The sequence below is a fragment of the Pristis pectinata genome, chromosome 8, assembly GCF_009764475.1.
Source record: "Pristis pectinata isolate sPriPec2 chromosome 8, sPriPec2.1.pri, whole genome shotgun sequence".
NCBI classification, from domain to species: Eukaryota; Metazoa; Chordata; class Chondrichthyes; order Rhinopristiformes; family Pristidae; genus Pristis; species Pristis pectinata.
In genome coordinates, this window is record NC_067412.1 from 1,124,611 (window position 1) to 1,246,613 (window position 122,003).

Consider the following 122,003-nt stretch of genomic DNA (forward strand, 5'->3'; position numbering starts at 1 on the left):
TTTTCTCAAACCAGGCCAATAGAATTGTTTCAAGATCTTCCCTACAGTTTTATTCACACCAAAATGACCACCCAAAGGCATACTATGGGCCAGGTTTAAAATCTCATCCCTATAAACTTTTGGAACAACAACCTGATGAATAACTTCCCATTCCTCAGTAACAGGAACATGAGGAGGTCTCCATTTCCTCATTAACACTCCATTTTTGACATAGTATCTAGTTGGCACCTTTTCAATCTCCTCACATGAGAGAGCTTTTTCTTTCAATTCTGTCAACTCAGGGTCCTTTGTCTGTTCCACCATAAAATCCTTCCTCGACAAAGACAAATCTTTAAATTCAGGCTCACTGTAAGGATGTTGATCCTCCAGTGAAGACAGAAAAGTCTCAGATAAGGCATCAAAATTTTCTTCCTGTTTAGGACTGTCACAAGGAACCACATCAGACTGCACCGGACTGTCTGTCTTGGCTAATTCTTTAGCTCTAGCTCGAGTCACCGCACATGATGGGTAAACATCTGGATCATCCTCAGACTCATCAATCCTTGGTTTGGTTGTTAACCGTACCACAGGATCACTTTCTCCATTTGCAAGGTCATTTCCCAATAACAAAGAAACTCCTTCCACTGGCAAACTAGGTCTTATCCCTATCTCGACTGGTCCTTCTACGAACTTTGACTTTAAAATCACCCTGTGAAAAGGGACAGACATGGTCTCACCTGTAACACCTCGTATTAGATTTACCTCACCAGTGTCACTTTCTTCACCAAAATTTAAAACACTGTCCAGCAAGAGAGATTGACTAGCCCCAGTATCTCTAAGAATTTTCACTGGCACCTGGGGTGACTCATCATTCAGTGAAACAAAACCCTCTGATACATACGAACGGAATTCTTTTCTCACCTCCTCCAACTTTTCCGCTTTTCCCTCTTGCAAGGACTGATCTTTAACAGCATCTCCTAAACCTTTTTGATTTTTAATTGCCTGAAAGCAAGCATTGGGCCCAGCTTCCTTCTTTTTCTTCAAAAGGGCACAATTAGATATCACGTGGCCAGGTTTCCTACAGTAATAACAAGTACGCTCAACAGATTTCTCCAGCCCTGGCTTCTTTTCATCCTTTCCTTTTTGATTACCTCCCAATTTAATCTCTGGTTTACCTGGATTGTCTTTGTAACTCTTTTGAAAGGTTTTAGGTTGTCCCTATTTGATTTATGGGTTAAAGCATAATCATCTGCCAACCTAGCAGTTTCTTGTAAAGTTTCCACTGCCTTTTCATTTAAATATGTTGTTAATTCAGCTGGAACACATCTTTTAAAGTCTTCCACCAGTATCAATTCTGTCATTTATCGTAATCCCCATCTACATTTTTAGCCAGGCACCATCGTTCAAAACATATTCTCTTTCCATTGGCAAATTCCATATAAGTCTGATCTGCAGATTTCCTCAAGTCTCTGAATTTTTGTCTATAAGCCTCAGGGACCAATTCATAGGCCTTCAAAATAGCTTGTTTTACCTTGGTATAATCAGCTGCATCCTCAACAGACAAAGCAGAATAAGCTTTTTGAGCTTTACCTTTAATCACACTCTGTACCATAAGAGCCCATCCTTTCCTTGGCCAGTTTGAACTCACAGCAACCTTTTCAAAATGTTGGAAATACTGATCAACCTGATCTTCTTCAAACGGAGGGACTAATCGAACCTCCCTGCTGGCTGAAAAACCATCATCAGAATCAGATTCCGAACTCCTACGCTTCATTTGTAACTCATGCTGCCTCTGTTTCTCCTTCTCCTCACTATCCAGCTCCATCCTCTTCAATTCCATCTGCTTCATTGCTAGATCAGCCTCTATCTTCATCTGAGTTAGCTTTTGTTCGGCCTCTAATTTCTTTTGTTCGGCCTCTAATTTCTCTCGCTCGGCCTCTATCTTTAACTGGGTTTGCTCTCGTTCGGCCTCTAATCTCTTTTGTTCTCGTTCAGCTTCTAATTTATTTTGCTCTCGTTCAGCCTCTATCTTTGCCAGCTGCACCTGTGCCTCAGAAATTGCTATTTCACTGCCAGGAAACTGTTTTAACACTTCCTTCTCAAACACCTTCTTTTCCACATAATGGCCAGCTATCAGTCTCTGAATATCTGCCTTTCTCATAGACTGCTTTACTTCTGTAAGGTTTAGCCTTGTAGCAATCTTTATCAAATCATCCTTTTTCGCCACCTCCAATCCCTTTTGGGTTGGTGACTCCACAAATGCCTTAATATCCATTGCTGCTGGTTTCCACACACACAAGCCAATTAAAAAGAATTTATCAGACCTCCCTCAAAAATCTTTGGATTGAATCCCGAACAAATCTTGTCAATCTGGGGAACAATCCCAGACGACACTCGTTAACCTTGGGAACGATCCCGGACGAGCCCCCAATTTTGTCACGAACCAGCAACAAAAGAAACACACTGAGCATGATTTAGTGTTAAAAACTATTTTATTAATCACTACTTATGATAATACGTAAAATAAAAGTTAAAATGTTAGTATGTTAGAATTCAAAAATGTTAAACCTCGAACGTTAACCCCAAAACTAAACTCGTCGTGTGTGTGTGTGACAAAGTCCAAAACTCCCAGTTCCTGAATGGTTCTTAAAGTTCAGTTCCGCAAGCCATAAGGTGAAACATGAGCAAGGGCTTCTTCAACAACCACCGTTGTCTGAAGATATAGATTGTAGATGTAGAAAAACATAGAGAGAGTACATACGAAATCCAAATGTTCCACGATGGAACCCAAACGACACTTCAGTGTTTTACTCGGTAGTGACTTCCTCACCCCGAAAAGCATCCGAACCGTGGTCGTCCACACACAAATACCTGTTTCCTTCTACAGGTCAGCAACAAAGTGAACTCCACCGGATTACTTCCAACTTCCATACATGGATTTCAGTGGCAAACACAGTTATTGTTTCTCATCCATCGATAGAGAAAACAAGCAGGCTGGTGTCTCTCTCCCTTCTCTCTCTCTCCTTCTTCTTCTTACTTCTTCAACCACGTCATTACGTCCTTTATCTTCTATTGACGTAAGCACGCCCCACACACACATACACACACACTCTCTATCTTAAAGGGACTTTCACTGAGTCCATAACACTATGCCTCCTAGTATTTGACATTTCTACCTTGGGGCAAAAAGTTCTGACTGTCTACACTATCTATGCCTCCCATAATTGTATAAGTTTAAGTGCATTGTCACGGGCACACACACCCAGGGTATAAATGTCATGAAAATTAGCTTTTTGCAGCAACAGCACAGTACGTTACAACATGACAAACACGAGTTATGTAAACTTTAAATTATCTATGGCTCACATAACAAAACAAAACAAAAACAAACATAATGACATCAGTGCAAGTTGAGGGAAACACAGTCTGAGGTAGAATTGTGGTTTTTCAGGTGGGTTCAAGAACCTGATGGCAGTGGGTAGGAGCTGTTGTTGAACCTTGAGGTGTGGGACTTCAGGTCCTGTACCTCCTGCCTGATGGCAGCATCAGGAAGAAGGCACGGCCCGGGTGGTGGGGTCCTTAATGATGGATGTCGTCTTCCTGAGACATCGCCTCTTGTAGATGGCCTCGATGGTGGGGAGAGCCATAATTGTGATGGAACTGGCTGAGTCCATCACTCTCTGGAGCCTCTTCTTTCTACCAGGTCTAGCTGGATTGGATCGTATTTTCCACATTGTTGAAGATTAGACGTGCAGCTAGTTTTGGAGTGCAGGTCTTCAGTACTACAGGGATGTTGTCTGCTCCTGTAGCCTATGGTGTACCTAGTGCTCTCAACTGTTTCTTGATATCGCGTGGAGTGAATTGAATTAGCTGAAGTCTTGCCTGTGTGATGGTGGACGTCTTGGGTGGAAGCTTGCCTGTTGGTGGTTAGGAAGATGTTTGATTGGAAGATGAATGCCAGGTAATGCTTGTAACAGAGCAGCCCAACTTAGAAGTCTAATGCCTTTATAAACGTCTTTTTCTGTTGACCAGGTACCCACTCAGCTGCCTCCTGTGGATGGACTGAATAGCAACAGTGTTGAGGTTGAGATGAGGGCACCATTTCAGGTGGTTGGCCTCCAACAGGCCTGGCATGAAGAGGGCTTGGCATTATATGTCTGTGTGGTACCGAAGTGTCAGAGTCTTGGTCATAGCAGGAGTTGGGGAAACAAGGTCAGTATGATCTCCTCATGAGGTTTCTCCCCACCTCTTCCTGATCTCAGTGCTAACTTAATGTCGAGTGTACAAATTGAAGAAAGTTTGCAGCATGTGATGTATTTTCATTCTCGCAGTGAAGACCATAGTCCTCAGGCTGCAGCCACTCCACCCTGTCCTTGCGTCCGGATCTTGAAATACTCGCTTTAAAGTTGCTTGGGGATTAAAATGACTGGTGTTGTATTGTGTGAGCAGGAGTCACATATAGCACAGGGTGGTGCGCAGCACGGGGGGAGTGTGAGCGGGGATGGTGTGCAGCACGGGGGGAGTATGAAGGGGGTGGTGTGTGGCGCGGGGGAGTGTGAGCGGGAGTTGTGAGTGGCACGGTGAGTGTGAGCGGGGATGGTGCGCAGCACGGGGGGAGTATGAGAGGGGGTGGTGTGTAGCACGGGGGGAGTGTGAGTGGGAGTTGTGAGTGGCACGGGGAGTGTGAGCGGGAGTTGTGCACAGCACGGGGGGAGTGTGAGCGGGAGTTGTGAGTGGCATGGTGAGTGTGAGCGGGGATGGTGCGCAGCACGGGGGGAGTATGAGAGGGGGTGGTGTGTGGCGCGGGGGAGTGTGAGCGGGAGTTGTGAGTGGCACGGGGAGTGTGGGCTGGATTAGATAAAGGTGTAAACTTTCTAACCACCTCTGACACCTATAGACTGTGGTATAAACATAGCAAGTCTGTGATCTCGGTGGGAAATGTCCAGGATTCTCGGGACTGCACTGCGTGCGGAGTTTGTCACATTAACGACGAAGATGTTTCAGACTGCAATCCAGCTTCAGTGCATTAAACAGCTCTGCGGTCTGTTCATCCTCCTTGATCCTATTAGAAGACCAAATATCGCACCAAGGCAGTCGGTTTAAGGCTCTTCACACTGTAGGAGTTTTATGTGGAGAACATCTGTTCTAGTATCCTCTCTGTGTTATTTGCAGGTGAAGGAGGAATTGCAGGAAACATCTATGTTTTACCAGCTCGTTGTAAACTTTTTATCCCAAACATCCCTGAGAGAAGTAATATGGTGGAGCCAAGAGCTAAATGATTCTCTTCAAGGTCACATGTTCCCTCCATGGGTCTGCCTTCCCACAACTTGCCTCAGCTCCATGACCTCTGTCAACCCAGACTCTAAGGTGGGCATGAATGATCTGTTTGCAATGAGGGTGTCCACTGGAAAAATTGCATGGGACATGGTTGTAAACTGGACTTAGCTTCTTTATCTCTTGACCTTTACACAGGATGTTCAGAGGATATTCGAGGTTGAGATTGGGTTTTATTGGCAGACTTTGGAGACAGAGGAAAGCTGTAGTCCCGCTGCCACAGCAAATGAGGAGTGCTGTGTGGAGGAGCCTGAGGTAAGTGAGCAAAGCACACTCTGCTGCTGCAGTCAGCTCCAGGGTTAAAGCTGGGCCAGGTCTCCTGAATGTTGGTGACACTCACATTGACTTAGCATCGTGTGAGGAATGACATTAAAGCTGTACATCACTCAGACAGTATCAGTAACCCAGTATGTACCTCCTTGGGGGAAATCGGGACAATTTCACAAATGCTTTCTAACTTTAATGAGCCACACCCAGCACCAAACAGCGGCAAAATGACGTTGAACTCCTGCCACAACAGCCCAATTATAACCTTTTCCATGGTGACATATTGGTTTGCTGAGAATCAAAGGACCATTGATTGATTTGTACCAACATCTCTCTGTTTCAGGTTACCATGGCCCTAGTTTTTGAGAACTTGTTCATTAACCCTGTGGCCCTTCACCACACGCTACAGCTCATCCTTGGCTCCGGTATGGACATCTGTGGCCTTCGGCTGCTTTACCCTTCACCACAGCTCCTGGCAGAGAGTGCAGGTAAACTAAACGCAGTGCCAAATGTGAACAATAGCAGCATCTTTGTTTTCTAACTTGGACCACGACAATCACTGACAAGTACTGCTCGTGTAGGTATGTTCCACATTCTACTTTCACCTGAGTCAGCCCCTTCAGAAAACATTCTCTACTGAACTGATGATGTAGTAGAATGCAGACTTGGGAAGGAGAGACTCACAGTTCTACAGTACCGTGTGCAGTCCAAAACACACTGCAACCAGTGAAGTCCTTTGAAATGTACTTGTGTACGAACAATCTGTCTGGATGCCATGCAAACAGAAACTTTTCACTGTATCCCAGTACATGTGACAATAATTAACCAATTAGTTACTGCTGTAGAGTGAGGAAGCTGGGAGCTAATTTGTACACACAAAGATAAAGTCAAAGTCGAGTTTATTGTCATGTGCACAAGTCCATGTGTGCACAGGTGCAATGAAAAACTTACTTGCAGCAGCATCACAGGCACACAGCATCAGATTAGCAGTATTCACAAGAAAAATATAAATTATACACAATTTTTACAAGAAAACACAATTAGAACAAAGAAGATACCATAGACAACAGTGTAATAATGTCCAGATCCATTTTTATGGTGTTGATTGAAGGGTAAGTATTGCCCCAGAGTATTGGAGAGAATTTCCCTTTTTCTTTGACAAAGAACCATGGAATCTTTCTAAAGGAGCATTCAGCATTTTGGTTTATAATCCCATACAAAGGACTGCACCTTCAACAATGCAGCAGTTTGTCAGTACTACATGGGGCCATTGGGCTAAATTTTCGTGCTTAAGTCCCTGGAGTGGGAATTGAACCCAGAATCCTCTGACTTGGAGACAAGAGTCACAGAGCAAGGGTGCCATGCTCTGACCTGAAGGTGCTACGTTGTTTATCACATTACAGCTTGACATGAGTTGTGTTTTTGTTCATAGGAAAGCTGCCTTCTGCTTATGGCCCTGACGATGTAACCTCTCCCAGGTCTGTATTGGCACTGGCACTGAGAGGTGTGAATGCTGGCACACTGTGGATGGACATTGTTGGGCCCTCTGACCCCCAGCTGGCAGCTGTGACAGACCAGCACTCCATCAATGCTCTTTACTGCAAGCATCGTGATGAGCCACTGGTCTACTCGCCGCACCAGGAAAGCCGTATCCACTGGGAGCTCTGTGTGTGGTTTGGTGGAAGGGTTCCTGAAAATGGGATCGTTCAAGTTGGCATTCAGAACCCTGGCAAGAAGAGTAGCTTGAAGACCAGGTGTGTATCACTTCGAATTGAAAGTTATGGTGGACCAAGGGGAAAGCCCACAGAGGTTCTACCACAGTGTACCATTCCCTTGAAATCATAAGTAATCTTGCTTCTTTTCATTATGTGCTCAGTTCCCAAAGGGGTCTTAAAGACTTGATCTTCTGTGTCAGAGGTGAGAGTGCAAATAACTGTGCCAGGGGAAGTCATTGGAAAATACTTTTATCCCATAAATATCTCGAGAAGTGCATGTGTTAGAGGTGAAATGATGCTTGGAATCTATATCCTAGAATGGTTAAGGAACAGAAGGTCATTTATTCTCTCATGTCCATATCAGCTGTCTACCAGAACAATCCATTAGTTCCATCCTGGCCCTTTCTCTGCAGCCTTAGAATATTTTCCTCGCCGTTTATTATCCAATTCCCCCTTGAAGGCCATAATGGAACCTGCCTCCACCACAATTCATTCCAAATTCCAACCACATACTGCATTAAAAAGTTGTTCCTCTTGTCACTATTAATTATCTTCCTCTATTTTGTACGTGTGACCTGTAGTCCTTGACCCCTCCCACCATCTCCTCTGTCGAGGCCCCTCATCATTCAATACAACTTCCATCAGATCTCCAATCATCCTTCTCTAAGGAAAACAGTCCTGGTAACTGCACTCCCTCACACTAGGAGCCATTGTCACAAAGCTTTTCTGGGCCCTCTCTGTCACAATCAGAATTGAACACAATCCTTCAGTTTGGGCCAGATCACTGCTTTATCAAAGCTCAGCATGATTTCACTGCCATTATTCCTTATGCTGCTATTGATCAAATCCATAATTGTGTATGCCTCCCACTTTCAACGACGTGCACCCATACCCTGGCCGCTCTGCTCATACCCTGGCCGCTCTGCTCATACCCTGGCCGCTCTGCTCATACCCTGGCCCTGGTGCTTGTAGGACATTATCCATATCGTGTCTCTCCTTTCTCCTACCAAAACACATCACCTTGCATATCTCCACATTAAAGTTCATCTGCCACGCCTTTGCCCATTCTACTCGTCTGTGTGTATCAGGCTGCAGTTTATCTGTCCTCCTTACAGTTCATAATACTGCCAAGTTTCAAATCATCTGCAAATTTAAAAATTGTGGCTTGTGCCTCCAAGACTAGGTCATTAATACTGATGATAAAAAACATGGGCCTAACACCACTCCCGGGGGAACAGCACATTTCATCGTTCTCCAGTCTGAAAAACACCATTCAGGGAAATAGAGTGGGAGTAAGCTACCTGACCCTTCAAGCCTGCCCCACCATTCAATACGATCATGACTGATCTGCCTCAGGCCTCATCTCCTGTGCTAGTTCTCCATAGCCCTCAATTTAGCTGCTACTCTTTAAGTACCTTCAGTGATCTAGCCTCCAAAACCCTCTCTATTCACTAATGTGTATATCAATCCTCTGTTCACAGATCAAATGCTCCTTGGTGCACAGATCCCAGAGAGACCTGCAGACCTCCTGCAACCCTTGTGGCAACCATTAAAGGTAAATGTTCTAGATCCCACCATGCAGACACCAGAATCACCAATTTTACAAATAACTAATGAACCAACTCCCAGTTAGGATGCTGTGGGTTTCGAAGCACTATTTTCTGGAAGGCCACAGCTTTGTGCCGCCGAGAATATCATACGTCGTGTGTTGCTCTAAGGTATGCTGCACTGTGCCCATTGCCATGGTAACAGGCTGCAGCAGTGCTGTTCGCCCTTAGATTCAGCACCACCTTGTCTCATCTCAGTTTCCCTTTCCAATGACTTGTGCACCCGTCCCACCCATAACACTATGTTGGCATTGACTGCACCCATCCCTGGCCGGGAGAAGCTGCCGAGATCAGTCTCAATGAGTAAATCCTGACCTCTAGAGGCAAGCCTGGCAGTGACTTAACTGCATGGTTCCATTTGCTGAGAGCATGAACTGTGGGAGCAAGGGACTGGATGGTTCATGCTGGAACCCACCACATCATCGGCAGTCACACACAGGTCACAGCCCTGGCACCCCCCCCCCCAGCATCATCGGCAGTCACACACAGGTCACAGCCCTGGCACCCCCCCCCCCCCCCCCCCCCAGCATCATCGGCAGTCACACAGGTCACAGCCCTGGCACCCCCCCCCCCCCAGCATCATCGGCAGTCACACACAGGTCACAGCCCTGGCACCCCCCCCCAGCATCATCGGCAGTCACACACAGGTCACAGCCCTGGCACCCCCCCCCCCCCAGCATCATCGGCAGTCACACACAGGTCACAGCCCTGGCACCCCCCCCAGCATCATCGGCAGTCACACACAGGTGGCAGCCCTGGCACCCACCGCATCCTCACCAGTAACACACAGGTCACAGCCTCCAATTTAAACATGTCCCATTCTTTTTATATTTTAAAGAAGACATTGAATTTTTCACTTTCTTTTGCATCCCAGCTGACATATTTCTACTGGTGTCTCCTGTTGTGCCTACACGTTACTATGGGGACATAATATCCGTGTGTATCAGGCGAGGATTCATTCTGCAGGGTATGAAACGCCTTCGCTTGTCTGAAAAACGAGCTAAGATCCTGGGGATTGCAAGTGATCAGGTAAAACCCAGTGGGAGAAGGTCAGAAATCATAGCACAAGCGTGTGGCAGGTCAGCAGAAGGTCAGGGATAATACCATGCCAAGAAAATGTCAGAGGTCACACCAAAATGGTGCAGTGCAAGTTGTTCCAGGGAGAGATGATAACATTGAGGTACAGATTGGTGATGATCTCACAGAACGATGCAACATGTTTGGAACTGATTGCTATTTGTTCCGGGGCATTAGATAATCAAGGAGAGCAAGTCTGGGTAGAAAAGAACCTGTCCAATGTGATAGATCTGGTGCCTATTTCCCTTAAAGCTTGTTTAATGTATCATGAAGAAGTCTGATAGAAAACATTCAGGCATTCAGCTGGAGGAGGTTTAATAGCTTGGATAAGAAGTTGTTTGAAAGGCAGGGAATGAGTTTGTGCAAATAGATGTTGCTTGGAAGAGTCAGAGTCAGGTTGTAGGTAGTCCTCTCTGATGGCCCGTTACCTGTGTTCAGCCTGAACCCATCCAGTTGACGTAAAACTAGCCAGAACTCACAGCAGCACAAAACAATGATGGGGGTTACATAGCAGGCATTGCCACACTACTGCAGCCTTCTGCTCTAACAATTTTACACGGCTTTTAGCTCCTCACTCTAATTGTCGCCTCATGTAATTAGCTCCAACTCTGACTCGGGGGTAACTCACCCCGGAAATCAACACGAAAACAGAGCAGGAGTAGGTTATCTGGTGCTCTGGGCCTGCTCCACCATTCAATAGCTAATCGTTCACCCAAGTATTCTGCTCCCACCTTCTCCCATGTCCCTTGGTCCCTTTACTATTAGGAGATTTATCTGCCAACCTCTTGAGTGTACGTAATGACTCCACTGGGTGAAGAAATTTCACCTGATCTCAGTTGTAAATGGCAAACCTGGTATCCTGAGGATCTGACAGCTGGTGCTGGACTCTCCTTACACCGGTAACATCTGTATCTAGTCCTGTTAGAATTTTGAAGGTGTGCCTCATTCTTCAACACTCCAGTGAATGTAAGCCCAACCGACTCGACCTCTCCTCATAAGTCAGTCCTGCCATCCCAGGAATCAGTTCAATGAACCTTTGCTGTACTCCCTCCGTGGCAAAATCATCCGTCCTCAGATAAGGAGACCAAAACAGCACACAAAGCCGGATGGAGTTCTGTCCAACTGCAGCAAGACATCCTTGGTCCTGTACTCCAGTGTTTCACCATGAAGGCCAACAAACCTTGCCACACTGAGGCACTTGCTTTCAGTGACCTTTATACAAGGAGAGCCAGGACTTGTTACACCTTTTTCCCATCCTATCACCATTCAGATAATGTCTTTCTGTTCCTAGAATTAAAGTGGATCATCTCACATTCATCCAGAATAAACTACCGTTGCCATGCATTTCTCCACTCATCCCATCCAACTTGTTTAAATCATGTTGGAACCTCTTTGCATCCTCCTCGCATCTCACCTTCCCACCCAGCTTTCTGTCACCTGCGTACTTGGAGGTACTTTATTTATTACCTCAATCCTTTGCTCTTTCATTCTCACACTAACCTCGTAGGTGGGACCTTATCAAATGCATCACATCACTGGTTCTCCAGTTCTACCAGCTACATCCTCACAAAATTCCCTTTCACAAACCCACCACGTCCTTGTCCAATCCCATTAACACTTTCCACGCATTCTGTTACTACATCTTCGGATTTTCTGTCTTCTGATGTTAGGCTAACTGCTCTGTAGTTCCCTGTTTTACCCCTTCTTCCTTTGTTAAAGAGTGGAGTTATGTTTGCCTTCCTCCAGTCTGTAGGTATTGGTTTATTATGGTCACAGGTACCAAGATACAGTGAAAAGCTCTTGTCTGCATACCATCCAGACAGATCATTCCATACACAAGTACACCAAGGGGGTAAAAAAGGGTAAAGCAGAATGCAGAATATAATGTTACGGTTACAGAGAAAGTGCAGTAACGGTAGACAAATAAAGTGCAAGGGCCACGACGAGGTAGACTGGGGACCATGAGTTCATGTTTTAGTGTGTGAGAGATCCTTTGAAGCATCTGATAACAGTGGGATAGAAGCTTGTTGAGCCTGGTGGTTCTTGCTCTCAAGCTTTTGTATCTTCTACCCCATGGGAGAAGGGAAAAGAGAGAATGTCCACATCCACTATCTCCAGGGCCACTTCCTCTGGTACCCTGGGATGCAGATTATCAGACCCTACTGATTAGTCAGACTTTAGCCCTATTTATTTCCCTTGCACTATTAATTTATTAATACTGATTTCCTTTAGTTCCTCCCTCTAGATCTATATTATCCATTGCCTGTCCACTGCCTACCCATTGAGTAAAGTTCCCCAATCTATCATATCTTTTACCTTCATAGTTTCTTTTGGTCAGATTCGGGGCCCTTGTTTCCATTTTACTGAAGAATCTATTGTGTTGTGGCTGCTCTTCCCTGAAGGACACCTGCAGCAGGCTTGTTGCTACTTTCTCATTGCACAATACCCACCTCAGAATAGTCAGTCTCTCAATATATTTCTCGAAAAAACCATCATCTTTACACTCCAGGAATTCCTATTCCATAGTAATATTCCTGATTTGGTTTTGGCCAATCTATAAATGGATTAAACTTACCCATGAATACAATGGTACTCTTTCTACATGCATCTCTAATTTCCTGTTTAATTCCATCTGCTACATCACTACTATTTGGGGCCTACAGACGAACCTCACCCATGTTTTCTGCCGCTCTGCCCTTCTAAGCTTCACCTATTTGCATTATGATTTCCTGAGCCAATGCCCATCTCACCATTGGCTTCCTCTTGACTAACAGCACCACACCACCTCCTCTCCCTTTTTGCCTGTCCTTCCTTAATATTGAATACATCAGTTCCCATCTTGGAGTCTTTTCTCTGTAATAGCAGCAATATCGGAAGTTTGTATCTATTTTTGCTATTAATTTATCCACCTTATTTCACAGTGCCTGCAGACTTCCTCACATCAAAGCCCTCTTCGCTATATTTTGCAATGCACCAAATTCGCCTCTTGCTCTTGTTTTTTCTGCCTTCCACATTTGCTGCTTCCTTTCCTGTCTTTTATTTCTCTCCTTGTTCCTCTCCCCCTGCCTCCCAGCTCAACTTCCTCTCCCACTTCATTCACCCCTCCCCTGCACCCCCCCCCCCCCCCCCATAACTGCCAGCCGCAGGACATTGGTTCTGTATTGGACATTGGACAGTGGCAGGCGTGGTAGCGTAGTGGTTAGTGTGACGCTTTACAGAGCCAGCGACCCAGTTTCAACTCCGGCCGCTGTCTGTAAGGAGTTTGTACGTTCTCCCTGTGTCTGTGTGGGTCTCCTCCGGGTGCTCCGGTTTCCTCCCACATTCCAAAGGCGTACGGGTTAGGAAGTTGTGGGCATGCTATGTTGGTGCCGGAAGCGTGGCGACACTTGCGGGCTGCACCCAGAACACTGCGCAGAAGATGCATTTCACTGTGTGTTTTGATGTACATGTGACTAATAAAGATCTTATCTTATCTTATTGGTCCCACTTGTGCCCAGGTGTAATCCATCCAATTTGTTTGGGTCCCCCTCGCCCCAGAACTGGCCCCAATCTGAATCCCTCCTAACACACCATTCTCCAGATGCGTATTCATCCAATATATCTTCCTATTTCTACTCTTACCAGCTCGAGGCACTGGGAGTAATCATGAGATTACTGCCTTTGAAGTGACTGTTCACCCACCCTCTCCAGAATAACCTGCAGCTGCTCCAAGAATCCAAGGACTACAATGGGATCTTGATCAATTGGGCCAGTGGGCAGAGGAATGGTCGATGGAGTTTAACTCTGATAGATGCAAGGTGTTGCACTTTGGCAAGACAAACCAGGGCAGGACTTGCACAGTAACTGGTCGGGCACAAGAAATGTTGATGATCAGAGGGACCTTGGGATTTGTGAAGGAAAATGACTTTTCTTGCAGGTTCTTCAAGCTTACAGCCTGTTTCTTTAAGTTGCTTTAAAAATCCTCATGATTTCTCCAGGCATGCTAGGATAGAACTTTTGGCAAATGTAGGTTCACCAGAAGTTGTTCTTGCTGTGCCCTCAATGGTACACACAGATGGCTGGTGTTTGGGAACGGGCAGCACAACATTGCAGAAAGGTTTCACACAGGAATAATGTAACAGACTGCACGAAGGTGTACAAGGGTCAGCAGAAGGGCCTTTGACTTACTGCACCTTTTAAAGGAAAGTTTAACAAACATTCAAACAATTCTGAATTCAGAGACCATAAAATGGAACCCCATCATTATAAAGTCATGGGATGAGACCTCACGAGTGCAAGGGATTTGAGATGGAACCTCAGTGAGAGGAGGTGGCCAGTAAGGAGTGAGTGCAGGGTAATGGAGTATGTCTGGTGATGATGTACTGATTGGACTGTGGAATGCTGAATGAACACACCAACATGCATCAGAATTGCTCAGGAAATTTCCATTGCCATTGCAGATCCCACTGTTTTGTAGAACAGGTTGCTTTGGACCCCCGAATTCTCACAAGTCGGCTCTTGGCCCTCCTCCTACTGAGCTACCCTATCCTTGCTTCTTGATGCAGATGAGGAAAGAAAATGCAAGTCACCAGGTTGCAAGCTTACTGAAAGGTACAGTGCTTGGAATATTTCACTTGTTGTTTGAAAACTGTCGTTCGAGGTTTTGCGCCAAAATTGGGACCTAACTGAACTACAGATTCCTGTACATTTGCGGGTTAGTCTGGATTCTAATGGATATTCACATACCAAGCTCCATTCTACATTGTATTCACTTTATGTTTCTATCCTACTATAGGGTTGGCGGATGAGCTGGCAGAACAGGGGTTAATCGGAGATGTGCGCAGCAGGCCTCTCCCTGATGCTGAGTTTGAGATTCCATCCTGTTTCCATGTGGCTCCCTACGCTGATAAAATGCTGCAGGCTTTAGGTATGGATTTTCAATGGACAGTGAGTGGGAAAACCACTTGTTGAGGGGGAACCACCGCCAGTAGTAGTGGTCTGGTCCAGTGCTACTGGTTTCCGTTTGGATGACTTTGTAATTGCATTGTAGAATGCTTCAGTTCATGCCAAAACTGTGAAAGTGCAAAGCACCCGTGCGTATCTTTGTGTAGTGCAGTGAGCTGATGGATTTGCTTTCTGCCTGTGTGTAGGAGGAGCTCTCAGTACCGTGCCCCAGGCTGCCAATCTGACCCTGGACGCACTGTACAAACATAGCTTCGTGTCCAACCCCGAACTCGAGCAAGTCGTTGTTCTCACGCTAACGGGGCGCAGTGCCATGAGGACTGCTGGGAGCTGCCTGCGGGACCTCCTACGCCCTGTGTCAAACACATTGCACAGCCTGTCAGGTGAGGTCGCTTACCACACTTTAGAACCTCCGATGGGAAGAATTCCCCAAAGTTCAAAGAAATAATGTGAAAAAGACTGTTGTTTGACCGAGGAGGCACAGGATTTTCTCACAGAGGGGGTGCGAGGTGCTGGAGGAAGTGGTAGGGACGGGTACAATTACAACATTTAAAAGACACTTGGACAGGTATGTGGATAGGAAAGACTTAGAGGGATATGGGCTAAACATGGGCAGATGCGACCAGTTCAGGAAGGCAACTTGGTCGGCAATGACGAGTTGGGCTGAAGGGCCCGTTTCCGTGCTATGTGACTCTAGGACTCTTAAGTGGGAGAAGTGAGCAAAGGCTTGTTCCAAAAGTTACTTGTAAAGAAGATCGTGGTCTTCGGTGGTGAGTTGCAGGGAGCAGGGCTGGGTGAGCCAGATCTGAACACACTGCTACCAGGGAAGGAGTGATGATAGATGTGTAAGTCAGTCCAAGGGATGGAAAATACTGAGGCAATAGGATTTGGAGAGGACACTGATGGACTGATGGGGCTATTTGTGCAATTTAAAGATGAGAAAGAAAATGTTAACTTTAATATACAGGAAGCTGGAGAGCTGGCCAGAGGAGAGCGGTGAGGACAGGTGTAGTGGCTGATGGGGTCAGGGTGAGGGTGTTGGAGTTTACAGAGGATGGAGTGGGAGATAAGTCAGCAAGCACAAAGTTGGAGTCGTTGACTCTGGAGGAGACGAGGCTTTCAAGGTGGAAGAGGCTAAGTGGGACATGTAGTGGAGGTTTCTGCAGGCTGCCCTTGTGAAGTAATATGTGGTGTCAAGCTCCACTCATCAGGACACAAATTCAACCAAACCCGGGCTAAAGTCACTGCTGAGGGTGGTGGAGGGACTGTCACAGCTGGTGCACAGGAGTGGATGTGAAGGAGTTAGATGCAACTTAAATGGTCTGAGAATAGGCCAACCAAACTGAACAGGGGCATGGTTTGCGCAGCGTGCTTTGTGGCTGTGCCTTTGTTTTGAGCCAGTGTCAGGTATCCTGAGTCTTTTGGTCAGTTTGGCTGGCAGTACAGGTTGTCCTGTGTGAGGTGTGGGTGATGGAAGATACCTCTAACCTGTCATTCCTTCCTTAGGTGACAGTAAGGTGAATGGAGGCTTTGAGCTACTGGGGTTGAAATGGCTGCCACATCTGAGCCGAAGCCAGGCCAAGGAGCTGACCCCGTACGAGGTGGGCGATAGACATTGGCAGGAAAGCATCGACTGCCTTGTATCCAGTCCAGCACTAGTGTGTGTGCTACGGCGTGTAGATGCCTTCGATGCATTGGCTGCAATCCTCACTGCAACCAAAGTCAGGGGCAGTCTGCTCAAGGAAAACATTGACAACCTGGAGAAAGTGATGTCACCAACCCCAGAGCTGGCCTTCAGACAAGCTGCTTTGTGCTTCACTGACAAGGAACTGATATCAGGTATGGTGCACAGTTCATCTCGCAGGTGAGCAAGATCTCCCCCAGTGATCAGAAACATCTTCTTTGGCACAGAGATGGGAAGAAACTCTATGTATATTTTTTTAAAAAAAAGTAGACCTGGTATGAAATTACCTTTGGTACCCTTAGTCATGGTCTCAGAGGTGACAGGAGTTGTGCAGGGTTAAGGGCTGACTTTGAATTATGTGTACTGCTTCCAACCTCCACACTACAAATCCTGTGTCTGTGACATACAGGCACACCTACATATGAACATAAAAATTTGGAGCAGGACAAGGCCACTTTGCCCCTCCAGCCTGCCCCTACAGTTGCTCTGAATGCAACCTCAACTCTGCAACCCCATCTATCTTTGGTAACCCCGTTGTTATCAAGAATCGGTCTACCTCTTCCTTCAGAATCTGCTTCCACTGCCTTTGGGAAAGAGAGTTCCAAAGATTTTCAATCATTTGTGAGAAGAAAATTTCACCATCTCTTAAGTGGACAGCTCCTTACTGTAAACAGCTACCCATAGCACTATATTCTGCCACAAGAAAAAGCATCTTATCCATATCTACTCTGTCAAGAACTCTCAGGACCTTTCATGTTTCGATCAAGTAGTCTCTCACTCTTTGAGACTCCAGCAGATGAAAGCTTAAACTATCCAACCTTTCCTCATCAGACCACCAGCCTATTCCAGATATCACTCCCAGATCTCAGTCATCACTTCCCTGCCAATTGTGGTGTGCTGCCATGACAGTGGAAGGTGTTGAACCAAGCTTGTGCCTCAACCTCTGAATTCTGCTGGTTGGAGCCAGAAATGGAGAAATTACTTTTAGATTAAAATTGCTTAACGAGTCAGGGTTGGTCTGAGTTTCCAGTTGTTTGACACACAGTCTGAGTCATGAATGGGTATCGGTGATGGAATCTGCCGACAGGTAACGGCGAGTCCATTTCCTTTGGCGTACAGTTTCTTTCCCATCCAGTCACAGCAGTTCAAGGTATTAGATGGACTGTAGAAATGTAGAGGCGCACACCTCCACAGAGCTTCTGATTCATTAGGTGTTGAAACTGGGAGTCTATCATTGTGAAGTTGAGCTCTCCATAATGGAATCTCCTGGTATTTGCATCAAAGAGCAGCCTCTGCTCCTGGTGATCCAGGCAGCACCAGCATGTGTCAGTACGTCAGTACTTTTCCAATTTAAGTTGAGATTAGCCACAATGGATGGATGAGCTGGAACCAATGCAAGCAATAAATCTGACTTGAGCAAAGCACAAATTAGTGTTTTTATAAAATGCAATACAATGTAAAATAACCTTGATCACAATCTTTGTGACCTTGATTGATATGATGGCAAGGTCAGGTTGCAGTTGGCTTTATATGTGTCCTGATGTTAGTCGAGCAGGTTTCATTATAAATTAACTTGGTTAACTGTGCAGCAGACTACAAGTCATAAATCTGAATTAAAATCGACTCCATGACCAAAGAGTGGACTGATACCTGACTGTGCAGTAGAGGAGTACACAGCACTGCAAGCACTTTACCACACGAGTTACTGGGGAAAGTGTGATGCTAATAACTTGCAACCCCCTTCTGTAATCAACTCAGAAAATACCGGAAATAGTGGGCTTTTCTTCGGGGAAGGTTATCCGAGCCCTTTCTTCAGGGAAGGTTATCCGAGCCCCTTCAGGGAAGGTTAACTGAGCCAATGCTCGGCCATCAAGAACAATGACCAGCATGGTAGAACAGCACAGCATGTTGCAATCTTCAGACTTGATCTGACACCGGATCAGTATTACTTATCTCTGTTCCTGAATGTTGTTTACATCTGTGTGTGTGCTGATGGCAGGGTTACAAATAAATGGGGATTTTCTTGTTATTTGCTGTGTATCAGAAAATGAAAAGGAGCATCTGTACCATCACTTGCACTTTTATTGAAATCTCTGCCTAGTGTCACATGAGTAGAGCATCTAAGGCAACCAGGGAATTGTCCCCATTAATTGCTGTGTCCTGATTAAGTCTATGTACCTCCCTCGGGTACTATTGTACCTGCCTCAACCACTTCCCATGGAACGAGCTGCCAGAGGAAGTGGGTGAGGCAGGTACAACAGTGTCATTTAAGAAGCACTTGGATAGGGACATGGAGGGGAGAGGCCTGGAGGGATTTGGGCCAAACGCAGGGAATTGGGACTAGCTGGGTAGGAAGAAGGCGGCAAATACATAAGGTGTAAGCAGCAAGGATCAGACGGGGCTCGTGAGGAATATAGAGTAGCAAGGAAGGAACTTAAGAAGGGGCTGAGGAGAGCGAGAAGGGGACATGAAGAGGCTTTGGCGATTAGGGTGAAGGAGAATCCCAAGGCTTTTTTCTCGTACGTGAAGAGCAGAAAGATGGCTAGAGTAAAGGTAGGTCCGATTAGAGACAAAGGTGGCAGGATGTGCCTGAAGCTCTGGAAGTGGGTGAGGTTCTCAATGAATACTTCTCTTCAGTATTCACCAAGGAGAGGGGTCTTGATGATGCTGAGGACAGTGTTGGTGAAGGTAATGTTCTAGAGTATGCAGATATCAAGAGAGAGAATGTGTTGGAGCTGTTAGAAAATATTAGGACAGATAAGTCCCCGGGGCCTGATGGAATATTCCCCAGGCTGCTTCGGGAGGTGAGGGAGGAGATTGCTGAACCGATGGCTAGGATCTTTGAGTCCTCATTGTCCACGGGGATGGTACCGGAGGATTGGAGGGTGGCAAATGTTGTTCCCTTATTCAGAAAAGGTAGTAGGGATAGTCCAGGGAATTACAGACCAGTCTGTGGTGGGCAAGCAGCTAGAAATTCTAAGAGATAGGAGCTATGATCATTTAGAGAATCATGGACTGATTAGGGACAGCCAGCATGGATTTGTGAAGGGAAGATCTTACCTCACTAGCCTGATAGGGTTCTTTGAGGAGGTGACCAGGAAGATTGATGAGGGTAGTGCAGTAGATGTGGTCTACATGGATTTTAGTAAGGTGTTTGACAAGGCTCCACATGGTAGGCTTCTTCAGAAGGTCAGAGGCCAAGGGATCCAAGGAAGCTTGGCTGTGTGGATTCAGAACTGGCTTGCCTGCAGAAAGCAGAGGGTTGTGGTGGAGGGAGTGTATTCATATTGGAGGGCTGTGACTAGTGGTGTCCCACAGGGATCGGTTCTGGGACCTCTACTTTTTGTGATATTTATTAATGACTTAGATGAGGGGGTGGAAGGCTGGGTTAGCAAGTTTGCAGATGACACAAAGATTGGTGGTGTTGTGGATAGTGTGGAGGGCTGTCGAAGCTTACAGAGGGACATTGATAGGATGCAGAGCTGGGCTGACAAGTGGCAGATGGAGTTCAATCCGGAGAAGTGTGAGGTGGTACACTTTGGAAGGACAAACTCCAAGGCGGAGTACAAGGTAAATGGCAGGATTCTGGGCAGTGTAGAGGAGCAGAGGGATCTGGGGGTTCATGTCCTCCCCAGATCACTGAAAGTTGCCTCACAGGTGGATAGGGTAGTTAAGACAGCTTATGGGATGTTTGCTTTCATAAGTCGTGGGATCTAGTTTAAGAGCCGTGAAGTGACGATGCAGCTTTACAAAACTCTGGTTAGACCACATTTAGAGTACTGTGTCCAGTTCTGGTCGCCTCATTATAGGAAGGATGTGGAGGCGTTGGAAAGGGTGCAGAGGAGATTTACCAGGATGCTGCCTGGATTAGAGAGTATGGATTATGAGTAGAGACTAAAGGAGCTAGGGTTTTACTGTTTGGAGAGAAGGAGGATGAGGGGAGACATGACAGAGGTGTACAAAATATTAAGAGGAATAGATAGAGTGGACAGCCAGTGCCTCTTTCCCAGGGCACCAATGCTCAATAAAGAGGACATGGCTTTAAGGTAATGGGGGGAAAGTTCATGGGAGACATCAGAGGGAGATTTTTCACCCAGAGAGTGGTTGGTGCATGGAATGTGCTGCCTGGGGTGGTGGTGGAGGCTGATATGTTGGTCAAGTTCAAGATATTGTTAGATAAGCATATGGATAAGATAGAGGGATATGTGGGAGGAAGGGATTAGATAGTCTTAGGAGTGGTTTGAAGGTCGGCACATCATGGTGGGCCGAAGGGCCTGTGTTGTGCTGTATTGTTCTATGGTTCTATGGCACTGTGGTCGGGATGGACTGGTTGGGCCGAAGGGCCTGTATCCATGCTGTATTGCTCTGTGACTCTATCACTCTAAGTCCTGATGCAGGGTTTCCACCTGAAATGTCGACAATTCCTTTCCCCCTCACAGATGCTGCTTGACCCACTGAGTTCCTCCCCCAGCAGATTGTGTGTTGCCTCGTTAATCTCAGTCTGTTACTTTAATAATGTTTCTCAGTGATAAACTTTGTGGGCAGATGTAAAATAAGAAATAAACTGATACACAGTTTTGCCACAGTTTAGTTTCAGTGACTGGGAAGGAATATTGGAGCCCTGGGTCATTGCTGGGATGAAGTCTTCATAACGACTTGGATAGCTGATGGTGTACCTCTCAGCTGATGTTTTTGGCATCTACAAAGCCCTGTCACAGGGTCTTGTACGTGGGACTTGTTGATGAGGAGCTTTGCTGAACTCCATTGGTGTTGGGTGTGGAGGATTAGTGGTGCGGTAACAGAAGAGGTTGCAGTGAATTAGACCATATGCCCACTTTTTATTGATGCACAACTCACATTGCCCACTGTACTCTTCACAGATCCGAGCGCACGGCCTCTCCTGAAGTACCTGTCTCCCTCTCTGAGGTCAGGGATCACTGTCTCGGGTAAGTATCACCACCATGGGCAAGAGAGTACTGGTTTCACATGATAACAGTAATGATCCCTGGAAATACAACAGATACAAATTGCTGACTGTGGCTCAAATTGCCCGGGTCACTGGATAAGGGAAGTTGATAACAGCTAGAATACCTCACCTTTTATTCACTGTGGGCAACATACTGAAACTATAGTTCATGGTGCATTTTTATCTCTTGTATGAAACACATCGCATCGCAGCAGAGCTCCCACAGACGCTGCTCGACCTGCTGAGCTCCTCCAGCAGATAGTTTATTGCTCAAGGTTCCAACATCTGCAGTGTCCTGTGTCTCCAGCCGATCCGTTACTGTTCTGCATTCTGTTTCAGGTAATGAAGCCGAAACTGTCGACGTGGAGTCCATCTTCAGCTACATGCTTCTTGGTAAGTGATGAGTGTCTGTATTTCTTGCCTTTGAGAATACATACGTATTTACACACCAACAATTCACATACACACAAAAGACATAGTAACAGTAGACCATATGGCACTCAGGCCTGCTCAGCTATGCTGCAAGGTCATCGTTGTTCTGATCTTGGCCCCACCTCCACTTTCTTGCCTGTTCCCCATAACCCTTGACCCTATGGTCCAAAGATTTGATTCTCATTCTGGAATATATTGAGTGATGTAGTCTCCATAACTTTCTTTCATGGAGGATTACAAAAGTTCACGATCCTCTGAGAGAAAAAATTCCTCTTAATGCCCATTTTAAAATACACCCCTTTGTTCTACATCGTCCCACAAGGTGGTGTGTCCCCTCCATCCTTCCCCAGGCAACTCCTTCAGAATCATATGTGGTTGAATAAGATCACCTCCCATAGAGTTATGCAGCACGGAAACAGCCCATCCAGCCCAATCTCATTCTTCTAAGCTCCAACGAATGTAGTAGGACATTCTGCTCATTAGATAAGCTCTCCATCCTGGGAATCAACCTGGTGAACCTTCTCTGAATTACATCCAATGCAAGTAATTCCCTCCCTGAATAAGGAGAGCAAAATTGTCTGCAGTACTCCAGAAATTGTCTCACCAACAAACCAAAATGAAGAAAGCTGCATCTGCTGGGAATCTGAAACATCTTCTTTGTCTTTACCCATAAAATGCCGGAAACACTTAGCAGGTCAGGCAGCATCTGTGGAGAGAGAAACAGTTAATGTTTCCAGTCAAAGACCCTTTGTTAGGTTCTGCTGAGTGTTTCCAGTATTTATAGTTTTTTCAGCATTCTGCAGCTTCTCTCTACTTAAACAATATCCTGCTTTTGTATTCTGACGAAAGTGGATAATCTCGCTTTTCTCCACACCGTACTTCATCTGCCAAGTATTTGCCCATTTAGTCCATCTGCAGACTCTCCTTCTCCCAACTTTCTCACACTGCTCACTGTCCCTGTCACTTTAATGTTCCACCCCACCCTCACTCTGACCTCCCACACTGTTCCAGTGAAGTTCAGCGTAAGATCGAGGAACAGACCAGCACTCTCCGACTTGACATATTACACTGGTGCCTCACCTAGTGTTCATGATGTGATCCCAGCAACAAGAGCACTAATGGAATCAGCAATAAAAGGGGTCACACCATCAGAGTCATGAAGTGCAGAAACAGGCCCTTTGGCCCACTCTGTCCCTACTGACCTCTTTGCCCATCTACACTAATCTGATGTGCCCACATTAGGTCTGTATCCTCTCTGCCCTGCCTGTTTAACTACCTTCTAAATGCCTCTTAAAGCATGATGACTGTATCTGATTCCACTACCTCTACTGGCAGCACAGTCCAGATATCACCCACTCTGTGTAAAATAAAATATATGTACAATTTCCTCATGGATCCCCTTTAAAACTCCTTCCTCTCACCTTAAACCTCTTGTTTTTTTAATACCCCTAAAAGAATAACCATCTACCCTATCCATGTCTCTCAGAATTTTATGTAACTCTATCAGGTCACCCCTCAACCTCCTTCGCTCCAGGGAAAACAAGCCCAGCTTGTCCAATCTCTCCCCATAACTAAAGTCCTCCAGTCCACACAACATCCTGGTGAATCTCCTCTGTACCCTCCCCAGTGCAATCACATCTTTCCTATAGTGTGGTGACCAGAACTGCACACAGTACTCAGATGTGACCTAACCAAAGTTTTATACAGCTGCAACATAACCTCCTGACTTTTATACTCAATGCCATGCACCTTTACCGCCCTATCTACTTGAGTTACCACTTTCAGGGAGTTATGGACCTGTGTAGCCAAACTAACTCCTGCTCAAGACTAACACTCAACTTCTAAGCTAATGAGGTACCATTATTATATTTGGTGACACATCCATGATCGTGCTCCACCTTGTTGCAGGACCCCAGCCTTTGTTAACAGTACTGGTTATCAAACCCTCCATGTGGTCAAATCATCTCCCCAAGATACTCCGTAAACTGGATCTAGAGCACTTCCGTGTTGTTGGGTTGAAACTTGTCACCTTGGACATGGAGAGAGCTTCACTCCTGACTCCGCACAGCATTCGGCAGGTATGTTCAGCTGAGGGAGTTTGCTTTCACGATGACCTAATTGATACAAATCTCTGGAGCTTCTCTGTATTTCCCAATGGAAGTGCTCCATTTGACTGAGGGCAAGTACAGTTATGTGGTTACAAACTCCTTAAACTGTCAGGCAATGCACTTTGTAGCAGGAGGAACAAACAATCTGCTGGAGGAGCTCAGCAGGTCAAGCAGCATCTGTGGGGGAAAGGAATTATCAACATTTTGGGTCGAAACCCTGCATTAGGGCCCTCCTCCAAAAGATTATTTGTTGCTCCAGATTCTAGCATCTACAGTCTCTGTGTCTCCTCTCTGTAGCAGAAGTGGATCCAGTTTTTCCGCTAACGATGTGCATAATCCTTGCCTCCACCCTCCAGTCAGCACAGTTGGTTAGGCAGTCAAGTTGCCCTTGTATCTTGAATCTTGCTGGTTATGGTGTCTGTCAGTCCTCCTTCCAATGACGAGATGACGACAGAGGGACTCGTGATATTCCAGGTGCTGCCTAATGTGGGGGAGATGCCCCGCTTTGTACTCAAAGCTTTCATGTGTAAAACCACAACCCCAGTTCCATCTTTTGTGTCTTCTCATGTCTGAATCTGCCACCCCAGATCTCCACTGATTGGGCTATACTGCCTTCCCAAAGACTGGAGCAGAGCCCCAAGCTTTTGGCATTATTCTGCCTCAGCTCCTCTCTCTGACCTCCTCACTTCATTGCTGCTCCTATTCCCCGACAAAAGTGTGGGATCAGTGGTGGCAGTTTGGGGTTGGCGGTGGCTGTGGGGTGGGCTGTGCTCATCAGTTCCTGGTATTTATTTAGCACACGTGCAGTGAAGCAGATTCCTCCTGCATTTCCTGTTTTCTCCTGTTGAAGTGTGAGTGATGGTCAGGGCACTGCTCTTCAAATATTGTGTGGCATCTTCCATGTCCTTTAGGCAGAAGAGGTCTCCTCACATCCCTTTCAGAAGGCAACACCTTGCACAGTGAGCACTCCTGCACTGCTGTACTAGTCTGAGAGATAACGGAGTCATGTTGACCGTCAGAGCAAACAATACATTCAACTGCAACAACAAGTAGTTTGTGTACAATATCTGTATGTTGGTTGGAATTAACTCTTTCATGCCTCTATACTGGTACATTTTGTGATTCACGCTCCACGGCTCAGTACTGACGCCTGCCGGATAGTCTTTCAATGACCTGCAATAAAAGGCACTTGGACAGGTACGTGGATGGGAAAGGTTTAGAGGGATATCGGCCAAACATGGGGAAATGGGATGAGCTTGGATGGGCACCTTGGTGGACCGGTCTGGCTGAAGGGCCTGTTCTGTGCTACATGCTTCTACGTCTCTAACTGAACTGTGCTTCCAGGAACCAGAACTAGTGCAATCCAGCATTGATTCCCTGATCTCTGGTCCTTCAGTCGTTCTGTGTCTTCAACGAGATAATGCTGTGAAAAAGCTGCTTGACTTGCTTGGCCCTGAAGATCCCCAAAAGGCCAGAAGCCTGAACCAGTTCCTTTGGCGGGGTCACTGGGGTACAGACTTGGTCCACAATGGTTTCTATGGTAAGTCACGAGACCCTTCAGCTCAATGAGTGCAATGCATGAACAAGTAAACTGTGCATCTGTCATTTAGGAAGCAGTTGTGACATTAGTTACAGCCTCACTTCCACTTCTGTGCACATTGCACAATCTGAGACAACGCAGGAAAACTTCCAGCTGACCAGTCGGTCTGATGGTCCATTAGACACGGCTGTTGTCACTAATGGGACAGGTTGTCACTCAGCAGGCTGGACATGCTGGCTCCCAGAAAAGCAATCCACCTGTCCCGTTCCCCCCCCCCCTTACTTCCCTGTACTCTTGCACACGTCCATCAACTCCCATCTGCCACCTGCCTACATCAAGTAGTCATTCACTGACCAGCTGGTCTTTGGCATGTGAGAGGAAAGCAGAGCGTCCATGGGGGACCGTGTGATCACACAGGGAATCTGCGCAGTCCACGGGGACAATCCCAGAGGTGGGGATTGAATCTGGGCTCCTGGGACTGAGAGGCAGCAGCACTAACTGCCGTGCCACCGTGCTGTTGGGATATTGTCTGACACTCGGTTGGAAAGTGAGAGCCCTACCACACACCCACAGGCTGTGCCAGGATAAGGTCAATGCTACCATGGTTGAAGCCTGTGGTCGTAGTATGACACACGATTAGCTGCTTATATAAATGCAGCAGCTCCTAACTGGGAACCCCCTCGATGAAGGACTAGAGATGGCACCTAAGTGATTAGTATTGTGTATGTTTATGGGGCTTTGCAGAACTGATTTGAATGTAGGCACAAAGGTATGTTTGCTAAGTTTACTGATGACATAAAGATTGGTAGGAAAGTAAATTGTGAAGCCAATGTAAGGAGGCTACAAAGGTTTAGGGAGAGGTTAAATGAGTGAGCAAAGATCTGGCAAATGGAGTCTAATGTGGGAAATGTGAAGTTGTCTGTTTTGTCAGAGAAAATGAAAGTGAAGTGTATCATTGAAATGATGAGAGAGTGCGGCGGGATCAGCTAGTCACGATCCACCAAAGGCAAGAATGCAGGCGCGGCAATTAATTCAGGCATGGATGAACGTTATTGGTTATCGCTGGGGAAATAAATACAAAAGCATGGGGTTATGTTGCAGCTATATAGGGCATTGGTGAGACCACATGGTGTGTATGGGATTTGTCTCCTTACTTAAGGAAGGACGTTAATGCAGTTCAGAGAGGGTTTATTTGACTAGTACATCGAGGAACCAGCTCGAGAGCTGGCCGCCTTAAACCGTGCATTGTGTAATGAGAAAGGATTAATTAGCAGTTGTGAGAGGGCCCTTGGGGAGGAGCTACTAAATATGATAGAATTCTTTATAAGGATGGAGGGTGGTTCTGAGATTGGTGTCCTGTACCTAAAGCAAAGAAACAGATGGTGCGAGGTGAGAGTTGGCTTAGATTGGGGAACATTACATGAGGGTTTGGTGGTAGATCAGCAATGACAGATGTTTAGGGAGCGCCTGAATGAACTACAACAATTTTTCATTCCTGTCTGCCACTATAGTAGGAGGGATGGCTCAACTGTGGCAAGTAAGGAAAGTATGGATGCTGTTAGATCCAAGGAGGAGACAAAACAGCAAACCTGGGGACTGGGAACAGTTTAGAACTCAGGAGGACTGAAGGATTAATTAAAAGGAGAAAATAAAGCACTAGAGTAGCTTAACAAAAAACTCTAGAGATACATAAAGAGAGAATGATCAGTGAAGACAAAGGTGCCCCTTACAGTCAGAAACAGGGGAATTTATAATGGGGAATGTAAAAATCACAGTAACTGAAGAAACATTTTGGTTCTGTCTTCAAAATGAAGGACACAAACAATCTCAGAAATCTCAGGGAACCTGGGTCAAGTGAGAGGGGAAAACTGAAGGAAATCAGTATTAGTAGGAAATTGGTGTTGGGGAAATCGATAGGATTGAAGGCCAATAAATCCCAGGTCTTGATCAGAATCAGATTTATTATCACTGACTTGTATGTTGTGAAATGTGTTGTTTTGCAGCAGCAGTACCGTGCGGATATAAAGGTACCATAATTACAAAAATAAATAAATAGTGTAAGAAAAGGAATAACGAGGGAGTGTTCGTGGGTTCACGGACCATTCAGAAATCTGATGGCAGAGGGGAAGAAGCTATTCCTGAATCATTGAGTGTGGATCTTCAGGCTCCTGTACCTCCTCCCCGATGGTAGTAATGAGAAGAGGGCATGTCCTGGGTGGTGAGGATCCTCAGTGATGGATGCCACCTTCTTGAGGCACCGCCTCTTGAAGATGTCCTTAATGGTGGGGAGGGTTGTGCCTGTGATGGAGCTGGCTGAGTCTACAACCCTCTGCAGCCTCTTGCGATCCTGCTCATTGGATCCATTCCAGGCAGTGATGCAATCAGTCAGGATGCTCTCCACTGCACATCTATAGAAATATGTAATAGCCTTTGGTGACATACCAAGTCTCCTCAAACTCCTAATGAAGCAGAGCTGCTGGTGTGCCTTCCTTGTGATTGTATCGATGTGTTGGACCCAGAATAGATCCTCAGAGATGTTGACACCCAGGAACTTGAAGCTGCTCATCCTTTCCACCACTGAGCCCTATGAGGACTGGTGTGTGTACTTCTGCTTCCTGAAGTCCACAGTCAATTCCTTGGTCTTGCTGATGTTGAGAGCAAGATTGTTGTTGTGACATCACTCAACCAGCTGACCTACCTCACTCGTGTATCCCAGAGTACATAAGGAAGTAACCCTAGAAACAGTGGATGCATTGTGTCATCTTCCATCATTCTTTCCACTCCGGATCAGCTCCTATTGATTGGAGGGTGGTTAATGTAACCCCACTATCCAACAAGGGAGAGAGAAAACGGAATTAGAGACCAGTTACCCTGACGTCAGTGGTGGGGGGAATGCTGGAGCCCATTACTTTTGTTTGGAGAGGAGCGACAGGATGTGACAGGGAGAACATGTTCAACAAATTTCCTTAAAATTTTGGAGACTGTAGCTAGTAGATCGGATGGGGGTGGGGGGGGGGGGTGGAATCCAGTGGATGTGGTGCATGTGGACATTCAGAGGGCTTTCAACAAGGTCCCGGATAAGAGACTAATGTGCAGAATGACTGATGTGGATAAAGAGCTGGTTGGTACACAGGAAACAAAAGGGAGGGATTAGCAGGTCCTTCACTGAGTGGCAGGCAGTCACTCGTGGGACACCACAGAGCTCACTGCTTGGACCCCAGCTGTTCACAATATAGATGAATGATTCAGATGAGGGAATTAAGTGTAATATCACCAGGTATGTAGATGACACTGCGCTGGCTGGGAGTGGGGCTGTGAGGAGGGTGCAGAGACTCCAGTGTGAGATGGATAGGTTGAGGGAGTTGGCGAATGTGTGGCAGATGCAGTGAAATGTGGATAAATATGTGGTTATTCACTTTTGTGGCAAAAACAGGAAGGCAGAATATTATCGGAATGGTGATAGATTAGGAAAGGGGAAGGTGGGGTATCCAGAAATGGGGATCGTAGCCTAAGAATATGGGGTAGGCTATTTAGGAATGAGTTGAGTAAAAGTCTCTACCACAGAAGGCAGCTGAGGCCAAATCATTAAATGCGTTCAAGGAGTTAGATCTATCAGTAATGACTAAAGAGGTGAAGGGATCAAGGGATATGGGGGGGAAAGCAGGATTGGGGACTGAATTTGGATCATCGGCCAGGATTGACCGAAGGGCTTTCTGCTGCTCCTGCCTTCGGTAACACCTGGAATGGGCAGGTTGACTTGAGGGAAAGGTCAGACAGTGGAGCTTGTGTCCAATGCAGTTTAGGAGAGTTCCAGGGCACTTGATTGAAACATACAAGACCCTGAGGGGTCTGGATCGACGGATGTGTGGAGGATGTTTCGAAGGATGACGTAGATAGGTAGCCAGTGGGTGAACTGCTACAGAATGCAGATGTGAAATTACAATGGGATCAGCCACGGTTTTATTGAATGGGGGAGGAGACAAGGTGCTGAGGAGCCTGCTCCTGCTCCTAACTCGTATCTGACTCTTTCCTTACAGGTTCCTCATGCTTTGCAAATGCAGTCCGGGATGTGAGGGCATTTTTTCCTGAAGGAATTTGCTGCGAGGAGTCACAAATGATGAAGGCTGAGAAGGTAAATCCGGGCATTTCTCCACACATGCCCCATTGTACATTGGGATGTCTGTATATGTTACGTTCAACTGCTGGGTCATGGCCTGTGTAACTCAGTGTGACACTTCATACTGTAAATGATGGGAAATGACGGCTCATTTTTCTGAGCTTGTACAGGTAGGCTGAGAGTATTTGTAGGCTGGCGTTCCCACGTTCTGGCCCTTGTGTAGTAACCAGTCACATCAGCAGAGATGCATTTGATCTTAATGGTGCATGTGTGAGTCCACCAAGGAACCTAGACCACAGCCACATCTCCCTGCAGTTTTCAGCTTCTTCACTGAGTTGATGGTGAATGTGCTCCCCCTGTACCTGGCAGGGCAGAGGCGTGGGGAAGCTAACTGAAAATGTTTGCCCATTTAGGACAGAAACAAGGTGAATATTGTTCTCTCAGAGGTCATGGCTCTTTGGAAGTCTCTTCTTCAAAGGGCAGAAGAAACAAGAATCTTTAATATTTTGAATGAAGAATTTAGACTGTTGATAAGTGAGGGGGTGAAATGTTACTGTGGGCAGGAGGGAAGGTGGAGTTGCGATAACAATGTGATCAGCCATGACATTGAAAGGGGGAACAGCCTACTGCTGCTCCTGATTCACTTGACCCCTTTTACACAACTCTACACCTACCACATCTGCCAACCTGCTGCTTTAAGCAAAGTCACTGGATACCTGCCGCCCAACAGCTTGGCTTATAAACAGCCTCCGTAAAGGCAGCTTCCCCAAACCAACCTGGAATCTGATGCCCATGCCACTTTTCTCTGTTGAGACACAGGCAGACTCCAGGTGGGGCATGCAGGATGGGGACTGACAGCCCTCCTGATTATTCGGCACTGGGGTCAAGGTTACACTGAGCTCCTTTCTGATCGGCACAGATCCCATGGGACAAATGGCCACCTTCCGCTTATAAATTTTCTCTGATTCTAATTGTCTTGTGACAGCTAAATGAGGTGGAATCAGCAAAGCAACATCTCATCAGTGTGGGACCACAGGGTTTGCAGCAGCACATCAACAGCCTGTGTTTACAGGGCACCACTAATGCAGCAAAACGTCCCACACAGGGTAATCAAACAAAATCCGACAACAAACGTGTGATGGGATATTGGATAAAATGACTGAAATCTTGGTCAAACAAGGTAGGTTTTAAGAAATGACAAGGAGGAGAGAGAGGGAAAGGATTAGGGAGGGGTGTCCACAGCCTAAGGCCTCGACAACTGAAGGCACAGTTATCTAGAGATCTGGAGGAGTGCAGAAATATTGCTGTTGCAGAGCTAGAGCAGGTCACAGAGATGATAAGGGTATGAGTGCAGCTCCTTTAACTTCACTGTCATTTTAATGCATGACTCTCTCTCTCATTTTGGTTCACAGATTGGCAGTAATGCAAAAGACTGGCTCATTAGCCTGGAGTTCCCACCAAGACGCAAGTTGGTCAAGTCTGTAGCCCTCACTCATTTGGATTCCGGAGCACCCAGTGGGAACCAACAGCAAGGTATATTTAACAAAGCCTCTGGAACCTGGATGAGCACGGACTACAAACTTCCACTGATTGCCTACTGCCTGTACATAGGTTATGGATGCTGTGCTCAGCAATCAGTATTACAGCAGTCGCCCAACCTCAAACCATGCACGGCAGTGACAATCCCAGCCGCTACTGCCGCCCACCCTCAGTAACAACTCCACCCAGCATCATAGGGTCCGAGCGAACAATCCACTTGATGCTCTAACCTGCTCCCTGGTAATGCTACCAGACGCTGAGAGTGATGCAAGGCTCTCTCCTGGGGATCACACGTGTACCTCTCATGATGTTTGTAGGCCAGGTCTCAGGTGTTGGAACCTTATACTTGAAATGAATTTCCTGCCAATTGCATCAGGTATAAAGCCTGGGCTTCTCTTTCCCTCTGTCGGACAGACCTGCTGATGCCCAGAGCTCTGCGACAGACCATGTGCGTGCTGCTGGCCTCTCCCCTCATCAGAAGGTGCCACCACCCACCCTACATTGAAGTGTTGGACCAGCTGGGGAGCTGTGGGTTCCAGGTGACGGGGTCAAGGATGAGCATCCTGGACCAGTTGCAGGCTCAGCACGTGGCAAAGCTCATCGCCGTGGACAGTATCTCGGCCACGGTAAGCCTCCCTTGTATGCTCTCAGGGACATTTTGTATTCTGAACTTGGGCTCCATTGCAATTAGTGTTCAGAAAACTGTAGGCAGTGCACAGGGTCTGTGGGCAGGTAGTGAGCCATTCATGCCTAGAAATTCGAAGCACCCCAAAATGTGCAGCAGATGGTCAAAACAGCAGGCCCACTGCTAGAAGCTTTAGGGAGACACCAGAGATTGCAAGATGCTGGAATCTGGAGCAACAGACAGTCTGGAGGAACTCAGCAGGTCGACCGGTATCTGTGGGGAGGGAAGGAATTGTTGACGTTTTGGGTTTTTGACCCCTAACATTGACAATTCTTTCCCCCAACAGATGCTGCTCGACCCACTGAGTTCTTCCAACAGATTGTTTGTTGCTACAAGCTTTAGGTTTGGTCTGAAAAGTTGCCCTCCAGGATTGGGGACAGGTCTGGGGTGGGTGAGGAAGAAGCAGTGTCCATATTGGCTGGTTGGTGTCTTGAGTTGGGTTGGCAAGGATCCTGCTCAGGAGGGGTATGTTGTGGAGGGGGGTGGGGGTAGTTGGGGAGTCGAGAAGATGGCTGAGCAATAAAAGCTGGGTGATACCTGAGGTCCCAGTCCAGACCTCTGAAGACCTAGTGTTTTTGCAGCAAAGTTCAAGTCAGTGTCACAAGGGAAATGATGCCATGCCATGCAGGTCTGATGTGGGATTTACACACAGGTGAGTCCCGACTGGAAGTACCCAGGTGAATTTCTGTAGTGGCATGATTTGACCCAGATCTGGTTACAATCATATTCCACTTTGGGGGTTGGGGAGAAATCGAAGCTGAGACACATCGCTGACAAAAGCAGCAGTATCCATCCAAATTCCTAGGTCCAGTCATAAAGACAGCACAGAAACAGGCTCTTTGTCCCACTGAATCCACATTGACCATCAACCACTCTTTTACACTAATCCTACATCAATGTGTAAGGGGACAGGGAATTAACTGAAGGAAATCCTGCAGTTTCCGTGGTGGAGGGGAGCTTTGTAGAACTATTATTTCCATTGTGTTTCTCATCACTGCTGCATACACCATTATAACCTGGGTGTAACAGAGTAGAGACAAGCTACACGAACCAGCCGGTCCACACTAGCACGGTCCAGCTCAGTCAGTGTATCCTTCTGCCCCCTCCTGCTTTTGTAGCCTCTCCTTGGGTGTATCCTCACTAACCACTGTGAGTGGGAGTGAGTTCCACATGATCCTGCTCTCAGGGCAAGAGATTTCTCCTGAATTCCTGATTGATCTCTTGGTGCCCACCTCATGTAGGTGGCCTCTAGTTTTCCCTGCTCCATGTGGAAATGCTCTGCTCCGCTCCTGCTCTTAAAAAAAACAATTCAAAAACCTGGGCAGCTCACCTCTCAGCCTTCTTGTGTAGTTTGCTTTGTCTGGAAGGTCTAATCTTCTAATTCTTTCTCCCTCCCTTTCTCTGTCCTTTTACTTCTTGTGTTAATTACTCTAGCTGGTTTTCAGAGTTTACACTGTATTGTATCATTAAATGATCTTTGCTGTTCGTTGCTGCTCTGAGAGTGCACTCAAACTCAAGTCATCAAGTGGAGGGAAGTCCATCCTTGGCCAGGAGATTGGTGGTAACTGGAACAGGCAATGTGTGGTTGGGTAGTTCCCGATACAAGGTAATTACTGTGACCCAGAAAGGTTTACTTCCCATCTCTCTGTTTCGGGGGTTGAGGAATGTGTGGGGTAGGTTGTGCTGCTGGGGCAGCTATGGGTGTCATTCCATGTATTTATAGTCCTGATCTTTCTCCAGTGCGAGCTGCTGACGAGTGGCCCCTGTCTGATACTGGCTCTGGAGAGAGATAACGGGGTCTGCTGCTTTGGTCCACTGCTGAATAGGTGAGTAAACCTGTCACACCTTTAGCTCCTGATCCTTCTGAATTTTAGCTTTTAGTTCCTTTACAAATGGATGGAGAGATGGGGAGAGGCTGTGCCTGATGGAAGTGGGAAGAAACACCAGCAAAGTTAATCAGGTCATTGAGTGAAACATTGATTGTTCCTCTCGGTACAGGAGCTGCCTGAGGTCCAAGGCTCTCTCATTGAACGTTACGTCAGGTGCAGATGTTGCTGGTTTTAATCCAGAAATGTCGATACCTGTGGTTGAGTTTCCGCCCAGACTCGTGGATCTGTGCCTGGCTGCGGTGATGGTGCTCAGAACTCTGCTCCGACTGTGACTCTGCTATTGACCAGAGATTTGCTGCACCCTCCAGTCTTACTGCAGAATCACTGGTCCCCTTGTGATTATTTCCCCTCAGCCTTAAACAAGGCAGAACTGATGCAGTTGCACCCCCACCCCCAGTGAATGAAAAGGCCCCGCAAAATGTAACTGATCCATGGCAAAATATTGCCAGTGGATGCAATTTCTTTTCATTAACCAAGGCAGCCCCTTCTGACCCTTCCTGTCCTTCTTCAAAACCCAGACACTCCGGAGTAGAGAAATCCGGCGGTTTACCTCAGTAACTGAAATGTTTCACAGTCACAAATCGACTGTTTGTGTTTCAGCCTCGACTGGGAAAAACTGAACCTCCAGGATTGCCTGCAACATTTCATCTACCCGAGGACTGAGTTGCAGGCAAGTACTTGGCAAGAAGGCAACTCCTTACACATAACACACACACACACACACACACACACACGTGCACTTTCTCTTGTTCTGTTCTTTCTGAAAGCTGCGTGCTGGTGTAAACAACAAATGCCTCTGCTGCGTATACGGATTGTGGGTGGGAGTGTTTTGTGGCCTTCAGCTGCCCGACCCAGACGGGGAGTTGTCAATTGCGGCATAAATGCTAAACTGAATGAATCAAAGGAGAGAATTTAACTCGTGGCTTTCTCTGATCAGATTTTAAAATAAATACAAGTCCAGCTTCCCTGGGCGGAACGCTGAAGGCAGCAGCTATTACACCACAAAACATCACCCCGTCCCCACGATAAGCAGAGCTCCCTGTTGTATCTCGGGCTCTGAGTGAGAGGTCACTCGTTACTGTGTTCTGTGTTAACCAGGTGGAACGGTTGCTCAGCTGTCTGTTTGACACCCTCGCCCCTCACAGCGTTGACCGGATTGTGCTGCAGGACTGTGGGCCCTCTCCAGGGACGGCACCATCACTGCCACAGCTCCAGCCTGCAACACCATCAGTTGCTGCTGATCCGAGGAATAGGCAAGTGGGCAAAGCAGAAGCAACATAAACCTTCCTTCTCAAGCTTTCCAGTATTTTCATATTTGAATTATTTTTCTTTTTTCCCATATTTATTATTCTGTAATCGTTCATTAACCAGGCAATGAAAGAGCCTGGATAGAGTAACTTGTCAATGTTTCGTTGGGTCTGCTCATGTTCACCAGTGCTGCTTGTGTCTCAGTATCTGCATCCCCACAGCCTCTCTCCCCAGTGAGCTCCTGGGGTAAAGCACATCCTTCTCCCTCGCAGCTGGCAGAGTGCGCTCACTGGGCTTGGTACAACATGACCAGCTCAGGCAGCTCTCCTGGATAATAACCGATGAATGAGTTTATCCAGTAAACACAAAGACTGGATCCCCAGCCACCTGTGGATTCTGTGTGGAGAACGTTAGATCCAACGTTTCCTAACATGGAGAAAAGACAGAGACAGGAATCCAATGAACAGCTCCAACATCTTCGGGCAAAGGTCCTTGTGAGCTCAGCAGCAACAAGATCACAAAACCCTACCGTTCAGTTTGTGAATAATGGGCTTTCTCATTCGGCCTGATTCGAGGAACAGTGCTCACCCAACACCCCGAGTTCAATGTTGATGATTGATGGTCAACACCAATCTCAATGGGAACAAAGCAAGCAGTGGGGTGAGAGTTTGTATTCGGTACAAAGTGCCATTGCCTCTGTAGAGGGTATTACACAGCCGATCAACCACTGTAAACAGCAGCCTCGTACACTGAGGCAGAGCCCATTTCACAACTCAACATGGTGCTTGCACTTTCATTGTATTGTACAAAGCTTATTTTGTTCTAGATTTAATATCTTACAGCTGAAGCCCCAACTGAAACATAGATGTTACTGGCATCTTGCACGGAAATGATATAACTTGGTGCAAATGATTCAATGCCTTGTGTTGTTATCTCAGGCAGAAAATAAATCCTAGCACATTGCTTCATCTAGTGTGGGTTTCATTATCCGTGAGAGGTGCAACTTGGGACGTGTGAAGTACAAGAACCGGAATGAATCCACAGGCTGTTAGTGATAACATTGGCCAACATAAGCAGTTACAGAAGCACACGGACTGGATCGCTGCGTCCCCAGTCACTCATCACTGCAATATTATCTTTAATTGTTGCTTTCTGAAAAGAATGATAAATAAAGCACTTATACTGTTAATAACATATCTACAAATGGAGCATGTCCACACCGGTCTCGGAACCTACTCCCACAAGCGATTCCACATCCTCCTCCTACAGCAACTGGGTGCGACTGCTGGGGCCAAGTTACTGGAAGGAGACGAGAACCCAACCTGTGATCATTGGGCACAGGACTGGACACTAGGGCAATGAGAGAGTCCGGCTCCCGGGGGCCTCAGGGGTCAGCAGTCACCACTGTCCACACAGTCTCCCCCAGGCCTCGGGGGCAGTCGAAAGGGATGAAACACCAGAAGGCGGAGTGTGCCGTGTTGGACGGGACCCGTGAGCTGCTCCTCCCTGTCCCAGCTCGGCTCAGATCTCAACGACACAATGAGGGGACTTGCTTCTGATTTCAGCAGCAATGACCTTTGCTCCCGATTCGCCGATCTTATTGCCCTGGAGACTGAGAGAAAGAGCCAATGGAATGAGGTGTCACAACATTATGTTCTTTGGGATGGAAATCTTTAACTCCTACTGACAAGGCAGGGTAGTGTAGCGGGTAGTGCCGCTGCTTCCCAGCCCAGAGACCCGGGTTCGATCCCAATCTCCAGCGCTGTCTGTGTGGTGTTTGCACATTCCCCCTGTGACCATGTGGGTTTCCCCCGGGAGCTCTGGTTTCCTCCCACAAAGATGTGCGGGTCGCTGGGTTAATCGGCCGCTGTAAATCGCCCCCAGTGTGTGGGTGAGGGGTAGAATCGGGGGGGGGGGTGCTGAGGGGAATGTGGGGAGAACAAGAAATGGAACTAACATAGGATTGTGTAAATGAGTGCTTGATGGTTAGCACAGACTTGATGGGCTGAAGGGCCTGTTTCCTAACCTCAGGCCAAGCGATAGGTGGAGGAGTGTGGACCCATCACATGGCCAAAAATGCCCCAAACAGCTCCCTTTGCAGACCGAATGGGCGTGGGCTGTGCTGCTGTGGGCCCAGATTATGGGACCCTCGCAGATGACAGTTAAGACCCAATACCCTCCTTTTCCCGGCTGCACTGAGTGCTCAGGTTACCGGTGAGTCACCTCAGTTACTGTTTGACGGTTTCCTGACCCTCTGTAGTTCATGGCTGAAGAGGGAACAACGGCCAGTGTGAAGTGGGCCAGAACGAGAGAAATGGAGACACTTACTTGATGTGGGCAAGGCTGTGGTTGTACTTCAAAGCGATTGCAATGCACATTGCCCCATCCAGACCCAAGGAGTTCTCCTGAAGGCTGCAAGGCAACACATGTAGGAATCAACTAAGGACCATTGATAGACTAGTCTATTGTCATATATACCAGGGTGCAATGAAATTCCTTGTTCACATGAAGATCACAGAGAGGACAGTGTACATGCTGATAATAAATACAATGACAAGCTCAAAACAGCAGAATAATGCAAAGATTAGTTGAAAAATTCCAAAGTGTGTCACCCATCTCGGAGACTGCATTTGGACCAGGATTTCCTGCTTTAATGTCCAAGTGGGACTGACTCGTTCCAGGCCAATAGAACGTTTCCATCATCACTCCATGATACCCCCCTCTCTAACCCAGTTGGTGGGAGGAGAATTCTGGGAACACACACCAACCAATCAGCAACTGCCCTCTGAGCCCAGCACTTCCAGACGCTGACCTTTCAGCAGTGAGCGAGTGATCGTTTCACCGCAGCGTCTGGTCCGGGGCCAACAGGTTGTCCGTTCAGACCTCGCTGTGGTATTGGATCCAACCAATTGGCTAGCTTGTGGCCTCGTGTCAGTAATAGGTGGGGATTCCCCAACAATCCCACTAGTTCTGTAATGCTGTTCAGGGAAGGGAACTGCCACCCCTGCCAGCTGACATCTCTTTGACCTCAGTCCTACACTGTACTTCCCTAAGTTACAGGACAGCTGGTGTGGCCCACAACTTAGTTAGCTCAGTTAATGGGACCTACAGAAGCCCAGATGCTGCCTGCTCCACTGGATCTGCTTCTAATCGACACTGTGGGATCCACCGGGGTTCTGTAAGGTTCCATTTAATTCAACTACTGTAACCCTGTTTTCCAAGGACGAAGTTAAACCAGGCAAAGTGAATGGCACGTACTTGAGAGTCTGGAGGCTGTTGTTGACTTTCAGACCTGCGGCAATCGCCTTCACCCCAGCCACGCCCACTGCATTTCCTCGGAGACTGGAATAGACCAAAAGGCACTCAGCTCTCAGGAACACACATGTGTGCACACGCACTCAATGCATAAGCATGAACATGCAACGCAGTCACAAGCTCCCACGGCCCAAGACACATCATGAATTTTAATATTTAAATAAAAAAAATAGAGATTGTTGATTGAAAAGTTAGACGTGGAGAAAGTTAAGAAGTAGGAGCGATCAACTTGCTGCTTTGAGAACCCGGATGATGCGAAGAAACAGCACCAGGGCTCTGGGTCAAACAGCACCGAGGGTTGTCTCAACTTCCCCGTGTCAGCAAAAGTGTGGACCAACACACAGTGGTACCCGATCACAAGAATGTACTCACTCCAGTGTGGTCAGGCTCCTGTTCACCGCTAGGGCGTCAGCCAAGGCCTTGGCACCTCTTTCACCCACGGATGTCCCCTGGAGGCTGCAGTGAAGGAACCAGTCAGCAACAAAACGGCTTCATATTCCCGTATACACAGTGCATCAAGGACAACTCACCAAGCATAAACAAACAAATTATACGACGATTCCCGCCTCATCTTAACAACACTTAAGGACCATGACGTGGAAAGAATTAGAACCATCACAGTACGCTGAGTCTGTGCTGGTTCCTGGTCAGCGACCTCAGCTGTCCCATTGCTCAGCTCCTCCCCAGAAGACAGGGACATGTTCCTCTCAAGCTCCCGTGAAATCCCCTTTTGGACCAGCGCATGGAGTTTTGGTCTCCTGATCTGCAGGAGGATGTTCTTGCAGTGGAGAGAGTGCAGGGTCTCCAGACTGGTCCCTGGGACTGCAACATTGGGTTTATATTCGCACGTTTAAAGGAATGAGAGGGGACTGCAGTGAATTTATAAACTGCCGGCAGCACTGGAGATGTTCCCGAGGGCGGGAAGCCCAGAACCAGGGGTCAACGCCGAGGATACGGCAAGACCGTTCAGCACTGAGGTGAAGAGAAATTTCTGCTCCCAGCCGGTGATGAATCTGTGGACTGATCATTAAATATATTCTGTGAGGAGTGACGGCTAAAGTGATCAAGGGGCAAGGGGAGAAAGCGGGAACAGGGGACTGAGTGTGGATAATCAGCTTCAATCACATTGAACGGTGGAACAGACTTGAAAGGCCGAATGGCCTCCCCTGCTCCTAACTTCCAGGTTTCTGTGAATGCTCAGCGAGCTAGGATTGTTCCTTGAGCAGACCAGGTAAGGGGAGAGCAGTTCAAAAATCATACTGGCCTTGCAAGAGACATAACAGGGAGAAACGGTTTCATTCCCCTTTGTGGAAGTACAGAGGGAGGTGTGAAGTAACATACACAGCGCTGCAGGAACCCAGCGGATCAGGCAGCGTCTGTGGAGGGAGATGGACAGTGCACGTTTCAGGTCGAGACCCTTCACCTGGACTCGGGGAGATGTGTAAAATGTTGTTATGTACCTGCCTGGGGGGCACAAATTCAATATTCACTTTGTAACTGGACAAAGAGGAAGAAATTCCAGAGCTGTGGGTAGGAGCTTGACACTTACTACAGGGAGGTCAGCACCGAGTTACACTTCAGCGCAGCCGACAGAGCGATGATCCCTTCATCTCCAATGCTGTTTTCCTGAAGACTGAAGGTAAACAAGCCCAGGTGATTACCAGCGCTGTCCTCAGCAGGGAGGTAAGTAATACAACAAGAAGGGGCGCAGGCAGCAGTTCTAACCCTACTGCTCCTGTGTCCGACCCCTGTCCCCTCCACCAACATTTCAGGTTAGAGTCACAGAGCTGCAGCACAGAAACAGGCCCTTCAGCCCATCGACTCTGTGCCAACCATCGACCACCCATTTCTATCAATCCAACACAAGTCCCATTTTGTTAATTCTCACCCAGATTCCCTCCTCAGCCACAGACTGGGGGCAATTCACAGCGGCCAATTAACCCACTAACCTGCAAACCGGAGCACCCGGGGGAGACCCACGGTCACAGGGAGAACGTGCAGACTCCACAGACAGCGCCGGAGGTCGGGATCAAATCCAGGTCTCTGGCGCTGAGGCAGCGGCACTACCTGCTGCACCACCCTAATCCTCATGCTTCATCGCGCACACTACCCCAGCCCTGCAGAGGAAGCAGGGCAAGCAGTGGTGAGGCAGAGTGTATGAGGGTTCAGACCCACTCCCAGACCTGGGGGGCAGACAGTACAGGGCAGACCGAGGGTGCATAGGTCTCGCTGGGCCTCAGACCTGGGGGGCAGACAGTACAGGGCAGACCGAGGGTGCATAGGTCTCGCTGGGCCTCACGATCCTTGTCACATCCTCAGGAGGGAGTCCAAGTCCTACAACAGAAAAACAGGCCTTTCGGCCCACCAGTTCCATGCTGGCCATCGGGTACCCATCTACACCAGTCCCATTGACCAGCTCTCGGCCTGTAGGTTCTACAACGTGGCATTTTAAGTGCTCATCCAGATACCTGTTAAATCTCAGGCAGTGCATTCCTGATTCCAACCACCCTTCTCAGATCCCCTCCAGCCCTCCTCCTCACTCAAACCCACACCCTCCAGTTTTACAGCCCTGGGCACCCTGGCTAATTTTGATTCATCACTGGAAACAGATTATTGGGTTGTCATCACAATGTGTTTGTGGGATCTTGCTGTACACAGGCAGTGCTGCGTTTCCTGCATTCTAACAGAGATGGTTCACCACTGGCTGCGGAGCTCCAGGCCATCCAGAGGCTGAGAGGACGACTGATGTTTCAGCAGCAGGGCAGAGCCCTGCAGCTGCCGGAGGCTGAGGCTGAGGCAGAGACTGAGGGGAGAGAGGCAATGAGGCACATGTGCCGAGATTCATTTGTACAAGGCTTTGACCTCAGTCTCACTGGAGTTCAGCTGCAGACAGAGATAAGGAGGGGGAGTGAGGGCAGAGGAGAGGGGACTTACTCGAGGCTGGTGATGCTGTGGTTGGACTGTAGCGCACGAGCTAAAGCTTTGGCAGATTCTGGGCTGATGAAGTTCCACTGAAGACTGAAAGAGAAGGTGGACAGACATTAGGCTCGTCAGCCCCTCACAGACTCCACATCCAGTTCCATGGGTACAGAACAAAGCAGTTTCCACCTTTATAAACATAACCACATTATGATCTGTGCCCATTCAAGGCTCTCGGACTGGTCTCCAGCTGTTTTGGGTCCCTGCGGGGTCAGAAAGTCTCCAGCGTGGGTTCCATGCTGGGCCCGGAGACTGCAGCATAAATGACACCCGACACCACAGGGGTGGCACATCCAGCAGAGCCACAACTAAACCATCCCCTCCTCCAGCAACCTCCCAGTACGAGGGGTTTGTGGGGAAAGTGGTGGGGGAGGGAGAGGCTCTGGGCAGGCAGGGGAGGAGCAGATGATGGGTTGGTGGACAGACAAAAGATCAAGGGTACCGGGGAGAAGACTGTGGAGGTGGTGGGAGGGGGTTCCATGGGGCTATAGAGTTGGACAGCACAGGAACAGGCCCTTTGGCCCACCGTGTCCGTGCTGGCCTTTGTGCCCATATACATTTATCTGCATTAGCACCGTCTCCTTCTAGCCCTCGTCTATACAAGCGCCTGTCTAAATGCTTCTTAAACACGGTGACTGTACCTGACTCCTCCACCTCCTCTGGCAGCACGCTCCAGATATCAACCTCTCTCTGTGTAAAACACTTTCCCCTCAGATCCCCTTTAAAGCTCCTCCCTCTCACCCTAACCCAACCCCTGCCCTCCTGTTTTTGATGCAACTACCATGGGGAAAACATTTTGACTATCGTGCCTTTCCATGCCTCGTATAATCCCACATATCTGCATCAGGTCCCCCCTCAGCCTCCCTCACTCCAAGGAAAACAGTCCCAGCCTGTCCAGCCTCTCCCCATAACTAACGTCCTCTGATCCAGGCAACACCTTGGTGAATCCCCTCTGCATCCTCCCCAGCACAGTCACATCCTTCCCACAGTGCGGTGACCAGAACTGCACACAGTGCTCGCAGTGCGGTCTCACCAGTGTTCTGTAAAGCAGCAACGTAGCATCCTGACTTTTATTTTCTGTGCCCTGAACTATGAAAACAAGCATACCGTACACCTTCTTCACCCTCCTACCCATCTGTGTTGCCACTTTCAGGGAGCTATGGACTTGGACCCCTAGGTCTCTCTGTTCGCCAACATTCCTTAGTGCCCTACCATTTACTGTACATGTCCCACCCCTGTTTGACTTCCCGAAGTGCATCACCTCACACTTGTCAGGATTACATTGCATCCACCAACGTTCCACCCAAGTTTTCATCTGATCCATATCCTGCTGTGTCCTTAGATAACCTTCCTCACCACCCACAGCACCACCAGCTCGTCTGCCATCCGCAAACTTACTAATCATTCCTCCCTGGTTGTGGGCATTGGTCCAGGTGGAACTTACTGTAAGGGAGAAGGATAGGTCCCCTCCACCTGCTCCTCGCTGTCCTCCACCCTCACCCCACCACCCGCTCCTCGCTGTCCTCCAACCCCCCCCCCCACCCTCACCCCACCACCAGCTCCTTGCTCCCCTCCACCCCTCCTCTCTCTCCACCACCCCCTCCCCTCCCCTCCCACCATCAGTGGCCCAGCCAGTGACTAGTGACTAGTGAGCTCTGCTCCAGTGATCCAGCCACACACTTACTGCAGAGAGGTGAGGGTCTGGTTCTCCTGAACAGCTGAGGCGATGGCTTCCGTCCCTTCATCGTGTAAGAGATTCGCTGTTAAACTGAAACCAAGAAACAGGACACACTGAGGACCACTGACTCTGGGAACTGCACCGGCCGGCCGGCCGGGGAGAGACACCACCAACACTTCCAGTGGTCCCTGTGGACAACAACTTGGAGGAGAACCTTGGGGCAGGTTTTCCCCTTTCTGTCCAGTTGAAATGTTTATACTTGAACAGATATTTGAGGGAAGGAGCAAGAATCACCTTCTCCCAGGTTTTGGGATGGTGTCAGAAAACGTAATCATAGAGTTGTACAGCATGGAAACAGGCCCTTCGGCCCAACTTGGCCATACTGACCAAGGTGCCTTCCTAAGCCAGTCCCATCTGCCTGTGTTTGGTCCATATCCGCCTAAACCTTTCCTATCCATGTACCCATCCAAGTGTCCTTTAAACATTGTTGATGTACCTGCCTCAGCCACTTCCTCTGGCAGCTCGTTCCATATACCCACCACCCTCTTGCCCCTCAGGTCCCTATTAAATCTTTCCCACCTCACCTTACCCTCCAGTTTTAGACTCCCCCACCCTGGGAAACAGACTGTGACCGTCCACCTTATCGATGCCCCTCATGATTTTATAAACCTCCTTAAGGTCCCCCCTCAGCCTCCTTTGCTCCAGGGAGAACAGTCCCAGCCTGTCCGGTCTCTCCTTATAACCCCAGCCCTCCAGTCCCGGCAACATCCTGGTGAATCTCTTCTGCCCCCTCTCTCGCTTAGTCACATCCTTCTGTAGTGTGGTGACCAGAACCGCTCACAGCGCTCCATATTCCAATATGTTCAATGTCATTCTTCCCAACAAAGAGTAGGATTATTCCCAATAAATTGGTGTAAGATTTTTTAAGATCTGACCAATCCTGGGCATGTCAATCCTGACAATATACACTTCACGTTCGTGATATTAAAGGCCTCTCACTCTGAAAACACACAGCAAAGCCAATTAGACACACTAATTGGTTTATTATTGTCACATGTACCAAGGTACTGTGAAAAACTTAAGGACCTTAATGACCCTCAGGTCATTCTTGCAGATACTCAAAGGAAGATTCATCATCAGACTTACTCCAAGCTCCTAAGCACCTTGTTTGCACGTAGTGCATTTGCAATTTCCCTTGCGCCATTCAAGCCGATGGAATTCTCTCGCAGACTGGAAACGGAAACACAGTTGAATAAAACAAAGGTCGTCCCTCCCTTTCTCCACGCAGTCACAGAGCCACACGGCCCACCCAGACTGTGCACCCTTCCACACCCATCCTACGCTCATCCCATTTCACTCTTCCCACATTCCCATCAGCTCCCCCAGATTCTACCCCTCACTGACACACAAGGGGCAGTTTACAGCAGCTGATTAACCCACCGACTCCGCACGTCTTTGGAATGTGGGGGGAGGGAGAATGTGCAAACTCCATCCAGGCAGCAGAAGGGAGGATTGAACCCGGGTCTCTGGAGCTGTGAGGCAGCAGCACTACCCGCTGTGCCATCACCTTAGTTGTTAACAAGGAAATCTGTTGTCCAATGGATCTGACAAAAGCAGCGAAAGAACATCTGAAAGTGGATGAAAGGGTGCAACACACACAAAATGCTGGAGGTCCTCCATCAGTCCAGGGCTTGCGACCTGAAACGTCGACTGCTTATTTCCCTCCATAGATGCTGCCTGACCTGCTGAGTTCCTTCAGCATTTTGTGTGTGTTGCTGCAGATTCCAGCACCTGCAGAATCTTGTGTCTCCGGATGAAAGGTTATCGACCTGAATCATTTACTGTTTCCTTTTGTTTGTCTGTCTCGCTCTCTGCAGACACTGCCTGACCTGCTGAGAGTTTCCAACATTCTCCATTTTTATTCCAGACCTGCAGCATCTGCTATTTTGTGCCTTTAATGCTTAAAGCCGCAGTGAAGGGATATCACAGAGATGCAACGCTCCGAGTTTGTGCATTACACACCCCACCCTTTTGCTTCTGGCAACAGCTGCACAAAGGGATCTCTCTCAGCACTCCACACTCACTCTACCACAGGCAACACCAGGTCACCTTCTGCCCAAAGCCCACTGACAATGGGGACAGGAATCCCCCATCAGATCGAGCACCAGGTCTGCAGCCTTACTTCAGGTCGATGAGGCCTTCGTTGAGCTTGAGAGCTGCTGTCAGGGCAGTGGCACCGTTGTTACTGATGGAATTACTCTGGAGACTGGAGGAAGGAAAGATACACGAGTCAGTGTCGATGGAAGACAGTATGGGCTGATCAGGATTAGTCACACGGCAATCAGTTCACGTATCTGTGGAGAATTCCCACAGAAAACAGAGAGCTGATCCGTGACACCTGTCTGCATGTTCACACCTGTGAGGGACTTGAACAGGTGAGGCCGAATACCAAGACGGGGTGTGAGGCAGACACTGGATGGATGCGAGGCTCTCGTCACCCATCCTGCCCAGAGGGAGAGAGTAAAATACAGACAGGCTGGTGAAGTGGGAAGAGAGGTGGCAGATGAGGTTTAGTGCTGAGAAATGTGAAGTGTTACATTTCAGTAGGAAGACTGAGAAGAGGAAATATCAGAGGGTGCAATTCTAAAAGGGGTTTGAGAACAGTGAGATCTGGAGCTTAGTCTGCATAGTTCACAGAAAGTTGTTAAAAAAAGTGTGCAAGACCTTGGGGTTATAAATAGAGACAGTGAGTGTAAGAGCAAGCAAATCATGCTGAACTTTAATAAACACTGGTTTGGCCACAACTTGAGTACTGTGTCCAGTTCTGCCCATTTATACCTTAGGAAAGGTGAAAGCTTTAGAGACAATGCAGACGATATTTCGTACTTCATTTTCCCTTAACGGCACACTTGGCCCATCAAGTCTATGCTGGTTCTCAGAGTAACCCCATCAGTCCCATTCCCCTAGACGTTCCCTGTAACCTATTCACACAGCGCATAAATAACTTACGGACCCGCACGTCTTTGAGGTGTGGGAGGAAACCCACACAGTCACAGGGAGAACGTGCAGACTCCACACAGACAGCACCCGAGGGTCTCTGGAACTGCACCAGCAGCACCATGCCATGCTGGGACTTTTACCAAGAGGCCTCCAGGGATGAGGGGCTTCGTGTGGACAGACTGGAGGAGCTGGTGCTGTTCACCTGATGACAGAGGAGGAGATGGACTCTTGGAAATCTTGAAAACTGTATAACACTGAAGGAGGCCATTCAGCCCATTGTGTCTGTGATGGTCGAGAGACAGAATGAGAGCTCCCCACCATAACTCCACCTTCCAGTACTGGTCTGTACCCCTACAGGTCACGGATCTACGTACTGTTTAAATGCCGGGAGGTTTCTGCCTCTCCCTCCCTTCCAGGAAGTGAGTTCCAGATCCCCACCACTCTCTGGGTACAGAGATCTCCTCATCTCTTCTCCAACCTTTCCACCAATTCCTTTAACCTCTGCCCCTGGCTTCTGATCCTCTAATACATGAAGGCTCACAATGAACCATTCCAGATCATGGTCAATGACTAGTTCCCTACCCTCACACTGCCCCTGCTGGGGGTGGGAGCTCTGCTGATGCCCCCCTCCATCACACAGGGACCCCTGGAGGCCTGGAGCTGGGGAAGGGCCGGGGAATGTCCCCCTTCACCCTCCCCTCTGGGATAAACCACCTGTGCTCAAGAACCAGAGTGTTTAAGCAGCGGGTGCTGATAGAGGACACAGCCCGGCACTTACTTCAGTGTGGAGAGGCTTCTATTTACTTTCAAGGCTTCAGCTATGGCACTGGCTCCAATATCACCAATACAGTTACTGGACAGGCTGGAAAAACAAGGCATAGAACAGGCATCATAACCATGCCTGGGCTCAGGTACTGCACATGGTGATTGGGCGGTGAGGAAGAAGGGCTAATGGTGATTGGATGGTGAGGAAGAGGGGCTGACAGTGATTGGGTGGTGAGGAGGCGCTGAAGGTGATTGGGTGGTAAGAGGGGCATATGGTGATTGGATGTGAGGAGGAGGACTGACAGTGATTGGGTGGTGAGGAGGAGGGCTGACAGTGATTGGGTCCTGAGGGGGAGGGGCTGATGATGATTGGATGAGGAGGGGGAAGTACTGATGGTGATTGGGTGGTGAGGACGAGGGGCTGATAGTGATTGGGTGGTGAGAAGAGGGGCTGATGGTGATTGAGTGGTGAGGTTGAAGGGCTGATGGTGATTGGGTGATGAGGAGGGGGGCTGATGGTGATTGGGTGGTGAGGTTGAGGGGCTGATGGTGATTGGGTGGTGAGGAGGGGGGCTGATGGTGATTGGGTGGTGAGGTTGAAGGGCTGATGGTGATTGGGTGATGAGGAGGGGGGCTGATGGTGATTGGGTGGTGAGGAGGAGGAGGGGCTGACAGTGAATGGGCAGGGAAGGGTCTGGGGTAAGTTAACCAGGGTGGGAGATGTTCTAACATCAGTTGAACTCCCGGCCAGGCATTGAGCCCTGTGGTAAAAATCAGATGAGAGATCCCAACCCCTTGCTGGGACTCACTTGAGCTCCTTCAGGCTCCCGTTATGTTTCAAGGAGCTTGCGATCCGTTTTGCTCCTTCGTGGTTGATGGAATTCTTCTGAAGGCTGAAATGAAGAGACAGGCATTTGATTTCTGTGATTCACTCATGTTCTGGTGTTGCTGGCAATGCCAGCACCTGCCCAGGTAAGCTGGAGGTGAACTGTGGGGAAGGTGCTCCCACTGCACTATTGGGGAGGGAGTTCCAGGATTTAGACCCAGTGTCGAGGAAGGACTGGTGATGGTGTGACTTTGGGGGCAACCTGCGGATGGTGCGAATGAGGGGAAGATGTAGGTGCACTACAGGGGGCTTCACAGCCAAGTCTGATTCACCTTGAAGAAGGGTCCTGACCCGAAACGTTGACCGCCTGCTTTTCTCCACAGATGCTGCCTGGCCTGCTGAGTTCCTCCAGCACCATTGTGTTTTTCATCTAGAGTCAAGCATCTGCAGTCCTTTGTTTCTCTGATTCACCCACTCCCCACCGCTCACACTGACGTGGTGCTGAGTGGGAGCAGCAGCATAGAGCTGGTTGGCTCATTTTCTCCACATTGTCTGGGAAGTGTGGCCAAACCCTAGCCTTCTACAGTTGGCAATGGCATGCAGGGGTCGGACCCAGACTGTCTGCTCAGCGACATTCCTTCACCGACACCCTACTGCCCAGGCCAAACTATTCGAGCCCTGCTACAGTAAGAGTGCTGCTGGTGGTGACTATGATTCACTCCTTGTGTTATCAGGAACCTGGGCCTTCCAGGACCCATCAGGTCCCAGGCTGATTCTTGAGGCTGACCAGTGGCAGGGTAGGGTGTCGGGGGGGTGGAGGGAGGGGTTGCTGATGTTCAGCGTTGTTCTCTGAGCAGGTCAGGAGACCTGCTTCACCACCACCAGGAGAACCACAGGTCATGCTCAGCACATACAGGGGAGTGGGTTCAAGGTCAATGTGTGGGAGCCAGGAATGGAATGGAAGACTTATTTCCACTGGATGATGAATGGAAGACTTACTTCAGAATGGTCAGCTTCCGATTCACGTGAAGGGCCTCAGCTGTGAACTTTGCTCCATCTTCACCTACAAAATTATTCTGAAGGCTGTGGGGAAACACAGGTACACGTTAGGAACGCGAGTGCGGCAGTTGTCAGAGCCCTCTCCTGCTCCACAGCCACCAGGTGAGGACTGGGAGCGCTCAGCAGGTCGGGTGTCGTCTGTAGGGAGAGAAACTGAGTCGGGTCTTCTGGTCAAGAAGGCAGAGAGGACAGAGCGAATGCCCGTGTGAGGACACAGACCAAAGGGTCAAAGGTAACAGTTACTCTAAAAGCCAACAGTAGGAGCGAAACAACAGACTGAAACGGGTATGGCCATATCTGTGAGAAACAAACGGGTCTTTACTTGGTCAGGTGAAACACAATATTCAGTTCTGAGGGTTGTAATATCCCTGGTCAGAAGATATGCTGCTGTTCCTTGAGCTTCATTAGAACAGTGCAGGAGGCCAAAGACTGAAAGGTCAGAGTCGGAGTGGAACAAAGAGTTGAAGTGAGAGGTGACTGGATGATCAGGGTTGACAGTACAGGCTGAGCAGAGGTGTTCCACAAGGTAGTCACCTGATATGCATTTGGTTTCTCCAATGTAGAGGAGGTCACATGAAGAACTTGGCTTGTAGTCCGAGTGAATCATGGCTTCACCTGGAAGGTCCCAGCATGGTGGGAAGCGAAGACGTACAAGAGGTGTAGCACCACGGGCAAATGCCATGGGAAGGGGAGTCATTGGTGGAGGTGGAGGTGAGGATCAGGGAGTTGTGGAGGGAATGGTCCCTTCAGAATGCTGAGAGCGGAGAGCGCGGAGAGAGCGGAACTTCGCCAAGGTCACTGGCACCCACATTGTAGGTCCGGGCCGGGCCGGAGCCCATGCTGTAGGTCTGATCCTGAGACTCTTCACACTGGCATTGACTAATCCTACATAAGCAGTTGCAATCTGACTGGGGTGGTGGGGTGGGAACTAAATATTCCAGGATGATTGTTTTTAGATCACTTAGTCTAAATGGGAAAGGAGCTGGGAGCAGGAAAATTGCAGGATGGTGCAGAGGGTTTTAGCTCAGGAAATCAGGAGTGTTTGTATGGGTGGGTGGAGCCAGGAAACCGTAAGAGGCAGACAGCCGTGGTCAGTGGTGTCTGTAGACTGCCCAACATCAATGGTAATGTGGGACATGGTATAAACCAGAACATTAGAGATGCATGCAGCAAGGGCAATGCAATAACCACAGGCGATTTAATCCACAGCTATACTGGGCATAGCAAATGAGCAGGACTGGGTGGAGGATGGACTCATGGAGTGTGTAAGAGATGGTTTTCTACATTAGTGTGTTGAGCCAACAAGGGACCAGTCTATCATTGATCTGGTATTGTGCAAATAGAAAGGATTAGTTAAGATGGTAAGTAGGAGGAGTTTAGTGAACATTGATTATAAAAAGATTGAACAAAATCACTTTCAGTCTCAAAGTGAGATCTTAAATCTAAACAAAGCAAACTTCAACAGGACAAGGCATGAGACGTTGCTGGTAGTCTGCGGCTTCATTAAAGGTGTGACAGTAAATGGATTGAAAGAATTAATTGAAATTTTACAACAAATATGTATATCTCTTTAAAATTTGGCATGAAAGGTGGTCCAGCCGAGGGTCACCTAAGAAGTTAAAGATAGCATTGATCAAAGGGAAAGAGCAGCAGGGAAAATTTCAGAGTTCAGCAAAGGAGGTAAAGGTGTTGATATGGAAAGGAAAAGCAGGCAAGACAGAAATATAAATTCAGACTGTGCAAGCTTGTATCGGTAAGTGAATGTAGGTTCCATGCAAACTGAGACAGAAGGAATTACACTGGGGAATAAGGAATGGCACAACAAATATTTCAGAAGACAGAAGATCTTGTGGAAACATTGGGCAGCAACAGGTCTAACGTGAACGAGGAGCTCAAAGGAATTGGCACAGGTACCAACATAGAACATAGAACAGTACAGCACAGGCCTTTCGGCCCACAATGTTGTGCTGACCTACATAAACACCTACTCTTTGATCAATCTAACCTTTCCCACATACACAGCCCAGAACCCTCCATTTTTCTTACTTCTAAATGACCCTATTGTATCAGCCTCCACCACCCCCGGCAGAGCGTTCCAGGCACCCAACACTCTCTGTGTAAAAAATCTACCTCTGACATCTCCCCTAAACTTTCCTCCACTCACCTTAAACTGATGTTTTCTGGTTTGGCCATTGCCGCCCTGGGATAAGGTGCTGGCTGTCCACTCTACCTATGCCTCTCATAATCTTATACACCTCTGTCAAGTCGCCTCTCATCCTGCGTCACTCCAAAGAGAAAAGCCCTAGCTCGCTCAACCTATCCTCATAAGACATGCTCTCCAATCCAGGCAGCATCCTGGTAAATCTCCTCTGCACCCTCTCTAAAGCTTCCACATCCTTCCTATAATGAGGCAACCAGAACTGAACACAATCCTCCAAGTGTGGTTTATAGAGCTGCAAATTTACCCCACGGCTCTTCAACCCAATCCCCCGACTAATGAAGGCCAGCACACCATACGCCTTGTTAACAACCCTATCAACTTGCACGGCAACTTTGAGGGAGCTATGGACTTGGACCCCAAGATCCCTCTGTTCCTTCACACTGTTAAGAATCCTGCCATTAACCTTGTACTCTGCCTTCAAGTTTGTTCTTCCGAAGTGTATCAACTCACACTTTTCCAGATTGAACTCCATCTGGCACTTCTCCACCCAACTCTGCATCCTGTTGTAACCTACGACAACCTTCTACACTATCCACAACCCCTCCAACCTTTGTGTCATCTGCAAACTTACTGACCCAACCGTCCACTTCCTCATCCAAGACATTTATAAAAATCACAAAGAGTAGGGGTCCTAGAACAGATCCCTGCGGAACACCACTGATCACCGACCACCAGGCAGAATAGTCTCCATCTACTACCACCCTCTGCCTTCTGTGGGCAAGCCAATTTCGAATCCACACCTCCAAGCCTCCATGGATCCCATGCCTCATGACTTTCTGGATGAGCCTACCATGGGGAACCTTGTCAAATACCTTACTAAAGTCCATATACACCACATCCACCGCTCTACCTTCATCTATTTGTTTTGTCACATCCTTGAAAAACTCAGGTTCATGAGGCATGACCTGCCCCTCACAAAGTCGTGCTGACTATTCCTAATAAAACTATGAACATAGAACACAGAACATGGAACACTATAGCACAGTACAGGCCCTTTGGCCCACAATGTTGTGCCGACATTTTATCCTGCTCTAAGATCTACCTAACCCTTCCCTCCCACATAGCCCTCCATTTCTCTATCATTCATGTGTCTATCTACGAATCTCTTAAATGTTCCTAATGTATCTGTCCCCACAACCTCTGCTGGCAGTGCGTTCCACACACCCACCACTCTCTGTGTAAAAAACTTACCCCTGACATCCCCCTTATACCTTCCTCCAATCACCTTTAAATTATGTCCCCTTGTGTTAGCCATTCTCGCCCTGAGAAAAAGTCTCTGACTGTCCACTTGATCTACGCCTCTTATCATCTTGTACACCTCTATCAAGTCACCTCTCATCCTCCTTCTCTCCAAAGAGAAAAGCCCGAGCTCACTCAACCTATCCTCATAAGACATGCTCTCCAATCCAGGCAGCATCCTGGTAAATCTCCTCTGCACCCTCTCTAAAGCTTCCACATCCTTCCTATAATGAGCGACCAGAACTGAACACAACACCCCAAGTGTGGTCTAACCAGAGTTCTATAGAGCTGCAACATATGCTTCTCCAAATGCTAATAAATCCTGTCCCTAAGAATCCTCTCCAACAGCTTGCCCACCACTGACACAAGACTCACTGGTCTATAATTCCCAGGATTTTCCCTATTACCTTTCTTAAACAAGGGAACAACATTTGCCATCCTCCAATCCTCTGGTACCACTCCTGTGGCCAGGGAGGATGCAAATATCATCGTCAACGCCCCAGCAATCTCTTCCCTTGCTTCCCGTAGTAACCTGTGGTATATCCCGTCTGGCCCCAAGGACTTACCTAAGCTAATGTTTTTCAGAAGCTCCAACACTGCCTCTTTCTTAACCTCAACATGCTCCAGCACATTAGCCTGTTCTACAGGGACCTCACATTTGTCCAAGTCCCTCTCCCTGGTGAACACTGAAGCAAAGTATTCATTAAGGACCTCCCCGACCTCCTCCACCTCCAGGCATGTTTCCTCTTTTATCCCTGATCGGTCCTACCCTCACTCTAGTCATTGTCCTATTCTTCACGTATGTGTAGAATGCCTTGGGGTTTTCCTTAATTCTACTCGCCAAGGCCTTCTCATGCCCCCTTCTAGTTCTCCTAAGTCCATTCTGAAGCTCCTTCCTGGCTACCTTATAATTCTCAAGAGCCCTACCTGATTTTTGCTTCTTAAACCTTTATGCTTCCTTCTTCCTCTTGACTAGATGTTTCACCTCTCTTGTCAACCATCGTTCCTTTACCCTGCCATCCTTTCCCTGTCTCAGTGGGACAAACCTATCCAGAACCTCATGCATGTGTTCCCTAAACAGCCTCCACATTTCTGCTGTGTATTTCCCTGAGAACATCTGTTCCCAATTTGCACTCCCAAGTTCCTGCCTAATACCATCTTAATTAGCCCTTCCCCAATTAAAAACTTTCCCACATCGCCTGCTCCTATCCTTGTCCATGGCTATGCTAAAGGTCAGGGAGTTGTGGTCACTGTCTCCGAAATGCTCGCCCACCAAGAGGTCTGTCATCTGACCAGGTTCATTGCCTAGTACTAGATCCAGTATGGCATCTCGTCTAGTTGGCCTGTCCACATACTGTGTCAGGAATCCTTCCTGGACACACCTAATAAACTCTGCCCCATCTAAACAAAAAATAGTATTAAAGAAAGGTGATAAATTCCCCAGGATCTAATGAGCTGCATCCTAGGGTTTTAAAGGAGGTGGCTGTGGAGCTAAAAGTAGCACTATGGCCATTACCTTCTCGAGAACTTACTACATTTTTCACAAATGGCAGGCAGCAGATGTAAATCCACTTTCTAAGTGTGTGTGTGTGAGAGCGAGGGAGAGCGAGAGAGAGAGAGAGAGAGAGAGTGAGAGCGAGAGTGAGAGAGGGAGAGAAAGAGAGAGAGAGAATGGAGAATTATACACCAGTTATCCTGATATCAGTGGTCTGGAAAATGCTAGAATCCATTATTAAGCAAGTGGTTGCAGGGTGTTAAGTAAATAATGGTGGGTTTATGAAAAGGAAATCATGGACAACAAATCTGTTGTTTTATTGAGGTTATAACATCATCGCCAGAAGATAGGGTCTACTTGGATTTTCAGAAGGCCTTTGACAAGTTTCTTGCATTTAAATGAAATTAGATCATGTAATATACTGACATGGATAAACGACTGGTTAATGGTCAGAAAATAAAGAGCAGGAGTACCAGGTCACTTTCAGACTGTGACCCGTGGGGTGCCACAGCAATCGGTGCTGAGCCATGGCTGTTCAGTGCATTTCAGTGATTTGCGTGAGGGATCCAAGTGTAATACTTCCAAGCTGCTGATGATACTAAACTGGGTGACAGAGTGGGCTTTAGAGGATGCAGAGAGGCTTGAGGGAGATTTAGACAGGCTAAGTGAATGGGCAAAGACTTGGCCGAGGGAATATCAGATCATCCACTTTGGTAGAGATAAAAGAAGTGGTGAGAAACTGAAAGGTGTTGGTGTTCAGAGGGACCTTGGTGTCTTTGAACATGAATCACAAAGTTAAGCTGCAGGTACAGCAAGCGATTGGGCAAAGAGGAACCGATGTGAGGGGCAAGTTATTTTACGCAGAGAAAGTAAAGAGCAAGAGTACCAGGTCACTTCCAGGCTGTGACCCGTGGGGTGCCTGGAATAAGTTACCAGGGGTAGTGGTGGAAGCAGGCAGTTTAGTGAGGTTTAAGAGGCTTTTAGATAGACACATGAATACGAAGAGAATGGAGGGATACGGATGATACACAGGAGGAGGACATTTAGTATAAATTGGCATCAAATTGGTACAACATCGTGGGCCGAATGGCCTGTCCAGTGCTGGACTGTTCTATGTTCTATGTTCTGTGTTCTATGTTGGCTTTTACTGCAAGAGATTTGAATGCAAGAGTAAAAATACAAAAAAAAGTAAGTGCTAGAAACATTCAGCAGGTCAGGCAGTATCTGTGGAGAGAGAAGCTGTTAACCTTTTAGATGCTAGACCCTTCGTCAGAACCCCTGGGACTGGGTCTCCTCTCAGTAACTAAGGAGAGGTACAGATGAACCCCACACTTTCATTGCTAACAGTTCTGCACATTTCAGGTCCCCCACCAGAAGAGGAGTGACGCAATCCCTTAGAAAGTGTTGTTCTTTCATTTCATCAGATATCACATATCCGGCATCAGTAAGTGACAGCTCAGCTCCCTTCTCTGAAAACCACACACTATACAACAGGCAGAAAGCCCAACCACCACAGGAAGCTGCATGAACTGAGCAGGGCCATTAATCCTTTCTACACCATGTCCACTCTCTCCCTCCTTCCCAGCTCTCCCCTCCTCCTCCACTCCATCCCACCCTCACTTCCAACCTCCTCTCCCTGAACACAGAGTCACTTACTTGAGAGAGATGAGGCCCTGGTTTATTTTCAAGGCATCGGCGAATGCTTTTGCTCCCTTGGGGCCGATCGAGTTGGTCCTGAGGCTGTGGGGGAACAATGAGCAGATGAAGCTAGGTGGAAGGGGAGGGAAGTGGCTAAACACACATGGTAACAGTACTCACTCCAAAGCAGACAGGGTGCGATTCACCATCAGCGACCGAGCGATTGCCTTCGCCCCCTTGTTGCTGATCAGGTTTTCAGCCAAGCTGCTCAAAACAACATTCAGATACCAGGTAAGAGCAAACTCACCGACACCCAATGCTGGCTACATCTCCCCAACATCCTCCCAGCACAGTGCCAGTACCCACTGCCAGTGGAATCCATCCCGGTTCTTGTGACCAGGGCCGTCCCTGTAGTGCCACTGCCCAGCACCATCACAACCAGTACCACTGCCTAGTGCCATCCCAGCCCAGTGCCAACATCCACTGCCTTCCCAATCCAGTGCCCAGGGCAATCCCAGCCCAGTTCCAGTGCCCACTGCCAGCCGATCCCCGCAGGAGGAGTTGGAAGAGTTATTAAGTACAGGATAACGTGATCAGGACTTTGTAGCAAACCAGCATCTGAAGTGCCTGGGCATTATTGGAAAATTATTGTTCTACTTTTTTGTTTCAGATATTTTAATTGCAATTTCCATTTTTACACTAACTTTGATGCCCACACTGTGTTGACTGCGGTGAGCTATAGCCAGCCTTGCGTGAGTATTAGCTGGTGGGAGGTTGAGTAAACAGGAATTACTACAAGTGCCCCAGGCTGCTAGCCTACAGGGTAAGGCGTTCAGAGATGGACATACCTGATCTTTCTGATCTGACAATCCTTCGCACTCAACAAGCTCCCCAGTAGATCCATCACGTTGTCTTTGAACTGGTTGTTTTCCAACCTTTAAGAAATAGATTGTGTTACACTGGGCCAGCACCATCAGGACAGCAGTGAACCAGATGCTCAGAGGTGTAGCCATTGCTTTACTGAGAACATATGATTGTACCAGTCATATAGTGCCATCTATACGAATCCCATTTCCCAACACTCGGCCCAGAGCCTCCAACGTCATGGCATTTCAAGTGCTGATGTAAAAACTCTTTAACCATTGTAAGAGAGTCTGCCTCCCCACACCACCTCTCTCAAGTAGTGTATTCCCCATTCCAACCACCCTCTGTGTGAAAAAATTCTTCCTCGTCCCCTCTAAAATGTCTACTCCTTGCTTTAAACCTATGCAGTCCAGAGGAAAGGTCTTGACCTGAAACCTTGACTGTCCATTTTCCTCCACAGATGCTGCCTGACCTGCTGAGTTCCTCCAGCATTTTGTTTGTCGCTTCAGATTCCAGCATCTGCAGTCTCTGGTGTCTCCTTTGATTATTGAAGTTCTTTACTCTATGCCCCTCATAATTTTGTGTACCTCAACCAAGTCCCCCCTCAGCCTTCTCTGCCACAAAGAAAACAAACCCAGTCCATCCAGTCTCTCCTCATAACTGAACCGCTCCATCCCAGGCAACACCCTGGTGAATCTCCTCTGCACCCTCTCCAGTGCGATCAAGTCTTTCCAATAGTGTGGCGACCAGAACTGCACACAATGGTCCAGCTGTGGTCTAACCCATGTTTTATGTACCGTGACCTCCACTGCTCTTATATTCTATGCCCCAGCTAATGAAGGCAAGTATCCCATTTGCCCTCTTCACCACCTTGTATACCTGGGATCCTTGGACATGTTCCTCAATGCTTCCTAAGGATCTGACAATTCATTGTGTACTTCCTAGCCTATTAGTCCTCCCCAATATTACCTCACAATTTTCAGGGTTACGTTTTATCTGCCATTGCTCTGCCCATCTTACCAAACTGTCAATGTTTTTCTGTAGCCAAAGACTATTCTCCTCACTGTCAACAACCCTGCAAACCCATTAATCACACCTCTACATTCACATCCAGACCATTACAGTATACAGCACATAGCAAAGGTCCCAGGGACGATCCCAGCAGCACACCACTGGTCACAGGCTTTCAATCTCAAAAGCAATCCTCCACCGTCACCCTCTGTCTCCTATTACCAAGCCAATTTGTGATCCAATTTTCCAACTTTCCCTGAATCCCATGGGCCCTAACCTTTTGGACCAGCCTTCATGTGGGACCTTGTCTCTGTAGACTACATCAACCACACTATCCTCATCAATGCACTTATTCACCTCCTCAAAAAATTCAATCAATTTAATCAGATAGGATCCTCCTCAATAAAGTCCTGCTGACTCACTCCTGCCTCTCCAAGTGCAGATTAATCCTATCCCTAAGAACTTTTTTCAATAATACTCACCAGCCTGGACTAACCTGGCTGATCCCTGCTGTCCTGGAGTCATCTGGTACCTCTTATGTGCCAGAGAAGACTTTAAAATTTCTGTCTAGCTCCTCAGGCAGTACAGAGTTCCCTCAGTTCAGTCCGTCAGACAGTACAGCACTCTGTCAGTCACAAACCTCAGACAGTACAGCACTCCGTCAGTCACAAACCCTGACAGTACAGCACTCTGTCAGTCACAAACCCTGACAGTACAGCACTCCAACAGTCACAAACCCTGATGGTATAGCACTCTGTCAGTCACAAACCTCAGACAGTACAGCACTCCGTCAGTCACAAACCCTGACAGTACAGCACTCTGTCAGTCACAAACCCTGACAGTACAGCACTCCAACAGTCACAAACCCTGATGGTATAGCACTCTGTCAGTCACAAACCTCAGACAGTACAGCATTCCGTCAGTCACAAACCCTGACGGTACAGCACTCCATCAGTCACAAACCCTGACGGTACAGCACTCCGTCAGTCACAAACCCTGACGGTACAGCACTCCATCAGTTTTTTTTACAAACATTTATTTGCTAAAAGCACTACAAAAGGACATCCAATGTCAGAACTACTACAACTATACAAGAAAGTAGAAGAAAAACTATGCAAACTACATACTACAGCAATAATGCCAACAACCGCTAAACGCACAAGCAACACTTCAGAGAAGAGTTGCATTCTCACCGTCCAAGACACACGCGATCCCCTGAGGGGCCCACTGAGTGCGGAACTCAACCAGGGTGCCCGTGGAGACTGCATGCTCCCTCTCCAAGGACATCCACGCATGGACGTAAGCTCGGAAGACGGGCAGGCAGGCGGACCGGCCAGAAACCTCGGCCGCCCACCGCCGGGACCCGTGGATGGCCAGCTTGGCCAGGCCCAGGAGAAGACCCACCAGGAGATACTCCACATGATCTGCCCCATGTCGCACGGAGTGACCGTAGATCAGCAGCGTCGGGCTGAAGTGCAGCTAGAACTTGAGCAGCAGCCCCTTCAGATACTCGAAGAGGGGCTGCAACCTCGCGCACTCCACGTACACGTGGTACACCGTCTCCTCCCGGCCGCGGAAGTGACAGGCGGCTGGGGTGTCGGTGAACCGGCTCAGAAAAACAGTTGCCCTCCACCCCAGGTCCCCAATGTAAAGGGGGAGGACTCCCACGTAGAGAGACCTCCACCGGAGAGCCCCTCCCCACCCGACGGCAAGACAGACCGCCATGGTGTGTCCAGCTGGCAGACCAGGGCGAGGAAGTGAAAGGTGCGCAGGAGCAACCCGTACAAGAAACGCCTCGGCGCATCGCAGAATGGCACCACCGGCGTATCCGCCAGGCAGCTTGGGTTGTGCCAAGTCGCCGCCCAAGAGAGACGCCGGGCCTTGGGCCTGAGCAGCGACTCTGGTGGAGCGCACTCTGTCAGTCACAAACCCTGACAGTAAAGCACTCCCTCTGTCCCGTACACCTGACGGTGCAGCAGTCTGTCTCCCTAGCTCAACAGAGAGCACAGAAATGCTGCCAACCAGCTCCACAGAGAGTGCAACTCTCCTTCCGTCCAGCCGCTCAGACAACACCGTGGATCCCTCAGATCAACACCACAGACAAAGAACATCCTCAAAACGGCTCCTCAGACAGAGCAGCGCTCCCTTGGTCCGCTGACAGTGTTCACTCCCACAGCCTAACATGACAAAAAGTGCAGAGTTCCCAGTCCAGCTCCACAGAACGTGCACAACTTCCTCAAACTCAGCGTAACACTTGGTAAGTCCAGCTCCAGTCAGTGGAGAAACTGACCCAGTCCATCACTTCAGACAATGCAGCAATCCCTCAGTCCCACCCTCACGCGGTGAAACGCTCCCTCAGTCCCACCCTCACGCGGTGAAACACTCCCTCAGTCCCACCCTCGCACGGTGAAACGCTCCCTCAGTCCCACCCTCACGCGGTGAAACGCTCCCTCATTCCCACCCTCACGCGGTGAAACACTCCCTCAGTCCCACCCTCACGCGGTGCAACACTCCCTCAGTCCCACCCTCACGCGGTGCAACACTCCCTCAGTCCCACCCTCACGCGGTGCAGAGCTCCCTCAGTCCCACCCTCACACGGTGAAACACTCCCTCAGTCCCACCCTCACGCGGCGAAACACTCCCTCAGTCCCACCCTCGCACGGTGAAACACTCCCTCAGTCCCACCCTCACGCGGTGCAGAGCTCCCTGTATCCATCAAAGGGACAGAACTCTGGTGTAAAGTTCCATGGACTGAGCTCAGCCCCCACCCCACTCCTCAGACAGCTGCACCACAGAGAACAGTTCAGCACAGGAACAGGCCCTTCAGCCCACCATGTCTGTACCCACAATGATGCCAATTTAAACTAATCCCATCTGCTTGTGTAAAGTCGATATGCCTCCATCCCTGCCTGTTCATGTGTCTGTCTAGATGCCTCCCAACCCTGTTATTGTATCTGCTTCTACCAACTCCCATCACTCTCTGTGTAAAAACTTGCCTCGCACATCTCCTTTAAACTTTCCCCACTCACCTTGAAGCTATTTCCTGTAGTCACAGTTGTACAACACGGAAACAGGCCCTTCAACCCAATGCATCAAGGCCCACTAAGTTGCCTACCTGAGCTTGTTCCATTTGCCTGGGTTTGGCCGATATCCTTCTAAACGTTTCCTATCCATGTATCTGTCTAAATATCTTCTAAATGTTCTAACTGTCTCCACCTCTACCACTTCCACTGGCAGCTCGTTCCACGTCCCCACCACCCTCTCTGTGAAAATCTTGCCCCTCATGTCCCCTTTAAATTTTTCCCCTCTCACCTTAAACCTGTGCCCTCTCGTTTTAGACTCCCCAATCCCAGGAAAAATGTGACCATTCACCCTGTCTATGGTCCTCATGATTTTATAAACCTCTATAAGGTCACCCCTCAGGCTCCTATCCTCAGGGTAAAAAGCTCCAGCCTATCCAGCCTCTCCTAATAACCCAAGCCCTCCTGTCCCAGTAACATCCTTGTGAATCTCTTCTACACCCTTTCCAGCTTAGTCACATCCTTCCTATAGCTGGGCGACCAGAACTCTGCATATTTTCCTAATCTCGGCATGGACTGGTTGGGCCGAAGGGCCTGTATCTGTGCTGTATTGCTCTACAGCTCCAATAGTAATGTCTTGTACAGCTGTAACATCACATCCCAGCTCTTCTACTCCTGACTAATGAAGGCAAGTGTGCCAAACGCCTTCTGCATCACCCTGTCTCTCTGTGTCACCGCTTTCAGGGAACTATGTACCTGTACCCCTGGGTCTCTCTGTTCTACAACAATCCCCAGGGCCCTGCCATTCACTGTGTAAGTCCTGCCTTGGTTTAACTTCCCAAAATGCAACACTTCATACTTGTCTGAGTTTTGGTGCCAACCAGGTGCCAGGGTCAGGGACGTCTCAGATCAGGTCCACAGCATTCTAAAGGGGGAGGGTGAGCAGCCGGAAGTTGTGGTACACATTGGTACCTATGATGTAGGAGGTCCTGAAAAGTGAATGTGGGGAACTAAGTAGGAAGCTGAAAAGCAGGACCTCAAGGGTAGGAAACTCTGGATTGCTGCCTGTGCCACACGCCAGTGAGGGTAAGAACAAGTTGACTTGGCAGATGAATGCGTGGCTGAGGAGTTGGTGCAGGGTGCAGGGTTTCAGATTTATGGATTATTGGGATCTCTTCTGGGGAAGGTATGACCTGTACAAAAGGGATGGGTTACACCTTAACTGGAGGGGGATCAATATCCTTGCGGGCAGGTTTGCTAGAGCTGTTGGGGAGGGTTTAAACTAGTTTGGCAGGGGGCTGGGAACCTGAATGATATGTCAGAGGATGGGCCAGTTGGTGTACAGGTTGATGTAGCGTGTAGAGAGACTGTGAGGAAGGATAGGCATTTGATTGGGCAAAATTGCAGTCAGTTGGATGGGCTGAAGTGTGTCTACTTTAATGCAAGAAGTAACAGGAACAAAGGTGATGAACTTAGAGTGTGGGTAAGTACGTGGAACTATGATGTTGTGGCCATTACAGAGACTTGGCTGTCGCAAGGTCAGGAATGGCTGCTGGATATTCCAGGGTTTAGATGTTTCAAAAAGGGACAGGGATAGAGGTAGAAAGCGTGGGGGAGAGGCTTTGCTGATCAGGGACAGTGTCACAGCTGTAGAAAGGGAGGATGTCCTGGATGGATCATCTATTCAGTCAGTGTGGGTGGAAGTCAGAAACAGGAAGGGAGCAATCACTCTATTGGGAATATTCTACAGACCCCCCAACTTCAGCAGAGACACAGAGGAACAGATCGGGAGGCAGATTTTGGAGACGTGCAAAAATAACAGGGTTGTTTTCATGGGTGATTTCAACTTCCCTAATATTGATTGGCACCTCCTTGGTGCAAAAGGTGTGGATGGAGCAGAATTTGTTAGGTGTGTCCAGGAAGGATTCCTGACACAGTATGTAGACAAGCTGACCAGAGGAGAGACCATTCTGGATCTGGTACGAGGCAATGAACCTGATCAGGTGTCAGATCTCTTGGTGGGTGAGCGTTTCAGAGACAGTGACCACAACTCTCTGACCTTTACCCTTGCCTTGGAGAGGGATAGGAGCAAACAGTACGGGAAAATAATTGGGGGAGGGGGAATTATGATGCTATTAGGCAGGAACTTGGGAGTGTAAACTGGGAGCAGATGTTTTGAGATCTCTTGCAGGGGTTCTGGATAGGTTTTTCCCATTGAGGCAGGAAAAAGATGGTAGGGTGAAGGAACCATGGTTGACAAGAGATGTGGAATATCTAGTGAAGAGGCTTACTTAAGGTTTAGGAAGCAAGGATCAGACAGGGCTCTAGAGAGTTACCAGGTAGCCAGGAAGGAGCTTAAGAATGGACTTAGAAGAGCTAGAAGGGGAATGAGAAGGCCTTGGTGAGAAGGATTAAGGAAAACCCCAAGGCGTTCTACTCATATATGAAGAATAGGAGGATGACTAGAGTGAGGGTAGGACCAATTAGGGATAGAGGAGGAAGCATGGGCCTGGAGTCGGAAGAGGTAGGGGAGGTCCTTAATGAATACTTTGCTTCAGTATTCACCAGTGAGAGAGACCTTGAAGTTTGTGAGGACAGTGTAAAACAGGCTGATAAGCTAGAACATGTCAGTGTTAAGAAGGAGGATGTGCTGGAACTTTTGAAAAACATTAGGAGAGATAAGTCACAGGGCACGGATGGGATGTATCCCAGGATACTACAAGAGATTTCTGAGCCCTTGACGATGATCTTTGCAACCTCACTGGCCACAGGAGTAGTACCAGATGATTGGAGGGTGGCAAATGTTATTCCTTTGTTCAAGAAAGGGAGTAGGGATAACCCTGGGAATTACAGACCAGTGAGTCTTACTCAATGGTGGGCAAGTTGTTGGAAAAGATTCTTAGAGACAGGATTTATGATCATTTGGAGCAGCATAGTCTGATTAGGGACAGTCAGCATGGCTTTGTGAAGGGCAGGTTGTGCCTCACGAGCCTGATTGAATTCTTTGAGGATGTGACAAAGCACATTGATGCGGGTAGAGCAGTGGATGTGGTGTATATGGACTTCAGTAAGGCGTTTGATAAGGTTCCCCATGATAGGTTCATTCAGAAGGTCAGGAGGCATGGGATCCAGGGAAATTTGGCAGTGTGGATTCGGAATTGGCTTGCCCATAGAAGACAGAGGGTGGTGTTAGATGGAGTGTATTCTGCCTGGAGGTCGGTGGCCAGTGGTGCTTCGCAGGGCTGTGTTCTGGGACCCTTGCTCTTTGTGATTTTTATAAATGATTTGGATGAGGAAGTGGAAGGGTGGGTTAGTAAGTTTGCAGATGACTTGAAGATTGGTGATGTTGTGGATAGTGTAGAAGGTTGTCCAGGGTTACAATGGGATATTGATAGGATGCAAAGCTGGGCTAAGAGGTGGCAGATGGAGTTCAACATGGAAAAGTGTGAAGTGATTCACTTTGGAAGGTTGAATTTGAAGACAGAATACAGTGTTAATGGCAGGATTCTTAGCAGTGTGGAAGAACAGAGGGATCTTGGGGTCAAAGTCCATAGATCCCTCACAAGTTGATAGGGTTGTTAAGAAGGTGTATGGAGAGTTGGCCTTCATTAGCTGGGGGATTGAGTTCAAGAGCCATTAGGTAATGTTGCAGCTCTATAAAGCTCTGGTCAGACCACACTTAGAATATTGTGTTCAGCTCTGGTCACCTCATTATAAGAAGGATGTGGAAGCTATAGAGAGGGTGCAGAGGAGATTTACCAGGATGCTACCTGGATTGGAGAGCATGTCTTATGAGGATAGGTTGAGTGAGCTAGGGCTTTTCTCTTTGGAACGAAGGAGGATGAGAGGTGACCTGATAGAGGTGTAAAAGATGATAAGAGGCATAGATTGAGTGGACAGTCAGAGACTTTTTCTCAGGGCAGAAATGGCTAACACGAGGGGGGATAATTTTAAAGTGATTGGAGGAAGGGAGAAGTGGGATGTCAGAGGTAAGTTTTTTTTACACAAAGAGTGGTGGGTGCGTGGAACGCACTGCTTGCAGAGGTTGTGGGGGCAGATGCATTAGGGACATTTAAGACACTCTTAGCTAGGCACATGAATGATAGAAAATGGAGGACTATGTGGGAGGGAAGGATTAGATAGATATTAGAGTAGGTTAAAAGATCGACACAGCATTGTGGGCCAAAGGGCCTGTACTGTGCTGTAATGTTCTATGTTCTATGTAAATTCCATCCGCCGTTCCTTGGCCCACTTTAATAGTTATTCTAGATCCTGTTGTAATCTTAAACAACCTTCTTCACCGTCCACCACACCACCAATTTTGTTGTCATCCACAAACTAACTAACCACACCACCTACATTCTCATCCAAATCGTGAATACAGATGACAAACAACAGTGGACCCAGCATCGATCCCTGGTGCACCACTGGTCACAGGCCTCCAACTTGGAAAACAGCCCTCTGACTCCTTCCACCAAGGGCCAGCTCACCCTGGATCCCATGTGATCTAACGTGATCAAACCTTCCAGACCAGCCTACCACGTGGGACCTTACTGAAGGCCTTGCTAAAGTCCATGTAAACAACATCGACTGCCCTGCCCTTGTCAATCCTGTTGGTCACCTCTTCAAAAAAAAATCAACAAAATGCATGAGGCTACGATGACTGTTCCTAATCCGTCCTTGCTTTTCACAAATGCAGGTAAATCCTGTCTCTCAGAATCCCCTCCAGCAACTTTCCCACCACTGATGTTAGGCTCACCAGCCTGTAGTTCCCTGGCTTGCCCTTGAGGCCTTAAATAAAGGCACAACATTAGCCACCTTCCAGCATTCTGGTACCTCACCTGTGACTAACAATGATACAAATATATCTGCCAGGGCCCCAGCAATTTCTTCCCTTGACTGGATCCTTGATTTCCTGACCAACAGACCGCAATCAGTGAGGATAGGCAGCAACAACTCCTCCACGATTATCCTCAGCACTGGTGCCCCACAAGGCTGCGTCCTCAGCTCCTTACTATACTCCCTATACACTCAGAACTGTGTGGCCAAATTCTGCTCTCACTCCACTTACAAATTTGCAGATGACACCATTGTAGTGGGCCGGATCTCAAACAACGACAAGACGGAGTGGTTGAGAGCTTCAAGTTCCGAGGTATAAGCATCACCGACAATTTGTCCTGCACCAGCCATGTGGACACTATGGCCAAGAAAGTGCACCAACGCCTCTCCTTCCTCCGAATACTCCAGTAGTTACAGCAGGTCCCCAATGACTCTCACCAATTTTTACAGGTGCACCATAGAAAGCATCCTATCCAGATGCATCACAGATTGGTACAGCGACTGCTCTGTCCAAGATCGCAAGAAGCTGCAGAGAGTTGTGAACACAGCCCAGTCCGTCACACAGACCAGCCTCCCCTACACTGACTCTGTCGACACTTCCCGCTGCCTCAGGAAAGCAGCCGACATAATCAAGGACCCCTCCCACCCTGGTCATTCTCTTCTCTCTCCTCTCCTGTCAGGCAGGAGATACAAAAGCCTGAGAGCATGTAAGAGCAAGCTTGAGCTTGGGTGCTTGAGAGAAAGTATTTGCCAGAACTATCTCATACCCTCTTTTTGCCTTCCTGACTTCCCTCTTAAGTGTACTCCTACATTTCTTATGCTCCTCAGAGGACTCGCTTGATCCCAGCTGCCTATACCTGACATATACCTTTTTTCATACCTAATGAGCCTCAATATCCCTCTTAAGCCAGGGCTTCCCTAATCCTGCCCTTCACTCGAACCGAAACATGCTGGCCCTGAGCTTTCCCTATCTCACTTTTAAAAGCCTCCCTCTTGCCAGACGTCCCTCTCCCAATCAACCTCAGCAAGTTCCCGTCTAATGCTATCAGAATTAGCCCTGCCCCAATGTAGAACTTGTGGACCCGTCCTATCTTTTTCCATAACTATTTTAAAACTAACAGAATTATGGTCACTGGTCCCGAAGTGCTCCCCCTGACACTTCAGTCACTTGCCCCACCTCAATTTCCAATAGGTGGTTAAATGTTTCCCCCTTTTTCGTCAATCTACATATTGCTTCAGAAAATTTTCTTGGACACACTTAACAAATTCTGCCCCATCCAAACCCTTAGCGTTATGGCAGTCCCAGTCAATATTGGGAAAGTTAAAATCACCCACTGTTACAACATTATTCTTACAACTATCTGCAATCTTCCTACATATTTGCCCCTCTGATTTGCACTGACAACTGGGGACCAATAGTACAATCCTTCTGATATTTGACATTTCCACCCTGGGAAAAAGACTCTATCCACCCTGTCTATGCCTCTCATAATATTATATCAGGTCTCTTCTCAGTCTCCGATGCTCCACAGAAAACAATCCAAGTTGGTCCAACCTCTCCTTATAGCTAATACTTTCCAATCCAGGCAACATCCTGGTGAACCTCATCTGCACCCTCTCCAAAGCCTCCACTTCCTTCCTATAGTGTGGCGACCAGAATTGCACACAGTATCCAAGTGTGGCCTAACCAAAGTTTGATACAACTGCAATGTGATTTCCTAACGTTTATACTCCAGTGAAGGTAAGCATGAGTACGCCTTCTTTACCACTCTATCTAATTGTGTTGCCACTTTCAGTGAGCTATAGACTTGTACCCCAAGATCCCTCAGTACATCAATGCTCCTAAGGGTCCTGCCATTTACTGCACACTTTGACCTCCCAAACTGCATCACCTCCAGATTAAACTTCAACTGCTATTTCTCTGCTCCATATTTCCAAATCTTTTGACAACCTTCCTCACTTTCCACAACTCCACCAACTTCAGCCTAACTGCACAGACTATGTGCAACTCCCTCAGGAGTCCGCAGGGTCCATCGCTATGGACACAGTGCAGCTCCCACTGGTCCATTTCCTCAGATGTGCAGCACTGCCACAGTCAAGCTCTTAAGACAACATAGCTCTCCCTCATTCTGGCTCCCTCAGTCCCTTTGTCAATCTAGCGTTGTTCTCCAGGTATTTCTCAACATTGTCCACAATTTGCTGATGGCAGTTCACTCTGCCTCTCCATCACTTTCATCCACCCAACCCAGGTCTGTGGGTGCCTGGGGAATGTTATGTTGGATGAATTCAGCAGCTGCTTGGCAGGATGACTGAACAGTCAGTCCATGTCACTGACCTTGCTCCCTTGCTCTGGCTGTCCACCTCCTGCAACTGGATTCACTCAATGAATCAGTGCAGTGGAAATTTATGAAGGTGGCAACACAGGTGGTTCTGAAGGTTACTGGCCTTCATTCGCTGGGGTATTGAATACAGAAGTAGATAAGATCTCTTTATTAGTCACATGTACATCGAAACACACAGTGAAATGCACCTTTTGCGTAGAGTGTTCTGGGGGCAGCCTGCAAGTGTCGCCACGCTTCTGGCACCAACATAGCACGCCCACAACTTCCTAACCTGTACGTCTTTGGAATGTGGGAGGAAACTGGAGCACCCGGAGGAACCCCACACAGACACGGGGAGAATGTACAAACTCCTAACAGACAGCAGCGGGAATTGAACCTGGGTCTCTGGTGCTGTGATAACGTTATGCTAATAAGCGAGGTTTTGCTCCAACTTTATAAAACCTTGGTCCGATCTCAGCTGGAGCACTGCGAGCAGTTCTCAACACCATACTATGGGAAGGATGTGATAACGCTGGAGACGGAGCAGAGGAGATTCACCAGGATGTTGCCTGGGACGGAGCGGTTCAGTGACGAGGAGAGACCGGAGAGGTTGGGTCTGTTCTCCCTGGAGCGGAGGATGTTAAGAGGGAACATGACTGGGGTATTTGAAATTACAAGGGGTATACATAGGGTAGACTACAGGAAACTTTTCCCCATATCAGAGGTAGATAAAACTAGAGGATATAGACGCAAAGTAAGGGGGAAGATAGTTAGAGAGGATATGAGGGAGAACTTCTTCACTCAGAGAGTGGTGAGTACCTGGAACGCACTGCCGGAGAGAGTGGTTGAAGCTGGGTCACTGACAGCATTTGAGAAGTGTCTAGATGAGCAGTTGAATCGCCTAGGCTTAGAGGGTTCTGTACCAGTGCTGGGAGATGGGATTAACATGGAGGGGTGCCCATGAATCGGTGTGGACAAGTTGAGCTGAATGGCCTGTCTCCATGCTGTATGATTCTGACTCTATGGTGTCAACATTGGAGAATTATAAATATGAGGGTGGGGGTTTTGTCTCTGGGGAAAAAAGAGACTGGATAGATTTACATGAACCATAGAACCATAGAACAATACAGCACAATACAGGCTATTCGGCCCACCATGTTGTGCCGCCAAACCACACCTTAGACTATCTAACCCCTTCCTCCCACATATCCCTCTAACTTAAATTCCTCCATATGCTTATCTAATAATCTCTTGAACTTGTCCAATGTATCAGCCTCCACCACCACCCCAGGCAGCACATTCCATGCACCAACCACTCTCTGGATGAAAAACCTCCCTCTGACATCACCCTTGAACTTCCCACCCAATACCTTAAAGCCATGTCCTCTTGTTTTGAGCATTGGCGCCCTGGGAAAGAGACGCTGGCTGTCTACTCTATCTATTCCTCTCAATATCTCTTACACCTCTATCATGTCTCCCCTCATCCTCCTTCTCTCCAATGAGAACAGCCCTAGCTCCTTTAGTCTCTCCTCATAATCCATACTCTCTAATCCAGGCAGAGAAGGTGTATAATGAGGTGTATAAAATCCTCAGAAAGCTTGATAGGTGAACAGGAAGGGCCTATTTCCATTAGCAGAAAGAACAGTAACTAGGGGCACTGATTTAAGTCAATCAGTAGGAGGATGAGAATGGAGATGAGAATAACTTTTCACCAGAGGCTAGTGGGGCCTGGAACAACTGCTGAAGGGGTGGGAGAGGCAGAAATTCTCCTCACCGTTCAGAGGCGGTAGGATTAACAAACTAAATAGTTCATGTAAAACAAAAATACTGCAGATGCTGGAACCCTGCATAAAGAGAAAATGCTGGAATCACTCAGTGGGTCTGGCTGGATCTGTGGAAAGAGAAACTCTTAAGTTTCAGGTTCAAACCCTTCATTTGATGAACTGAAACATTAGCTCTGCTCCTCTCTCCGCAGATACTGCCTGACCTGCTGAGTGTTTCCAGCACCTTCTATTTTTATTAAATCTAAATAATTCTCCGACTAACAGAGACTGGGAAACCAAAGGGTTTTTACCTGAGGTTGTGGCAGTACAGAAGGCGGGGGAGCAAGCTCTTGAAGATGTTGTAGCTCAGGCAGTTGGAGAGGTTGGTCTCTTCCATACATTCCTCAGACACTTGCAGGAGGTAGGCCAGGGCGGAGCAGTTGATGGGGGTCAGTCTCCCGGCCAGACTGCCAGTCCGCAGGGAATCTGCCACCCCTTTGGCGATGTCAGTGTGCTGCAGCTCATGGAGGCAGTGCATGAGGTTGACCGTCCTGGAGGAGATGACGTAGTCCGTGTTGAGGCAGCTCTGCAAGTGGTGCACCACAGGGATCCTGTAGCTGTTGTGCTCGTCCTTTGTCAGGAGCAGGCCCTGCAGCAACCTGTTCACCTCTGGTGAGAGAAGGCCAGAGAGGAATCGCACAAAAACGTCCAGGTGACCATCCTCTGACTGCAGCGACTTACTAACTGCATTCTTAAAATGATTTTGGAAGCCAATCTTAGGCCAAGACATAGCACTCTCAGTGAATAGGTCGAATATGGCCCTTTTAGCGGCTGTGTAATAGTAGGTGGCAGCCAGGTACTCCTGCAAGGTAATGTGTGTAAAATAGTAAACTGTACAGATATTAGATTCATCCTTGGCAAAGATCTTAGTGCACAAGCTTCCCTGTAGTGATGAGAGGTCAATACCATGGGCCTTCATGTCCTGCTCATAGAAAACAAACTTGCGTTTGATTAACCCATAAAATGCCAGCCTGCTCAGGTTAGCAATCAGTTTCTTGTTGTTGCTGAAGGTTTGGTCAATCTTCAGTGCCTCCTGCTCCTTTTCCTGCCAATCCCCATTGAGAATCATTTTAAAGAAATAGGTATAGATTTCTGTCATGGTCTGGGGGAAGTTGCCAGCTTTGCGACCATCATTACTGGTTCTGAGGTAGTATGCGAGGGATAGGCCAATCATTAGACAAAAGGAGGGCACGGAGCACATTATGTTCAGTGACTTATGAGCCTTTATGTGTGAAAAGACTCGCGTAGCTACTGCTCTTTCTTCAAAGAGCGTGTCCAAGAAGGCTTTGATCTCAACTTCCTCGAAGCCCCTGAGTTCGGTCATTCTGTCCACAAGACCAGCCGGGATCTGGCTCGCTGCAGTTGGGCGTGAGGTGATCCAGACTGTTGCCTGAGAGAAGATGTTGCCCCGTATAATGTTGGTAATTAAATTGTCGATTTGGATGTCTTTCTTTGGGTCAGTGCAGATCTGGGAGTTTGAAAACTCCAGTGGATACTTGAACTCATCCAAACCATCGAAGACCAGCACCACCTTTGCTGACCCATTCAGAATGTGGCTGGTTTCAGCAATATGGGGAAAGGTCAACTTGACCAGCTTTTCTGCAGATATTCTTTCAAAGGAGTTCAGCTCTCGAAACATGAAGGGGAATATGAAAGTGACATCTCTGTACAACTCCCCCTTCAACCACTTGTACACGAGGATTTTTACCAAAGTGCTCTTACCAATTCCAGCCACTCCAACTGTCACTGAAATCCGTGGCGGGATACTAACTTTCGACAAGGGGAGGAAGAGCTTGTCCAGTGGGGTGTGTCTCGAGCTGTTCTTCATACCTCTGGTGGCCTCAGTTTGCATGACATCATGTTCCTTCTGCTGGATGTCTGTCAGCCCGTCGATTAGCAGGAGATTGGTGAGTCGTTCCAGGGATGGCTTGTCACACACTGCATTGATTTCATGCCCACTCCCGAACTTATTCTGTAGGACTTCAATGTGCTTCTGTATCATTGGTTCTTTAAACAACAACAAAAGAGATTGAAATGAGGATCAAACAACACAAGTAAATAAGGAAGTATATTCTTAAGGTAAGGGGCTGGTCATTCAAAAACGAGGTATGTAGAATTCTTGAGTTATACAGCATGGCAACAGGCCCTTTGGCCCAACTGGTCCATGCTGACCAAGATGCCACATCCAAGCTAGTTCCATTTGCCAGTGTTTGGCCCATAACCTTCTAAGCCTTTCCAATCCATGTACCTGTCCAAGTATCTTTTAAAGGTTGTATTGTACCCGTCTCAACCACTTCCCTGGTAGCTGATTCAACATTGATACCACCCCTTGTGTAAAAATCATTGCCACTCAAGTTCCTCTTAAATCTTTCCCCTCTCGCCTTAAACCTATGCCCTCTAGTTCTTGATTCTCCATCTCTGGGAAAAAGACTGTGCCATCACCCTGTGTATGCCCCTCAAGATTTACTACACCTCTAAGTTCACCTCTCAGTCTCCTACACTAAGGAACAGCCTGTCCAACCTCTCCCTATAACTCAATCCCTCAAAGTCCTTGTAAATCTTTTCTGCACTCTTTCTGCACACTCACCGAGAGTAGTAAACCTCTGCCCCAGAGGTGGAGCCTGGCTCATTAGGAGGATTTAAACTGGATACAAGTACATTTTTGAAAGATCGAGAGATTGAGGGCGATGGGGCTATGGTACAGAGGAGGATTTGATATCTGGGGTAGATCAGCCATGACCATATTGAATGGTGGGGCAGGCATGAGGGGCCGGCTGGCCTAAACAGTTACTCCTATTTTCTCATGTTTAAAAACCAACACTAGTAACCAACCAGCCCAAATCACATGCACACTGGGTCCTCCTTACTGCCACTGACTTCTACTGCAGTGTTTTAGTGTAATTCCATCAAACACAGCTCTGCAGAGGGTGGCAGAATGCAGAAATGGAGAGGGACGATAGATAGTTAAGGGGAGGAAATGAAGAGAAGAAAAAGGAAAGGAAAGAGGAGGTAGAAGAAACAAAGGAACATGGACCAAAATGGAACAACCAGCTTTGTTCTGTTTCTATGTGATCTGTGATAACATTCTTCATTTGAGTGATGGTTACAATGGATTTTTCCCACTTATCATGAAAGTACTGTCAGTAGATTAGTAGAATCCTGTTCCTCCAATAATTAAGCATCCAGCTGTTGCCTGTGCACTGAATAAATTTGGAATAACCATTTATTCAGTGCGCAGGCAACAGCTGGATGCTTAATTATTGGAGGAACAGGAGGCCATCCCAAATCAGCCAATTTCAGTCTTACAATCAAAGACTGTAATAAAGTATTTGCTCCCTGAAGAACAAAGACCAGACAGCAGTAACTGAGAAAGTGGAGTCTGTTCAATGGTAACTAGTGCGTTGAAAATAACCAATCAGTGGCAGCATAGAGGCACTGCAGGAGAATCAGGGGCATGTTGGACAGAAAGTGTATGACAGGGAAAATAAGTGGAGTAATGGGATCGATGGGATTGCTCTGAAAACTGGCACAGATTTGATGGGCCAAATGGCCTCCTTCTATGTCATGGGGAAATCTGTCAATATGTCCTATAAACAATTGATCACTTCTGAGGGAAAACGATCTTTGACCTTTGTGTAGTCCACTTTAATAAATGATATTTCTGTCCTTTACTTCCACAGTAACCTTCACTTCCAAGTTCAGTTTGGGAAAGTGTTGTTAGGTGCCGCAACAAGCTCTTTCCTTCTCTCTCTCTCCTCCTCCCGGCACTCCCTCCCCTTGCTTCTCCTCCTCATTCTTTCCTTCTGCTCCTCCCTGCCTGCCTCTTCTCCCTCTCCAATTCAGGCTGCCAGGAAGAAGCAGAATCTCATTCTTAGGAGAGAGACTGATGCAAAGTGCCTCTCACTGGTGTCCACAGGTTCAATGTTCACCTCTTCTGTCTTTCTGCATTGCTGTGGCAAGTTACTGAGCTGAGGACAAGCCCTCCCTATGGTAGACTGCTCTGTGACATGACTGGGGAAGGTGAGCCTGAAAACCCAAGATCCTGAGATCACCCTTCACAGCCCTGTGTACCCTAGGAGACCTGAGCAAATGGGAATAAATAGTTCATATGAAATAGAAATATCTGACCGTAGACTGTAATTAAAAGGTAGAGCTGTGAGTTAGTGGTCTCAATGAAGGTCTGCAAGGACTCAGAGGCTGCACTTCCTTTCCCAGCGAGGACATCGATCACTGCCTTCGCTTTATCTGATGGGGCTGTCAGTTCCTGAATTTGATTGACTTCTTCAGAGCTCATCAGATCCTGCCTCTTCATGTATCGGATTATTGTCTCCAGAAAGGGCCCGCTGATGGATTTTACCAGGTGCTTCCGATATTTGTTGATCCAAATTCCTAGGACACAAATGAGGCCCAAGAGGGATTGAAAATCCAAATTCATGTTCCATATTCAAAATAAAATTCAACAATGTCAACTATAAATATTTGTATTACCAGAGAATCTTTATCATAGCAAAACATCCCAAGACCCTTCATAGGAGCGTTATCAAACAAACTGTGGCACCAAGCCACATAAAGATATCGGCGCAGGTGGCAAAGGCTTGGTAAAGATGTACATTTAAAGACAAAGAGATACCAGAGAATGCAGATGTTGGAATCTGGACCAACAGACAAAATGCTGGAGGAACTCAGTAGGTCAGGCAGCATCTGTGGAGGGAAATGGACAGATGATGCTTTGAGCCAAGATCCTTCATCTGGACTGAAAGATGGAGGAGAGATAGGCAGTATAGAGAGTTGAGGGGAATGTTTGAAGAACGTTGTAACGAGAGAGTGAGCAAGGTGAGAGGGCTGGGGAAATTCCAGAGCTGAGCGCCCAGTACATCTGCCAGTGGTGTAGCAACTAATTCAGGGCTGTGCCAGCAATTAGACTCAGAGCAGCACAGACATCTCGGAGCATGGGAGGGCTGGAGGAGATTGCAGAGGATGTTGAACAGCCAAAGCTGGTATTGAGACCTGTTGAAGGCACATCATGAACCAGGACTCAGTGTCTATGATAGAAGGAGCTTCACTTTAAAGTCTGCCAGCCACAAACCCCAGGGACAAAAGTCAGTCATGTGACACCCAATAAAGGCAGAATAGTACATTGTAGATGTGCTGGAGGCACAGATTGGGACACTTCAGATCTGTGCCCTCAAAGCCACAAAGGACTAAATACAGTCTACTCTAGGTCCTCAATTTGTGTCAATGTTCATTGCCTCTCAAGAAGCACTCCATGTGCTTGAGAACAGCACTTCTGCAGAGAGCTGAGTGAGTGCCACATTACTTGAGGTGCTGCAGTTCTGGTGTGGCATTAAAATGAGGCTCCATCTATCTGATCACAAGTCAAGAGCCCATGTAAATAGATGAGATCCTAATGTCCCTTAAGTGTATCATGATTATTTAATTAATAGTTCCAAAGTCTTTACCTCCACTGCATGGTGTTATACCACACACTCTTCACCCTTTGCAGGAAGAATTACCTAACGCCAGTCCTAAAATTACCTTTTATTAGTTTGACCTAAAATTCTGTCTCTGCAACCCCCAGCCATGTCCTGCATTATCTATTTGACAGTCATATTCACAACTGACTTATTATGCTCCTTTCTCTAATTGATACATCAGGTGCCCAAGTCTCTACACAAAACAGATACTATGACTCTGGTGTTCAGACCATGGCTCCTTCTTGCAATAAAATGTCTTTCAGTTTATCAATGACAAGCAAAGGATTCAAGATGTGGTCTAACCAAAGCCATGAATAACTTGATTGTGACTTTCCCCGACTTGAGCTCTACAATGTTTCAATGTGATTTAAAATTCCATCGGTTTCTTTGATTGTTGCTTTGCATTGGTTCAGATGGATCCTATGTTATTGGAAGAGGAGGGGCAAGTTCTCCCAGTATCTTAGCTAGTATTCCCCACCCCCTTTACTGCTGATTGCACCTTGCAGTGTGCAAGTCAGCTCCTGTGCTGCTTGCCTTGATAACACTGACTACACTTCAGAAAACCAATGGGTGCAAAAGGCTCTGTGAAGCCTGAGGATGTGGTAAGCCTTTGTGCAGATGTTCTCTCTTTCTCATCAATATTAATTCTCATCTCTGCTATTCACCTCTGGGTCTGGATATATACAGTACGTGAAGTAGGGACAATATTTTACAATGATTTCATGGGATTGTACATATCGCTGGCCAGGCCAGCATTTACTACCCATCCCTAACTCCTCAAGAAGGAGTTGGTGGGCAACCTCGAGGCCACAGTCTTGTGTGGTGAAGATCAAAGTGGTCTGGCACAGCTGTGGCTTTACTAGGCTCTTTCTAAGCATGTATAAAATCAACCACATTGTTGTGGGACTGGAGACAGATGGGTAAGATGGTAGATATTTGTACCTAGTTAGTGAACCATGTGGGTTTGATGATCGCCATTACTGAAACTAACTTTACAGTTGATATACCTTCCATCGTGTCACAGAGGCTGCAGTTTTGGGAGATGCGAATGTCTTCTTCCAATGCCGTGCAACGTCATCGGTCAACCTTTGTACTGCTGGTTCTGGGAGAGACAATGTTGACCCTTCTCTGGCACCAGCTCCAACACATATCATCCAGAGGCAGCCTGACGTCACAACCTGCACAACGCTGCCCACAGCTGCCATTCAGATCACCCTTTTTCCATGCTTCTGCAAGACAATTTCAGATTTTTAATTCAATGCTCAAAACTATGCTGCCTCAGCACAATTTGTTTGACTTTCTCCCAGATCAGGCCCAGTCACCTCTCCCTCACTCAGTGTCAGAGGGACCATAGTGAAGCAATGAATCAAGGCTCCAGAAGTTTGTCTCCAACCTGAAACATGAACTCTGTTTATCTTTCCACAGATGCTGCCTGACCTGCTGAGTGTTTCCAGCATTTCCTACGTTTCTACTGTTTTTCATGAACTCAGGGCACCCTGAAGCAGTGTACAGAGCTTTGGCATCACTTGTAACAAAGCCACTGGTGCACAGCAAGCTGCACAAACAACAAAGTGAAAACAACTAGATGATCTATTGAGCAATGTGGGTTAAGGGTTGAATGATGCCAGTCCACTAGGGAGAGCTTCCCAGCTTTCCAGATAGTGCTACAGCATCTCTTAGGGTGCACAGGAGGCAGGTGACAGGCAGGAAGCCCCTTCATGTTGCACATTGGAGTTGTGTATACAGACCAGTGACTGGGTCCTGTTCAGGGACAATAATTTTCCAGAGAATAATTATAAAATGAAGTTAAAGTAATGTGTAGAAACAAATCTCAAATGCTCTGGTTTTTGAGGGAACACCTCAAGGTGACAGTCATTGCACCACAGCCAGTCATGCCTTCAGTTACCTGTGCCCAAGGCCCAGTATTTAACTCTAATCCTTTCTACATCTCCCTCATCTAAGACCAGCTTTATCACCCCACCACCTTGACTAAGTTTTTGATTACCCACCTTGCTGTCTCCTTGGTAATGTTGCCTTAAAACATCTTGGAACATTTTACCACATTAAAAGACACTGACATGTTGCTGGACAAGTGAAGCACTGCCCTTCTGTTTATCGGAGAGAGTGCCTGAGGTTCCATAAAATTGGGGAATAGTTGTTGTGGCACCAGTGAAAGATTGGTGGGGATTGTCCTACCTGGGCAGCTGAAGGCATGCCTCATCAGGGGAGCCTCACATTTCAGGATGATCAAGAAAACAAAATTGGGAAAATGCAAATATTTGAAGAGTTGTAAGAGACCAGGGCCAGAGAGAAATAAAAACAAAGTTTAAAATCAAGTCTTGCTTAATCAGGAACCTGTGCAGATCAGTAAATACAGGGGTGATTGGGCAAATGTAAGGAAGCAGGAGTAGGCCATTCGGCCCCTCATGTCTGCTGCGTCATTCAATAAGTTCATGATTCATCGCCACTTTCCTGCACTAACCTTCAGTTTCTGCCCTGAATATACTCAGCAACTGAGGGTCACAATCCTCTTGAGTAGAGAATTCTGAAGATTCACTAGTTTCAGACGTCCCAGACGGAGAACCATCACCCCTGTCAAGCTCCATAAGAATTTTATATGTTTCAATGAGATTCCATAGAATCTTACGTCACAGAAACAGGCCCTTCAGTCCACCACGTCTGTGCTGGCCGCTGTACCCACCGATATTAATCTCAATTCTCAGCACTCAGCTCATAGTTTTCTCTGCTCCACTATACCTGCAGCAAAGTGATCGCCCCCCCCCCCCCCTTTTTGTTGCTAAGCACCCACATGGCATTGAATCTTCTGGGATATCCTCCTGTAGTAATGGGCTCCTTAACCAATACCGCAACACCCCCCTCTTTTATTTCCTTCCCTAACACAACTGAGAATTTGATTCTCTGGAATGCTGAGTTGCCAGTCCTGCCCTTCTTTCAACCATATCTGTGTGACAGCAGCAATATAATATTTCCTTGTGTTAATAACCAGCCTCAGTTCATCTGCCTTAGTTGACAGATTCCTTGCATTAAAATCATTATAATCCAGCTTTACATTCCTCCCATGTGCCTTATCATGTCTACCTCTGCTCAGCCTACAGGATAGACATAGTCCAACATCTGACTGCACCTCTTGCCCTGATTCTACACCAACTCTGTGCCTCATTCCCCCACCAAACTAGTTTAAACCCTCCCCAACAGCACTAGCGAACCTCCCCACAAGAACATTGGACCCATTACTGATTGGGTGCCACCAGCCCAGTTTATACAGGTCCCACCTTCCCCAGGAATATTCCCAGTGATCCAGAAAACTGAAGCTCTCCCTCCTGAACCATCTCGTTAGCTTGCATTCATCACAGCTACCCTTCTAGCCCCATATCCACTACCACGAGGCACCAGAAATAATCCAGACCGTTTTGCACAACACCTGCGCTCCGTCCATAACCGCGATCTGCATCTCCCTGTTGCCAGTCACTTCCACTCCCCCTCTCACACTATCACTGATATGTCAGTCCTCGGCCTCCTCCGTTGCCAGAAGAATTCCAAGCGCAAACTGGAGGAACAGCACCTCATTTTCTGTCTTGGAACCTTGTAGCCTGATGGCATGAACATTGAATTTTCCCACTTTAAGTAACCCCCCCCCCCCAACCATGCCTCTTCTTTTCTGGACTATCTCTCCTTTTCCTACCCCCTTTTTTTTCTCCTCACCTTTGACTCATCCCCCGGTGGATCTGCTCTCCCCTCCTCCCCCGCACCTGCCCATCACTATCTCTTACCTGCATCTACCTATCACCACCCTGTACCCACCCCACCTCCCCTCTTTTGTCCACCTATCACTGCTCTGCTTTTCCCTCCTATATATATTGGGCTTCCCCTTTTCCTATCTTCAGTCCTGAAGAAGGGTCCTGACCCGAAACGTTGACCGCCTACTTTTCTCCACGGAGGCTGCCTGGCCTGCTGAGTTCCTCCAGCATCATCGTGTTTTTCATAATCCAGAGATTACAAGCTTAGAGATCCTGCTTTTTAATTTGTGACCCAGTTCCCTAAGTTCATGTTGCAGGGACTCATCTATCATTTTACCCAGGTCATTAGTGCCAGTAACCTCTGGCTATTTACTCTCCCCTGTTAGAATGCCTTGAGACTCTTCTGTGTCTTCCTTGATCCTGGCAGCAGGCAGGCAATGCACCATCTTGGATTCACATCTACAGCCGCAGAAGCACCTGTCTATTCTCCTCACTATCGAGTTTTCTACCACTATTGCCCTTGAACTTTTGCTCCTCCCCCTTGAGCCCCCCTTGGTTCTGTGAACTTGCTTCTGGCTGGACTCATAGAACAGTACAGCACAGAAATTTGCCCTTCGGCCCACCATGTCTGTGCCAACCACTGTGCCAATCTAAACTAATCCCTTTTGCCTGCACATGGTCTGCATTCCTCTATTCCCTGCCTGTTCACGTGTCTGTCTAAATGCCCCCTAACATTGTTATCGTACCTGTTTCCACCCCCTCCTCCGGCATTCCAGGCACCTACCACTCTCTGGGTAAAGAAATTGCATCGCAAATCTCCTTTAAACTTTTCCCCTTTCACCTTAAAGCTATACCCTCTAGTATTTGACATTTCTATCCTGGGAGAAAGACTCTATCTACCTGTCTATCTCTCTCATAATTTTATCTACTTCTATCAGGTCACCTCTCAACTTCCAGTGCTCCAGAGGAAACAATCCAAGTTTGTCCATCTTCTCCTTACATTGAATACACTCTAATCCAGCAATACCCTGGTGAACCTCTTCTGCACCCTTTCCCCAGTCTCCACATCCTTCCTGTAGAGAGGCGACCAGAACTACACACAGTACTCCAAGTGCGTCCTGACCAAAGTTTTATACAGCTGCGCCACTTTCAGGGAGCTGTGGCCCTACATCCCAAGACCCCTCTGTACATCAGTGCTCCTCAGGGTCCTGCCATTTACTGTGTATTGTCCTCTTGCATTTGACTTCTCAAAATGAATCACTTGACACTTGTCCGGATTAAACTCCATCTGCTATTTCTCTGCCCAAATTTCCAAATGATCTACATCCTGCTCTATCCTTTGACAACTTTCCTCACAACTCCACGAACTTTCATGTCATCTGCAAGTTTACTAATTAGACCACATTGCAGTTTCATCCAAGTCATGTATATTACAAACAACAGAGGTCCAGCACCGATCCTTGCGGAACTCCACTGGTCACAGACCTCCAGTCAGAGAAACACCCCTCCACCACTACCCTCTGTCTTCTGTGACCAAGCCAATTTTGGATCCAATTTACCAACTCCTTGTGGGTCCCATGCAACTTGATCTTCTAGGCCAGCCTACTGTGAGGGACCTTGTCAAATGCTTTACTGAAGTCAATGTAGTCAACATCCACTGCCCTACCCTCATCAATTACCTTCACTTCTCAAAAAAACTCAATCAAATTTATGAGACAGGACCTCCCCCACACAAAGTCATGCTGACTATCCCCAATATGTCTGTGCCTTTCCAAATGTGAATAAATCTGGTCCCTAAGAATCTTCTCCAACAATTTTCCTACCATTGATGTAAGGCTCACCATCCTGTAGTTTCCTGGTTTGTCCCTGTTGCCCTTCTTAAACAAATAAACAACACTGGCTATTCTCATCTTCTGGCACCTCGCCCATGTCTGAAGAAGGTACAAAGATCACTGTAGAGGCCCAAGCAATCTCCTCCCTTGCTTCCTTCAGTATCCTGGGACTGATCTCATCAGGCCCTAGGAACCTATCCACTTGATGTTCTTCAAGACACCCAACACCTCTTCCTTCTTCCTCTACCATTTTCCAAAAAGAAATAATGGTTCTGGAGTGAGATAAGCTCTGAGGCTTCCCTGACTACTTGCCTGCCTCCCTTCTTCTGCCTGGTGGTAACCATTCCCCCTCTGACTGTGTTTCCAGACGATCAGTGACCATCTTTAATAGTGTGCTATCTATGTAATTCTCAGCCTCACAGATGCACCACGGTGCCTCTAGCCAGAACTCAAGATGGCCAAACCTGTGGCACCTTTTGCAGATGTGATCAGACTGCAAGGCACATCCAGGTGTTTTCACAACACATGGGACCAACCCTCCCACCACTTTATATAAAATGTAAACCAAGCAGAAAAGAATTACTTTTAACTCACCCTCATTAATTAACAAATACTTATCACACTACTAATCATTGTGTCCTTATTTTAAACTCCTCCCATTCTTTTAAGCTCAAGAGAATGCAGGTTTAGTCTGTGTGATCAACTCCTCATTGGATAAAAATTGGCCACCTCAAGAATCAATCCTCACTGCACTCCCTCCGTTACATAAATCCTTCCCCAGGTAGGGAGACCAGACCTGTGCACAATACTCCAGGTGTGGTCTCACCAGGGCTCTGTATAATTTGAGCAAGATGCCTCTGTTCTTGTATTCAACCCCTTTTTCAATAAAAGAAAACATACCATTTGCCTTCTAATTGCTGAATCTGCATATTAATGTTCAGTGATTCATGGGTTCTGCAACCTCTTGATTCTCCTTGCCACACTATCATTAGGAGATTAGTCCAATTTCTACAGTCCTCGGATTCCCACAGCTACCTTTCTACACTTCCTCCCACCCTGCATCCTTTAGGGTCTCCATTTCAGTGTTGCAGTTTCTCACGTCTCAGGTAAGGAGACCACAACAATACACAATATTTCAGGTGTGGTCAGACCAGGGCCCTATGTGATCTCACTAGTCATCTTGCACTCCTCTTGCAATAAAGGCCAACATGTTGTTTGCCTTCCTAATTGCTTGCTGTACCTGCACGTGAACTTTCATTGATTCATGTACAAGAACATCCAGATCCGCTGAACACCAACATCTTTCCATCTCTCACTGTCTGACAAACACTCCACTGTTCCATCCTCCATGTTCTCACCTATTCTTTAAACCTGCTTATAGCTACCAGAAACCTCCCTGCTTCCTCCCTCTAATGCACACAGCCACCCGGTTTTGCATTATCAGAGGTCCCCTGTGAACAACTGGATCCCAGCATTGATCCCTGCAGCACCCACTAGCCTCAGCTCCCAATGCAAGAACACCCCCTTTGTTCACATTCTTAACTAATCCTCATCCATGCCTGTATATTCCCCCCAATACCCTAGCTTGAATTTTGTTTAATAATCTCTGGTGTGGCACCTTCTTAAGGCATTCTTATAGTTCAAATACACCACTTCCTTTGGTTCCCTCATACTTATTCTGCTATTTACAACCTCAAAAAGCGCTAACAATTTTGTCAAACATGATTTCCCTTTGAGGAATCCATGCTGATTCTGCCCAATTCTATCATTATTTTCTAACTGCCCCACAACTACTTACTCAATAATAAATTCTGGCATTTTCCCTTCCACTGACATCAGGCTAATTGATCATTAGTGCCTTGTTTTCTCTCTCCCACATTTCTTAAATAGTGGGCTACCTTTGCTACACTCCATTCTGTTTCACATGCTGCAAGGTGTGGGACCAAACCCTCCCACTGCTTCACATAACAATCTATTTAATTTTGGAATATGATAACCAGTGCATCCACTGGCTCCACAGCCAACTCCTTCAGAGCCTTGGAATGCAGGTCATCAGGTCTTGGAGAATCATCCATCTTCATTCCCATTAATTTCTCCAATACGATGCTAGTTTTTGAACTCCTCATTCTCTCTAGACCTGTTGTTCCAGAAGTTTTACAGTGTATTCTTCTGTGAAGGCAGGCACAAGATAGTCAAGTCAAGTCAAAAATAGGATAAAATGTCGGCACAACATTGTGGGCCGAAGGGCCTGTACTGTGCTGTAGTGTTCTATGTTCTATGTTTAAGTCAAGTCATCAAATTTATTGTCATGTGCACAAGTACACGTGTGCACAGGTGCAATGAAAAGCTTACTTGCAGCAACATCACGGGCACACAGCATCATATAAGCAGCATTCACAAGAAAAACATAAGTTATACATAATTTTTACAAGGAAGGATGCAATTAGAACAAAAAAAAGTCAATTTTCAGTGCAAAGTGATCATTATGTCGCTAAACTGTAGTGACTAGGGTTTTGCCAGTTGGTTCAAGAATTGAATAATTGAAGGGAAGCAGCTGTTCTTGAACCTGGTGATGTGGGACTTCAAGCTTCTGAACCTCCTGCCCGATGGTATTAAATGATATTCGTTTAATTTCTCTTCCATTTCCTTATTTCCTGATATAGTTTCGATCCATAAGGGACATGTATGAACTTCTGCTAATCTTTTCATAACACATATCCAAAGAAGATTTTACAGTTTGTTTCCTTGGTAGATTATCCTTGTATACTATGTTTCCTTTTTAATTTAATTGTCCTCCTTTGTTGAATTCTGAAATTTTCCCAATCCTTAAACTGATTTATAACATTAATACTGTCTTTAACTTCTCTTACTAGCCACAGTAGACCATCTATTCTCATAGTTTGCCTTAAGGGAATATACAATTGGTAAACTAAGAATTAATAAATAAATCTAATAATTCTTAAAATATTAGCCATTGCTCCTTTACTGTCATACCTTTTAATGTAGTTTCCCAATCTACTATAGCCAACTCATGCCCTATATCTTCCTAGATTGCTTTGTTTAGATTTAAGATACCAGTTTCAGATTAAACTAAATCACTTTATTACAAAATTCTATTATAATATGATCAGGGACATAAGGAAATAAGAGCAGGAGCACGCCATGGCCGCTCAAGCCTGCCCTATCTTTCAATATGACCATGGCTGATTTACTCTGGCCTCAACTCCTTTCCTGTGCAGTCCCCACAGCCCTCAATTTCCTGATCTCTCAAACATTGATCTACCTCCACCTTCTAATGTTCTAGCCTCCACAACCCTCTGAGGGTAGAGAATGCCAGAGATTCACCGTCTTCCATGAAAAGACTCTTGACCTCACAATTTACCTCGTCATGGCCTTGCACATTATTGTCTACCTGCTCTGCACTTCCTCTATAATTGTAACATTCAGTTATTGTTTTACCTTATACTACCTCAATGCACTGTTGTAATGAAATGATCTGTATGGACAGCATGCAATAGAAAGTTTTTCACTATACCTCAGTACATGTGGCAACAATAAACCAATTTACCAAATTTACCAAGAAATTTCTAAGCACCTTCACTTTAAGTGACTGGCCCCTTATCTTGTAAGTATTTCCCCTCAATCAATACTTTCCAACCAGTAAAAGCATCTCATCTACCTTATATGTCGGTCACCTCTTATTCTTCTAAACTCCAAAGAATACAGACACAAATTGCTTAGCCTTTCTTGACAGGTTAACCTTTGATAAAGGCTCCTTAAGTTCAAGATTATTAAATAACATTTTCTCATTGCACAATAGAAGATCTAAAATATCCCATTCTCTTGTTGGTTCCTCAATGATAACGATCTAGCCAACATTTTCCACCTTGTTCATTTTCTGAGCTGAGATCCTTCCTCTCTACTGGATGTGAGCTGGGTAGTGTCACAATTCAGAGGCAGTGGGAAGGCCAAGAGAGGTAGCGGTGAGGGAGAGCTGGACAGCAATGGGTGGAAAACCATTTTTTTTGGCTCATGCCACTGAAAGGCAGCACCTAGATGAGCAAAATGAAGGGGAACTACATTAAACCGTTGGGAAAACCAGAGGTAAAGATACAGGTATGGACTCTCTTGGTCAGATTGGATAGTGGGGAATGGAACCAGACAAATGCAGTCCTACTCAGCTAGAGGATGGTGAAGAGACCTTGGAAAGGATGGTTTGGCCAACTATGTTAAAGACATCAAGAAGGACAAGGATGGATAGATTCATCACAATCACATAGGGTATCATTGGTGACTGATGTGAACTCTTTTGCTGCTATGGTAAAGGTGGAAATCTAATGGGGGGGAAATTCAAATTGGGAGTTATACACAAGAATACATAAGAGGCAGTCGAACAGCACAGAAACAGGCCCTTCAGCCCACCCTGTCTGTCCTGACCACCAGGCACCCACCTATACTAATCCAATTTTTCCTCTCACACATTCCCGTCAACTCCCCACCAAGTTTTCTGCCACACACCTACACTAGAGGTAATTTGCAGCAGCCAACTGACCTACCAATCAGAAGTAGAGGAACCCAGTGGGTCAAGCAGCAGAGTCCTGACCTGATAGATCAACCATTTCTTTCCCTCCACAGATGCTGCCTGACCCGCTGAGTTCCTCCAGCAGTTTGTTTGTTGCTCCAGATTCCACCATCTGCAGTCTCTTGTGCCTACCAATCAGAAGTCGTTGGGGAATGGGAGAAACCCAGGGGAAACCCACGCGGTCACAGGTAGAATATACAGTCTTCATGCGGAGAGCACCAGAGGTCAGGACTGAACCCAGGTCTGTGGAGCTGTGCAGCAACATTGCCAACTGCCCCTTCCCTTATTTCCAAAACCTTATATCTTATCAACATTAAACAGAAGTGACAAATCTACAGCAACACAAAACTGCAGAAGTTCTCAAGCAAACAAATATATTTTTAATATGTGGACACATTCAACTTTCTTTTAGAATCATTGACTGGATTTCATCGCCTCTGTGAATATTTCAACACTGCTAAAATAGTTGCATTAAACACTGAGCACATTTGGGATTATACACAAGTCACTAATTATCAGCGTTGTGCCCAGATAACCTTGGACACCACACACATGCAAACAACACACTGAAAGCTGTGAGCTTCCAAACCATGAAACCACACTGAGCACAGCAGCATGCGTGCCGATGCAGAGCCCTGCAGACACACTGTGCGGATTATCTGCAATCAGATCAGCCACCAGCTCTCTTGTTTCTGCACCAGTTTTTTTTATTGTTAATTCAGAATATAGAATGAGCTCCATCTCCTTCTGTTCACTAATGTCATCTTTGATCCTTACAGCGTCACATCAAGTACTCCCAGAGGCCTTGGGCAGGCATAGCACAGGTTAGATATAAGCTTCTGCTACAGAAGGAAACACATGGAGGTAGCACTCTTCATACCCTAAGGACATCTCAAAGTGTGTTACAGCCAATTCCAAGCTATAGTCCTTGCTGCAGTGTGGCAACGGTGCAGAGAGACTGACACAGACATTAAACCTTGTGATTTAGAGAATCTTGAGGAAATAACATAGAACACTACAGCACAGTACAGGCCCTTCGGCCCACAATGTTGTGCCGACATTTTATCCTGCTCTAAGATCTATCGAACCCTTCCCTCCCACATAGCCCCTTATTTTTCTATCATTCATGTGTCTATCTAAGAGTCTCTTAAATGTCCCTAATGTATCTGTCCCCACAACCTCTGCCGGCAGTGCGTTCCACGCACCCACCACTCTCTGTGTAAAAAACTTAACTCTGACATCCCTCTTATATCTTCCTCCAGTCACCTTAAAATTATGTCTCCTCGTGTTAGCCATTGTTGCCTTGGGAAAAAGTCTCTGACTGTCCACTCGATCTATGCCTCTTATCATCTTGTACACCTCTATCAAGTCACCTCTCATCCTCCTTCTCTCCAAAGAGAAAAGCCCTAGCTCGCTCAACCTATCCTCATAAGACGTGCTCTCCAATCCAGGCAACATCCTGGTAAATCTCCTCTGCACCCTCTCTAAAGCTTCCACATCCTTTCTATAATGAGGTGACCAGAACTGAACACAATACTCCAAATGTAGTCTGACCAGAATTCTATAGAGCTGCAACATCACCTCACGGCTCTTGAACTCAATACCCTGATTAATGAAGGCCAACACACCATACGCCTTCTTAACAACCCTTTCGACCTGCGTGGCAACCTTGAGGGATCCATGGACATGGACCCCAAGATCCCTCTGTTCCTCCACACTGCTAAAAGTCCTGCCATTAACCTTGTATTCTGCCTTTGAATTCGATCTCCCAAAGTGCATCACTTTGCACTTATCCGGGTTGAACTCCATCTGCCACTTCTCAGACCAGCTCTTCATCCTATCAATATCCTGTTGTAATCTACAGCAACCATCCACACTATCCACACACCACCAACCTTTGTATCATCAGCAAACTTACTAACCCACCCTTCCACATCCTCATCCAAGTCATTTATAAAAATCACAAAGAGCAGGGGTCCCAGAACAGAGGCAGAATACACTCCATCCACCACCACCTTCGTTGTCTTCTATGGGTGAGCCAATTCTGAATCCACACAGCCAAGTTTTCCTGGATCCCATGCCTCCTGACTTTCTGAATGAGCCTTCCATGAGGAACCTTATCAAATGCCTTCCTAAAATTCATGTACACCACATCCACTGCTCTCCCTTCATCAATGTGCTTTGTCACATCCTCAAAGAATTCAATCAGGCTCGTGAGGCACGACCTGCCCCTCACAAAGCCACTGTCCTTCCTCATCCATTGTCTCAACCAGTCTTATCTGTCCCTTGCAGTCGCAGCTTCTCCAGACAAGAGGGAAAATGGAGAAAGAGACCAAGAGTAAGAGATCTCTCCCCTCAGCCTATTTGTCCCCACTAACACTGCAGTATATATGGTAGTGCTTCAGATGTGAATGGTCATGGTCTGGTATCCTTGCTTGCTATAGGTTTTAACATCTGTTCTCACCAAGTGCTGCCACCATCTGTGACAGATTTCACAGCCCTGTTCACCCTTTTAACTTTCTTGCCACCAGGTCCTGTTGGACTGAGGCCAGTTCCTTGTCATTGTCCTACCCTTCCAAACAGACTACTGCTGAGACTGCAAAACCACATGGAGTTACCTTCTGAAGAGGTCTCCACATTCCTGCTCCCCTTTATTTGAAGCAGTACTTTGTGCCACCATCGATAAACAGCTGGCTCGTATTTTGCGACACACTCCCGTGTTCTCACTACAGCACTACATCAAGTTGTTTCTATTCTCAACTTCAGTCATGTTCAACACATTAATTAGGTCACTCCGGAGACACTGACAACATCAAACCCTCGGTATGCAATTGACATTTGTGACCAAATTAGGGCAGTGATACGTTTGGGAACTGGTGTAAAGGTACAGACAATTTCTCATAGAACCCTTACTGTGAGGGAAGGCATTGATTCAAACCCAGCCCAAGGGCAGAAGTGGATGGGCTGAGTACAGGCTGATGCCAATTGCTGGCTGTATAACAGGGGACCACTCTGTCTGCTGCAGTACACTTACCCCTCCAGCACTGGCCTTTCCCTCATCAACTACAGTACACTGACCCCTCCTGCACCCACAGTACACTGACCCCTCCAGCACCCACAGTACACTGACCCTCCAGCACCCACAGTACACTGACCCCTCCCGCACCCATAGTACACTGACCCCTCCCGCACCCACAGTACACTGACCCCTCCAGCACCCACAGTACACTGACCCCTCCCGCACCCACAGTACACTGACCCCTCCAGCACCCACAGTACACTGACCCCTCCCGCACCCACAGTACACTGACCCCTCCCGCACCCACAGTACACTGACCCCTCCAGCACCCACAGTACACTGACCCCTCCAGCACCCACAGTACACTGACCCCTCCCGCACCCACAGTACACTGACCCCTCCAGCACCCACAGTACACTGACCCCTCCAAGCACCCACAGTACACTGATCCCCTCCAGCACAGGCAGATGGATGCCTGTCCTGTAACCACCAAAGTGGTGTACTACCAATATTGTTCTGCATGAACTATTTATCTGTTTACAAAAAGATTGTACCTTAAAGAGAACTTACCTCATGTATCATGAGTAATTTATGAGAATTGGGATCAAAGTTCAAGTAAAGATTAGGTAAGGTCTGTCTGAGGGTCCCAAGAATCGTGAGCCAACTTCCCTGCAGCCGTTCGATTGTTTCCTTTACAAATGTTATTCACTGCTCAAAGAGAAACTACGGGCAAGTTCTTGGTAGGTAGTGGGAAACCACAAACAGACCTACGCAAGGAGCCTTCTGATCACAGCAGTCTAGCACTTTTCTCTACATTTAAAATCTAGACAACTGAAGGACTAGTTGTAGCAGAACGTGACATCCACTGGTCCCAGAGGTGCTCCGTTGCACCCAGCAGTTTGTTATAGTTTCATCATCTTCTTGATAAGAGAAACCTGCTTGTCTTCCATTCGTGACTCCTCTTCCTGTGCTTGATGTTTTTTTGTCTTCCTGTTGATATCACAAACGACAGGATGTGGAGAACAATCAGCTCTCGGTAACTAATCAAACTGCAGACACAAATAGGACAAAACGAAAAGAAGCATGGTGCTGTAGTGGTTACCACCCAGCACACCACACACCTGTCGGTGCACTGACTGGGCACAGCAAAAGTTACTAATCAAGCCCCCACACAGAGCCTTCCAACCAAAGATATAAAACCCCCACTCAGGGAGAGCTGCTACTGAAGATTTGTTGGTAAAATCATGGCTTGCGTGCCATCACATATCAGACATTAGATGACGAGGATTTACTGCGGGAAATTATATTCAGGGAGGAAGCTCTCGGTTACAGTTTCCATTAGCTGATAATGTCAAAGGCTCTTATGGGGTCAAAGTGGCCAAGTACAGTGGTTAATGCTGTTTCCAGCACTTCTCTTGGAGATGATGGATGGTAAATCAGATACATTAGGCACAAAGACTGTAGTGCATGACAAGAGAGAATATAAAGAGATTGAAGACACAAAACAATGAGGCAGGCAAGGAGAAATGAGGAAATTAAATTATCAAAGAACATAAAACAATGCAGTCAACTACTTTATAGACACAGCAATAGAAGAGCTTGAACTGGGAATAGGACCATTAACACTTCGAAAGGACAGGGCCACGTAATGACAGCAAGATATTACTTCATTAATTTAAGCAGAAATTTTAAGTCATTACTCTTCTTCAGAATTTACTGGGGAGATAGAACAGGTGGGCAGGATATTGGTTCAATAGATGACTAATGAAATGACTATACTTTAAAATAGAGAAAGAGGATGTATTAAACTAACTAAACTCAAAGAGAATAAAGGTCTGGCCAGATAGATTGCAACCATGCATTTCGAAAGAATCTAGGAACGAGGCAGCAGAGGTATTACCTCATTATGGCCTTGCACATTATTGTCTGCCTGCACTGTAGTTTCTCTGTAACTGTAACACTTTATTCTGCACTCTGTTATTGTTTTCCATTGTACTACCTCAATGCACTGACGTGATGAAATGATCTGTATGGATGGCATGCAAAACAAAGTTTTTCACTGTACCTCAGTACATGTGACAGTCATAAACCAATTTACCAATTTACTGCACATATTCAAAAACTCGTTAGAAAAAAGCTACAGTGCCTTAGGACAGATGGGTGGCTAATGTGAAAACAGAAAATGCTGGAAATACTCAGCAGGTCTGGCCACAGCTGTGGAAAGAGAAACAGAGCTAATGTTTTGGTCAAAGACCAGAAAACCTAAACCCACTGCAATTCACCTACCGCCAAAACAGATCTATGGCGGACACCACCTCCCTGGCCCTACACTCATCTCTGGAGCATCTGGACAGTAAAGACACCTATGTTAGACTATTGTTTATTGACTACAGCTCGGCCTTCAATACTATAATTCCAAGCAAACTCATCACCAAACTCCGAGACCTGGGACTCAACACCTCCCTCTGCAACTGGATCCTTGACTTCCTGACCAACAGACTGCAGTCAGTGAGGATAAGCAGCAACAGCTCCGGCACGATTATTCTCAACACTGGTGCCCCACAAGGCTGTGTCCTCAGCCCTCTACTCTATTCCCTATATACCCATGACTGCATGGCCAGATTCTGCTCTAACTCCATCTACAAGTTTGCAGATGATACCACCGTAGTGGGCCATATCTCAAATAACAATGTGTGGGAGTATAGGAAGGAGATAAAGAGCTCAGTAACATGGTGTCATGACAACAACCTTTCCCTTAATGTCAGCAAAACAAAAAAGCTGGTCATTGACTTCAGGAAGGGGGGCAGTGTACATGCTCCTGTCTACATCAACGTTGCTGAGGTTGAGAGGGTTGAGAGCTCCAAGTTCCTAGTAGTGAACATCACCAACAGCATATCCTGGTCCAACCACGTAGATGCCACGGCCAAGAAAGCTCACCAGAGCTTCTACATTCTCAGGAGGCTAAGGAAATTTGCTATGTCCTTGTTGACCCTCACCAATTTTATAGATGCACTACAGAAAGCATCCTATCTGGATGCATCACAGCTTGCTCTGCCCGAGGCAGCAAGGATCTGCTAGAGAATTGTGGACACAGCTCAGCACATCACGGAAACCAGCCTCCCCTCCCCTCTGTCTATACTTCCTGCTGCCTCAATAAAGCAGCCAGTATAATCAAAGACCCCACCCACCCCAGACATTCTCTCTTCTCCCCTATCCCATCGGGCAGAACATACAAAAGCCCTGAAAGCACATACCACCAGGCTCTAAGACAGCTTCTATCCCGCTGTTATAAGACTATTGAACGGTTCCCTAGTACGATAAGATGGACTCTTAACCTCACAGTCTACCTCATTATGACCTTGCACCTTATTGTCGGCCTGCACTGCACATTCTCTGTAGCGGTTACACTTTATTCTGCATTCTGTATTGTTTTACCTTGTACTACCTCAATGCATTGTGTAATGAATTGATCTGTATGAACGGTATGCAAGACAAGTTTTTCACTGTACCTCGGTACATGTGACAATAATAAACCAATTCCAATACCAAGACCCTTCGGCAGTTAACTCTGTTTCTCTTTCCAGAGGTGCGCCCTGACCTACTGTGTATTTCCAGCATTTTCTGTTTTCATTTTAGACTTCCGGAATCTGCAATTTATTTGATTTTCATTTACATGTAACTAATATAATACCCACATTTAAGAAGGGGGAATAGAGCATGTCCTGGGAATTATAGTGAAGCATGTGACTAATAAAGATATCTTAACTGATCTTAAAATAACAGAGAGAATTGAAGACTCTCTAATGATGACAAAGGTGGAGGAACCAGAGGAAGTTGGTGAGGTCCTAAATGAGTACTCCATATCGGTAGTCACAAAGGAGAGGGACATGCATGATGGTGAGATTGATAGGTGGTGATTATATTGGCATGCACAGATGCTGCCTGACCTGCTGAGTTCCTCCAGCAGTTTGCTTTTGATCCAGATTCCAGCATCTGCCAATTCTTGTGTCTCCATATTCACCAGGATGTTGCCTGGATTTGAGGACTTTAGTTATGGGGAGAGATTGGACAGGGTGGGCTTGTTTTCCCTGGAGCGAAGGAGGCTCAGAGCTGACCTGATAGAAGTGTGTACAATTATGAGAGGCACAGATAGGGTATATGGTCAAAATGTTTTTCCCACGGTCGGGGTATCAAAAACAAGACAGTATAGATTTAAGGTGAGAGGAAGGAGTTTTAAAGGTTTTTTAACACAGAGTGGTTGATAACTGGAATGTGCTGCAGGAAGAGATGGTGGAATCAGATACAACCACTATGTTTTACAGGCACTTGAACAGGCAAGGCATTGAAAGACAGGTCCTGATGCAGGCAAATGAGATTAGTGTAGATGGGAAAAAGGTCGGCATGGACACGGTGGGCCGAAGGGCCTGTTTCTGTGCTGTGCAACTCTATGACTCTATGAAGAGTCAGCACATATTTCAAAAGGGAAGATCTCACTTGATCAACGTCACTGCAATTGTAGTTCATCTAGAATTTCAAAATTGATTCAGTAAGGTCCCCCATAATAGACTAATGAATAAGGTCAGAGAATGCAGAGTCACAGTGATGGATTGCTAAGTGGCTTCAGCACTGAAAGCAAAGTGTAATCTGTGTGTGTGTGTGTGTGTGTGTGTGTGTCTTGTATCAGAGTTTCATCTTCATAGAGATGTTGAAATGTTAACTGAACAAAGGTGGAAAGGATTAACCTTCTCCCCTACCATTAGGACTGCTGTGGGTGCAGCTTCAAGCACAGAGAATCTTTCCACAGTAATTTACCAGAAACACGCCACACATTTGAACAAGCAGTCTGCCAATTGGTGCATATCTCCATTTTTGTGGTGGAACCACTGAGTTAGACTCCGCACCCTCTAGAAAGATTTAAGATGCTGACATAAGGCCGCAAGTGCAAAGTGCAGAATGATGGTCCAAAGCTTGCGACACAGGCCACTCACACGCACTATTCAAACAACAGCAATGCAGGAAGCTCTGGGCACAGAACTTGCGACAATCTACATACTTCTTTAAAAGATATGAAATTGATATGTTCCATAGAAGTATTAAAAACTTAAAAGATCTCCTCCCACACAACCCTTTTCTATAATTTTATGTCTGAATATAAAGGTTCACATTGAGATCCTGGCAAACATGGACCACTTTCGTTTTCCTACATTACAGCAGTGGTTCCATACCTTCCTTCAGAATTACCCAAATTCTAGGCAGAGGAATGGTGGGTGCGTGGAACGTACTGCCAGCAGAGGTTGTGGGGGCAGATACATTAGGGACATTTAAGAGACTCTTAGATAGACACATGAATGATAGAGAAATAGGGGGCTATGTGGGAGGGGAGGGTTAGATAGATCTTAGAGCTGGATAAAATGTCAGCACAACATTGTGGGCCGAAGGGCCTGGACTGTGCTGTAGTGTTCTGTGTTCTATGTTCTATGAAGAAGCAAAGGAACACTGGAGTAGAGGAGTTGAAGGAAAAACAGAAAGAACATTACTGCCCACATGGTAGTGCAGCGGTTAGCGTAACGCTATCACAGTGCCAGCAATCAGGTTCTGTCTGTAAGGAGCTTGTACGTTCTTCCCGTGTCTGTGTGGGTTTCCTCCGGGTGCTCCAGTTTCCTCCCACATTCCAAAGATGTACGGGTTAGGAAGTTGTGGTCATGCTATGTTGGCGCCAGAAGCGTGGCGACACTTGCGGGCTGTCCCCAGAACATGCTATGCAAAAGGTGCATTTCACTGTGTGTTTCGATGTACATGTGACTAATAAAGAAACCTTATCTTAGTGGCAACTAGTTAAAATGGGCGCAGATTGTGAATACTGGCTTGGAATGAATGGATTGTGAAAATTGAACAGAATGGGAATGGACTTTTTTTGTTTGCAGCAAGTGGATGTTGCTGGGAAAGTGCGAATCCCTAACTGCCCTCGAGCTGAGCATTTGCAGGGACATTTTTGAGAGTAGTTAAGAGCCAACCATATTGCTATGGGCCTGTAGTCACCAGCCTGGCTAGGCAAGGACAGTAGATTTCCTTCTGTAAAAGACATCGTTGAACCAAATGGGATTTTCCAACAATCAAGCGGTTTCATATTAGCAATGGATACCGGCTTTTCAAATCCATATTGATTTAGTTAACTGAATTTAAATTTCCCAGCCACTGTGATGGTGACGAGGAGGCATACAGGAGTGAGACAGGTCAGCTGGTTGAGTAGTGTCGTAACAATAACTTTGCTCTCAACATCAGCAAGACCAAGGAACTGATTGTGGACTTTAGGAAGGGGAAGTCAGGCAAGCACACACCAGTTCAATTCAAGAGTCTGTTGTAGAAAGGGTGAGTAGCTTCAAGTTCCTGGGTGTCAACATCTCGGAGGATCTATCCTGGGCCCAGCACATAGATGCAACCACGAAGCAGGCGTACCAATGTCTTTACTTCCTTAGAAGTTCAAGGAGATTTGCCATGTCATTGAAGACTCTGATGAATTTACCGTGGAAAGCATTCTGGCTGGTTGCATCAGGGCCTGGTGTGGAAACTCCAATGCACAGGAATGCAAGAGGGCAACAGAGAGTGGTGGACTCAGCCAGTTCCATCATGGGTACAGCTCTCCCCACCATCATGGACATCTACAAGAGGTGATGTCTCAGGAAGGCAACATCCATCATCTGGGACATGCCCTCTTCTCTCATCAGGCAGGAGGTACAGGAGCCTGAAGACCCACACCTCAAGGTTCAATAAAAGCTTCTTCCCCGCTGCTCTCAGGCTCTTGAACCAACCTGAAAAACCCTAACACTACCCTGGACTATTTTTTTTCCTTTTTGCTCTCTCTCTCAATCTTGCACTAGTGTCCTGGTGCACCAGGGTCCTGATGCACTAGTGTCCTGGTGCACCAGGGTCCTGATGCACCAGGGTCCTGATGCACTAGTGTCCTGGTGCACCAGGGTCCTGATGCAGGGTTCTGACCCGAAACGTTATCAGTTCCTTTCCCCACTCACAGATGCTACTTGACCTGCTGAGCTCCTCCAGCAGATTGTTTCTTGCACCAGTGTCACTGTGTTTATTTTACACACGTGTAAGTCATGTATAATTTATGTTAACTTGTGTTTGTCCTCGTCGTGTAATGTACTGTGCTGCTGCTGCAGAAAGCTCATTTTCATGGCGTTTATACCCTGTGTATGTGTGCCTATGACAACAATAAACTTGATTTGAACTCACACCTCTCCATCAGGTCTCTAGATACTGGTCCAGTAACAAACACCACAGGACGGAAACAGGCCCTTTGGCCCACAGAATCTTTGCTGACCAAGCACCCATTTTTACACTAATCTTACCCTGACCCATTTAATTCTCCCCACATTCCCACCAACTCCCTCCAGACTCTATCACTCACCCACTCATTAGGGGCAATTTACAGCAGTCAATTCACCCACCAACCTGCACATTGGAATTGGAATTGGTTTATTATTGTCACTTGTACCGAGGTACAGTGAAAAACTTGTCTTGCATACCGTTCATACAGATCAATTCATTACGCAGTGCATTGAGGTAGTACAGGGTAAAAACAATAACAGAATGCAGAGTAAAGTGTCACAGCTACAGAGGAAGTGCAGTGCAGGTAGACATACTGCATTAAGTAAACCTAATACCTTGATTATGCTGGCTGCTTTACTGAGGCAGCGAGAGGTATAGACAGAGTCCAGGGAGGGGAGGCTGGTTTCCGTGATGTGCTGAGCTATGTCCACAGCTCTCTGCAGTTTCTTGCGGTCCCGGGCAGAGCAGTTGCCAGATAGGATGCTTTCTACGGTGCATTGATAAAAGTTGGTCTTTGAGATGTGGGAGGAAACCGGAGCACTCGGAGGAAACCCACGTGGTCATAGGGAGAACGTGCAAACTCCAGACAAACAGCGCCGGGGGTCAAGATTGAACCCGGGCTGCTGAAGCTGTGAGGCAGCAGCTCTGCTGGTGTTCAAAGTCACGAAGAATTCCACTAAATATCAGAAACCTGCAGATGTTGGAAATCTGAAATAAAAACAGAAAATACTGGAAACACTCAGCAGGTGTGTGGAAGGTTCCGACCAAGGGTCAGGAACAGTTTAGTTAAGAGGAAACAGACCTATGGTGACTGGTTAATGAGCCAGAAGCAACATGTGGTTGGAACAAGTGGTTGGGATATGGAACATACAGCCTGATCGAGCGGCAGAAACAGTTTCAATGGCAGCCTTCAGAAGACGGTCAGATAAATCCTGGAGCAGAAGAAATGTGTGAATGTGAGGAGGGAGCAGTGGACGGGATTAACTGATTGCTCTTTGAAGGAGCAGTCCGGATGAAGTAAAAAGAAACTACAGGTTAAGCAGCATCTGTAGACACAAAGATGGTCAATGTTTTGGGTCGAGACCCTGCATCACTTCACACTTCAGACACTGCAGATGCTGGAATCTGGAGCAAAAAATAAACTGTTTGAAGAACTCAGTGGGTCAGGCAGCATATGTGGAGGCAAAGTGATGTGTTGACGTTTCGGGTCAAGACCCTTCATCAGGAACTTTTGCTAGAAGCAGGCAGTGCAAGGTCAGGTTGGAGGCAGTGGAGGGAGATCTCCCTCCACAAAATTCCCAGCAGATCTATTGTCTCTGTGTGCTCTTGCCAAACTGAGCCTGTATTCTCATACCTGGACACTATCCTGTCCCCCATGGTCCAATCCCTTCCCACCTACATCCGTGACATCTCACACACTCTCCAACTCTTCCATAACTTTAAGTTCTCTGAAATTTCTTCCTCACTTCACACCAATCCCGGCCTTGTCATCAAATCAAAGGAAAGGACGGTGCTGTTGTGGACTGGTGCACTGATCTCTACCTTGCAGAGGCCAGATGGCAGCTCTCTAACACCTCTTCATATCTCCCCCTGGGCCATTACCTCACCAATGAACACCAGGCCACCATCTTCTGGGACCACTACAGAACTCATTGCATGAGATCTCTCTCCACAGCTTCCAACCTGATGGTGCTCCAACCTTGCACTGCCTGCTTCTAGCAGAAGTTCCTGATGAAGGGTCTCAACCCCAAACGTCAACACATTGCTTTGCCTCCACATATGCTGCCTGACCCGCTGAGTTCTTCTAACAGTTTATTTTTTGCTCCAGATTCCAGCATCTGCAGTCTCTGGTGTTTTGATGAGTTGATTGGCCTTCTTCTGTGCAGTTCTAAAAGGGCACTGGAGAGAGAAGATCCACTAACTGAGAAGTCCAAGATTAGAAAATGGGAACGGTGTAGATAGGATACAAGGGATACAGCTGAAAATGAAAGTCCCTAGTTGGGTTTTTCAAACAGGGAGGAAAGGAGGGAGCACAGCTGGAAGGCTTTTTGTTTCTCTATTATGACTTGGGAGGAAATTGGTAAATTGGTTTATTATTGCCACGTGCTGAGGTACAGTGAAAAACTTTGTTTTGCATGCCATCCATACAGATCATTTCATCACATCGGTGCATCAAGGTAGTACAAGGGATAGACAATAACAGAATGCAGAATAGGGTGTTACAGCTACAGAGAAAGTGCAGTGCAGGAAGACAATAAGGTGCAAGGCCATAATGAGGTGGTATGCGAGGTCAAGAGTCCATCTTATCATACAAGAGGTCCGTTCTATAGTCTTATAACAGTGGGATAGAAGCTGTCCTTCAGCCAGGTGGTACGTGCTTTCAGGCTTTTGTATCTTCTGCTCAATGGGAGAGAGGAGAAGAGAGAATGTCCGGGCTGGGTGGAGTCTTTGATTATGTTGGCTGCTTTACCGAGGAAGTGAGAAGTGTAGACAGAGTCCATGGAGGGAAGGCTGGTTTCCGTGATGCACTAAGCTATCTCCACTACTGTTCTGCAGTTTCTCGTAGTCCTGGGCAGAGCAGTTGCCATACCAAGCCATGATGTATCCAGATAGGATGCTTTCTATGGTGCATCTATAAGAATTGGTGAGGGTCAACAGGGACATGACAAATTTTTTTAGCCTCCTGAGGAAGTAGAAGTCCTGGTGTGCTTTCTTGGCCGTGGCATCTATGTGATTGGACCAGGACAGGCTATTGATGACATTCACTCCTCGGAACTTTAAGCTCTCAACCCTCTCGACCTCAGCACTGTTGATGTAGACAGAGGCATGTGCACCACCCTCCTTCCTAAAGTCAGTGTCCAGCTCTATTGTTTTGCTGACATTGAAGGAAAGGTTGTTGTCATGACACCATGTCACTAAGCTCTTTATCTCCTTCCTGTACTCTGACTCATCGTTTTTTGAGATACGGCCCACTACGGAGGTATCATCTGCAAACTTATAGATGGAGTTAGAGCAGAATCTGGCCATGCAGTCAACAGTGCATAGGGAGGAAAGTAGGAGGCTAAGGACACACTCTTGTGGGGCACCAATCCTTACTGATTGCAGTCTGTTGTCAGGGAGTCAAGGATCTAGTTGCAAAGGGAGGTGTTGAATCCCAGGTCTAGGAGTTTGGAAATTAGTTTGACTGAAAGTATGGTATTGAAGGTGGAGCTGTAGTCAATAAATAGTAGTCTGTCATAGGTGCCTTTATTATCCAGATGCTCCAGAGATGAGTGTAGGGCCAGGGATGTGGAGATTCTTCAAAGACATGCAGCTGAAGCAGTTAATAGCCCAGTGTAAACAGGGGAAAGATCAGTGGAACACAGTTTTAGGCAGACTGAGGAACCCAGTCTGTGCTTCCAGATAACACCAATTTGACAAAAGTGAAGCATTTTTTGCTATGATTGATAATTTTGGATCCTGCCTGATTAACGGATATCCTGTGGGCGGACTTTCAAGCCACACAAAAAGTCTGAAGCATTAAAATTTGTCTTGTGCGTCTCTCTTTGTCCTGCCATTGAAAGCTGAGCTTTCAGCTACCCCAATGCTGGAATTCCTTCCCGTACCTTCTCCACCTGCAGATTCTCTTCTTCCTTTGACAGAAAAGCAGAATATTTGTTGATGTGCTGAGGGTGAGCTGGATCAGAGACATGAGGCAGTTAAGCAAGGCAGGTGGTACATTTTTCCAGGGGTACGCAGCACATAAGAAAATCATGCTGACATCAACAAACAGCCTGCTGGAGGAACTCAACAGGTTGAGCAGCATCTGTGGGAAGAAAGGAACTGTCGATGTTATGGATCAAAACCCTGCATCAGGACCTTACTGACATTATTTGAGTTTGCGGAAACAATGTTTGGAGTACTGTGTGCAGTTTTGGTCTCGATACTTGAAAGAAGGATAAACTTGCCTTGGAGTCAGTGCAGTGTAGATTCACTAGATTAATTCCAAATGAGGGGTGTCTTCAGGAGAGAAGAGTACAATTGTCCAACACTGATTGGTGTTTGAAGGAATGAGTGATGCCATTGAGACATACAAGATTCTGACAGGGTGGATTCCTCTAGCTTGAGAGTTCAGCACTGTCAGAGTCTTAGGATAAGTGGTTAGCCATTTTGGATGATACAGGGGCGGCACATTGCTGCAACTGGTGGAGCTGCTGCCTCATAGCTCTCCTTGTTTCTGGTGGTTTGTATGGAGTTTGCACATATTCCCTATAATCACGTGCATTTCCTCCCGGTGCTCAGGTTTCTACCCACATCCCAAAGATGTGTGAGTTGATAGGTTAATTGACTACTGTAAATGCCCCTAGTGTTTGGTTGGGAGGCAGAAATTTGGGAGAGTTAATGGGAAAGTGGGAAGAATAAAATGGGATTGGTGTAACTGGGTGCTTGAAGGTCAACACGGACTTGGTGGGCTGAAGCTCTTTCGGGCTCTATGACGATGAGGAATCTTGTGATTGCTCAGATAGATTTTGGCCGCTCAAAAGATATAATGACCAGGGCAGAAACTGATCAGGACCAGCAAAAATTAATTGAATGCAGGGCAGACTCGAGGGCTGTATCTTCTGTTTATCTTTTGTTTTGATTTTTCAGGATATGGCCGAGAACTGTTTTTCACCTTCCCATGGTTATCCAATGCCCTTTTGAAGGCTGTTGTTGATGTGGTCAGGGGCACCATTTACCACCCATCCCTAATTGCCCCCCCGAACAGAGCGGCTCATTTTACCATTTCAGAGTCACCTACGTTGGGTCAGACAGGGCAAGAACGGCACTTGAGTAAACCAGATGTAGGGCATCTTCACTCTGAGTTCCAGATTACTGACCTCAGTCTGAATTCCATTCCTGCCCTTGGTGGGGTTTGTACTCACCCAGTCCCACAGTACCATCCAGGTTGACCAAACTGTTGATCTCCCCCTTCTAATACTTTCTCAGTGTTCTGTGTTCATTAATTTCTGTGTAGTTTGCATTGATTTTTGTGTAGTTTGCTGATCAACGTTAAAGAGTTTTATAATCCTATGTTATTGTTGCAGTACTTATTCCACCTACCTGCAGTCTGAATCACATCAGCCCCCACCTCAGCAAAAAGCTTCAGGAACGCGGGGGTGGGGGTTTTCAGGCCCACTTGGTCGTGGTTTGGCGACATTGTAAAATTATATTTGTAAAATAATGTGCAGTAATAAGTGACACCGACGAGAAACCGTGGCGCGATGAGTCCTCCAGGCCGTGCAGGGGCGATGTGGGACAGAGGCCAAGAGCCAAAGTCAGGCGGCAAATCTTGGCTTCCTCTCTGCATTATTGGTTGTAACTGCCGCCTGAAGCGGGAACGAGTGGGTTGGACCCGAACAATGACGGTGAAGGCGGCGATCACGGCTCTGTGCAAGGTGCTGGCCGGGGCCGGGGCCGGGGCCGCCGCTCCCCTCAGCCCGGAGATTTTCCGTCAGGCCAAGTTCGACAGAAAGGAGGTGGTGAGTCACATCGCGAGCCTGCTTGATGATTGACAGCAGCACCGACCAATTAGAATTCCAGCTGCTTTCGAAAGCCTCGTCAATCAAAAGGAGGGCGAATCAGTTGGAGGGAGTGGGGCGTGTCAGCTCCACACCCACCAATGAGAGTGCAGATGGGAGTGACACCGCTCTCAAGGACTCGGACGGCAAGAGCGGGAGTTGGCGGGTAACTGCGGGTCCCTCACCCTGGGCAACCCCGCTTTCCCCACCCCCCTCACCGCCCCCACCCCTCACCGCCCCCATAGCCAGCAACCCCGCTTTCCCCACCCCCCTCACCGCCCCCACCCCTCACCGCCCCCACAGCCAGCAACCCCGCTTTCCCCACCCCCCTCACCGCCCCCACCCCTCACCGCCCCCATAGCCAGCAACCCCGCTTTCCCCACCCCCCTCACCGCCCCCACCCCTCACCGCCCCCATAGCCAGCAACCCCGCTTTCCCCAGCCCTAACCGCCCCCACCCCCAGTCCTCACCTCCACACCCCTCACCCCCCCAGCCCTCACTGCCCCCACACCCCTTACTACCCCTCACCCCCCAACACCCCTCACCCCCAGCCCTCACCTCCACACCCCTCACCCCCCAGCCCTCACCGCCCCCACACCCCTCACCCCCCAACACCCCTCACCCCCAGCCCTCACCGCCCCCACACCCCTTACTACCCCTCACCCCCCAACACCCCTCACCCCCAGCCCTCACCTCCACACCCCTCACCCCCCAGCCCTCACCCCCCAACACCCCTCACCCCCAGCCCTCACCTCCACACCCCTCACCCCCCCAGCCCTCACCGCCCCCACACCCCTTTACCCCTCACCGCCCCCACACCCCTCACCCCCCAACACCCCTCACCCACACCCCTTTACCCCTCACCGCCCCCACACCCCTCACCCCCCAACACCCCTCACCCCCAGCCCTCACCGCCCCCACACCCCTTACTACCCCTCACCGCCCCCACACCCAACACCCCTCACCCCCAGCCCTCATCTCCACACCCCTCACCGCCCCCATAGCCAGCAACCCCGCTTTCCCCACACCCCCTCCACACCCCTCACCGCCCCCACACCCCAGACCACACCCCTCACTGCCCCCAGCCCTCACCCCCACACCTTTCACCTCCCCCAGCCCTCACCGCCACACCCTCGCCACCAGCCCCCACAACCCCAGCCCTCACCTCCACCCCGAACCCCACCACCAGCCCTCACCCCCACCCCGACCCCCACCACCAGCCCTCACCCCCACCACCACCCCCCACCCCCACCACCACCCCCGGGGAATTCGCATAAAGGGAAGCACAGAGATGCTGGAAATCAGAATATGTTGGAAACACTCAGCTGGTCAGGCAGCATCTATGGAGGGAGAAACCGTCCATGGTTCCAATCTCTGCTGACACTTTCCTTCTCCACAGATGCTGAGCTAGAGTCACAGAGTAATACAGCTGGGCAATGGCCTGACTCGTCCATGCCAATCAAGATGTCTGTACGAGCTAGTCCCATTTGCCTCTGTTTTGCCCATGTCCCTCTAAACCTTTCCTGCCCATGTATCTGTACACATTTCTTTTAAACAAGTTTTTCACTGTACCTTGGTACTAGTGACAATAGTAAACCAATTCCAATATTGTAATTGTACCTGCTGCTCCAGCTTCCACTGGCAGCTCATTCCACATACCCACCTTCTAGTTTTATACTCCCCTAAAAGATTGTGACCGTCCACATTGTCTATGCCCTTCCTGATTTTATATACCTCTATAAGGCCTCCTACGCTCCTAAGGAAAAAAAAAGTTCCAGCCTATATGGTCTCTCCTTATAACTCAAAACCTCCAGTCCCAGTAACAAGCTCGTGAATCTTTTCCGCACCCTTTCCAGCTTAATGACATCCTTTCTATAACTGGGTGAACGGAACTGCACACAATATTCCCAAGTGTCTCACCAATGACATGCACAGTTGCAACATTATGTCCCATATTTCCAGCATGTACAGTTTTTATTTGGGATCGTGCTATATCAGAGGTTTATTAATGCCTAGGTGGGTGAGGAGTAGGGTTGGGGTTGTATCAGGGGATGGTCACACCCTATGTGTATTGAGGTGGTTGGGGTTGTACTGGATAAAGGGGATATGCTGCGGCGCGGTGTATCACTGGTTTAGGAGGACATGTTGGGGTTAGTTGGGGTTAGCTGGGGTCGTGCTATGTTCCACATTTAACTCTTGTTTGCTGTAGACAGCTGAGTTCTGGAAGTTGCTATATTGTCTCCTGAAACTGATCAGTGAAAACGAGAACTGTCCAGCCACAGATTTGGGTAAGAAGCAATCCATTGTATATTATTGTAAGAAGCCTGTATCACATCTATATCTCACATTGTTCAGTACACTTTCCTGTTCCTTGTCTTGGAGTAATACTGAAATTAATATTGCATAAGTTACTCCAAAAGGCAGTAGAAAATGAAAACCACTCAACATCTTATCAGAAAAGGTTACTCATCCAATAGTGCTTTTCTTTGCCAATATCATTGCTGCTAAGCAAATGCCAGGTTGAGAGCTACTTGTTGCCTTTTGCTTTATTTTTCCCTTGTTTTGAGCCCAGTGTAGAGGACTTGTTAGTCATGGAGCGTCCTGCTCTGAATTCACACTGACTATTGGATCAGACTTCTTCATCAAGGACTTGGAATCTTTTCACTAGGACCCTAGCAAGTACCCATGCTGAACAGGGATATATCTTGGAATTGTTGTGATCAACTCTGTCTCCTTTTTGTTTAGTATTGGGATGATTTTCTTACCAGAAGGTGCAGAGAAGACATTGGTGTCAGTCACAAGCATTCCTGCTCCCATCCCCTGGAGGTCCAGGAAAGGGAATTTGACCAATTAGTCTAACCTCTATTAGAAAATTAGGGATGGAATGATTGAAATCTTTCAGCTGAGTTAAGGAAGCCAGCTTCAACTGGTAAAGAGTAGGTCATACCTGACAATTCTGATTGAATTTTTTGAAGAGATGACTAAAAAATTGGAGAGAGAATGTCTATGGATGTTCCTCACGAAAGATTTTAACTAAGCTCATGGAATTGAAGGCAAATTATTGATATGATAATCGGGGTCTGCAGGGATTCGTGTTGATGCTGTAACCATTTACCATAATTACTTGGATGAGAAGATAAAAAGAAAACATAAAGATAGGTGACGTAGCACTTTTGCATGTTCTCTATGTGGCCGTGTGCATTTCCACCAGGCGCTCTGGTTTCTTTTCACGTACCAAAGACATGGTGGCAAGTAAATTAGCCACTGTGAAATACCCCTTAGTGTAGGTAAGTGACAAAATAAGCAAAGAAGAGTTGATTGGCTTGAAGAAGAGGATAAATTGCAGGGGAAAAGGGAATGGGCTGTTGGGATTGCATTGCTGGGAGTTGGCATGGACCTGATGGGCTGAATGGCCACCCACAGTAACATTATAAATGGAAGCATTAAATTTCAAAGGTTTATTAATAGATTAAACAAATCTGCAAAACTGAGCTTAATGGATTTCAGAGTACAGGCTGTTCCCGGGTAACGAACAGGTTCTGTTTTTTACAGACGTCCATAAGTCGATTTTTGTCTATTAGTCGGGAAATACACAAAAATCACTCGATATGGTAACTATACCTCCACAGTATTGTAATGAATGGCATCTAAAACACATGAGACTGATAGGAAAGAACAATTACTAAAAGGGGAGAGAGAGAGGAAACTAGTTCTGTCATTTGTAGGAAGGAACATATGTACATACACTTGAGTTTTGAATTTAATAATATTATGGGAGCTTGTGTAGGGGTGTCTGTAAGTTGGGTGTTTGTAACCCAGGGACGGCCTGTTACTAAATACAAGATTTGCCATTTTAGTCCAAAACAAAACAAAAGCATGGTTCCTTCATGGTGAAAATATATAGAAGTCATGAAATGAATGAGACACGGGAACCATACTATTCTTTTGTTTTGGACTAAAACTGCTGGCCTCGAAGGTAATGCAGCATGGATTGACAAGAATGATATCTAGACTCCAAAGATTAAACTCATGAGCAATTCCACAAACTGGGCTTGTATTTCTGATGTTATGTGTAATTTCATTATTTTCTAGATATTATATTTTCAGGGCATTAAGGAGAATAAAATAGGGATGAATGTAAATGGGGGCTTGATGGTCAGCATGGACCTGGTGGGCCAAAGGGCCTGTTTCCATGCTGTGTAACTCTGTGACTAACTGAGTGATAGTATTTTTGCTGTGATTTCATTAAAAGGCAGAACAGTCTTGAAAGACTGATTCACCTCCTCCAGTTTTTGTGTTTCTATAACATCAGTGTTGATGGAGATTTTTTTCTGAAAAATTCTCTGGTGCAACTTCTCAGGTGTGATTGTGTTTAAGAAAGGCTTGAATTTCTGTAATACCTTTCACAGTCTTGGGGGTGCCACAAAGCATTTTACAGCCAGTTTGAAGGGTAGATTATTGTCATTGCATACTGTTTGTACAGATCAATTCATTGAGGCAGTACAGGGTAAAAACAATAACAGAATACAGAGTAAAGTGTCACAGCTATAGGGAAGTGCATTGCAGGTAGACAATAAGGTGCAAGGTCAAACAAGGTAGATTGTGAGGTCAAGAGTCCATCTCATCAATGGAACATGTGCACTTTACACTCGTATCTCTTGCCTGAGAGAAGTGGATATGCTTATTGCCTTTGAAATTGTTGCTGCTCCCCACAGCTTCTTGTGATCCATGGCTAAATTTGTCCCTACACCCTTCTCACGGAATGTCTTTTGCTCTCCCACTTCTGACCACAGAAATTATGAGAGAACCTGTTGAGTGGAAAATTGGGGAGGCGGGGCCAAAGGCAACAGAAGAGCTTCCTATGCCGACATTGAGGGTGGTACCGTATTGGAAAAAATTACCTTGCAGATTCTCTGAAGCCCACGTAAAATAGGTGTTAAAACATGAGAAGATGAGAATAAGGAAGAGGAGGAACGTGTCATGTGGCTCTTCAAACCTGTTGTACCATGCAGTAAAATCGTGGCTGATCCTGTACCTTATCCACTTTCCCACCTAAATACCAGGCCCCTTTGATTCAGTGTCCAAAAATATATCACTCCCAGCATCTCATGTACCTACTGCCTGCTCTAGGCTGCTTAGTGGGAACTGCAAGGTAGCTTCTCATTCTGGTAGCTGGTTCCATACACAGAAGCAGAGTTATGTTTGTTGATCTTAGTTGTTAGAGTGGATCTAGAAGCTGAATGAGATCTTCGCTTAAAGGCTAAAATAACAAAGCCAGGTTTCATAACCATTCCTTAGTACTGAAGGTTGAGGAGTTCAAAATGGCTAAATGATTTGATAGGATAGAACATTACAGTACAGGCCCTTTGGCCCACAATGTTGTCCTGACATTTTATCCTGCTCTAAGATCTATCTAACCCTTCCCTCCCACGTAGCCCCCCATTTCTCTATCATTCATGTGGCTATCTAAGAGACTCTTAAATGTCCCTAATGTATCTGCCCCCACAACCTCTGCTGGCAGTGCGTTCCACGCACCCACCACTCTCTGTGTAAAAAAAAAACTTACCCCTGACATCCCCCTTATATCTTCCTCCAATCACCTTAAAATTATGTCCCCTCGTGTTAGCCATTGTTGCCCTGGGAAAAAGTCTCTGACTGTCCACTCGATCCATGTCTCTCATCATCTTGTACACCTCTATAAAGTCTCCTCTCATCCTCCTTCTCTCCAAAGAGAAAAGCCCTAGCTCAACCTATCCTCATAAGACACGGCCTCCAATCCAGGCAACATCCTGGTAAGTCTCCTCTGCACCCTCTCTAAAGCTTCCACATCTTTCCCATAATAAGGCAACCAGAACTGAACACAATACTCCAAGTGTGGTCTAACCAAAGTCCTATAGAGCTGCAACATCACCTCACAGCTTTTGAACTCAATGCCCCGACTAATGAAGGCCAACACACCATATGCCTTCTTAACAACCCTATCGACCTGCGCAGCAACCTTGAGGGATCTATGGTCGTGGACCCCGAGATCCCTCTGTTCCTCCACACTGCTAAGAGTCCTGCCATTAACCTTGTATTCTGCCTTCAAATTCAATCTCCTGAAGTATATCACTTCACACTTAGCCGGGTTGAACTCCATCTGCTACTTCTCAGCCCTGCTCTGCACCCTATCAATGTCCTGTTGTAATCTACAGCAACCTTCTACACTATCCACAACACTACCAACCTTTGTATCATCAGCAAACTTACTAACCCACCCTTCCACAGCCTCATCCAAATCAGTTATAAAAATCACAAAGAGCAGGGGTCCCAGAACAGATCCCTGCAGAACACCACTGGTCAGCGACCTCCAGGCAGAATACGCTCCATCTACAACCACCCTCTGTCTTCTATGGGCAAGCCAATTCTGAATCCACACAGCCAAGTTTCCCTGGATCCCATGCCTCCTGACTTTCTGAATGAGCCTTCCATGAGGAACCTTATCAAACGCCTTACTAAAATCCATGTACACCACATCCACTGCTCTCCCTTCATCAATGTGCTTTGTCACATCCTCAAAGAATTCAATCAGGCTCGTGAGGCATGACCTGCCCTTCGCAAGGCCATGCTGACTGTCCCTAATCAGCCTATGCTTCTCCAAATGCCCATAAATCCTGTCTCTCTCCAAATGCCCATAAATCCTGTCTCTAAGAATCTTCTCCAGTAATTTGCCTACCATTGAAGTAAGATTCACTGGTCTGTAATTCCCAGGGTTATCCCTACTCCCTTTCTTAAACAAAGGAACAAAATTTGCCACCCTCCAATCATCTGGCACTACTCCTGTGGCCAGTGAGGACACAAAGATCATTGCCAAAGGTGCAGCAATCTCTTCCCTAGCTTCCCTTAATAACCTTGGATATATCCCATCTGGCCCCGGTGATTTATCTATCCTAATGTTTTTCAAAAGTTCCAGCGTATCCTTCTTCCTCATGTCAACATACCCTAGTGTATTAGCCTGCCGTACGCCATCCTCACAAACGTCAAGGTCTCTCTCTTTGGTAGGTACTTGCAGAGAATTAATTTCTTCTGGTGAGGGAATCCAGAACAAAGGAACTAATCTTAAAATGGGAGCAGGGGCATTCGGCAGTGAAATCAGGAAGTTTTTTCACAGAGAATAATGGAAATCCAAACTCTCCTGAAAGGCTGTGCATACTTGGATAATTGGAGCTTGTAAGAGAGATTAATGGATTTTTTTGGGTGATGATGTCAAGGGGTATGGAGCAAAGGCTATCAGACACTACGTTGTAATTCCAAACACAAACAACCTGCAAAGGGATATAGACAGGTTAACTGAGTGGGCAAGAAGTTGGAAAATAGAGTAAAATGTGGGAAAATCTAAGGTTATTCTCATTTGAAGAGTGAAGTTATTATTTAAACAAAGTGGGACTACAAACATTACATTTCAAAGAGGATCTGGGGTTCTTGTACATGAAACACAAGAAGATAGCATACTGGTGCAGCAAGTAATTAGGAAGGCTAATAGAATGTTGGCCTTTATTATGGGGGTATAACGACAGCTTGATGCAATTTCACTAGGTAAAATTAGGAGCATTGTGCATAGTTTTGGTTTCCACATTTAAGGAAGGATGTATTGCATTGGAAGCAGTGCATAAAAGATTCGCCAGGAATGATCGATGGGATGAAGGGGTTTGTGTGTTAAGAGAGATTGAACAGGCTCAGCATATGTCAATTAGAGTTTGGAAGAACAAGAAGTGATCTTATTGAAACATAAGGTTCTGAGGAAGTTTGATGTTTTCCACAGTGAATGTATATAGAACTAAAGGATGTAGTTTCAGAAAAAGGGAATAATTTAAGGTGAAGGTGGGGAGAAACTTTTTCTCTCAGAGTCGTGAATTTCTACCTTAGAGTGGTATGAATATATGCAAAGCAATGATTGAGAGACATTTAAACAACTGGGGAATGAAGGGCTATTGGTTGAGGGGGAAAGTGATGTCAAAGCCAACAATAGATCAGCTGTGATCATATTGAATTGTGGAGAGACTCAGGGTTAATTAGCCTATTCCTGATTTTCATGTTATGACAGGAAAGTTTTGAAGCACTAAATGGTCCCCTGCTGTTCTTTTGTTACTTGTTAATATATTTCAGGGTCATTCACAAATGCAGGAAAAGCCTCTCGTTGAGGACTTGCAGAGCAGATGTGTGTCTCAGGCATGACTAATTGAAATGATGCTGTTAATTAAAGTGATGGAAGAAACCTGTACAACAGGTTGCATTTGACAGGTTGCCTCTCTCTTCCCCACCCTGGCACAGCTCACCAGATTGAATATGTGAAGACTGCAGTTTGTTACTATGGTTATGGGTTCTTGGACTTCTACCAACTCCCCGCTGATGGCACTCGGGGCAGCCGAGATCTCCTCCTGGTCTTCTCTTGGCTAATCCAGAAAATCCACCTGTTGGAGGAGCTGCTGGACCGGCAAAGGCTGTGTGTGGAGGATCAGATATCACTCTGTACGGTAAGAATACCTTTCAGCCCACAGCATTTGAAGTACTAATACTGAAGGAATCATATCTGCGGCCAACATAACCAACATTTCCACCACATTCCTTTGATAGCTCCTATCCCAGTGGCAGGCCAGACACACTAGAGTTTGCGGCACATTTGTTTACAGTGAGAGGGTAATAGCCCTGGGACTCCTCAATGTTGATTCCAGACCCCATGAGGTCTCATAGCTCCAGTTAAAACTTTCTGTTAACCACTTCTCAGCTGATGAATCAGTGCTCTCCTGTGTTTAACTTGAAATACTGAAAGTAGAAAGGCGTAAGTTGTAGTGAGGGTGTACTTCATTGCTCTTCGCCAAGAGCAGCCAGATAGCACTGTCACTGACTAAGCTGGCAGAGTCCCAAAGGACTGGGTAATTAGCGGACTGGGTAATTAGCAGACTGGGTCTCTGACAGGTAGTTAGCGAACCAACGTGAAAGATGAACCTATGACCTCAACCTCAACAAAACAACCTGTTGCAAATTCGTCAATCCATGATCAAATTACTGCAATCCTGACTAATGGTGGTTTAAACAACTAACAGGAAGATGAAGCACCAAGAACATCCACATTTTAATAATTGTAGAGCCCACCACATGCCAAAGAAAAAGCTGAAATATTTGAAGTGATCTTCAGCCAAAAGTGTTAAATGGGTGATCTGTCCCAGCTTTTTCCTGAGGAGAATGTAGGTGGACTGATTAGTAAGTTTGCTGACAACACAAAAATTGGCGGAGTTATAGATAGCAAAGAAGGTTGTGAAAGGAAACAGGGGAACATAGATCATTTGGAAGGTTGGGCGGAGCAGTGGCAGATGGAGTTTAATCCAGACAAGAGTGAGCTAATGCATTTTGGGATGTCAAATACTAACAGGACATGTATAGTAAATGGCAGGGACCCTAGGAGTGTTGGTGTACAGAGGGACCTTGGGGTGCAGATTCATAGCTCTCTGAAATTGGCGACAGAGGTGGATAGGGTAGTGAAGACAGCATCCACCACGAGTATAAGAGGAGAGGTGTCATGTAGCAGCTATACAACACATTGAACAGGCCGCACTTGGAGTATTGTGTCCAGTTCTTGTCCCACAGTACAGAAAGGATATGGTAACATTAGAAAGAGTGCAGAAAGGATTCACCAGGATGTTTCTTAGAATGGAGAGCTTTACTTATAAGGAGAGAGTACATTGGCTGGGTTTATTCTCACTGGTTGAGGGGTGAGAGGTTTATAGAGTTATGAGGGGCATAGAAAGGTCAGAATCCATACCAAGGCTAGGGAGTCTAGAACTAGAGGACATAGGTTTAAGGTGAAAGGGGAGAAATTTAAAGGGGCAAGTTTTTTTTATACAGAGGGTGGTAGAGGCAGATACTATTATAACATTTAAAAGGCATTTGGACAGGTACTTGGATAAAAAAAAGAGGAGAGGGATATGGGCCTAATGCAGGCAAAAAATGGAATTAGCTTCATGATTGGCCTGGATGGGTTGGGCTGAAGGGTCTGTTTATGTGCTGTACAACTCTGTGACTCTAGATCCCCATCACAGATGCCAGTTCATTTTGCTCCAAGCCCTGCCTGAGAGCACTGGGTACTACAGAGGCTACAGATGAGACAGCACCCCAGCTGCAGTGCTAAAGACTTAAGCTGCAGTAGAACTGTTTCAGTACTGTTTCAGAAGGCTGCAGGCAGAAGATGAGATCATTGCATTGGACCCTGCTGTCTTGTCTGTAGCCTCTGCGGTACCCAATGCTCTCAGGCATGTCTTGGAGTGAATTGAATTAGCTTCTGTGATGGAGATAAGATAAGATTTCTTTATTAGTCACACGTATATTGAAACACACAGTGAAATGCATCTTTTGCATAGAGTGTTCTGGGGGCAACCCGCAAGTGTCGCCACGCTTCCGGCGCCAACATAGCATGCCCACAACTTCCTAACCCGTACGTCTTTGGAATGTCTTTTGGAAGCAGAGATCTAGGGTCATAGAGTTGTACAGCACAGAAACGGCCCCTTTGGCCCAACTTGTCCTTGCTGATCTACACTCATCCCATTTGCCTGCAGCAGGCGCACTGGAGGAAGCTATGGGCCCCAGCATTATCCACCTTAATGTTTTTCAAGACACACAACACCTCCTGCTCCCTAATAAAGACGTGCCCTAGAATATCAATGTACATGTCCCGCCCACTAATCTCGCTGTCACTCGTGCCCTTTTTGGCGAACACGGATGCATCCTAGACTTTCTTTATGAAGGTCTGATGGTAAGCTCGTGGACCCAGAATACTGAAAAGCTTAGATTCTCAAGCAGATAACAGTGCAAACTTGCTTTTTTTAATACTTTAGTTTATCGTCATACGAGGATGCTGGAGCTGCTAAGGGTTCCCAGTGACCAGCAGTATCTGCAATGATGACTCTTGTTTTCAGTGCAGGCAGACTGCTGCTGTAAGGCCCATGGAGAGATCGGACAGTGGGGATGGCAAGCACGCTGTGGGGATGGATGTGCGGTACCTGCAGTGGTTACACGGAAAACTGCGATTCCGCTGGAAGAGTCTTCACAGTGCTCAGCAGGAGTGGTGTAGCACCCTCTACAAGGTACTCAACACTCCAGTCTGGTTGTTGAATTATAAGGATTTAAGCAGTGCAAGATTTTAAGCATACTTGTGAGGTACGATAACAATAATCTCCCAATGATCATGGGTTACTCCAAAAGTTGCACTGGTCACTTAGTGCTGTGAAATATGCTTACAAATCTGATGTAGTTGGCAAGTCAGACGTAGATGAAGTTGTGTTGTTCCAAAGACTGACCACCATTGGGCACTCCAGAGACAATTAGATCTTCACAGCTGTCCACCAGACAAGGACCCCATTAAACTTAGTCCCTTATGTACCTTCCTTTAGTCATAGTCTTACAGCAGGGAAACAGGCCCTTCAACCCAACTTGTCCATGCCGACTGTGTTGCCCAGCAAGCTAGTCCCATCTGTCTGTGTTTGGCCCACAGCCCTCAACCTCTCCTAGCCATTCTTCTTCCCCAACTACTACATTGGCTGTCCCCTACCCTACCCTCACCCACTACACCTTTCCCTCTTCACCTTATCTCCCTCAACACTCTCATCATAGATCCTCAACCGAGCAATTCCCCCTGATGCTGCTGCTGAACGCCCCAATCCCCACCACCAGGTTACTTACCTGTTTGGAGTCAGGTTAGCAATTGGCCCAACACCTGCAGCCCTCTATCCCTTCCCCTGCCTAGTCCCAGACAGCACAGTAGTGCTCTGGGTCTTGGGCCTCAACCACTACTGAAATGCAGGAAACACTTGTTGGCACACTGCTGCTATAGTCATCAGCTCAATCATTAAAACACGGTGGAGTTCCAAGGCCACTGATTTTTACTAGTGAATGCTCTCACCTCCTCCCCAGGGCCAAGGTCAAAGCCAGCATGGTGCTGCATCAGATAAGATACAGGCTGTAATTTGTGACTAAGTAGTGATTTATTTGAGCCTTAATGGTGTGAGCAAAGCCAAAGGTTATCCATGTCAGCTCAATCCCAACATGTCTGAGTCCACACTGATTACAACATGCACAGTGGGATGGTGCCACTCATGGTGGACAGGCTCCCATGGACAAATGTAGGATGTGGTTGAAGTGATGGATAATTCAGTTTGTGTCCGATGCCTGTGTGTAGCACACATCCATGAACCATTCCAGCACAGAAAAGGGCCATTTAACCATTTGGGTAAATACTATTCCTCTCCATGTGAGATCATCTGGACCAAATCCCAACTGCCAGCTTAATCCCTTGTGCTTTTAATGTCCTACTGTAGAGAATGCAGGAAGAAATCACAAGAATGGGCTTGTGTGAAGTCATTGTCCCTGAAAAGGGCTTTAATTCAGTAGAGACAGGAAGGCGTAACCGCCCCCTTTCTGCATTGGACCTTTGTTTCAGTTTGCAGCAGAAGCCATCACAGAACAAGGAAAGAAGCGTCTCCTTCTGATCTGTGACATTGCCTTTCAGATACACTTGTACACTAGAGGATGCCGCAGTGGACAAAGCTTTGATCACTTGTCTGCAAAAGAAACACGTCTAGTCCAAGATCCTGTGCAATGCAGTGAGGTGAGCTGGCTATCCCAGACTGTATGCAACACTCCCTTTCTACAGTGGTGGTCCTGGATATTCTGCCTCTCCCTGTTTACAAGCTATTTATTGCCCATTTATAAGCACCCCTTTATCCTGTGAGCCTGCAGCCTCTCCAGTTGTAAGTGCCGACACCCAGAAGCTGGTCTCAGTCTGCTGCTGTCTAACTGCATAGCTGGATGTCTCTTCACCCCTTGTATCACTGCTTGTGTTAGCAGTGCCCGTTCCTGTGCTGTGGAGTTAAGAGATTGTTCTTGGGGTAGTGCAGTGTCATTGAATGCCAGCTTCTGACGGTGGTGCCTCTCGGTGCTGTGGCATCGTTCATGCCATCCTTCATATGGTAACGGTGGGAGAATCATAATTGCTGCTGAACTTGTTCCTGTCCAGTGTATGTTCGGGGGGTACTTCAGCACAGATTGGTGGATAGTGACCAAGAAGTGAGAATCTTGGACAGTTTCTGTTTTCCAGCCCCAGGATCTAATTGAAGCCAGTTCCAGTTGCCTTCCTGGCTTGAATCAATGAACCGCACAGACTTGCCGCAGTCTGAAACACAGAGTGCTGTTAATGGACCAGAATTAATACAGGATATAAAGACTCAATAGGAATGTGAGATTTATAGCAGTGGGGCAACAATTTCTCCTCATTTTACAGATCTGTATGGTGAACGTTGTCAGTGCCTGTAATGTTAGGATTTTCTAATTGTGGTCGAGTGAGGATACAGTGATGGCATACAAGTGCTTCCTCTGCCTGCTTTCCGCTGCCTTAGGACATCAGCAATGATCTGGCCTCCTGCTGTTTCTCTGCTAACATCACTTTATTGCTGTAGTTTGTGCAGCTCCTAGAATGTGAGAACATGCGATTGGAGGCATACCTGGAGTGGAAGCAGTTGGAGCCCCTATTTTGGCAGTGGATGGTAAGACAGTGATTCTGTGTCTGTGCGGTGTAGTAGAAATAGAACTGTCCCCAAATCCAGCTGGGTGGCAGTACTGACACTCCGGTGATGCTCTCTTAATATCAAAATGAGCATGGGGTTATAAGGGCTGATTTCACCAAGTTGAGTTAAGTGGTGAGAAATTGTGATTTCCTAATGAGCACTCCCAGTAGATGATCATTTTTGCCAGAAGCAGTATCCCTGACTCAACCCTGAACATGTTGTGAGATTATACAAAGATATTTAAGTAGCTTCTTGGAGAAGGAACTGCATTTTGCATCATATTTTGAGATGCAGAACAACCATATTCCTACACTAGCAGAGCTTCACTTGCCTCCATGACCAACTTTCAGTTTGAGGTCCATTACGTATCCAAATGGGGGTGGGGGTAGGGGGTCCCTACCCCCACCCAAGCAAGCTTCCCACTTTGAGCAGGTGATTTACATGTGGCAGTCATTGTCCCATTCCAATATTCCCAGCATTTCTCCTTCAAGTATGACACAAAGCAAGACATAGCTTTATAAACTAATTATCTCAGCAGCTATGGTGTTAATAACCGCAGTGCATTAACATAAATAGGTGATGTTGTTTCAGAGGATGGTACATGTTGGCTAGGGGATTGTCAGCCTCTTTAGCTTAATCTTGAGTGTGTAAAACAATGCGTGATACCAGAGACACAAGGTAAAGTTAATAATAAAAACGTCTTTTTTGTCAGGAAAGTGTGCTGACTGCTAAGCTGCAGGATACCCAGGACCCACTGAATGCAAATGGTATAACACCCATTGAATGCTCACTGAACCAGTCAGGGGACCACATTGACCCTGATACCTTCAGAGAAATAGATAACCTTTCCACTGAGATCCTGAAGCTGCAGTTGAAACTACAAGACAGGCAAAAGACCAAGGGTAAAACGGTAAACCTTTTGATTTTGTTGTACATTAGAGTAAAACGTCTGATAGTTTGGAGAGCCACCTCTAGTCAGGCGCATTTCCCTGACACCTTGATAACTCAAAACAGTCAGAATAAAAGGCAGCTACAAAGATGACACATTTCCAGTATAAGGAATGATTATTTCTATGTCAGAGGCAAGACCACATTTATTATCCTTTCCTCACTGCCTTGGAAGATGGAGGTGAGTTGGAAAAGGCCAGATAAAGAAGTGCTCCCACAGAGCTATTGGCTGGGAGAAAGAATTTTGTCCAGTGATATATGTACTGAACAGCTTGAGGCCAAGTTGCCTCCTGGAACTTGCACAGAGCTAAGTCCCAGATCATTACATTGCTGTTGTGCTATGTGTTATACCACTGATTCTGTTCAAGGGAGAGATAGAATATTACAGCACAGTACAGGCCCTTTGGCCCACAATGTTGTGCTGACATTTTATCCTGCTCTAAGATCTATCTAACCCTTCCCTCCCACACAGCCGTCCATTTTTCTATCATTCATGCGCCTATATAAGAGTCTCTTTAATGTCCCTAATGCATCTGCCTCCACAGACTCTGCCGGCAGTGTGTTCCACGCACCCACCACTCTTTGTCAAAAAACTTACCCCTGACATCCCCCTTATACCTTCCTCCAGTCACCTAAAAATTATGCCCCCTTGTGTTAGCCATTTTCGCCCTGGGAAAAAGTCTCTGACTGTCCACTCAATCTATGCCTCTTATCATCTTGTACACCTCTATCAAGTCACCTCTCATCGTCCTTCACTCCAAAGAGCAAAGCCCTAGCTCGCTCAACTTATCCTCATAAGACATGCTCTCCAATCCAACAGAATCCTGGTAAATCTCCTCTGCACCCTCTCTAAAGCTTCCACATCCTTCCTATGATGAGGCGACCAAAACTGAACACACTACTTCAAGTGTGGTCTAACCAGAGTTTTATAGAACTGCAATGTTACCTCTTGGCTCTTGAATTCAATGCCCTGACTAATGAAGACCAACACACCATACACCTTCTTAACAACCCTATCAACCTGCGTGGCAATCTTGAGGGATCTATGGACATGGACCCCAAGATCCCTCTGTTCCTCCACACTGCTAAGAGTCTGCCTTTAACTTTGTATTCTGCCTTCAAGTGTGATCTTCCAAAATATATCACTCCACGCTTTTCTGGGTTGAACTCCATCTGCCACTTCTCAGCCCAGCTCTGCATCCTATCAATGTCCTGTTGTAACCTACAGCAACCTTCTACACTTCCATAACACCATCAACCTTTTGTGTCATCTGCAAACCTACTAACTCACCCCTCCACATCCTCATTCAAGTCATTTATAAAAATCACAAAGTGCAGGGGTCCCAGGACAGATCCCTGTGGAACACCACTGGTCAGCGACCTCCAGGCAGAATACGCTCCATCTACCACCACCCTCTGTCTTCTATGGGTGAGCCAATTCTGAATCCACAGAGCCAAATTTCCCTGGATCCCATGCCTCCTGACTTTCTGAATGAGCCTTCCATGAGGAACCTTCTCAAACACCTTACTAAAATCCATGTACAGCACATCCCCTGCTCTACCTTCATCAATATACTTTGTCACATCCTCAAAGAATTCAGTCAGGCTTGTGAGGCACGACCTGCCCCTCACAAAGCCATGCTGACTGTCCCTAATCAGCCTATGCTTCTCCAAATGCCCATAAACCCTGTCTTTAAGAATCTTCTCCAGTAATTTGCCCACCACTGAAGTAAGACTCACTGGTCTGTAATTCCCAGGGTTGTCACTACTCCCTTTCTTGAACAAAGGAACGACATTTGCCACCCTCCAATCATCTGGCACTACTCCTGTGACCAATGAGGATGCAAAGATCATTGCCAAAGGTGCAGCAATCTCTTCCCTTGCTTCCCGTAATAACCTTGGATATATCCCATCCAGCCCTGGTGATTTATCTATCCTCATGTTTTTCAAAAGTTTCAGCACATCCTTTTTCCTCATGTCAACGTGCCCTAGCGTATCAGCCTGTTGTACCTTAACCAAAAGAAAATCAAACAGATTACACATATGTAAATTGGGGGATGATGTGATCAACCTGGTTAGTGTGGGCTGTGTCAGGTGCCTCTGGAAAAGAGTGGATCCCAGTCGAACAGATACATTATTTACTCCCATAATGCTGAATGAGGTCAATCTGGTCACATCTGGTGCCACGTTAATGGTCAATTCCACCAGCATATTCCACAAAATGAGATTTTAAGACAGTCTCTACTCACAAGTGGGTACAAGGATCAATGGCCACCATTGTGGAGAAGAGTCTCGTGTCCTGTCTATACATATCTCTCAATCTAAATCCTCACCTTTGTTAGATTCTTGATCCCTAACGTTCCTGGGAAATTACTTGTGTCCTCTTTATGAAGAAAGAATCAAAGTATTTGTTTAATCGCTCTGCCGTTTCCCTGCTCCACATTATGAATTTTCTGAATTCTGACTGCAGGGGACCAACACTTGACTGAACGAATCATTTTATTTACATATTTGTAGATGCTTTTACAGTCCACGTTTATGTTCCAGACAAATTTATACTCAGACCATATTTTGGCTCTTTGAACTGATTTCTGCATCTTTCTTTGCTGAAATCTGAACTGCTCCCAATCTGTAGGCTTGCTTCTTTATCTGGCTATAGTACATAATTCCTCTTTGGATCTAGTACAATCCCTAACTTTTGTTACCCATGGTTGGGATGCTTTCCTTTTGTATTTTTGTGGCCGAAAGGGATGTATAACTGCTGCAGTCTTGCATCCTTAAAAGTTAAATGTCATCCCTTTTAATGAAGCTCCTCAATCTATCACTGACAGTTCTCTTCCCATAACTTCGTAGTTTCCTTGTTTAGATTTAGGACCCTGGTTTTGGTTTCAGCTACTTGACTTTCTGTCTTAATGCAGAATTTTATTTATGTTATGGTCACTCTTCTGTAATGGACTCCTTACAACTAGATCATTAATGAACCATTTTCCATCGTACAATACCTTCACTGCACTCCATCTATCGCAAGCATTTTCTTCCCTGTGTAGGGAAACCAGACCAGTTCATAATGTCCAAGTGCAATCTTACTGGGGGCCTAAAATGTAGTCACCCTACACAATCTGCTAATGCCCACAATGAAACAAATCAGAGCAAGGAAAGGGAGTTGAAATGAGTAGTTGCCGAATTGCCATGAACAGGGAATTTCTGATCAGTGCCTGAGTAACCACAACATAGATCTCTGCTCTCGAGTTGGGACATTGCAGGCTTAAGCCACAGTCCACACAAGCTAGGCTGACACTTTTGTACAGTCCAGAAGGAACACTGTACTGTTAGAGAGGAGAACTGAGAGAGTGCTGCACTATCAGAATAACAGCATTGATAGAGCGCTGTACTGTCAGAGAGGACTGGGAATGTTCACTATTGGAGGGGCAGCACTGAGAGAATGCAGCACTGTTGTAGGAGAGCATTGGGAGTGCTGTACTGTCAGAGGAACAGCATGGAGAGTGCTGCACTGTGGGAGGGATGGGCTGGGAGACTGTTGTACTATCAAAGATACTGCCTTGCACTTGACATTGGGACCACTCAAGTCCACATCACTGCATCAAGATGCAGTTTGCATTGCGAAACTTGATCTGTAGCTGCCTGTCTTTTTGTAGACTGAAGACCAGGAGGGAGAGAGTCAATCTCACATAGGGAGGCTTGAATCAGTCTTCCCAGCACAGTGTGACATAGAAAAGAAGCTGGGAGCACTTCAAGCCAGAATTAGCCACCAGAGGAGACGACATGGCCACGTCAGGTTGGCACTGAGAGCCAATTCCGCTGCCATCAGAACTAAGCTTCCTTCTGCAAAACAAGACAGTGGGTGTCTCACAGCACTGGAGGTGATCACACAGCTAAAAGCTGAAGAGGCTGCGTTAAAGAGAGAACTACAAGAAATGCAGCAGCTTTGCAAAGAATCTCTTGGAGAGGTTATGGAAAGACTGGATGGTGTGATATGCATGCCTCCCATGCAGCGAGGAAGCATGCGCAATTTATAGGCTGTTAACTGGAGCAAAGTGACTAATGGGGTCGTTCTGATTCCCTCACCCAGAGGGATTTGTCATCTACAGTGAGAGTCAAAATTTAGCATGATGAGACATACCAGCCACTGACCTTGACTATGCTGTTGAAAAGTTACTGAGAGGATGGAGCAGTAAGACAACAAGATCACCTCCAGCAAAGTTCCTTCCACGTAGCTCCCTCCAGCTGACAGTACAGTGGCATTGAGGCCCCAGGAATAGATGGTCAGTCTCTTTCATCCATGGTGCATGGGAGACCTGGAAGAGAGTATGCCTTAAGAGGACAAATTTCACTGTGGATCACACAATTCAGAATCGCTCATTCTTGGTCTGATTTTAACCCCTTGTTCACTGTTGATGGAAAAAGTGTTGGGATCTTCCTATTGTTTATTGGGTGAAAGGTTCTCAATGGATTTGCCTCCACTTTGCACATAGGAACCGAAGCAGCCCATTCATCCTCTCCAACCTGTTGTGGTGTTCATTTAGTTCAGAGCTTTTCTGTCTGCTGACTCCATTTAGCTGCCTTGGTTCCTTAACTATCTTTAGTGCCCTAACCTGAAAGTCAATCAATCTTGATTTTTTTTTTTATTAAGTACCTGTACTACGGTTTTACATCCTTACCAGGTGTTGGGCAACATTCATTGACTGTGATCTTAATAAGTAAAAATGAATGATTCGTATATGTGACGTGTTGTTGGAAACATTCATACACTGTGTAAAAACAAAAAAAATCCTCAATCCAAGTTTATATTTGTTTCGAGTCAGCTAAACAGGGTCTGAATAACTCCACAGAAATCATCGTGGATCTCTGGGGTTTGATATGCTGTGAATCTGGCCGAGATGAAGAGGAACCCCATTAGTGGTTCCCAGTAGAAGGGGCTGGGTGTATTCCGGTTTGCTGACAATGGAAAGCTAGTGTGAGGGAAACAAAGCCTGCGAAAGGATCTAAGTAGGCAAGACTATGGCAGATGGAGTACAATGGGGAGAAATGGGAGATTTAACATTTTTGTAGGAAAATTAGAAAAACAGAATATTGTTTAAATTGAATTTAAATGGTGTGAACATAAAACTGGTGTTCAGAGAGATGTGGGAGTCCTTGTACAAGAAACACAATGTTAGTGTTAAAGTATAACAAGGCAAATAGGATGATAGCTTTTATTACAAGGTGGATAGAGTATAAAAGGGGGAAGTTTTGCAACAACCATGTAGGACTTTGAGATCAGGTATTGGTATTGGTTTATTATTGTCACTTGTACTGAGGTACAGTGAAAAGCTTGTCTTACAAACCGATCGTACAGGTCAATCACGTGAGTTATGTGTGCAGTTTTGGTCTTATTTAAGGAAGAACATAATTGCCTTGAAGGCATTGCATAGAAAGTTCACGGGGTTGATTTCAGGAATTAGGAGGTTAGTTAATGAAGAAAGAACTAACCTGTTTGTTCTGCTTTAGAAGGAGAGCCAATCTTATTGCTGAGACAAGTGGGAATTTCTTCTGCCAAAGCATTGTGAATCTTTGGAATTCTCCACTCTGGTCAACTGTGGAGGCTGAATCAATGGATATTCAAGACAGATTTTTAAACTTACCAGTGATCAATGGCTTTGGAGGTTAGGCAGCAAAGACTCTAGACTCAGGATGAGATGAGATCAGGTGCAATCACATCGAATGGTGGAGCAGGTTTGAGAGATCATTCAGCCGACTGCTGCTCCTGTTCCTCCTGCACTCATCTATTGGTATCAGTATTGGTTTATTATTGTCACTTGTACTGAGGTACAGTGAAAAACTTGTCTTGCACACCGATCGTACAGGTCAATTCATTACACAGTGCAGTTACACTGAGTTAGTACAGAGTGCATTGATGTGTTACAGGTAAAAACAATAACAGTAGTGTCACAGCTACAGAGAAAGTGCAGTGCAATAAGGTGCAAGGTCACAACAAGGTAGATCGTGAGGTCATAGTCCATCTTATTGTATAAGGGAACCGTTCAATAGTCTTATCACAGTGGGGTAGAAGCTGTCCTTAAGCCTGGTGGTACATGTCCTCAGGCTCCTGTATTTCCTACCTGATGGAAGAGGAGAGAACAGAGACTGACCCGGGTGTGTGGATTAGGGTTGGGAACCTCCTTGGCTCTCCTGTGTGCTGCTATAATGGTGCAGTACTCCTCGACAGAAAAAGCAACAGTTCTGAATCACAAAGTATTATTAAAAATGATAATCTAATTAGAATGGCTGATTTGTAGGAAGAAATAGCTAGTTATTTAGAGAAGTTTAATGTAATCAAACCAAGTCAACCTGGTTTATAAAAGATAAATCCAGTTTTGACAAAGTTGCTGGAGTTATTCGAGGATGTAATAAGCAGAGTTGATAGAGGAGAACATAGATGTGAATTTCCAGAAGGCTGGTGAACCAGATGAGAGCTTGTGGTATTGGGGTAAGTGAATTAGCATGGATTGAAGATTGATTATCACACAGAGAGTCAGAATAAATAGGTCTTCTCAGGCTTGAAGGAGGTAACTAGTGGAGTGCCCCAAGGATCAGTTCTTGACCCTCAGTTGTTTACTTTTTATATTAACAACTTAAGAGGATGGGGCAGAGTGTGAGGTATTCAAGTTTGCTGATGACAAGAAATTAGGTGCA

At 46.8% G+C, this 122,003-nt stretch overlaps 3 protein-coding genes across 9 annotated transcripts; 2 read left to right on the plus strand and 1 right to left on the minus strand.

Moving 5' to 3' along the window:
* Positions 1 to 9,819: 9,819 nt before the first annotated feature.
* On the plus strand, positions 9,820 to 36,073 carry LOC127573897 (dynein axonemal assembly factor 8). Of its 3 annotated transcripts, XM_052022461.1 has the most exons (15): positions 9,820 to 9,931; positions 14,419 to 14,569; positions 14,754 to 14,885; positions 15,109 to 15,303; positions 16,427 to 16,759; positions 21,485 to 21,550; positions 21,910 to 21,963; positions 23,911 to 24,080; positions 25,455 to 25,650; positions 29,688 to 29,782; positions 31,180 to 31,300; positions 31,721 to 31,932; positions 33,732 to 33,817; positions 34,481 to 34,550; positions 34,979 to 36,073. In XM_052022461.1, the coding sequence occupies exons 1-15, from the start codon at positions 9,872 to 9,874 to the stop codon at positions 35,159 to 35,161; spliced, it is 2,124 nt and encodes a 707-aa protein (XP_051878421.1). In that variant the 5' UTR covers positions 9,820 to 9,871; the 3' UTR covers positions 35,162 to 36,073. The 3 variants fall into 3 exon arrangements, with proteins under 3 accessions (XP_051878421.1, XP_051878422.1, XP_051878423.1); XM_052022462.1 differs by lacking the exon at positions 21,485 to 21,550; XM_052022463.1 differs by lacking the exons at positions 9,820 to 9,931; positions 14,419 to 14,569 and adding an exon at positions 14,582 to 14,672.
* A 151-nt stretch (positions 36,074 to 36,224) lies between these two features.
* On the minus strand, positions 36,225 to 96,986 carry nlrc3 (NLR family, CARD domain containing 3). 3 transcript variants are annotated; one of them, XM_052021381.1, is made up of 19 exons: positions 95,566 to 96,986; positions 75,703 to 75,924; positions 73,350 to 73,610; positions 69,473 to 71,228; positions 56,192 to 56,278; positions 55,524 to 55,607; positions 55,362 to 55,445; positions 48,691 to 48,774; positions 47,675 to 47,758; positions 46,879 to 46,962; positions 45,283 to 45,366; positions 44,247 to 44,330; positions 43,107 to 43,190; positions 41,378 to 41,461; positions 39,993 to 40,076; positions 38,816 to 38,899; positions 38,387 to 38,470; positions 37,457 to 37,540; positions 36,225 to 36,740 (listed from the first exon to the last, which is right to left on the minus strand). In XM_052021381.1, the coding sequence occupies exons 2-19, from the start codon at positions 75,707 to 75,709 to the stop codon at positions 36,650 to 36,652; spliced, it is 3,294 nt and encodes a 1,097-aa protein (XP_051877341.1). In that variant the 5' UTR covers positions 75,710 to 75,924; positions 95,566 to 96,986; the 3' UTR covers positions 36,225 to 36,649. The 3 variants fall into 3 exon arrangements, with proteins under 3 accessions (XP_051877341.1, XP_051877340.1, XP_051877342.1); XM_052021380.1 differs by lacking the exon at positions 95,566 to 96,986 and adding an exon at positions 88,457 to 88,835; XM_052021382.1 differs by lacking the exon at positions 95,566 to 96,986 and adding an exon at positions 88,457 to 88,835 and having other exon boundaries at positions 75,638 to 75,924.
* A 3,353-nt stretch (positions 96,987 to 100,339) lies between these two features.
* On the plus strand, positions 100,340 to 120,510 carry tedc1 (tubulin epsilon and delta complex 1). Of its 3 annotated transcripts, none has more exons than XM_052022386.1 (8): positions 100,340 to 100,731; positions 102,980 to 103,058; positions 109,081 to 109,283; positions 111,720 to 111,887; positions 113,309 to 113,407; positions 114,255 to 114,341; positions 115,075 to 115,264; positions 118,967 to 119,103. In XM_052022386.1, exons 1-8 carry the CDS (start codon positions 100,474 to 100,476, stop codon positions 118,969 to 118,971), a joined length of 1,089 nt encoding a protein of 362 aa, XP_051878346.1. In that variant the 5' UTR covers positions 100,340 to 100,473; the 3' UTR covers positions 118,972 to 119,103. The 3 variants fall into 3 exon arrangements, with proteins under 3 accessions (XP_051878346.1, XP_051878344.1, XP_051878345.1); XM_052022384.1 differs by having other exon boundaries at positions 100,342 to 100,731; positions 115,075 to 115,272; positions 118,967 to 120,509; XM_052022385.1 differs by lacking the exon at positions 100,340 to 100,731 and adding an exon at positions 100,756 to 100,936 and having other exon boundaries at positions 115,075 to 115,272; positions 118,967 to 120,510.
* Positions 120,511 to 122,003: the final 1,493 nt, after the last annotated feature.

Excerpts from the sequence above, each read along its gene's own strand:
- LOC127573897 (XM_052022461.1), top strand. The coding sequence starts at position 9,872 with ATGAAACGCCTTCGCTTGTCTGAAAAACGAGCTAAGATCCTGGGGATT. Across the intron at positions 31,933-33,731 it reads TGGACAGTATCTCGGCCACG|TGCGAGCTGCTGACGAGTGG; the intron begins GTAAGCCTCCCT and ends ATCTTTCTCCAG. Across the intron at positions 33,818-34,480 it reads TTTGGTCCACTGCTGAATAG|CCTCGACTGGGAAAAACTGA; the intron begins GTGAGTAAACCT and ends TTTGTGTTTCAG.
- nlrc3 (XM_052021381.1), bottom strand. Across the intron at positions 38,900-39,992 it reads TCGGTGCTGACCTCCCTGTA|CCTCCAGGGGACATCCGTGG; the intron begins GTAAGTGTCAAG and ends CCTTCACTGCAG. Across the intron at positions 38,471-38,815 it reads AGGAGCCTGACCACACTGGA|TCTCCGAGGAAATGCAGTGG; the intron begins GTGAGTACATTC and ends GGTCTATTCCAG.
- tedc1 (XM_052022384.1), top strand. The coding sequence starts at position 100,474 with ATGAGTCCTCCAGGCCGTGCAGGGGCGATGTGGGACAGAGGCCAAGAG. Across the intron at positions 100,732-102,979 it reads AGTTCGACAGAAAGGAGGTG|ACAGCTGAGTTCTGGAAGTT; the intron begins GTGAGTCACATC and ends TGTTTGCTGTAG. Across the intron at positions 103,059-109,080 it reads CTGTCCAGCCACAGATTTGG|CTCACCAGATTGAATATGTG; the intron begins GTAAGAAGCAAT and ends ACCCTGGCACAG.